This window comes from Cricetulus griseus, chromosome 5 (assembly GCF_003668045.3).
Source record: "Cricetulus griseus strain 17A/GY chromosome 5, alternate assembly CriGri-PICRH-1.0, whole genome shotgun sequence".
Classification (NCBI taxonomy): Eukaryota; Metazoa; Chordata; class Mammalia; order Rodentia; family Cricetidae; genus Cricetulus; species Cricetulus griseus.
This window is the reverse complement of record NC_048598.1, coordinates 97,049,068-97,171,012: the sequence shown is the minus strand read 5'-3', so window position 1 is coordinate 97,171,012 and position 121,945 is coordinate 97,049,068. Positions and strand designations below refer to the sequence as shown.

General features: G+C 55.1%; 2 protein-coding genes across 17 annotated transcripts in view; one reads left to right on the top strand and one right to left on the bottom strand.

Annotated features, from left to right (window-relative positions):
* Kdm4b (lysine demethylase 4B) overlaps positions 1–26,520 on the top strand; it is an 87,680-nt gene extending 61,160 nt beyond the window's left edge. For 2 of the 7 annotated variants that reach the window (XM_027416851.2, XM_027416856.2), the window contains 14 exons: positions 5,739–5,935; positions 10,533–10,634; positions 10,792–10,982; positions 15,487–15,875; positions 16,184–16,304; positions 17,786–17,964; positions 18,169–18,385; positions 18,608–18,684; positions 18,856–18,911; positions 19,112–19,220; positions 21,721–22,167; positions 22,241–22,360; positions 23,549–23,641; positions 24,445–26,520. In XM_027416851.2, the coding sequence (XP_027272652.1) occupies positions 5,739–5,935; positions 10,533–10,634; positions 10,792–10,982; positions 15,487–15,875; positions 16,184–16,304; positions 17,786–17,964; positions 18,169–18,385; positions 18,608–18,684; positions 18,856–18,911; positions 19,112–19,220; positions 21,721–22,167; positions 22,241–22,360; positions 23,549–23,641; positions 24,445–24,627 (2,481 nt within the window). In that variant the 3' untranslated portion in view covers positions 24,628–26,520. Of the gene's footprint in view, positions 1–5,738; positions 5,936–6,047; positions 6,797–10,532; positions 10,635–10,791; positions 10,983–15,486; positions 15,876–16,183; positions 16,305–17,785; positions 17,965–18,168; positions 18,386–18,607; positions 18,685–18,855; positions 18,912–19,111; positions 19,221–21,720; positions 22,168–22,240; positions 22,361–23,548; positions 23,642–24,444 lie in introns of those variants that run through there. The other 5 variants (XM_027416853.2, XM_027416852.2, XM_027416855.2 and 2 more) reach the window with 5 other exon arrangements.
* Positions 26,521–46,602: 20,082 nt separating this feature from the next.
* Ptprs (protein tyrosine phosphatase receptor type S) lies at positions 46,603–110,675 on the bottom strand. Of its 10 annotated transcripts, none has more exons than XM_027416844.1 (34): positions 94,808–94,941; positions 91,050–91,235; positions 88,347–88,492; positions 87,604–87,745; positions 84,869–85,057; positions 80,655–80,765; positions 71,304–71,573; positions 69,376–69,957; positions 68,505–68,638; positions 68,069–68,213; positions 63,134–63,192; positions 62,887–63,001; positions 61,971–62,164; positions 60,369–60,486; positions 58,926–59,564; positions 58,523–58,620; positions 57,643–57,896; positions 56,936–57,029; positions 56,605–56,820; positions 56,079–56,236; positions 55,790–55,801; positions 55,381–55,493; positions 53,622–53,719; positions 53,400–53,523; positions 52,920–53,095; positions 52,703–52,822; positions 51,536–51,690; positions 51,149–51,434; positions 50,589–50,767; positions 49,492–49,618; positions 49,294–49,419; positions 48,559–48,713; positions 48,336–48,471; positions 46,603–47,492 (listed from the first exon to the last, which is right to left on the bottom strand). In XM_027416844.1, the coding sequence occupies exons 2-34, from the start codon at positions 91,138–91,140 to the stop codon at positions 47,424–47,426; spliced, it is 5,631 nt and encodes a 1,876-aa protein (XP_027272645.1). In that variant the 5' UTR covers positions 91,141–91,235; positions 94,808–94,941; the 3' UTR covers positions 46,603–47,423. The 10 variants fall into 10 exon arrangements, with proteins under 10 accessions (XP_027272645.1, XP_027272646.1, XP_027272642.1 ...); XM_027416845.1 differs by having other exon boundaries at positions 58,965–59,564; XM_027416841.2 differs by lacking the exon at positions 94,808–94,941 and adding an exon at positions 110,521–110,669 and having other exon boundaries at positions 62,887–63,192.
* Positions 110,676–121,945: the final 11,270 nt, after the last annotated feature.

Genomic DNA, 121,945 nt, shown 5'->3' with positions numbered 1-121,945 from the left:
GGGGGTGTTATGAATGTTCTGGGCTGCCATGGGATACCCCTGGCATTTTTGACTGTTGTGGTCACGCGTAGGTTTGCAGAAGGCAAGAGCTGAAAAAATCCAGCCAAAAAGCAGTGCAAGAAGAATAGACAGGCCAGTGCTGCCACTCCCTGCTCACTGTCTGTCCCCTGGTGCCCATGCCACCTTGGACAAGTGGCCCCTGTGCCAAGATGGAGGTGGGATGGATGTTACCATGAGTGGGGTGCCACAGGAGGGTCATCATGACTCCAGCGTCTGCTCGGGGGGGCACAGGCCCCACCAGGCAGCATTGTGCTGGTGCCTAATCATCCTGTGTACAGGTCCCTGTGGCTCCCTAATGAACTGGATGTTGTTGCAGAGCTGGTAATCACAGCAGAAATGGGCCAAGCCACAGCCAGAGCTCTGTGCTTAACCCTTAATGTGCTGGAGTGTCTGGCCATCAAACAGCGCTCTGCAGAAGTGTTTCCTCACAGTTACCATGTCCACCTTCCTCCGCAAGGGACTGGTGAGTGCCTGTTGTCTCAACACTCAGGAGACTTGAGGCAGGAAGATTGTCCCAAGTTCAAGGCCAGCCTGGGGTATATTATTTTTTAAAAGGTAATTCTGACCTGGGAAACCATGGTGGCATTGAGAAAGGGTGCATATAGCCACAGATAGTTGATATGTAGCCATAGTTTGGCAAAGTCCACATTTAGGGACTGACGAACCAGACCTGAGCCAGACATCTAGTCTCCCTCAGGTCAGCGGGGGTGTGCAGTGCCCCTCCTGCAGCCTCTGGTGTGCCCTTATCCTTTGTTACTGGACCCCCAGGCCAGGAGTTCACCTGTTCACACTGTGGGACCCCCATCTCCAGATGAGTACAGGGGCTCAGGGAACGAGGGGGTGGAGGGCCACTTGGTTCATTGCTTGCTTGAGGAGTTTGGGCTTGTTCTGAGTTTGGAGGCCATGTTGGTCACCTCAGCAGGGACAGGATGCCTGTTGGCAGGGATCCCTAAGGTTGCATTGTCTGCAAGGAAGGGATGCAGTACACGCTTGGACAGGCAGGTAGGGATAGTCACATGGGTCCAGAACATGTCCAGCCACAAGTGACTGTGGTAGTCAGCTGAGGACAATTTTGCTGTCCTCCCAAGACTGGTGCTTTTTAGGGATACCACGCCCATCCCCAGCAGGTGCCAGCCACCCGGCAGCAGGCTCAATGTTCTGCCCTGGTTCCTGTGCTGTGACTGAGAGTTGTCATTGCCACACTGGCAAGAGCAGGAGGGTCCCTGCAGTATCATGGTATTCGGGTTGGTGGCTTTATTGCACCTGACCATCTCCTCTCCAGCTGCTACCTCTCCCAGCTCACTGTTGTACATGAGTGAGTTCTAGTGTAACCCAGCCTCTCAAAACAAAATGGCCTCCGACTGGAGCTCAGGCGGCCTCACTGCTATACACCCAGCCCAGCTTTGAGTGAGGCAGTGGGGACAGAGTGTGGGATGTGGGGAACCCTTGGAGGGCATGGCAGGACCTCCATGCCTGACGCAGCCCTGAAAGAGCTGGGGAGCCGTGGGCTCAGAAGGCCTTAGTGGAGCAGGAGTAATTGTGTATGCAGCCCACTACAGACGAGACACTTCCACAGTCCTCAGTTACTGGAGATGCCTGGCACACAGGTATCGTCTGTTCACAGGGCTGATCCTGGGCCCAGGAGTATGGCAGGGGCAAGGCTCACCTAAGTGCAGAGCCCTGGTCCAGCCTCAAGCCACTGATTGTGCCCTGTGTTTGCCAGCCATACCGGAGTGTTTCGCTCTCATGACTTGGGTAGCCTAGAAAGACAAGTCTTCTTAGTGTCTCCAATGATGTCATTGGCTCTAGGGACCTGTGGGATGGACAAGGGGATCCACCAGGACCTGTGTAGGGGAATGGACAGTGACACAAATGGTGTAAAGTGACAGTGACTAGGGCAGGAGAGGCCGAATGCTTTGAGGAGTACCAGTACCCAGTAATGAGGGCCACCCAGGGAAGCAAGGTGCCCTGTTAACACATATGGGTCTCCTATGCAGCACATGTTGAAGGTATCTGTGCTGGGTGCAGGCACACTAAGCTCTGAGCATCACACAGCCCCGAGAGGTGCTGAACATCTAGGCTGGTAGTGGCCCCATGATTGCAGCAGACTGCTGACACAAAGACAGGCTGCATGTGTGGGGACATGGGCGCTGTGGGTCCCCCGAGAGGCTGCAGAATTGGAGGCTGGTCCAGGTTGGCTGTCCAAGCTTGACTGCAGGTTTGCTTGGTGTCCACCTCATGAGAAGCACACGGTAGGACATTCCTCTGGCTCTGCAGAGCCACCCCTGTGCCTTGAGTCCCCTCAGGCCAGGTCATTGTCCACACTGCACATTCCGATCCTTCTTTGCCTATGAGTTCTGCTGAGCTTCTTGGGCATCAAGCTAGGCCACTATGGCTCACAGCCCCTAATAGGCTGCCATGTAAGGCGGGCAGAAGAGCATACCCCTGCAGGCCTGGGAAGCACAGGTCAGGGCTTCATGCCTCAGATATATTGTACTTCACAAAAGCCCAGCTTTGTCTGGCTGTGGCCACTTCCTATTGGTCAGTTATCGAGGCTCCTAGAGGAACTGTCTCAGAGGGGAGCTGGAAATAGCAGTGTGGGCAGGGCAGCAGGGCTACAGGCATCACTTCTTTCTGGCTACTTCCAGGTGGTGATAGAGATGGACAGGATGCAGAAGTGGGGGTCCCAGGCTCTGGGGAGGAAATGTCCTTCTCTTTCATGACCCCTGCAGCATGAGGCACGAAGGTATCCACACTTAGAGGACAGAGGATGGTGGACACAAGCTTTGGAGCCCTGGAGAGCGAGAGGTGGGGGAGAGCTGGTGTCTCCTGGTTTCTTTCATGCTTCCCTGCCCTAGACCCCAGCAAGAATATGGCGTGCAGGGTGAGACTTGGTTGTAACCCTTCTGGACATTGCTGCTGCCCTGTGACCTGCACTGTTAAGGGCATCCTGAGGCAACCTCTGGTCACCCACCTGGGACTCCACCCGCACTGCTGACACCCATGCCACATCCTCAGCAGGCACTGAGAAGCCCTGTACTCTCGCTTTGGGGTGGACTCTGTCATCCCAGCCACAACTGTGCTGCACAGCCATGGACAGCAGTAACCCTGCCATTCACTCACTCCCTGGCCCCCAGTGACAGACCTGAGAGAGATTGGGCTATCTGATCTGTTGATCATCCCAAGCAGGCACAGGGTAGGCAGGAGACTTGGGAACACTGATGGTAACCTGAGTCCTGTCACAACTCCCAGCTTGCCATGAGTGACAGCTGTTAGTTGACCTCAGCTTAGGCCATTTCTACAGGCCTGTGACAGGAGCCCTGCTCAGGACTCCAGTGCAACCTTAAGAGGGGCACAAGAGGAGTCTTTCCTCCCATCATCCCCGTTCTGAAGCAGACTCAGCAGGCAGCACATCCAAATCAGTGGCTGGGGAATGTCCCTGGCCTCCCCATGCCCAACCCTCCTCAGAGAGGTCATCAGAGCAGAAAGCTTTCTCACTCTTGAGTGTGGAACACAGCAGCTGGGGTGTGGCTCTAGTTGGTGCCATGGCCGTCATCGAAAACACTTGTGCTGCTGTGTCCAGAGCCACAGGAGACAAAGGCCCTGAAACTTAGTCCTGGCTCTGTGTGAGGTGCCTGAAAGGCCCACAGAGGGGCCTGATGGTGTGTGTCTGCTGGAATATGTCCTTTAGCCACTTGCAAGACTCCTGTTGATAGGGGTGGTATGCAGGGATGGTGTAAGTGAAGGGCTGTTCCAGGTGAGGTGAGGTACACGTGCCTCACACTTCACAGAGCAGCTGGGATATAGCTGTTATTCTCAGCTGTGGAGTGTGGCGTCATCTAGGACTTGGTGTTGGAGCTCTGGTTGCCAAAGCACGGGAGTACAGGGTCAGGGTTCAGGAGCTGTGTCTGGGCCCTGCAGGTGGTGTCAGGTGTCATCAGAGAGCTTGCTTATCCCCAGCAGATGTAGCCCCTCCCCAGGCTGGGCTCACCAGAAAGGTCTGTGCCTACCCCAAAATCCCAGGTGGCAGTATGGTACCCAGGTGACAGCTGCCCACCAAGGGGGGAAGCCTGAAATGCCCTGGTAAGTGAGCCTTAAGGTCACTTCTGTCCCCAGGAAGTAATGGAGTCCTAGGCCCCACCTTGCTCTGGAGTCAGTGACTTTACCTCAGTGGGTGGTATGAGCAGGCTCCAGCCTGCAGGGGTCCAGTCAGACCCTAGGCACAGATGGACCTCTCTGTCCGTCAAGAGAGTGTCTCCACCATGGACAGCCACCTGCCGTCTCCTGTGCTGATGTGCTAACCCACCAGGGCCAGATGCAGAGCCCTGGAAGCTGCTTGGACCTCAGAGGGGGCCCTCCCTGTGACTGGGCCTCAGGCCACCCTGCCATCCTCCCCCAGGCTTCCAGGCATCTACTCCCAGACCCAGCTCCTCGCCTCCTGGCCCACACTCCCCAGATCTGCAGAGCCCACGTGGGATATATGAAGGCCACTGTCCCTGAAAGGCCAGCCTGTTCTGGCAGCTCTGTCCTGGCCGCTGGTGCTGGCTACGGGGGTGTCTGTGGAACCCGTGGGAGTGCTCAGGTGCTTTTGCTAATTACTGACGGCTAAGCGATGGCTGAGCCGCTTGGCACAGCTCCCTTAATCCAAAGTTGATGGGAGCTTGGGGAGGCCAGGCCCAGAAATGTGCAACCTGGGCGCCATCTGCGGCCGTCACTGACCAGCCAAGTCTCTGCACAGCCGCTGTCCTGCACATTCCCATTAGGCAAGTTGAGTTTTCTGGGACTCGCTCAGCCATAAATACTCCCTCTCACTCAGTATGCTGGGCCCAGGCAGATCCTAACCCTCCCCCTACCCCAAACACAGAGAAGTGGGAGCTGCAGGACATTTCTTCATATACCAGACCCAACCTTGCCGTCTTCCGAGGGGTGCCCAAATGGCCATGGCTGCTGTGGAATGGGGGCAGAAAGAACCCCCTGCAGTGTCACAGCCTGCAGGCCCATCAAGAGAAGGCAGGAGTGAGCCGGGCGTTGGTGGTGCACGCCTTTAATCCCAGCACTCGGGAGAGGCAGGTGGATCTCTGTGAGTTTGAGGTCACCCTGGTCTACAGAGAAAGTTCCAGGACAGGACAGTCTCCAAAGCAGTTCAGAGAAACTCTGTCTTGAGAAATCCAAAAAAAAAAAAAAAAAGAGAGAGAGAGAGAGAGAGAGAGAGAGAGAGAGAGAGAAGGCAGGAGTGTGTCAGCTACCCTGCCAGTGCTCTGCTCTGGCCCAGCTGGGGTGGAGACTGTCTCAGAAGTGTTCAGCCTGCAGAGTGAGCACAAGGCCCTGGCTGCTCCCCATCACTGTCTGGATTTGCCAGTCCTTGCTCTGGATCTGTACAAGCCCCGTCTTACATCTTCTAGGCCCTTTTGGAAGGCACCCAGACTGCCTGGTCCTGGGTGGTTGATCTGTAAGACCATATTGCCCTCTGGAAATGGTCGGTGTCCACCTTTCTTCTCTTCACTTCTTGCTGGGCAAGACTGGGCATCCACTCACTGACAGGTTTCCCTCTGGGTTTCTCCGCCTGGCCTGCCTGTGGTGAGGGCTGGGCTAGCAGTCCCATCCTCACACCAGTCGTCTGCAGCGTGGGAGCCAGGGGCCTTGCATGAGACTCAGTGCCTGTGTGTGTGTCCCCACAGTGCACATGTCGCAAGGACATGGTCAAGATCTCCATGGACGTGTTTGTACGCATCCTGCAACCTGAACGCTATGAGCAGTGGAAGCAGGGCCGAGACCTCACTGTGCTGGACCACACTCGACCCACAGCCCTGAGCAGCCCTGAGCTGAGCTCTTGGAGTGCCTCCCGTGCCTCACTGAAGGCCAAGCTCTTGCGCAGGTGAGTGACAGCCTTCCAGTGTCCTTTTGACTTGTCTAACAGGAGTTGTTTGGACATCCAAATGAACAGCTCACTGCCGCTTCCCCTGGTAACAGTCTCTGTACCCTTGCAGCTCTGAGAGCCGGCAGGTTCCCTGCAAGCATTCATGTGGCCAAAAGCCCACACCAGATGTCATGCTCCTAAGGATGACCAGACCCTCCTGGCCTGCTTCTTACAGTAGTGTGGCCACTTGTGGTCACCTCTGACTGGGGACCTGGACAGGGCTGCCACAGCCTTGAGCGCTGATCTCTAGCACTGGCAGTGCAGGTAGCAGAGTTGGAGAGGAGCCTGACTCCATTGTCTAAGAGGAAGGCTGCACAGGTGGGCCCAGTCCCTCACTACAGGGTGTCCATCACTCCTTGCCTCTAGTAGCCCTTCATGGGTGTGAGCTTCTGATAGGCCAAGGACAGCCCTCAGAGCTCAGCTGGGGCCACAACTGTGGGACTATACAGAGCTCAGCTGTCTACCTGTGAGGGCCAGGAAGGCCCAAGAACTCTGCACCTGGCAGGCCAGTCTCTGGCTGCCACTCAGGAGCCACCACTATTGACAAGACTCCCTTGACCTGAAGATACCGACTCTAAGATCCTGATGGCTTCCAAATGTCACAGAATCCATAGCATCTCCTGGAACCAGCTGCAGCCTGCAGCCTGCATTGGCTGTGCTGTGAGCAACCTGCTACCTTCCACTACTGGCAAGCTGCTGCCTTAGCCCTGGGCATGGGGTACTGCTCTGCAGACAGGCCATGGGGACTGTGGTCTGAGGTCTTCCCTTAGCATGTCCTCTTCAACACTGCTGTGTGTGCACTACAGTATTACCCACTTACTCCCTGGTCTCTGTCCTCCTCTCTGTGGTTTTAGAATATTCTACAGTGGATTCTGGCAGCACCTAGCAGTCAGGTGACAGCCTGTGGTGGGGCCTGAGTGCGCCTGCAAGATTTTGGGATGGTTTCCTGATGGTTGGTTCTCAGTGTCTGGGCTTATGGGTCAGCTAATCAGATGATCAGTAAACAGACACCACATTCCAGAACCATAGTGACACCAGAGCCATCCCGAGATGGAACTTTGTGGCCACCCTCACGCCTCCAGCCATCCTCTCACAAGTCCTCCCCGCCCCCCGCCCCCCAGCAGCATCCCTGTCCTTTCTGGAAGCCGTGCTAACGTGGCAGTGGCTGTGTAGCAAATGAATCCTGTTAATCCAAGGACATAATTTCCTTTAAAGCTGTTAACATGAACAAAGCCAGAGCTGTTTGTTTCTTCTGAAGTTCCTGGCCTCTGTGGAAGGGCACTGTCATGCTTCCACAGTCCATAGCATGTTGTGCCTCGTCCTCATGCTTGGCTCCCCTGGGGAAACTGAGGCACGTCAGGGGTTCAGAGTGGGGCCAGAGTGTCTCCCTGACACACCAGGGCCTGGAGCTACTGTTGTCATCAGATACTGAGAACACTCCTGATCTGTCTTCTGTGCAGTGCCTCCGTCACAGCCCTAGACATCAGACATTCCCCACTGGCCCCTTGCTGGAGCTGCTACTAGATCAGCAGTGGTGTGCTTAGCCTCCTCATTAGATGAGGGTCCTCCCGCTTCTGTGCCCCTGTATGTTTGCACAGGGCTCCCTCAGCTCAGGCCTAAGCTCAGGCTGCCTTGTGCCACCCTGTCCCCATTCCCAGTCCCCCAGCTTTATCAGGTGGGCTGACTCCAGGGGACAGTGCCACAGCCCTCATCCAACCTGGCCTGCTTTGGATGTGTGGGGGTTAGGAGGTGTTGGTGCTCCATAGTGCGACACCCCAGCCTGTCGCCCTCAACACTAGAGTTGACCCCAGGCACCTGCTGGCCTAGAGCCACTCATAGCCAAGGCCTTGTGAATATCTCCTGGACCCCAGAGTAACCTCATTTCCCAGGGGATATTGGAAATATTCCTAGATCTGCCTTAGTGGCAAGAAGGGGGCAAGTTGAGGGAGCCAAGAGCCTGTGGGTGGGTGGTCTCCTAGCTGCTTTGTGGACACAGGTCACCATGTATCTGCTGCACCTGTTGTCTTCACGCAGAGGCTGTAGGCTTGCTTGTCACAAGTCCCAGGGCACCTGCTTTCATCTCAGAAGAGTCTATGTCATTCACATGCCAACACTCAGCTTCTGAAGAAGTGACATAATGATGCCCAGAACATCTGTGGGTTAATCCCGCTGAGGTGTGGGGAGGGCAGTACTGTAGGAGCAGCTGTGTGGCTCAGACCTTGAGGGAGGCAGCAGGAGGCCTTTCAGAGCAAGCTAGACTGGGCCAGAACTTTGAGGATTCCAGGCTGGAGCCTTGGTTGCCTTGCATAGACCGGTGGGAGCCCTGGTGTTCAGGAGTCATAGCCTCTCCTTTCTGAGCCCCCATAGCCAGGTCTATTCGCCGGGACATGCCACTTACCTCACAGCAGAAGACTGGCATCTTGAGTACAGGACCCATCTAGTGGGTCTGATCCTAACGGCAGTCCCCGTGGAGCCTCCTGCCCTCCACCGACACCTGGCCTCACCCTCATCAGCAAGCCACCCACCCACCCTCCAGTGCACCTGTAATGCCAGGACAGAACAAGGCTAGAGGCCAGGATGGGACAGATACGGCCTTCAAGGAGATTCCGAAGCCACCCTAGCATGTGGTAGAAGAGCAGGGACAGAAAAGGGCAGCACAGCTGGCCCGGCATGCCGCAGGGAGACGCAGGAGCGCCGCACAGCAGCCACAGACAAGGGGTAGAGGAGGCTGGCAGACTCAGCTGCAGACACATGCAGCTGCAGCTCTGTGCAGCCTGGTCCTGTGGCGGGGGATGATCACCCGAAATGTGGAGCACACCCACGGGCCGTTCAGTGGGTTCAGCAGGCTGTCCCCAGAGCTTCCAGAGAGAAGCTGGTATCAGGCTAAAGACTGTGCCCTCCCAACATCCCCTCCCAGGGTTCCCCATCCTGACAACCTGCTGAACACAGGGAGGAAAGACAACTTGAGACCCGCATCTCCACAGCTCACTTCCTCTCTGAGAAAGCTAATGCACGGTACACGTCAGCCCAGCACAAGTGTGAGCCCCGAGAGCTGCAGGACTTCAGGAGCTCACCTTGCCAGAGCCATAGTGACATACATGTGCATGTGGGGCAGGGACACGGACATGTGCTGGGGTCACCACTGTAGAGCTGGAGGCAAGCTGCAGAGTAGTTTAGGGTAGGGCCCCAACATCTGGAGATGCCAGAAGGAATTGAAGAGGGGCTGAAGCGCTGCAGCAAACCCCAAGAGTCAGGGACACTGCCCCAGCTCAGGGTCCCATAGGTGAGAGTCTGGCTGCCTAAAGAGAAGCTGTGGTGGCCACACCTGTAAAGTGGAGAATTACCAATACCTGTGTGTCAGACTGGGGGGGGTAGGCGCTTGTGGAGAGGATATAGGTCAGGCCTTGCCTCTGGGAGAGGCATCAGTGTGGGGTGTGACTATTGTCACAAGCCTGGGTCCCGGCTTGTTTTCCTAATACAGCATGGCTATTCTTTGGCATACAGTGGCCCTCCCTGCTCTGGATGGCCACAGCACACACATCTGAGTCCCTTATTTTCTGGTGTGGGGCGCAGATGGGTTGAGGTCCCATTTCCTGGACTGTGGGAGCCAGGAAGGCTGCTGTGCTCAGTTGTAAATGGTGTGGTGTAACGTCCGGGGTGTCCCAGTCAGCTGTACAAGGGCCTGGAAGACCCTTGGTGTGGCCTCCAGGACCAGCTCACAGTGGGGTTAGGACAGTGACTGAATCAGGGCCACGCAGGAAGCTGTGGCCCAGTGCGTTGGTGGCAGGCTGTGAGCGCTGTCTGGAGCTGGGAGCCACTCGGAGCAGCCCTAGGTACTGGGGCAACTGTTGGGGTCTGAGCCACCACACTTCCTTCCTGACTCGGTGTTCCCAAGTCAGCGCATTGCTGGGGCTGCCCACCCAGAGCAGAAGGGGTGGGGTGTCCCTGGATCCAAGGCCCCGTGTCCCCAACCCCTCTTCTCTCTCCCCTGTCGGTGCCTCCTGCCCCCTCCCTTGTGCCTGTCCCCAGCTATCCTGCGGCCACTGTGTAAGCACACCTTGTCGCTGCCTGCATCGTCCTTGGAATGCCACCCGCTTGCCTGCTGGTCATCTTGTGAGGCTTGCACATTCATTGGGGTCCTGCCTGGTCGAGGGTATTTTAGCCACAGGAGTGAGGGAGAGGAGGGCAGGCCACAGTCAGAGCCAGGGATTGCAGAGCGTTCCCAGCTCTCTGGGCTAATGAGGGGCTGTAATGGGTGTGGGATACTGGACTGGGGACCCCAGGGACACAGAGCTGCAGGAAGCCATGCCCCCTTGTCAGGCTAAGCAGCTTTAGGTGCTGGTGGGAAAGTCCTGCCTCTGCCCCTATTGTACATGCTCACTCATCCCCTCATTCAGCAAGGCCGGTTTGTGGCATCAAGGGCCATCCCTGCTGTCCTCAGGAGGGTGGCACGTTTGTCCCTGTGCTCAGGCTGGGTATGGACCTAAGAGCCCTGTGTGGAGGGCTGTAGAGAGAGCCCTGGAGCCAGAGGAAAACCCTGAAATTTACATTCTAGACAAATTAGTGTGAAGGAGAGCAGACCCTGGAGAAAGGCTGAGGAGGAGAGGAGGCCGAGTCTAGAGAGGAGGCGGGAGCCGACCAGGAGGCCAGGGCCAGCGTAAGTGATCTCCCTTGCATCCAGTGTCCTGTCCATCCAGTGCCTCCATCACTTGCTTCACCCCAGCCCTGCGCCTCCCTGACCCTCCTCCCTGCCCACCCTGTACTACCTCAGTCTCCTCCGTTTCCCCTCCTGCCTGACCAGTGCCCTTCTCCAGGTCGCACCGGAGACGGAACCAGCCTAAGAAATCCAAGCCTGAAGACTCCAAGTCTCCTGGAGAGGTGGCAGCCAGAGCAGCTGGTCTGGACGAGGCTGGGGGATGTTCCCGGGAGGAGGCCACACCTGAGGACGAGGAGGAGGATGAGGAACTGTTGCCCTCACAGGGCCACGAGGCTGAGGGCATGGAAGGTCAGTGCCAGATGCCTACAGCATGGGGTTTGGGTCCCTTTGGTCCTACTTTGCTATCTTGCTCCTGCTGGCCTGGACACACCATGGCCAGGTTATGCAGGCACCTGTGACTTGGGGACCTTGAGCTGCAATCTGGCACTGAGTGTCCCAGCTCTCCTACACCACACACTGGGTGCCTCATTTCTACTGCTGGCTTCCATTTAGTTGCAAATTTGCCCCCAAGGTAGGGAAGGGCTTCCCTCTGTGGCCTTTCTGGAGTGTGAGAGACCAGGGACTGGCGTCTGTCAACACAGCATCTCAGATTTCCACTGGCTGCTGGGGAGAGTTACAGAGACTTGTCCACAGTATACCATGACATGGTCTTCCAGCCCAGAAAGGCCAAACGAGGGAAAGCAGGGTGGCCACAATGTAATGTGCCCACAGGCAGAGTGACCCATGGGACTGTGGGCAAGGCTATGCATGGCCAGAGACTCAGGACGTGCAAGGTTCTGTGGATGAGTGAGGCCACTGGTGGACAGTAGCTCCCACCCAGCCAGTAAGAGCCAGTCAGAATTAGCTACACAGCAAATGAAGACTAACAAGAAGACACTGTTGGCCACAGATGCAGGGGGCTCCAAACTAGACACCTGAGCATGGTTGGGGTGAGGTGGTAAGGTGCTTTCTGGCATGCATAAGGCCCTGTGCTCTACCTGCACTGAGTGATGACAATAGCAAGCTATTGCAGAAGCAGGAGGTGCCAGGAGGCTGCAGGTGTAGAGGCACTGTGACATCCCTGTGCCCTTCTGGATTGTCTGTGGTTGTCAGGGTCACATGTGGAGCTGCAGGATGTAGGCAGTGTGCCTACTGACGCCCTGGATCCAAGGCCCCGTGTCCCCAGCCCTTCTCTCTCCCCTGTCAGTGCCTCCTGCCCCCTCCCTCCTGTCTGTCCCCAGCCTTGCCGCTACCTGCATCGTCCTTGGAATGCCACCCGCTTGCCTGCTGGTCATCTTGTGGAGCTTGCACGTTCATTGGGGGGTCCTGCCTGGTCCTGTGGTTGTCATGGGCTCCCTGCTTCCACCTTCCACACTGGCCTGAGTTCCTATAGCCATGTGACTGGTCACTGGGGTCTTGGTGTCTTAAAGTGTATATGTCTATTCCCTGTGGATCTGGTGTCAGGTACCCCCTCTTCAGTGTGGTGTGAGGGAGAGGGCCGTTCCCTAGCTTCCCCGGTCTCTTTGCTTCTCATCCTGCTTCCTGAAGATCCTGTGGTAGCCTCGGAGTCCTCCTACTGTGGGAGGTGACATGGCCCCAGGCCCCAGGCCAGGGTGTGGCTGTCTTTGGAGACTTCCACTGATATAAGGGTTCTCCTTGACCTTAAGTCCTTGTAAAGTGGAAGCAGTGTCTGTCCCGTGGTAGCGGACATTTTACTGTGGAACACATGGATGGTGGGCAGCATGTGTGGGTGGCACCTAAAGCCTTGCTCCTCAGAGAGCAGAAAGAGGAACTGCTAGGCAGGGGGTGGCTGGGGCTCCGAGGCAACCCAGTAGTCAGTGGGGTGGGCACAAGAGACACCAGGCCATGGCCCTGTAGCTCAGCCTGTCACCTGTGGCTGTTTAGGTACCATCTAGGCTGCCTGTGCTGTGGTGAGCAGGTATTTCCTACCTGGAATTCTAACAGAGCATTCCAAAAGAGACTGGAGCCACCAAGGATAGTGATAGGAAGACAGGCATGGCATGTCTCCTGCTGGACAGGGACTCACATGGCACCTAGGATGTCCTCTCTGATAGGTGTGAAGAAAGGGTGCCACAGCTCCCCAAGTGGCCCTCAGCCAGAGCCCTGGGCATCCTGGGCATCCTGGGCATCCGCCTGACCCTGCAGAGTCACACTTGCCTGTCAGTTCCAAGTCTGAAGATGGGCACCCGTGTGGACCTCCCGGGCTGAGGGATTAAGCCCTCACCAAGACATTTGACATTTGACCAGGGCGGGACACAAGGTGTGTCCAGGAGTGGTGGGTCCCGTGGCCGGGAGGAGTGCCAGCTCCACACGTCCTATCACCAGGGAAACCCGCCTCATGCCCCCTCCTGTAAGACACTAGGCCACCCTCAGATCTGCATCATCTATGCCTTTTGGTGACCTTTCAGGTGTATTCTGGGGCCTGATGTGTCCCTTGAGGGGTCTGTATGTACCTCAGGCTGTTGGCAGGGCAGAGAGACCGATGGGGGTAAAGGCTCATGTCCCCACATCCACACTATGTTGTGAGACAGTGTGACAAGGGTCTTCTGGAAGGTCAAGAGGTTATCTCCCAGACCCGGTCAGTCGGATGGAGGAAGGTTTGAATTAACTGCTCTTTGTGTGTCTGCTATTCTGCCTTCTGTGTGGGGACAGCCACCCTCCACTTATTTCCCTGTGCAGTTGAGCCACACACCTGAGAACTAGAATGGTCACAGTAGCCTCTGCTGCTCTGGGGGCTGCTGCTCGGGGGGCTACAAGAAGCCAGCCCTGCCTTCAGGACAGTGTGCTGGGCACTGAGTAGGCACCGTCCTTGAGCCCTAAAGCCTGTCTGAGGGGACAGTGGCAGGTGATGAGTTGGGGACTCCCCCAACAGCACAGCTGGGCCTGATTCCATTGGGGCAGAGCCGACACAGTGACCCTCAATAGGGCAGTGAAAGACCAGTCTTGGCTTTGCCAAGCCAGGAGGCAGAGCCACTTGTGCCTTCCAGGTGTGTCCAACCTCAGAAGCTAGAGCAGAGCCTGCACTTGTAGATGTGTGGCCTACCACACCCCTTGACCTCCTGCTGCCTGTGACCCTGAACCAAACGGGCTGACAAACCCACGCATGTGGGGCACCTGGTCATAGCTCCTAGTCACCCCTGAAGGGCCTGTCCACCAGGCTGCCCATCCCAATACCCCAGAGGACCCAGGCTAGGACCCTCTCTCCTTGACCCCCAAAGCAAGTGTGTTCCCACTGATGTGGCCACGGTGCGTCTGTGGTGGGTCCCAAGGCTGGGAGGAGTGCCAGCCCCATGCCCTGCCCCTTCTCAGGCTTCTGTTAAAGGCTCCAGGCTCTCTCACAGCCATACGGAGCCTGGAGATGCTGAGGCACCCACAGCTCTTGTTGGTCATAAGAAAACCTTGGACAGGGCCCCGTGGTCAAGGGTCAGGGTCTGGGTTCACACTTGGCCTGCATCCCTGGGTCCAAGAACACATCCTGTAGGGGTTCATCCTGGTCCTTGGTGATCACAGCAACTCCATTATGGGAGTGAGTGGGCTCTGTTGTCCTGGGGCTGGGAGATGCCCCACCTGTTCTCACTATGTCCCATTGCAGGGTGGGGAGCTAAGTGTCTTAGGGATTGGCGGTACCATTGAATGCACTAAAGACCCAGCAGAGTGGCAGCCGTCATCTTGGAGTGTGAGGGCGTGGCTGGCACACAGAGGTGACCCGCTCCAGAGGCCTGACTCCAGTGTGCTTCCTCCCCTCCTCTCCCATCAGCAGCCTGGGTTCCAAGCCTGGGGTACAGCTGTTCGTGAGCCACTCAGCCCAGTGCACCTAAAACTCAAGAGGCACTCAGGCCACTCAACAGCAGGATATAGTCAGTCCCATGATACTCTAGGTGACATCTTAACCCCTGCCCAGTGTAGGGGCTAGGCTCCAGGGTACACAGTGTCAGGTAGGGCTCCCTGGAGAACATGGTACAAGTCACCAAGCCCCGATCATTCTGTCCCTGTCACCTGCCTCTGGTACAGTCATCATGGCACCAAACTAAATTACCACCAAGATACATCTCATTAGCCGGGCAGTGGTGGCGCACGCCTTTAATCGGGAGCAGCACTCGGGAAGCAGAGGCAGGAGGAGCTCTGTGAGTTCGAGGCCAGCCTGGTCTCCAGAGCGAGTGCCAGGACAGCCTCCAAAGCTACACAGAGAAACCCTTTCTCGAAAAACCAAAAAAAGATACGTCTCATTGCCCCCCCTTCTTCATGTCCCGTCAAGAGCTATCTCCAACACTCACCCCAGAGGCCGCCATATGGGAGTTCCCCAGACCCATCTGTTGCTGGGTCCCCTCTGTGGTGGCTGTATGATGTGTTGTCTGCAGTAACTGTAGACGTCTGTTCCTCCCCACACCTGCTGGCTTGGAAAGAGCCTGTGGCTTGGGACAACTGAGTGTCTTCACAGTCACTTCCCTAGGAGAGCTCCCCCCTCCTAGACCCAATTCCTCCAGAAGGGTTCTTCCTTCCTTTTTTTTTTTTTTTTTTTTTTTTTTTTTTTTTTTTTTTTTTTTTTTTTTTTGAGGCAGGGTATCATGAGCACTGGCTAGCCCTTGTACCTCTCCACACACACCCTGAGTGCTGGGATGGCAGGTTGCTGCTCCACACCAGCTCAGGAATCTCTTTAAGTGTGGCAGCCTGGTACCGGGCACTGGTGGAGGTTGAACTTGCTCTAGCTTTGGGGACATGGAGTCCCACTCAGCTTTTGTCTCCTGCTCCCATCTGTTTCCACTTGGTTCTGAATGATGCTTTCTCTTCTCAGAGGATGGCAGAGGCAAGCCCCGGCCAACCAAGGCCCGGAGCAAGAAGAAGACCCCCAACCCCCTGTCACCCCCGTTGCCGCCCGCCCTACCGGCTCTGTTACCCACTGAGGAGGTCCTGAGGCCACCCCCCCCACCCAAGTCTCCCGTGCCAGCCATGGGCCCCATGGCTGCAGAGGGGGGTCCTCCACCAGCACCCCTCAATGTGGTGCCTCCTGGGGCACCAGGTGAGGAAGCAGAGGTGCGGCCACGGCCCATCATCCCAATGCTGTATGTGCTTCCCCGCACCAACACTGCTGATGGGGACAGGGAGCGTGCTACCCACCCACAGCTGGCACCCGTGGAGCTGGGACAGGAAGAGGAAGGCCAGGCCCAAGCAGGCGATGCACAGGTGGGTGACTAATGGCCTCTGGGTGCCAGGGCGGCAACTGGAGTCTGTGTATGTTGTGAGTGACATTGTATGTGAGCACACGTGTGCGTGCTGTGAGTGACAGTGGATGTGACACACGTGTGCGTGCTGTGAGTGACTTTGTATGTGACACACGTGTGCGTGCTGTGAGTGACAGTGATGTGACACACGTATGCGTGCTGTGACAGTGATGTGAACACACGCGAGCGTGCTGTGAGTGACTTTGTATGTGAGCACACATGTGTGTTGTGGGTGACAGGATCCAGCACTCATAATGCTGTGTGTTTTAGGCACCATCCACCTTCTCTAAGCTGAAGGTGGAAATCAAGAAAAGCCGGCGTCATCCCTTGGGTCGGCCGCCCACACGGTCCCCGCTGTCTGTGGTCAAGCAGGAGGCTTCGAGTGATGAGGGTAAGCAGGGCCCTGGGCCACTATGCTGCTTTCTTCCCACCTGCATGGGACCCAGGCGGGCCCTCTCCACAGGTGCCAGTGTCCACCCATCCAGTCCCCTGAGTCAGGTCCTCCCTATCATCACCATTCTGACACAAGCGCACTCCAGAATTCTCTGCCCTTCCCCTCTGCAGAGACGCAGCTCCCACGCTCTTTTAACTACCCCAGTTCCTTGCTGCCTACAGGGCCTCCACCCCACTGTACCTCCCAACCCGGCATTTGCCAGGGCCCAGTCCTCATTGTCATGTGACCAGAGAAGGCCTAGATCATAGCCATCTCCAACCAGGGCCTCTGGTGTCATTGATAGTTCCACTCCTGATCCAAGCAATGGGCTGAAGCATTCAGGGTCTCAGTGGAAAGATTGAAGGAGCCAGGGCCTGAGACAGGTGGCTGGAGCCTGGTGCTGGCACCTGTGCAGAGGGTACGGGGTGCTGACTGTGGATTGGGGTCATGGGAATGGGCTGTGGCAGCAGTCCCTCTGCCCCAGCTCTGCACCCTCAGTTCTGCACAGAAGCTTCATTGGCGCTTGCAGAGATAGGTATCTAAAGGTGTCCCCAGATGTGGTACAGCTTAGGGTGTGTCTATAGATGGATGAGGGATGCTGGTGAATGCATGTGGTAGACCCAGGAGGGGACGCCCCAGTGCTGGTTGAGACTTGGGTACAGAGGTCGCTGCTGGCTAGCAAGGCAGGTAGAGTAGGGCCCATGTGCAGGTCCTGGTGGGTTTTGGCTCCTAATTAAGCTGTTGGTGGAGTCTGAAAGCCGGCTGGCAACTCTTCACCCCAAGACCTCACCACAGGCATGATAGGAACCTGAGGAACAGTTGAGACCAAGTCTCGGGCTCTTGCCTCCCCGCTGAGCTCATCCCATAAGAGTCTCTGGGGAGTCCTGGACTGGAAAATCTCCCCCAACTCCATGTCCCGAGTGTCTCTTGGAAGATGGCATGGCTGGATCCCGGGACAGTCCTGGGGTCTCTGGCTCCCATGAGCTTGTGTGGGGCTTCTCCGGGGCTGAGCAGGCTGTGTACCAGGCAGGGTGTCCCAGGCTCCATGGGAGGCGTTCCTAGGGCTCCAAGGTGTAAAGTGATTAAGAATGGAGTGAGTTTTGGCTGACAGTCCCCACTGCCTATCCTCTTGTCCATCTGTGGCCATCTGCCACGCAGGTGGGCCAGCATTCAGCAACCTTGTGGCTGAGGCTCCCGGGCAGGTAGGCAGCGCTGTGCCCAGCTTCACAGACAAAAGGATGTGTCTGAGGGTGGCATGTTTGGTGTCCGGGCCTTAGGTTAGACTCTGGGGAGACCCATGGAGATAAACCAGCCCCTCCCTCCCTGCTAGGAATGCAGACCAACAAGTACCCAGCCAGGGCTGTGCAGACAGGAGCACCTATAGGGAAGTATTGCCCTGGGGCCTTGTCTTCCAACTCAAGCCCCTCCATCTATCACAGAAGCCTTCCCGTTCTTAGGAGAGGATGATGTGAGTGATCCCGAGGCCTTGAAGTCCCTGCTGTCACTGCAGTGGAAGAACAAGGCAGCCAGCTTCCAAGCTGAGAGGAAGTTCAACGCCGCAGCTGCCCTCAATGAGCCCTACTGCGCCATCTGTACCCTCTTCTACCCCTATAGCCAGGTGAGCTGCCTACTTGGCCTCCCCGGATTGATGCCACAGCTGCTGTCACCCAAGCCACTCAGTCCCAAGGCAGCCCTAGCCCCAGGGGAACACAGCTTTGAACACCCCAGACTCAGGATAGGTGGGGAGCAGCAGCCTGGCCTCCTGTGGCCCTGAACTGAGTATAGAATCCTCTGTCACCTGCTGATGGCCGTGCCTCTCCAGTCAGTACAGACAGAGCGAGAGGTCCTAGCCACTCCAGGGGACATTGCTGTCCAGCCACCCTCCAAAAGTGGCCAGAGAACACGGCCGCTGATCCCTGAGATGTGCTTCACTTCGAGTGGGGAGAACACAGAGCCTCTGCCTGCCAACTCCTACGTCGGCGAGGATGGTACCAGCCCACTCATTTCCTGTGCCCACTGCTGCCTGCAAGTCCATGCCAGTGAGTGTTCCACAGCTGTCTGGGTATGAGAGGCTCTGGGGACAGGAGGGTACTTTCTGGACACAGTGCATTTTGAGTTTAGGGGTCACCTTCCGGGGTTCTGGCCCAGGAGGCTACACTGTACAGGTATGGGGGCTGCAGGTGTGGGGGCTGCAGGTGTGGGGGCTGCAGGTGTTGCAGGTGTCAGATTTGGTTTGGTCCTAGCACTCCACTGTCTTCCAGGTTGCTATGGTGTCCGGCCTGAGCTGGCCAAGGAGGGCTGGACATGCTCCCGGTGTGCGGCCCATGCCTGGACTGCGGTAACTCACCTGGTGCTGGGTGGCTCCTCAAGCCTGGGAGGCCTAGGTCTCCCTGGGCCAGTGGTCTTGATCTTAGCTGTTCTGAGGCTGGGGCCTGACACTCATTGTCCCTAGGGTGGGGGTGGTGCACAGTGGAGGCAGCTGTATCTCACCATGTTATCTGTCCCTCAGGAGTGCTGTTTGTGCAACCTCCGGGGGGGAGCACTACAGACGACCACAGAGCACAGGTGTGTGCTCTGCCCTGCCCTATGCAACTGTCACTGTCCTGTCACCCTGCTCAGCTTCCCTGGAGGTTGGAGAGAGAGACAGGGTATCCACCATGAGGGGAGCAGTGTCCTGAATGCCCATAACCCTCAGCTACCCCCCTCCCTGGGGGACAACCTGGAGCCATCAGCAGTGCACTTGTGACCCTGCCCTTACCCCTCAGGTGGATCCATGTGATCTGCGCCATTGCAGTCCCTGAGGTACGGTTCCTTAATGTGATTGAGCGCAACCCCGTGGACGTCAGTGCCATCCCTGAGCAGCGGTGGAAACTGGTAGGTCCCCAGGGCTGGGGCCACCAACCTTAGTTATGGGGTGGACCAAGAGATCCTGGAAAGACAGTCCCAGCCTGGCCTAGGACATTTTATTTCTCCAAACCCATAACCCTGGGGCAGGGTGGGGAGCTCTGTGCAGTGCACAGGGCACAGTGGGGACTTCCCCCAGGTGAACCAGACAGCCCTCAGTCCAAGTATCCCAGCTCTCAGGCTTCTCTAGAGACACTTCCAGGTACTGTTCGTGCCTGAGCTCAGTGTGCTCGCACTGCGTGAGAGTCACCCCTCCAGGCCGTGCAGCAGCTACAGCCCCCCCCCCCCATGCCCGGCCTGCCCCTCCATGGTGCTTGCTTTCTATGACTTGGGGAAGAGGAGCCTTGTCCTATGCTGTGACTCCTAACCCCCCTCAGAGTGAGGCCCCAAGCTTCATCTTCCACTGTGTCACAAACGCAGTAGTGTGTCCTGTGTGTGTGCACACGTGTGCAGACACAGGTGGAGGAAGAAGTCACCCTCAAGTGTCAGTCCTTGCCCTTGACCCTGCTTGAGTCTTTGCATGTGTGGCCCAGCTGCCTGAGTGGTCAGCTTCCACAGCTTCCCCAGCGCTGATGCCCATCAGACCATAGCAGCACTGGGGTTTAGACATGGTGCATCTGGCTTTACATGGCTTCTGATGATGCAAACCCATGCCCTGTAAGTTGGACAAATGCTTTCTCACTGGACCATCTCTCCAGCCTTCTTCCTTCCTTTCCATGGCTGGGTGGCCAGGCTTACTCACCTGCCTGGCCCCACATCTTGGAGCACTGTGATGCTCGTGATCTTGGCAGAGGCAGATGCAGAGTAGTCCTTTTTTTTTTTTTTTTTTGACACAGTGTTTCTCTGTAGCTTTGGAGGCTGTCCTTGGTCTTGAACTCACAGAGATCCACCTGTCTCTGCCTCCCGAGTGCTGGGATTAAAGGTGTGTGCCACCACTGACCGGCCAGAATACAGTCTTGTCTCTGCATGTATGCCATAAGCACACTGGGTTGTCAACACTGTTCTGGAACTCTCTGAGAAACCTTTCCTGTGTCCTTCATCCCCTCCTTCAGCATGCAGCTCTCTCTTCTCCATGGTCAGGGTGGAGGGACAGCCCTTCTCTACAGTCTTGATGGTTTCCCTGGCTGACTGCACATAGGCACCTACACGGATCCATCTCCTTTGAGGACTGTTGGCCCTATCCTTGACCGGTTTCCAGTTGGATCACCTGGTGTCTGTTGATCACATGGTGCCTTCAGCACTCCATGTTGTGCATACCAAGGCTCCTGTGAACCTGGCCTCTTCCAGCTCATTAATGAACACACACACACACACACACACACACACACACACACACACACACACACACACACACACACACGGCCTCTTCCAGCTCATTAATGAACACATACACACACACACACACACACACACACACACACACACACACACACACACACACACACACACACACGGCTCTGTAGCAGGATTGTGAGGGAGGTCAGAGGTTCGAGTTTCCTTGTCCAGGTGCTGTCTGCCTCTAGATCGACTCCTGACTTTTCTGGGCTTCAACTTTGCCAGGCAGGAGTGTGGACTGCTGTGGCTGTCTGGAGAACATCAGTGTCCCCAGGCCTGTCTTGCTGCAATTTCCCCCAACCCCCTCCACCCTCTCCTGCTCCCAGATGTGAGCTGAGTGGGGCTTAGATGCAGATGGCTTGCTGAGGCCTGTGCTGCAGCCCAGTGGCTCCCTCCCTACCCTGTGTCCAAGGAATGGGGCAGGGTGCTTCCTTCATTGGGAAGGTGGCCTAGCCAGGGAGTGAGGGAATGGAAATGGCTCAGCTCAGACTTTGGGATAGCGTCTGCTCCAGGCACTTAGCACCACACTAGTGGGGAGAACAGCTGGCTGTGGTCAAGCTGGAGGCCAGGCCCTCAGTTAAGGGCATGGACAGTGTCCTGTATTTGTTTTACCTGGTTCATTTCCCTGGCTGTCAGGACACACTGAGTGGAGCACTGTAGGAACTGGGCTGGCTCACAGCCAGAGCCTGGACTGGGCTGTCCATTGGCTGGTGACAGAATCACAAACCCAGGGGTCTGGAACCATGTTCCAGCCCAAGGGTGCAGGCCATCTGAGCAGGCCCACTGGGTGGCCCCGGAAACTCCTTCAGAAGCAGGGGCTGTCAGCTGGGTGGGTTCAAGTTAGGGTGGCTTTTGGTGAGGGCATCGTGGCTCAGGTGCATGGCATGCTGATTACAAACCCTGAGATCCTGAGCACATGGCCTCTCCATCCATAGTCCTGACAATTTAAATCCCCATGGCACAAACACCCAGCTCTGCTGCAGGGGAGCTGGGCACTTGGCATCAGGACGGATGCTTGAGAAGAGGTCACTTGGGTTCAGATGCCATCAGCTCTAGTCCTGTCCTGCTGGTGTCCCCACCTGCTCTGGAAGGTTCCTCTCTGGCCTTGCTGGTAACCCTGCACCCATCTATGCAGAAGTGTGTGTACTGCCGCAAGCGCATGAAGCGGGTGTCTGGTGCCTGCATCCAGTGCTCCTACGAACACTGCTCCACGTCCTTCCATGTGACCTGTGCACACGCTGCTGGTGTCCTTATGGAACCCGACGACTGGCCCTATGTGGTGTCCATCACCTGCCTCAAGCACAGAGCAGGTGGCGCTGGGGTGAGTGCTTCAGCCAGAACCCAGCCCACAGGACCCCACCCAACCTCACCCACTTGGGCAAAACCCCGCCCACACGCGCCATTGCTCTGCCCCCAGGGTCAGCTCCTGCGCACTGTGTCCCTGGGCCAGGTCGTCATCACCAAGAATCGCAACGGGCTATATTATCGCTGCCGTGTCATAGGCACCACTGCACAGACCTTCTACGAGGTCAACTTCGATGACGGTTCCTACAGCGACAACCTGTACCCAGAAAGCATCACGGTAAGGGGCGGGGCAGGGAGGGGCAGAGTGAGGTGAACATGCCAGGCGGGGCCTCACTGTCCCCTCCCTGCAGAGCAGAGATTGCTTGCGGCTAGGGCCACCTCCCGAGGGCGAACTGGTGGAGCTGCGGTGGACAGATGGCAACCTGTATAGAGCCAGGTTCATCTCCTCAGCCACCAGCCTCATCTACCAGGTGAGCATCCTCACAGTGGCCCTCTAGCTGACACCCAGCCTCTGCCAGCCTACCCAGCTACAGGGCTGAGGACCCCCGCCCGTACTGGGGTTGGGGCTGGGGTGCTGCCCACCAAGCAGCCTGGGATGGAGCTGCCAGCCTGGGCTGCACAGCAACAGCTTGTCTCAAAACAACACGAAGCCCAGAGTCAAACAACAGCAGTGACCAGCAACACAGCTGTGCTCCCACCCGGGCAGATGGGGGAAGGGGGACAGGTCCAGCCCAGCCATCCCTTTGCCTGAAGACAGGCCATTTGGTACACACGCAGCACATGTGTGGCCAAGCAAGGTGCTGGCACAAAGTGAGAGGCCAGCCAGGTTACCCTACCCTGAAGCCCAGCAACCAGGGGAAGGATATAGTCACGTGCCCATCACACTCCTCTCAAGCTGTTTCCAGAAGCCTGTGTGAGCCCCTGCAGGGCAGCCTGGGCTGAGGTCTGCAGCTGTTGAGATGTTAAGCGGGTGCAGCCTCCCGCTGGAGTATCACAGGTGGGCGGCAGCAGGCACCTTCCAGAACTCTCCTCCTGGGGAACCTGACTCCCAGTGTACGAGACGGTCAGAGTCACATGGTGTGGTCCAGCTGCTGCCCTGGCAGGCCTCCTGCCCAGGCTCACCCCTGCTCCAGTGTCCCCTAGAAGGACCAGAGGAGCCCTGGCCTCTACCATTTGTCTTCACCCAGCCAGGAGGCCAGGCTGGGGCCTAGGCCACTGGTCACTTGGGCTCCTCACTGCTGTTCCCAGAGAAGATGGCCAAATGCCGAAGCAGCCATGGTGTTTACCTCCCAGCCCGACAGCCTGACCCATCCCAGCCTTGGGCGTCATTTCTGGAGCAGGGAGCCTGTTTGGGGCAGCATGCCACAGCTGCCACTCTGAGTGGAGGGAAGCTGGGGACCCCCTTAGTCTCCCATCCAGGGCCTGTGCCCTGCCCTCTGTCCAGCCAGGCCTGGCTTCTGCTGCCCAGGTACATTGTATCCACATCACCGTCAGCCACCCAGGGCCTGCTCAGAACCGCAGCAGCCCCAGGCTTGGCCATTTCTCCGCGGGGTCCTGTAACCCCAGGACACCCGAGTCCCTGCCACCTTGAGGCTGTTGGTGGGGATGGGGCAAGTATACTGTGGGCCTCCCCATGCTGAGAGCCCATGTCACTGCAGGTGGAGTTTGAGGACGGGTCTCAGCTGACAGTGAAGCGTGGGGACATCTTCACCCTGGACGAGGAGCTGCCCAAGAGGGTGCGGTCCCGGCTGGTGAGTGTCCAGCACCCCCCTGGGGCATGGATGATGCCTTGCCTAGACAGGCTGCCCACTGCTCCTCCTTGGCCATAAGTGACGCCCTAGAGCTGACCACAGTCATCCAGGGCCTATCACTCTGGACTCTACTCAGCCAAGGGACAGTTGTCTACTTTGCAGAGTCTTCAGATCTAGGGACAATTGGATGTGAGTCAGGGTGCAGTGACAGGCACGGTCTTGAAGGGCTTTGCCAGGGCAACAGCCTGATCCATTTCTGTAGTTGTTTTTTTGTTTTGTTTTGTTTTTTAAACTCTTTGCTCTTTGGGGCCTACCACCCAGCTCCCAAATAAACACACAGAGACTTATTCTTACTTAGGATGCTCAGCCTTATCTTGCCTTATTTCTAGCCAATTATTAACTTAACTTAACTTCTAACTTAAATTATCCCATTTCTCTTTAACTACATTTTACCTCTGGGCTTTTTACCTTTCCTTATTCTAATATCTCTTTCTTTTCTTCTTGCTCTGTGGCTAACTGGGTGGCTGGTCCCTGGCATCCTCCTCTTCTCTGTCAAGCCTAGATTTCTCTCTGCCTGGCAGCCCCACCCGTTTCTCTCTCCTGTCTAACTATTGAACATTCAGCTTTGGTTTTTTTCCCAGCTTTTTATTTATTAGACCAATCAGGTGCTTTAGACCAGCAAAGTCGCACAGCTTTACAGAGTTAAACAAATGCAACATGAAAGAATGCAGCATGTATTTGCATCATTAAACAAATGTAACATATCTTCAACTAATTGCACAACGTATCTCTGATGCCTACAGTCTCTAAGCACTGGGACACCACAGGAGCCTGGCTTCTCTGGAGAGGATGTGAAGGCCGCCAAGCGTCCTCGGGTGGCCACCATGCTGGCCAGCACTAACGAGGACACAAGGCATAGCCCAGAATACTTGGCCTTTGTGGAGAGCCTGCTGCAGGCACAGGGCCGACCTGGGGCACCTTTCTAGAGGCAGCGCACTCCTGTCTCCACTGCGGGACCTACTGGGTGACAGGACCAGCAGGATCCAACATGGCCGGACTCAGGGAGAGGGGCCAGTGTCCCTGGACTGCAGTGATTCCGTGGGACCCGGCCTGGCTGTGCTTTTCTCCTAAAGGTGCTACGGGGCATCCCAGAGCCTCCTGTGACAGACGCCAGCCGAGGACACTGGGGCATAGCCCCAACCTGTTTTCTAGATTTGTGGCTTTAAAAACTGACAGCGGACATGCTCTTTCTCCTTGGAACCAAGATGTAAGGAGATAAAAGCTTCGTCCTTGCCTGCCGCCTCGTTTGTCTACTGAGCAGGTGGAGAGGCACTTGTACAGGTGTCGTCCTGGAAGATGACAGCCCAGTGCTCCAGTGCATGGTGACCTGTGAGGTGGCCCACAGCTCCTTGTGTCTTCTGCTTCCTGCTGGGGGAGGTGGGCCGTGCAGGAGCTCTAGTCCCTTCCCCTTCATCCCTGCTCTGTTCTTGCCCCGCCCCCCTACAGAGTCCTCCTCACTCTGCCTCTGCTACCTGGGATGGCAGGTGTCCCCATGGGTGAGCCAGGCTCCCAAGGGGGTTGAGTCCCACAGCTGTGGCCTGGGATCCCATGAGCCTTCACCCTTGACAGAGCCTCTGTGTGGCTGAGGGTAGGAGGGAGCAGGTGCCACCTTCCATTGTAGTGCGGGTCGAGTGACAGAGACTCAGACTACACGGGCCTGGTCTGCACTAGTGGCCACTGCCCATGGGTTGGCTCTGTCTCTTTTGAAGCCACTGCCACACTAGCACTTCAGTAAGTCCCTAGGATGGACAGCTTCTCTGTAAATGACAAAGGACTGCACAGACAGGCCTGGCCCTGGGGACCTGCTGGGGACTTGGAGGGACTGGGCCTCTGCTTGCTGAGTGCCCAGTGGCTTCCATTTCCATGTGTACTTTGAAATTCTATTTATATTGTAAAGAGAAGAAATAGGGCCCAACCTTGGGCCTAAAGGGAGAAGCTGGGCCACAGGGGTCTCAGGCTGTGTCCCTCGAGGGCTCTGAAATGGCTGTAGATGGCCTTGCATATGCTCCTCACGGGGAGGCCTGGGTTTTACTATCTGCAAAAAAGAAAACCTCTCCCCCCACTACCTTTCTCCCACCCAGATGAAGGACGCCATATTTTTGCCTCAGTCTCCAGGCTCTGGTTCAGGATCAATTAAAGCCCTTGAGTGCTTCCTGTTCCCACCTGGCCATGGCTGTGTCCTCATTTCTGGCCAGGGCCAGACAGGCTCAGGATGGAGGTCTCCTTGACAGAATGATGGGCACAGCATGTCCTGGTCCGGATGTAGGGGCCACCAGGAGGTGGGCCACCATCCCCAAGGCATCTCCATCTCACCCCAGTGGCATGGGGCTGAGGCAATGCGTCCCCACAGGATGTCTGGGCTCTCTGACTCCCCCCTTGCTTAGCAGCCCAGCTTCCATCTGCTTCCCACATTAGCTAGGCCTTGGGGTGGAGCAGATCCTGGCCTGTTGGAGGGAGGAGTGGGAACAGGGTGGGCCTGCTGATGGGCTGGCTACAAGGGAAACTTGGGTTTGACCCAAGGGAGGAGGAGGGTGGGAGCCTGCAGGCACATGACCCTTTGTTCTCCATTCCTCTTTGAAACATAGAATGGAGACATGACTTTGGGACAGGCAAAAGCTCTGGGGAGGAAGGGAAGGCAGCCGTGGCAGGGACATGCCCAGGATTCTGTGGGGATGGGGCACTGTGCCAGGAGGGTTCATCTGACCAGCTCTGACCCCGCCTGGCACATCCTACTGAGCTCAAACATGTGACCTGCAGCCCGGGGGCAAATCTAGCCCTAGACCTGTTTTTTTTGTCAATAAAGTTTTATTTGCACATGGGCCACCGTGATATTCATTTGCATGTGACAGCCATTGGCCCTACCTCAGGTTGCTGAGTGGTTGCCTGGCCTGGAAAGCTGAACCTAGCTTGGACCTGGGCCACTTGCTCCTACCCTGCCCTGGCAGCCTTCTCTCCCTGAAGCAGCCAGGGGGTGCCCAGGAGCATCGAGTCAGTGCCCACCTCCTTCAGAGTCAAAGCCCGCCTGCCCCCACTCGGTCCCCTCTGTTCCTGTCACTCATAGGCTCTCAGGTTTGGAAAGCACAGTTCCTGCCCAGAACTCAGGGTGGGCCCCAGCCTTGTCCCACCTATATGCCCCACGGATGAGTACAGCCTTGGCTCCCAGCCCCGGTGGTCACAGCTCACACCTTCCTGGACAACCTTAAAAGCCATGTCTCCTTCTCCCTCCCCACACTGCTCTCTGTGACCTGACACCACCCCTTCCAAACGCAGGCCATTCGGCCACCCAAACCTATGGAGAAGCATTCTGAGGACCTGAGTCAAAGACCCCAGGGGCATCACCAAATCAGCCTCAAGGACTGTCCCAGGACCTGGCACCTGTGTAGGAAGTAAGGTGACCTGTGGGGTCTGCTGCCCTCAAACTCTCTGCCTAGAGAAAATAAGAACAGGCCACCACCTGCAGAGCTGAGCAGTGATATGGTGGCCGCAGAGGGTTCCTGCCGTGACAGATGTCCCCCACAGCCAACAGCTGAGCAGAGTGGAGACCGCATGTCCATTCTGTCCCTGCACAATCAAGCCTCACCCTCAAATAATGGAACCCAAGCTCTGACTGCTTGCATGAGTCCTGAGTGTTCATGTTGGTGGCTTCTTTTACTCATTTTCCAGGGCTGCTGGGATTGGGGACTATAAAGTAGGGACTTGAATGATATGCAGTAGTTCTTGCAGGCTGGAAGCTTGAAGACCAAGCTGAGGGCCCACAGGGCTACACCAAACCCAAGACTCCATGGGCCCATCCTACAGGAACCCTGAATCCCTTGGCTTGTGGCACCAAGCTCTTATCTTGGTGCCTTAGTCAGGGTTTCTATTGCTGTGATCAAACACCATGACCAAAGCAACTTAGGGAGGAAAGGGTTAATTCAGTGTCACTGTTCATCATTGAAGGAAGTCAGAACCAGAATGCACACACAGCAGGAACCTGGAGGCAGGAGCTGAGGCAGAGGCCACTTACTGACTTGCTCCCTGTGGCTTGCTCAGCCTGCTTTCTTATAGAACCCAGGACCAGCAGGCCAGGGGTGGCACCACCCACAATGATCAGCCTCCCGCACTGATCGCTGATTAAGAAAATACCTTACAGCCAGTCTTACGGAGGCATTTTTCTCGATTGGTGCTCCTCCTCTAATGACTCTAGCTTGTGTGACATGGACTTGGACTGAGCAGGACACCTGTCTTCTCACAGCTGTTTTTTCTCTGTCTTCCGGGGGTCTCTCATAAATGTCAGATTTGAGATCCTCTCAGGCAGACCAGAACAGCATCACTCTCGGCAAACCTTTTTTCTTTGCATTTTTTAATTTATTTCTTACATTTCAGTCCCAGGTCCCCCTCCCTCCTGCCCTCCTACTCTACCCTCCTTCTCCTTATCCCACCTCTCATCTGCTCCTCAGAGAGGGTGAGGCCTCCCCTAGGATGTCAACTAAGTCTGTCCCATCACCTTGTTGAGGCAGGACCAAGGTGCCCACCCTCCCCCCCCCATGTCTAGGCTGAGAATGGGCTCCACAAAGTCAGTTAGATCTCAGTCCCACTGCCAATGACCTCATATACTGCCCAAGCCACACCATTGTCACCTGTGATCAGGGGTCTACTTTTGTCCTATATTGGTTCCCCCAGTTGATAGTGTGGACTCAGTGATCTCTCACTAGCTCCAGTCAGCTGACTCTGTGGGTTTCCCCATCATTGTCTTGACTCCTTTGTTCATATTCTCGCTCCTCCCTCATTTTGATTGTACTCCAGGAGCTTGGCCCATTGGTTAGTTGTGGATTTCTGCATCTGCTTCCATCTGTATCTGGAAAAGCATTCTAGCTTCTCTGGGGTTGTGGATTGTAGACTGGTTATACTTTGCTTTATGTCTGGTGAGTACATACAATGTATATTTGTCTTTCTGGATCTGGGTTACCTCACTCAGGATATTTTTTTCCTAGTTCTGTCCATTTGCTTATAAGTTTAAAGATGTCATTGTTTCTTACCACTGAGTAGTACTCAATTGTGTAAATATATCATATTTTTGTATCTATCTTTCGGGTGAGGGGCATCTAGTTTGTTTCCAAGATCTGGCTATTATGAATGATGTTACTATGAACACAGTTGAGCAAATGTCCTTGTGGTGTGAGTGTGCCTCCTTTGGGTATATGCCCAACAGTGGTATTGCTAGGTCTTGAGATAGATTGATTCCTAGTTTTCTGAGAAATTGTCATATACTGATTTTGACAGCGACTGTGCAAGTTTGCACTCCCACCAGCAATGGAGGAGTGTTCCCTTTTCTCCACATCCTCTCCAGCATAAGCTGCCATTGGTGTTTTTGATCTTAGCCGTTCTGACAGGCGTAAGATGGAATCTCAGAGTGGTTTTGATTTGCATTTCCCTAAGGATGTTGAACACTTCCTTAAGTGTCTTTCAGCCATTTGAGATTGTTCTGTTAAGAGTTCTCTATTTAGACCTGTATCACATTTTTTAATTGGATTATTTGGTAGTTTGATGTCTAGTTTCATGAGTTCTTTGTATATTTTGGAGATGACTGTCAGATGTGGGGTTTGTGAAGATCTTTTCCCAAACTTTAGGGAGCCATTTTGTCTTGTTGACTATGTCTTTTGCTTTATAGAAGCTTCTCATTTTCAGGAGGTCCCATTTATTAATTGTTGCTCTCAGTGCCTGTGCTATTGGTGTTATATATATAACACCAGTAGGAAGTAGTCTCCTGTGCCTACGCATTCAAGGGTACGTCCTACTTTTTTGTTTATGTGATTCAGTGTGGATGAATTTATGTTGAGGTCTTTGACCCATTTGGACTTTGAGTTTTGTGCATGGTGATAGATGCAGTCTTCTACATGCCAATATCCAGTTATGCCAGCACCATTTGTTGATGCTTCGTTGTCAAAAATCAGATGTTCATAGATGTGTGGGCTAATATCAGGGTCTTCTATTCAATTTCATTGGTCCACCTGTCTGTTTTTATGGCAGTACCAAGCTGTTTTCATTACAATAGCTCTATAGTAGAGTTTGAAGTCAGGGATGGTGATATCCCCTTTATTGTTCCTGGGTTTTTTTGTTTTTCCATATGAAATTTAGTATTGTTCTTTTGAGGTCTGTGAATAATTGTGCTGGGATTTTGATGGGGATTGCATTGAATCTGCAGATTGCTTTTGGTAAGATTGCCATTTTTACTATGTTGATCCTATCTATCCAAGAGCATGTGAGATCTTTCCATTTTCTGGTATTTTTTTTAATTTCTTTCTTTAAAGACTTCAAGTTCACGTCATACAGGTTTATCACTTGTTTGGTTAGAGTTATCCCAAGATATTTTATGCTCTTTGTAGCTATTGTAAAGGGTGATGTTTCTGATTTCTTTCTCAGCCCATTTGTCATCTGTATATAGGAGGGCTACTGATTTATTTTTGCATTAAACTTCTATCCTGCTACATGTTACTGAAGGTGTTTCTCAGCTGTAGCTGCTCCCTGGTAGAGATTTTCAGGTCACTAATGTAAACTATCATATCATCAACAAACAGCAAAAGTTTGACTTCTTCCTTTCCAATTTTTTGTGTGTTTATTTTTTAACAATTTATTTTATGTGCATTGGTGTGAGAATGTCAGATCTCCTGAAACTGGGGTTACAGACAGTTGTGTGCTTGGGTTCTGGGAATTGAACCTAGGTCCTTTGGAAGAGCAGCCAGTGCTCTTAGCTGCTGAGCCATCTCTCTTAAGCCCTCCATTTTTTATTTGAGACAGGTTTTCTCTGTGTAGCTTTGTAAACCAGGCTGTCCTCAAACTCGCAGAGATCTGCCTGCCTCTGCCTCCCGAGTGCTAGAATTATAGGCGTGTGCCACCAACACCATCTGGTTTCCTTTCCAATTTGTATCCTCTTGATCTCCTTATTGATCTAGCTAGAACTTCAAGTACAATATTGAATAGATACGGAGAGAGTGGACAGCCTTGTCTTGTTCCTGATTTTAGTGGAATCATTTTGAGTTTCCATTTAGTTTGATGTTGGCTGTTGGCTTGCTGTATATTACTTTTATTATGTTTAGGTATGTTCTTGTTATCTCTAGTCTCTCCAATACTTTTATCATGAAGGGATGTTGGATTTTGTCAAAGGATTTTTCAGCATCTAGTGAGATGATCATGTTTTTTTTTTTTCTTTTAGTTTGTTTATATATCGCATCACATTGATGGATTTTCGTACATTGCACCATCCCTGCATCTCTGGGATGAAGCCTACTTAATCATGGTGGATGATTTTTCTGGTGTGTTCTTGGATTTGGTTTGCCAGTATTTAATTGAGTATTTTGCATCAATATTTATGAGGGAGATTGGTCTGTAATTCTCTTTCTTAGTTACATCTTTGTGTGGCTTGGGTATTAGGGTAACTGTAGCCTCATAAAAAGAGCTTAGCGGGGCTGGAGAGATGGCTCAGAGGTTAAGAGCACTAACTACTCTTCCAGAGGTCCTGAGTTGAATTCCCAGCAACCACACAATGGCTCACAACCATCTGAGATATGGTGCCCTCTTCTGGCATGCAGGCGTACATGGAGGCAGAATGTTGTAAACATAATAAATAAATAAATCCTAAAAAAAAAAAAAAGAGTTTGTCAATGACCCTTCTGTTTCTATTGTGTGGAACACTTTGAGGAGTATTGGTATTAGCTCTTCTTTGAATTTCTGGTAGAATTCTGTGCTGAAACCATCTGGCCCTTGGCTTTTTTTTTTTTTTGGTTGGGAGACTTTTGATGACTGTTTCTATTTCCTAAAGGGTTATAGGTCAATTTAATTTGCTTATCTACTCTTGAGTTAATTTTAGTATGTGGTACTTATCCAGGAAATTTCCAATTTTGTGGAGTAAAGGTTTTCAAAATATGACCTAATGGTCCTCTGGATTTCCTCATTGTCTGTTGTTATGTCCCCCTTTTCATTTCTGATTTTGTTAATTTGCATGTTCTCTCTCTGCCTTTTGGTTAGTTTGGATAAAGGTTTTGTCTATCTTGTTGATTTTCTTGAAGAACCAATTCTTTATCTCATCAATTCTTTGCATTGTTTTGTTTCTATTTTATTGATTTCAGCCCTCAATTTGATTATTTCTAGCGTCTACTCCTCCTTGGTGAGTTTGCTTCTTTTTGTTTTAGAGCTTTCAGTTGTTCTGTTATTTCATTAATGTGGTATTTCTCCAGCTTTTTTTTTTTTCCTTTGGTTTTTTCAAGACAGGGTTTCTCTGTGGCTTTGGAGGCTGTCCTGGAACTAGTTCTTGTAGACCAGGCTGGTCTCCAACTCACAGAGATCCACCTGCCTCTGCCTCCCGAGTGCTGGGATTAAAGGCGTGTGCCACCACTGCCCGGCCCTTCTCCAGCTTCTTTATGTAGGCTCTTAGTGCTATGAACTTTCCTCTTAGCACTGCTTTCATTGTGTCCCATAAGTTTGAGTATGTTGTGTCCTCATTGTCATTGAATTTTAGGAAGTCTTTTATTTCTTTCTTTATTTCTTCCTTGACCCAGTGGTGGTTCAGTTGATCATTGTTCAGTTTCCATGTGTTTGTGGGCTTTCTGAAATTAATGTTGCTGTTGAATTCTAACCTTAAGCCATGGTGATCCAATAAGATTGTCCCGCGCGATAGTCTTGCTGGCAAGAACCACACAGGACATTCGGATCCTTCTGCAGTAAAGCTTTAATGCGCTTGAGAGGAGTGCATAAGCTTACCAGAGCGGAGACCCCGAGCCAAGAATCCCGTCCCCTAATAAAGGCTGGCAACCGCCGCCTCGGACGTGTCACCCCATGATTGGCTGCAGCTCATCGGGCCATATGACGCCACGGAATAGGCAGAGATCAAGGAATGGAAAATTACCCAGCGCCTGCGCAATAATCTTGTTTACATTCGGTGCCTGCCGGATGCAGGCGCCATCTTGTAATGGGGAATGCAGGGACTGCTCCCTACATAAGATGCATGGGGTTATTTCAATTCTTTTGTATTGTTGAGGTTTGCTTTGTTATTAAATATGTGATTAATTTTTGCGAGGTTTCCATGAGATGCTGAGAAGAAGGTATATTCTTTTGTGTTTGGATGGAATGTTCTATAGATGTCTGTTAAGCCCATTTGAGTCATAACTTCTGTTAGTTCCTTATTTCTCTGTTAAGTTTCTATCTGGCAGACTTGTCCTGTGGTGAGAGTATTATAAAGTCTCTCACAATTAGTGTGTGGGGTTTTATGTGTGATTTAAGCTTTAGTAATCTTTCTTTTACAAATGCAGGAGCCCTTGTGTTTGGTGTATAGATGTTCAGAATTGAGACTTCATCTTGATGAATTTCTCCTGTGATGAATATGAAATGCCCTTCTTCGTCTCTTTTGGTTGATTTTGGTTTGAAATCTATTTTGTTAGATATTAGGAAAGCTACACTAGCTTGTTTCTTAGGATCATTTGCTTGAAAAGTTTTTTCCCAACCCTTTACTCTGAGGTAATGTCTGTTTTTGAGGTTGAGGTATGTTTTTTGCATACAGCAGAAGGATGGATTCTGTTTTTGTAGCCATTCTGTTAGCCTGTGTCTTTTTATAGGTGAATTGAATCCATTTCTATTAAGGGATATTAATAACCACTGATTGCTCGTTCCTGTTATTTTTGTTTTTGTCAGTGGTGGTGGCATTGAGTGTGTTTCCCTTCTTTGGGCATTTTTGCTGTGAGACCATCTAATGCCTGTGTTGTAGTTGACTTCCTTGGGTTGGAGTTCTCCTTCTGTACTTTCTGTAGAGCTGGACTGTGGTTAGGTATTATTTAAATCTGGTTTTGTCATCCAATATCTTGTTTTCTCTGTCTATGATGATTGAAAGTTTTGCTGGGTATAGTAGTCTGGGCTGGCATCTGTGATCCCTTAGGGTCTGCATAATGTCTGTCCAGGACCTTCTGGCTTTCATCATTTCTATTGAGAAGTCGGGTGTAATTCTGATAGGTCTGCTTTTGTATGTTACTTGCCCCTTTTGCTTTGCAGCTCTTAATATTCATTCTTTACTCTGTATATATTGTGTTTTGATTATTATGTGGCAAGGGAACCTTTTTTGGGATGCAGTCTATTTGGTGTTCTGTAAACTTTTTCTATCTTCATAGGAACTTACTTTTTTAGGTTGGGAAAGTTTTCTTCTATGATTTTGTTCAATATATTTTCTGTGCCTTTAAGCTGGATTCTTGTCCTTTTTTTTCTTTTTTAAAGATTTTATTTATTTATTTATTTATTATGTATACAACATTCTGCTTCCATGTAAATCTGCAAGTCAGAAGAGGGCAGCAGATCTCATAACGGATGGTTGTGAGCCACCATGTGATTGCTGGGAATTGAACTCAGGACCTCTGGAAGAGCAGTCAGTGCTCTTAACCTCTGAGTCCTCTCTCCAGCCCTCTTGTCCTTCTTCTATCCCTATTATTCTTAGGTTTGGTCTTTTTATGTTGTCCCAGATTTCCTGGATATTCTGTGTTAAGAATTTGTTGGGTTTAAGATTTTCTTTGACGGTTGAATCCGTTTCCTTCCTCTGTTGCGTCTTCAGCACCCGGGTTCTCTCCCGTCTCTTGCACTCTGTTTATGCATTTGTGGTTCCTGATCATTTATTCAGTTTTTTTCATTTGCAGAATTCCCTCAGTTTGTGTTTTCCTTATTGCCTCTATTTCAATTTTCAAGTCTTGGATTTGTTTCATTGTTTTTTCTTGGCTTTCTTTCAGGGATTTATTGACTTCTCCCATTTTTGTTTGTCTTTTCCTCCATTTCTTTAAGGGAAGTTTTCATTTACTCTTTAAGTGTCTCAAACATCTTCATTAAGTTATTTTTTTCATTTTTTTATTTCATTTTACATTTTCAGCCACAGTTCTCTCTCCCACCCTCCTCACCTCCCCCATAGCTCACGCACAGTCCACTCCTCCTCACAGGTTAGGACCCCCGTGAGGAGGCAACATAGTCTGTCACAATAGACTATACACATAAAGTTATTTTTTAAGGTGGTTTCCTTCTGCTTCATCTTTGTTGGGATGTTCAGGTCTTGCTGCTGTATAAGCAAAACTGTGGCCAGTCTACCCAAGCTGCAGGTGTTCAGGCTAGGTGCCCAGGCCAGCTTGCATGAGCCTGAAAGGCAGGCACTTCCTACCTGAGCTGATCCAGCCTCTATCCCCAGAGACTGCTGACAGAGACACCTGACCCATAGACACCAATGAGGAAAGCACAATGCAGCATATTCAGCCGCCTGAGCCAATGGGACCTTGGGAGCGGGTATAAAGCCAGGTTTAACTTCCTTAAACTGCAGCACGCTCTGCTCCTCGCTGTCTCCCAGGGTCACCGGCAACACTGTTGTAGTTTTGAGTGCTTCTGTGGTGCTCTTCATGCTGTTGGCTGCACTCTGACCTTGGTGTCTACCCATCTCTTCCGCTAATCCATCTATGTGAATGAAGCCTGTGCTTCAGGGGGTCCCTCTTCCTACAGTTGCTGTAGGTGGGGACAGTGGCTCTATTGATTGCTCCCCTAGGTGGAAGAGGGCCCAAGGCTCAGATGTTCACTCCTGGAGGTGCGGGTGGGGCCACAGCTCTGGTGCTCACTCCTCCAGGTGAAAGCAGGGCCACAGCTCTGGTAATCAGTCCTCTAGGCAAATGTGATGCTGAGGCTCCAGTGGTTGCTGAAGCAACAGGGTATCTCTTACTGAGAAATGTCAGAGGATGCTGGCTGGGACACAGGTACCCTTTCCCCGAGGATCTTCTTGTGATAGCTTCTGGAAGCGACTGCTGGAAGCCTCTGCTGTTCTCTTTCCCAGTGGTCGCTTGGCACTCTGAGCTCCCAGTGACTTGGGTCTCTCTCTGATGCTCTGCTCCTGTCAAACATACTTTCTCCAGGAAAACCCCATTCATAGGTTCTGGGAGAAAAAAAGCTAAGACAGATACTTGGCTAGGGGCATGGTCAGGGGTGCAGCCCCTGTCTAGAATCCCCCAGTGAGGGGTTAGGGGCCTGGCCATGGGTGAAGCTGTCACTCTAGGAAATAGAGAGGGGGGCAATGACACCTGGGTTTAGTAGTCCTCCGCTTCTTGCTGACTGTTGGAGGAGTCTGCAAATGCCTGCCTAGCTCAATCAGTACTCACTGTCAGGCTGTGGCCTCTGGTTCTTGCAATGTACAGATGATCTATGTGCTTAGTTTGTTGGGATTTTGTTTTTAATGGTCTTCTATTGTTGGACATTGCTGATGTTTCTCGTGTAGATATTACTGAAGCAGGACACCTGGGGATACCACACTCAGTTTATACACAGTGCTGGGGACAGATGTCTGGCCTTTGTGTGCTCTGAGGAAGAGAGCCCATCCTACAGCCCACAGATATAGTTGAATTTTTGTTGTTGTTGTGTTTTTTGTTTGGTTTTGGTTTTGGTTTTTTGAGACAGGGTTTCTCTGTATTGCTTTGGAAGCTGTCCTGGCTGGCCTCGAATTCACAGAGATCTGCCTGCCTCTGCCTCTCAAGTGCTAAGATTAAAGTTATGGCTACCATACTCTCCAGCAGAAGTGAAAAGTGTTCTGCGGGTTGCAAGCACTAAGGCAGAAGGATGAGGCATCACTGCAGCCTCCTGACTGGTCTGGGGGCCAGGGTGCCTGTAATGGCTTTGTGTGCATGCCTGTACCTGTGCGTGTGGAAGCCACCAGTCACCATTGGGTGTCTCCTTCAGTTTCCTCCCCACCTTGTTTTTGGACTCAGGGTCTCACTGAGCCCAGAACTGGTCCGTTTGGCCAGGGTGTCCCGCCAGGGTGCCTAGGGAACCCTCGGGTCTCCGAAACTGGCATCACAGTGCATAGCACTGTGCCTGGCTTTCCGGCATGGCCTGGGTCCCAAGGCCTCAGGCTTGCACCCCTGTAGTACATTCTCTGGACATGACCCATGGTTTCCTCACTGTGGGGTTTGGTTCTTGGCCAGTAAAGTGGGGTGGGGTTTGTACTCATACAGCAGCAGCCCCTCCTGGTGTCCCCAGATGTCACCTCTTGGATCTATCTACCCTAAAGCAAGGGTAGACAAGGACTAGTCACAACCAGCACAAGTCGGCACTGCTGCCCCTGGGCTCCTTCTAAACAGAAGACAAGAAGTCACAATTACTTCCCAGGCTCCTTGCCCAGGAACCATGTTCACATGGCTCTGGGGAGTAAAGCATAACTGCTGGGGAATTCTAGGGACATTTCAACAGACAGTCAGGTGGTGCCACCAGTTTCTGACATCACTAACCTCCTTTCTCCTGTCTGCAATGGGGTGTGATGGCTGGTATCAAAGCAGCCACCAACAGTCCTGAGGGAGGCCAAGTGCTCATGAGGTCACTTGTGGGTTGGTTGTGTAAATTATCCCATCATGGCCCATCTCAGGCTACTAGTGTGGTGTTGTGTCTGTAACTTAGATTAAGCCCCAGCGTGACAATGGCTGTGTAACAATGGAATCAGTGAGGGAAATGTTCCATATTCTTCTGGAATCATCCATCTGAAAGCTGAAAACATTTGGTTTTTCATTACAGCCCCATTTTACAACGAGTAAGCAAAGTGCTGGCAGATTTTATGGCTATTGACTCTCTGCAGCCGAGATACCTGCCTGGTGGCCTGAGCCTGGCTGTGCAATGTAACTGCTGTGGGTGACTTTTCCCTTTGGCTCCCTCAGCAAGCCTGTGGGTGGAATGCTTGGTACAGGGGTAACATGACACCTGATGGAGGCCCAAGCCCTGATGGAAGTGCATCCCTGGGTCACCTGTCACCCTTTGGGGCTGGTGGCCACTTGGTTGCTCAGGTGGTCACAGACCCAAAGCCACAGCATGAGGCTCAGCTGTGTCATTTGCCTTCTGAGTCTGAGTGGGCTGCTGTCACCTGGATGAGCCCTTCCAGCCACTGAGCTACTACTCATTTTCATTTATTTATTTATTTAGTTGATCTTTTTAAAGATTTATTTATTATGAATACAGCATTCTGCCTGCATGTATCCATGCAGACCAGAAGAGGGCACCAGATCTCATTAGAGATGGCTGTGAGCCACCATGACGTTGCTGGGAATTGAACTCAGAACCACTGGAAGAGCAGCCAGTGCTCTTAATCTTTGAGCCATCTCTCCAGTCCTAGTTGGTTTTTTTGAGACAGGGATCTTCTGTGCAGCCCTGGCTGTCCTGGAACTCACTCTGTAGACCAGGCTGGTCTTGAACTCACAGAGATCCTCCTGCATCTGCCTCCCGAGTGCTGGGATTAAAGGTGTGCACAGCATCACTGTGCTCTAAAAATGAATCTTTAAAAATATTTTTTTAATTGTGATTAATTGTGATTGCCGGACCTGGTGGCACAGGTCCATCATTAGAGAGTGGAGGCAGGAGGGTCAGGAGTTCAAAGTCACCCATGGCTATATGGGGACTTTAAGGACTAGCCTGAGCTACAAAACAAAACAAAAACAAGTTGATATATCATGTACAAACAGAACAACAATTCCCTTCTCATGTTACAAGCTTACAGCTTTATCACTCAGAATTCACCATGATGAAAAAATATTGAATAAAAAATGCCAGAGATTAATGATTACACATGCCCTTCTGTGTGTAGTGAGATCTTATTTACTGTGCCACATCCCTCACTGGCTGTGTGTCCTCTGTCTGTGCAGTGTCTGGGCTAAGTACACTACCCTCCAGTCAGTCAGCATCACATAGCTACTGGATGCTTGAAGGTGGGGATAATGAGTTCACTGGACCCAAGACAAATGATAAATGGGTGTTTTACTGGGGAACAGCTTACACAGATAGATAAAGAACCACTGCAGCCTTTCTTTGCCCTTCCAACCCAATCGGAGACCTGAGAGAGAGAGAGAGACATAGAGAGAGAGAGAGGCTGCTTCAGCTTCCCTCTTTCCAGTTCTGTCTGCACCTGAAGCCACACCCAAAGGGGTGTGGCCAATAACACAAATACACTGGCAAGGCTGGATGCCACTACATATGCTCTGTTGGTTAACAGTCATGGTGTCACAGAGGTCCTGGTCAGGTCAAAGGTCCCATCAGCCTAAAGGTTCAGTGTATTGCCTCCAGTTATGGAAACAACAGGAGGCCACTGTCAATGTGGTGAGATTGTGACCTGAACACTGATATGCTGGCTAGTTTTATGTCCACTTGACACAACTAGAGTCATGTGAAAGAAAGAGATCTTGACTGAGGAAATGCCTCCATAAGATTAGGCTGTAAGGTATTTCCTTAATTAGTGATCAATGGGGGAAGGCCCAGCCCATGGTGGGTGGTGCCATCCCTGGGCTGCTGGTCCTGGGTTCTAAGAAATCAGGCTGAGCAAGCTATGGGGAGCAAGTCAGTAAGCAGCACCCTCCATGGCCTCTGCCTCAGCTCCTCCAGGTCCCTGCCCTGTATGAGTTCTTGCCTTGGTTTCCCTCAGTGATGGACTATTACCTGGAAGTGTGAGCCAAATAAACCCTTTCATCCACAAGTTGCTTTTGGTCAACTTGTGACCAAATAGTGACCCTGACTAGGACACCTTGTCCCAGAGCTCTGTATGTCTCAGTCTATGTATTTTATATTATGTCTCCTCTCAGTGTGCCTGAGTTAAAAGAAAACATTAAATTTCATCACAGATGTGTTTCTTTGAAAATGTACTTGTGGAATTTGGCACTAACCCAGGTCCAGACATGTACTTGGGGTGCTAGAGGAGCCCTTGAGGTTCTGGGGTAGATTCTTTCTGTTCTTTGTGAGAGACCCCTTGGCCCATATATAACACAGCCCGAATCTCAACACAACAGATGTGCTGCTGGTGAACATGAATGGAAAGTGCTCAGAAGGCAACAGACATGTTTGTACATGTGGACTGGCCAATGCTGTCTTTGAGGCACATGCGTTGCCTTTGAGTCATCAGAGTCTCCCAGATTCCCAGACCTTTGTTCTTGAAGCTGTGTTGGAGTTTCGTGGAAACAGTGGTTTTCCTGCAGCTCCCTGTAAGTATCTGGTCTGTGGATCTCTAATAGTGGCCACACCCATTTGGGTGTGGTTTCAGGTGAACAGAAGTGAAAAGAGGGGAGCATAAGGCGTGGCTTTCCTTTGCTCGATCTTTTCTGGTGAGTCAGCAGATCTGGTAGGAAGCACAGGGAAACGCTCCGGCAGTTCTTCCTATTTTCTGTGTAATTGTTCCCAATAAACATCCATTTATCATTTATCTTGGGTCTAGTGATGTAATGACATCCTGCCTTCAGCTCCCCGAGTCTGCATGGCCACTGGGAACTTGGCTAAGTGACATCCACATTTGCAGCTCTGAATGCTCTTTCTGATACCTCTGCACCTGTACCTCTCAAGCATGAATGCTTTCACTTTTCCACTGGTGCTTTGCCTGCATGTTTGTCTGTGGGCAGGTGTCAGATCTTGCTGGGAATTGAACCCGGATCCTCTGGAAGAGCAGTCAGTGCTCTTAACCACTGAGCCATCTCTCCAGCCCCAGGTCATTCATATATATATGTTTTTTGAGACAGGGTCTCTCTGTGTAGCTTTGGAGCCTATCCTGGCACTCACTCTGGAGACCAGGCTGGCTTCGAACGCTGCCTCCCAAGTGCTGGGATTAAAGGCATGCGCCACCAAAGCCTGGCTATATTTTTAAAGCTTAGCCCCCAGTTAGTGGAACTGTTTTGGGAAGAATTTGGAGGTATGGCCTTGCTGGAAGAGGTGTGTCCCTGGCCTTGTTGTGGATGAGTAAGCTCTCAGCTGTTGCTCCAGAGGCATGCCTGCCTGCTGCCATACTCTCGCCATGACGGTCATGGCTTCACCCCTGCAACCATGAGCCCCAGTAAAGTCTGTTACAGTTTGTCTGGGTCACCTTGTCTTATCACGGTGATAGAACCCTGTCTGCTCATTCTGGGTCCTGCTGAGGCAGCTCAGGGTCCAAGGGGTGTGGTCAGTGATTGGGCACGACACTCACCTGTGACTCAGACCCTCAAAGCCAGCCTGAGAAGTCTACCCCACTTTCAGAGGACTTGTGGAACTAGAGAGATGGCTGTTGAGTTGCTTAAGGTCACAAACAGGGCAATTGGCAGAGCCAGGGTGATTGACCCCATGATGTCTGTGTTCAGAATCCATACTCATAGCACCTGGACCACATTCTGAAATATACGTAAGTGAAGGCTGCAAGGGCTGTGTGTGCCTATGGCTGTGGGGATTACAGGGGGGTGATCGGCAAGGCCTTGCAAGCATCTGCCTCGTAGAACATGCCCCAAGTGGCTAAATATAAGTAATCCCTTTCCCCGGTGACATGCCCTATAGTTTTTATCCAGCACCCAGAAACCCACACTGCTCAGCACAATGCACACCCAGGCCTGACATCCCTGAGAAGGGTTAGCTTTTTATGTCAGTCAATATTTGCAGTAGGGCAGCTAGGCCCCAAGAACAGATCCTTTGTTATTAGGGGCTTAATTCTATTATCCATTCATTTACCCTGACTACGCCTCTGGCCTCTCACTGGGGCATTCTAGGTGGGACTCCACCTCTGACCACGCCCCCAGCCCCTCACTGGGGATTCTAAATGTGGCTCCACCCCTTGCCACGCCCCTAGCCACCTCACTGCCGAATTGTGTGTAGGGATTTTACTTCTGAATTACTTCCTCTGATAAGGAATCCTAAGTAAAACGGGCGTTGGTGGTGCACGCCTTTATCCCAGCACTCAGGAGGCAGAGGCAGGCGAATCTCTGAGTTCAAGACCAGCCTGGTCTACAAGAGCGAGTCTAGGACAGCGCCTCGAAAGCCACAGAGAAACCGTCTAGAAAAATAAAAAAAAAAAACAAAAACAAACAAAAAACAAAAACAAACAAACAAAAAATCATGAGGTTAGGAATCCCACTCACACCCCTGGCCCTGAAACTCAGAAACTGAGATAATGTCTACACATGAATTTGAGGCACTAGTCTTGGAGATAATTTGTTATCCACCATTAGGTAACCTGTTCCCTGCAGTCATTTTTCCTACAATGTAAGGTTGTAAACGTTTCCATTTATGTTTAACTGCTGCCTTTTTTTTTTTTTTTTTTGGTCACTAATCACCCTTGTCCCACATTTTAAATATTTCAGTGGCAGCTGGGTGATGGTGGTACACGCCTTTAGTCCCAGCACAAGGGTGGCAGAGGCAGGCAGATCTCTGTGAGTTCGAAGCCAGCCTGGTCCACAGAGTAAGTTCCAGGACAGGCTCCAAAGCTACACAGAGAAACCCTGTCTCAAAAACAATAACAAAAAAAATTTTTCAGTGGCATTCTAACTGATGGGCATCCCTACCCCTTCAAGTACTGGTAAGTTTTGTGGGATAAAAGGGCCAGTCAAAGAAACCCACTTTGGCCCTGACACCAGAACCAACTCTGCCCCTGGCCAACTGAAACATGAAACCAACCAATCCCTGAGCCCCCTGACTCTGAACCCAGTGAAAGAAACACACCCAGGATCTGAAACCTGAGTCAGGGAAAGAAACACTTTATCCCTAACCCAGAACCAAAGAAAAACACCCTGACATTGAAACCAGTGCCAAAGAAACACACTTTGTCCCTAGAATCAGAGCCAGTGAAAGAAATACACCCTGGCCCTAAAATTAGAGCCAAAAGGCTAAAAAGGACCAGTGAAAGAAACAGTTTGCCCTGAAATCAGAGCCATCTCTGCCCCTGACCCACTAAACTAACCAATTCCTGAGCAGAAAACTTCTCCCTGGGAGAACTCCACCCCCAAGAAGCCCTATACAAGCCCCTGTGCTGTCCTTTCCCACTCTTGCAGAGGCAGCCACTCTCCTGGACTCCTCCTTCCCAAATAAATCTCTTTCTCAAAAGAGCCTTGGGTGAAGATCTTCATTCGCTGGCACAGAATAAAAGAAATTGTTGGGACATTCCCTCAGGGGGGCCGAGCAAAGCTGAGCAGAACAGAGCTGGAAGACCAGAAGAAGCTTGCTGGGAGGCTCCCTTCAGAAGGTTGAGCAAGGCTGTAGTTTTGCCAGAGCGGGAGGAGATTGCTACATTTCTGCCCGGGCTTCCCCTTTAGCAGACTGTAGCCGAAGAAGTAACATTTTAGGCTGAAGCAGCAGCTCTGCTAGGATGTTCCCTTAGAGGAACAGAGCAGAACTCAGCAGTAATGGCGCAAGGAGCAGGATTGCTATACCCTGTGGGGAGAACATCCTCCACTCCACCCCAGCTTCAGGTAGCCTGGCTTCCCAACAAGTTAGGACATCTTTCTCTCCAGGCCTGAGCTGTCCTGTTGCGGCTCCAGCCTCCAGAGCTGTCCTGTTGCCTTCTAGCCCTCCAGAGCTGTCATGTTGCAGCTCTAGGCTCCCAGGTAAGTCAGGACAGCTACCTTTGTAGCTCCAGGGTTGTAACACTCACACTCGCTTATGCTTTGGTGTTGGACCTCACAAGTTTGACTAATGCATGCTGTTGACTGACCACAAGAAAATATCAACAGAACATGTTTTTTTCCCAGAATACTCCACATTCATGGTCACCACCAGTGCTTCCTGACTCTTCAGAAGGGTCATTCATGGCCTTTGTCCCTCTGAACAACTGGGACTCAACCCAGCATGTTTCTGGCCTGGTTCTTGTTTCTGGCTGTCGGATAGTCTACCACGAACCACAATTTTTTGATCATTCATTAAGTGATGGCAAATTAGCCATAATGTCCAGCTTTTGTGGTTATTTTGGGGTGTTGTATTTCTTTCCTTGTGATGGTTGGTGTGAAGGGCCCTAGAATCAGCAGGGCCTGTCTGTGAGGCGTTTCCATACCCACATGACCCCCCAGACATGGGGCAGCACTGACCCAAGGTTGCTGGTCACCAGTGACCCAGGTGCAGCCTGCACCAGCCCCCTGCCCCAACCCCTTTTGAGATACAGTCTTGCCATGTAGCCCAGGGTGGCCTGGAATTCCTGATCCTCAGCCTGCCACATTCGGGGGTGACAGGTACGCACCCCCACAGCTGAGAAATGGGCTTTTGTGAAGGAAACTTCCACAGTTGCCTTTGCTAGTGACTCCAAGGGACCCAGAACACACAGTCACCACGCTACAGGACAGGCAGGAGGAGTCCCTTGTGGGCCTTGGAATCCTGTGAGCAGGGTCACAGTGAGGAGGCTGACTGGCATAGCATTCAGTGAAGGGACAAGAGGTAACTAAATCCTACATGGGACAGCAGGGGATGGGGACCGACTTCTGATATATGGTCTGCCTCAACAGCTGTCTGGTAACAACTGCAATAATTCGTATTGATGAGGACATAATCACCCTAATTAAAAGCTAATAATGACAAGTTAATTGCTTTTAAAAGACTAAGTGAGGAATTTATCTGCCTCCTCCCTCACTGCAGAGGCTGATATGTGGGGACTAATTATTTGAATCAAATCTTACATAAAACCAATCATCCTTGTGCTGTTGGCCAAGGAATGAAAAGGTGCTCTGGGGCTGCAGGGTCTCCAGCCCCAGAGAGGAGGGTGGAAGAGGCTGATACCAGACCCCCCTGACCACGCCCCCAGCCCTTCACTGGGGAATTCTAGGCAGGGCTCTACCCTGACCACACCCCCAACCCCTCACTGGGGGATTCTAGTGGGGGGAGCATAACCCTGAACTTGCTCCCTAGGCTTCCCACATCACTGTCTTCAGCTCTAATTGAAAGCAAATATTTCTTCCAGAACATTCATCTTTGTTTATCATCTACTTGGGCTAATTGTATAACATTTCCCCCAAGACAAAATGGTAAGTTTGTTAAAGGGCATCTCTGTGCAGCTGGTCCTCAGGGTCAGGTAGAGGAGGGCCTTTCTAGGAGTCCTTTTTTGGTTGGTCTTCCTTCCTTCCTTCCTTCCTTCCTTCCTTCCTTCCTTCCTTCCTTCCTTCCTCCCTTCCTTCCTGAGACAGGGTTTTTCTGTGTAGCCCTGACTGTCCTAAAATCACTCTGTAGACCAGGCGGCCTCAAACTCACAGAGATCAGCCTGCCTCTGCCTCAGGAGTGCTGAGATTAAAGGTGTGTGCCACCAGCGCCTGGTTTAGTGTTGTTTTTTTGTTTTAACATCCACAGAACCATACAGGCTTTCCTTCTGATTCTCAAAATTTCTATTATGTCAAAAGTGACCACCACCACCAGGAACTGTCACCCTATGCCACCCCAGCTCCAGCCCTCCCAGAACCAACTTCCTGTCTATGGATCCCAGCCCTGGACACTCCTGACATGGAGTCCACAGTATGGCCTTTGTGTCTGGGTCTCTCGCCAGCACCTGGTCCAACAACTTGGACAAGTGTCAGGGCCTTTATCTTCTTCATGGCTGTAAAATATTCCAATACCACACAAACCTTTATGTTCTCTCCAGACATTTCAGCGGTCCTCGATTTTGTGTCAGGCTGGCCTTGAACTGAGGATCTTCATGGATCAACCAGGTTGTGAAGTGGGGCCCACATCTGCCTGAGGTTTGGCTTTGAAGGACAGAGGAGCAGGGTGGGGTTGTAGAGGGTTGTGTGAAGCATTGTGAGGGGACTGTCCCAGCTGTGGTCTGTCTCCCGGTCTTCTGCAGAGTCCAGGAGGCCACAGGCTGAGTGAGCAGACAGGGGTGGGAGGGCAAATAGCTGTCTTTGTTGGATGCAGATGCCCCAGCTTTGTCTGAGGGACTGGGGTGGGGGCAGCCAGTGCAGGACCGTTCGTCTACCTGGTTAATCCATTCAGGCCAAGTGAACAGGCTTTGTGACTGGAACTGGTTCCCTCTCCAAGCTTTAGCTCAGCACATTGCCCCCCCCCCATTACTTTTCCTTATGGTTTGTAAAGTGACCTCGACAAAGGACGATGGTGAGAATCAGAAAAGAACTGTCCACAGGCATCACACTCACAAGGAAAAATAAGGATTAATCATCTTGGGGGAAGAAAAGAATAAACGGGGGCAGACAAGCAGGGTCGGTAACCTGACCCTTGGCTCTTTCATTGCTATATAATCATCCAGAGCAGGGCCATCCTGAGTAAACCCACTGTCATCTGAAGATGCATTTAGCCAGGTACTGTGACACACACAGGTAATTCCTGAACTTGGGGAGGCAGAGGCAGGAGGGTCGTGAGTTCAAGGCCAGCCTACTCTCAATAGGGAATAGCATAAGGCTGTTAGTGAAGGAAATCCAGGGTCTGAAATGCTTGGTGCTGGCATGGTCACTGAGCTCTGCTGAGCATCTTGCTTTGGAAGATGAGTATGTGGTGCTGTCTGTGCACACCCCCTTTTTCCTGGGTCTGTATGAGGGTCTCAGAGCTCCAGCTTCAGTCAGAGGGGAGTACTACACTGCCATGAAAAGGACCCAGGCAGTGAGGAATTCTGGGAGGTCCCCACCCCTCCCACCCCGAGGTCAGACACTTCCACCTCAATCTGTCCAGAGGGATGCACTCAAGGCTCAGGCAACCTGTGAAGAGAAACCTGAGAGATGCCTTCTTGGAGGGCTTTGAGGATTGGGTAGGAGTTGCTTTAGGCCCCTAGCCTGTTGGTCAGACTGTAGAACATTCCAGAAGGCCAGGCTTAATTTCCCACCTTCCTTGGTTGTTTCCTCCACTTGAGAGCTCAGGTCACTAATGGCAGACTGTCCCATCACTCTACCTTCTTCAATGTCCTCCCTACCATTCGTTACCCAGCCCGGCCACAGTCCCAATTGCTGGCTGGTGAGCCCCAGAACACACCTGTCTCCTCCCAGTGCTGGGGTGACCAACATTTGCCGCCACCACCACCTGGCTCTTGCCGTGGGTGCTAGGGTTTGAACTCAGGTCCTCACACTTGCACAGGCGCTGTTTCCTAAGCTGCTGTGTGACCTCGGGAGGACAAACTCTTCTTTGGGTTCAGTGGTCATCACACCCCGTCAGCCCCTCCCCCACAGGCAGCATCAAAGACAAGCCCACACTGAGGTCGGACGAATCTTCCTTTAATACAAAGTCGGTTTATCTACATACAGGGGCAGAGCCCGCTGCTTCTGCCCAAAAAACGGCACGGACAGAGCTGACCCGCTCTACACTTGCTCCAGGGGGTCCGATGCCCCAAAGTGTCCCGCAGGCCTGGGGATCAGGCCCTCCTTTCAGGGCACGGAGGCCACAAGTGGACAAGGATGCTCCTGGTGGCCAGGGCCTGACCTGTGTCCTTGATGGCCTGTCCCTGCAGTCTGGCCCAAGTGCCCCCCAGCTTCACCCTCTGTATCTGATATGTCTGAAGATTGATTAAAAAAAAAATAAAGAGGGAAAAGAAGAACTAAGAGTGTGCCACTCTCACAGGGACAAGGGACACCTCAGGCTCAGTCCCACACTCGCACATAACCACCACACGACAAGCTGTGAAAAAATAAGCCTCCCACGGAGGCGCACAGGGTGATCTTGTTTGTTTTTCAAAGTTTGACTGGCACGATTTTGTTTCTTCTTTAAAAAATGAGGAAAAAAAATATACACTATAAAAAAAAAAAGAAATAAAGAAAATGTCGCCAACAGGCAGATGGGGGAGCACTGGCGTAGAGCTCGGCCAGGGGAGCAGTGTCTGCACCCCTCTTCGCTCTGCACCCCACCCCCCTCCCTGGAACCTCGTTCGGAATCAGAAGGGAATGAGGGAGTGTGCCGAGTTCGGAAGGCAGTGGCCAGCAGCACTGGTCCCGAGAAGCTGGGCCTCCTCATGCCCTGCGGGGCCTGGGTCACATCCGGGAACGTGGCGCAGGGTCTGGCATTGGGCAGGGCCCATGGCTTATGTTGCATAATGATCAAAGCTGCCCAGGTATTCCAGCGCCGCCTGGAAGCAGAACTGGTACTCGTCCTGTAGGGCAGAGGGGAAACTGAGGCACCAGCGACCTGGGGTTCCCAAGGAGAAGCAGCCTCATCCAAGGTTCCTTGGCCTGTGTTGTGGATTATTGTTTTAACTATGTGAAGGTGTGTTCCATTTGTTTCTGCCGCCTTTGTTTAATTATGTAAAGATGTGTTACTGTTTCACCTTGCCTGTCTAAGGCACCTGGCTGGTCTAATGAAAAGCTGAAAGGCCAATAGCTGGGCAGGAGAGATAGGTGGAGCTGGCGGGCAGACACAATAAGTAGGAGGAAGAATCTAGGTTCAGGGGAGAACAAAGGAGAAAGAGGGACATTCCTGGGGACAGAAGCCAGGCAGCCACCCAGACACAAGGCAGGGCTGAAGAGATGGCTTAGCAGTCAAGAGCACTGGCTGCTCTTCCAGAGGTCCTGAGTTCAATTCCCAGCAACCACAACTATCTGCAGTGGAATCTGCTACCCTCTTTGGCATAAAGTCATACATGCAAATAGAGCACTCATATACATAAAATAAACTAAATCTAAAAAAAAAAAAAGCCCAAGGCAAAACTAAGATGAAGAGAAACAGGTTAAGTTCCAAGAAACAAATATAAAATAAGGCCAAGCACTCATAACTAATATTAAGTCTCCGTGTCATGATCTGGGACCTGGCTGGGGGCTCTCCACCAATAAAATGCCTGGTATAGGCCTCAGTTTCCCCACCTATACACAAATATCCCTGGATTCAAGATCTGTGATCCAGAGGCAAAAATCTGGCCAACCCCAAACCTGCAGGGTGAAGAGAGCAGGAGGGACACCTAGGCTTGGCATGCAAGGACATCCCATACATAGCCCCGTACCTCCGTCTGCACCATGGCGGGCCTCTGGGTCCGAAGCACCTTCACCGTCTGGAAAATGTCCACCACGCCCTCGTAGCGCATCCGTTCCAGCACAATGCTCAGGGTGATGAACACTCCTGTCCTGCCCACTCCAGCACTGCAGAGGGAGGGGTGTGCAGTCACATGGGCTTTGGCCTCCCCGGGCCCTTCCCCCTCCCCCTGCCTGAGCCCATGTGACGCTCACCTGCAGTGCACCGAGATGGGCCCATCCTGACCGAACTGCTCCTTGGTCTTGTGCACTTGGCCGATGAAGTCGATAAAGCCTTCACCTGACTTGGGTGCACCCTGCTCTGGCCAGTCCGTGAACTGGAACTGTCGAACGGTCCGGGACTGGCCATCCTGGGACGGGGACAGTCTGGTCACAAACCCCTTTCACCATCTAATACTGTCTTCCACATGGACAATGTGATCATTGCCATGAGTGACTTCACCATCCAACATCCAAGATGTTACGGTGGCCCACACAGCACAACACAGCACAACCCCCAAAGCTGCTGGTAATCACCAAAATCCACCATACCTCCCAACAGTGCCAAGCTGCTCCCACCACCTCCTGGAGACCTTTCCTGAACATGCCCGGCTACTGCCTACCTCACCCTGGACTTGGTGGCTTTTGTTCTACCTGAGTGTCTGTCCTCAGCTACTCAAGGCTCTCAGCCTGGCTGCCACTACTTCCTCCAGGCCCCATCCTGTCACCCACGCTCTCCAGACATGGGTTGGGGCTGTATTCCCTCCCCCATGCGTCCCTCTCCTGACATGGTCCGAGGGCTGGTCAGTGACCAGCAAGCCCCATTTGCCCATTCTCCTGCCTCAGGGGCCACAGGGCTGAACTTTCGACCCGGGCGCTGTAGATTCAAAACCAAGTCATCATGTACTTTACCCTCCCAGCTGCCCCAGCCTCTCCAGTGCCACCACTTACCCGGGCATCTGTGACCTTGAACTCACGAAGAATGTACTGCGGCATGTTGTACTCTGCCATAGGGTCCACCACGAAGTACTGGTAGCGGGCAGAGCGTTCAGCCGGCCAGTACTGGTGGCATTTCTCCTGTGAGGCAGAGGGCAGGTCAGTGCCATGGGCCTGCATGTGACCTCCCTGTGGGGCCTAGTGCACACTCACCCTGCCCATCTCTCGGAGCTTGGTGAGCATTACGACGATTGTGGAGTTGTTTTCCCACAGCGCACGCCAAAAGTCCTCCGTGGTCTCTGCCAGCGGCCCTTGTGTCGCAATGTAGGCTTTCTGCTGCCTGGGGGTGAGGCAAGCATGGGTCAGGGCCATGTTGCCTCGAACCTATCCCGCTGAGCCCCTCAGCTTCCAGGTGAAATTCAAACCCCTCGGGACACTGCAAGACACACGTCCTCCATCCACTCTCCAAAGCCATCAGATACTCAGCTGGGCAGGTAGTTTTCCGACCCCAGCCAGAACTCACATATATGAATAATCTGAGAAGTTACGTGTGTATACATGCAGAGACCAAGAGAGGGTATGATCTCCCAGCAACCAGAGTTACAGCTTGCGCAGTGCCATGGGTGCTGGAGACCAGAGACGGGTGGGCCATCTACAGGAGCAGCCAGTGCGCTAACTACTGAGCCACCTCTCAGCCCCAGATCAGACTTTAATTTCGGCTCAGTGTCACTGAGGGGACTCTTGGGTTCTAACTCTCTTGATGACAAGGCCAGGCAAGGTGCCACAGAGGAGGCTTGGTGGGCAGAGTTTGCTGTATAAGGACCCGAGTTCAATCCCTGGTGCTGGAGATGTGGTGACTGAACAGCTCTGGGGGGTCGCAGCTCAGCCAGTGTGGCATCTGAGTGAGAACAGCCCCACAGGCTCAGGTCCCTAAATAGGTAGAACTACTGGAGAAGGATCAGGAGGGGTCACTTAGGTGGGCTTTGAGGGTTCAGAGGCCCAGTTCTCTCTTTCTGCCTCTAAGATATCAGACTGACACTCCCCCTCCCCCGCCCCGCCCCAATCCTGAGCCCAGGATAAACTCTTCTGTAGGTTGCCCTGTCATCTCATCACAGTAATAGGACAGTAACTAAGGCAGACAGTCAAACATCCTTGGCAAGTTTAAGACCAGTGAGACACCCTGGTTCATTAAACACGATGAAACACACATGAATACACACACGCATGCACTTTCCCCAACCAAACAACAGAAAATAAAAGCCAGGTGGCACAGGCTGAGGATGGAGGCCCCTGAAGCAGGGCCAAGTAACCTGTAGCCATCGATGAAGCTGGCATTAATGTAGTCAGAGCCTTCGACGCCACGGATGGGCTGCAGGCAGACTCGTGAGCTCTCATATGGCAGGATGTTCACCAGGCGGTTCTTAAACTTGTTGCAAGGCAGGCTGGCGGTGATGAAGCGTGAAGTGTGTGCCTTGGAGCTGGCGAGCCTCTGTGGGGACAAGAGGCAGACCGTCAGGGCAAAGGTGGGAGAGGTACAGGGAGAGCCCGCCATGTTAATTTTAGTGATTAAGTAAATGTGGAAGCCAGGCGTTGGTGGCGCATGCCTTTAATCCCAGCACTTGGGAGGCAGAGGCAGAGGCAGGCGGATCTCTGTGAGTTCAAGGCCAGCCTGGTCTAGAAGAGCTAGTTCCAGAACAGTCTCCAAAGCCACAGAGAAACCCTGTCTCAAAAAACAAAAAACAAAACAACAACAACAACAAAAAAGTACATGTGGAGGTCAGAGGACAACTTGTGGGCATCAGTTCTCTCACCCACCCGCAGGTCCCGGGGCTCAAGTGCAGGCTGCCAGGCCTGGTCTACATGTGCTCACCTTGAACTCCAGCTCCATGCCGGTGACGTGCTCTCCCGGCTCCACCTGGGCCAGCTTCTGGATGTAGGTGTAGAGGCTGCGTGCGGGGACCTCGGTGTTGCCACAGCCCACGGCCTCCAGCAGCGCCTCATGGATGAAGCTGTACTGATCTTCCGTCTGCACCATGTAGTTGCGCTGAGACCGCATGAGAGTCACGTGTCCATACACATCCACCGTCTTCTCCGTCTTGATGCGCTCCAGCATGGCGTCTATGACTATGAAGCAGCCAGTGCGGCCCACGCCCGCGCTGTGGGGACAGACACCACAGTCAGGACACAGGACGGGGAGACAAAGATGGGAGGGGGACAAGCTGGGCAAGGAGACAAGAAGGGATGGCGCTGTGCACACCTGCAGTGGACCACGACGGGACCCGCGTCAGGCGGGTTGCAGGTCTTGACTCTGCGCAGGAATGCCAGGAAGGGTGTGGGGTATTCAGGTACCCCGTGGTCTGGCCAGGCTGTGAACTGGAAATGGCGCACCTCACGCTTCTCACTGGAGCCATTCTAGGGACCAGAGGGACAGCATCCTGTCACTGTGGGCTGAATGCTCCCCAGAACACCTTCGTCCACACTTCTCTGATTTAGGAACACAAGGTGTCAACCACTGCACCCACATTGCTCCGACCACAGCCTGGGATCACTCTGCTCCCCTCCTATATCTTCCTTCTGTCACCTAAAAATGAACCAGCCCTGTGCTCATTCTAGGAGTCACCCATCCTGCTCCCAGGCCCGCAGCTCCCCCAAGCATGGCCCTCTCGGCTGCCCCTTCCCTCAGAGTCAAAGCAAGCCCATGTCCTCCCTGCAGCTCAGCCCTGCCTGCCCTTGCCCGCCCCTGCCCACCCCCTCCTTCCCGCCTCATTCCTCCAATGCTGGGCTCCATCCTGAATCAGGCCTGGGATGCCCAGACCTCCTGCAGCCCCTTTCATGACACAATGGCTGCCTATTCCTTTCCGTGTTGCACCAACAGTCACGCCCATTACACAGTGGAAGGACGCTTGTGGCTTGTGTGACGGGTGGCCCAGGTCAGCAAGCTTACATGTGTGACTGAGCTCACAGGGCTCCTTCCTGCCATATGGCCACTCAACTGTGTGGCAGGTAGTGTCGTGGGCCCTAGGCACCTTCCCCCCAACAAACAGCAATGGATTGCACCATGTCAGAATCGCTGGACTGAACAGATTCAGCTACACACCAAGAGCAGCCATCATTGAAGATGTGCACAGATAGATGACTGTGTTCCTCCCCATCAAGACAGGACTCTTGGGTAGCAGAACCTGATCAGTTCAGAAGAAGGCGAGACCACGTTACAGACCCAGCTAAGGATGGCTGGCACAGCAGACACTGCACGTGGTGGCCCAGGGTGCGCCATACTGCTAAGCCAGGGATCTGGGTGGGCCTTGTCCCACTGTGGCTGCTCACAACGGGGCTATCCATTGCTCAAGTGGGCTTGTCAGGAGTGTTGTCAGCCTGGGACACACATCTTCCTGCCTGCCTAACACTTCCCCTACCCAGGCCACACCTTGTGTAAGGAAAAGGTCCTGACGCAGAAAGTGGCCAACTCCATGGTATCCAGCAGGGTGACCTGGATGAAGCCGTAAGTCTCTGTACCTCGGTTAGGCCAATACTGGTCACATTTGATCTGTGTCAAGATGAGGGGAAGGTGAGTTAGGAATGCCGGCCAGTACCTTGGGAGCCCCGGGGCAGGCACTGGGCCACGCCCTGCTGTGGTACCTCACCCGTGATTTTTCCTCCAGCCGCGTCATCATGACCACAGTGGCCGACCGCTGTTCCCACACCATCCGCCAGAAGTCTCCAAAGGTCTCGGGCAGGGGCCCCTGTGTGGCGATGTATGCGTTCTGCCGACGGTAGCCATCCACATAGTTGGCATTGATGTAATCACTACCCATGATGCCTGCAGCCGGGCAAGGTGCCAGGGACAGCTTTGTAGGGGCTGCCCAACTCACTCTCTGACCACCCAATACACACTCTGTGACTACTGTGGGGATGGCCTTCTGTGGCTCTGCTACACCGGCACTGCAGCCACCTGGGGCTGTATCTTTCTCTACTGGGCCCACTGTAGCCGTCAGTCACTCCAGTTCACCATGCACCCGTCACTACAGCACCCCTCCCCCAAACCATGACAACCCAGCACAGAGGCTGACACAGGCCAGGTGCCCAGGCAGAGCCCACCACACATGTGCAGCCTCCCCCCACACCTTCAAGAGGCTGCAAGATGACACGAGAATGGTCATAGGCGATGACATTGGCGTAGCGGTTCTTCGGCTTGTTGGCCTCCAGGTTCGAATGTTCCCAGGTGAACTGCTGCCCAGGGTCGATAGACTACAGGGGAAGGGCAGGCTCAGGCTTGGCAGGGTCAGGGGCTGGATCAAGGGGCTGAGGACATCAGGTGCGGTGACCCCTGCAGTGACCCAGCTCACCTCATACTCCTGTGAGAGCTTGAGGCTGTCGTTGGCTTTGAGTCTCTCCATGTGCTCAGCCATGTCTGCGATGGGGATGGGCGGGTGGCTGAGCATACCTGCCAGGAGATGAGTGGGTCGTGGGGTCAGTGGGTGCAGGCCCAGTGGGCACAGGGGCTGTGGTTAGAGGAGGTGACAGGTGGATAAGACTGGGGTGGTGCCCCTGCTGCCCAACTCGAGGATGAGGCCTGTGCTGCCCTGTGACAGATGAAAAAGCCGATGTGGCTGGTGCAGCTCAGAAACATGGCGCCCTGGGTGCTGCCCTTCCCGAGACCAGAGGGGCCAAGAGGCCCTCCCAACGGGTGCAGTGCATGTTATACGCATATGTGAGGGCTCTCCCCAGCTGTCCCGTTTTCTATGTGTCCTGAAGGTGTCTCACACCTTGGTGTGCAAATCCATCGGACCCCAACCTGTACCCCAGGCTCCAACAGTATCAGCCAGGAGACTATAGGGTGGTGGGCACCCACCAGCTGTTGAGACCCCGAGACAACCCTCAATTCCTTCATGGCTGCCTGTCATTCAGCTGTGTGTGGTCTTAACGGCCAGTGTAGAATGGACATGTGGACAGCTACCAGGACAGGGAAAGCAAAGGGGAAACAGATGAGAGGAAGCAGGGAACAGAGATGGGGACAACCCAAATGACAGCTCAGTTGCCAAGGAAACTGCTAAGGCCTGAGCCCACAGCGATGGCAAACAACAAAATGACCATGGGGAGGGGGCAACCATGGCAGTGGCTGCCTGTGGGGATTCATGGCGACAAGGGGCCAAAGCTCTTCTTTCAGCTTTAGTTCTGAGATCTCAAAGACTCAGGCTCATTTGGCCATGTACCTCCTCCCTCACACCGACCTGGCAGGAGGTCCCTATGGAGAAGGGACTCGGGGGATGGTGGATACCAAGGGCCAGGAGTTTTCGGGACGGCAAGCTATCTGTTAAATTCTGGGGATTCTTACTAGAAGGTGAATGTCTGCTATGAGCTGGTTCAGAACTGGACCTTAGGGTGACATGAGACTCTGGATGATCGGAAGAACACAGCAGACATCAGTTAGACTCAAACTCAAAACTCTTGCTGGCTGCAGCTAGTGTGTGTGTGTGTGGTGTGTGTGTGTGTGTGTGTGTGTGTGTGTGTGAGAGAGAGAGAGAGAGAGAGAGAGAGAGAGAGAGAGAGAGAGAGAGAGAGAGAGAGAGAGAAAGAAAGAGGGAGAGAGGGAGAGACACACACACACAGAAAAAGAGAAAGAGGGTCTCAGAGAGGGAGAGGGAGGGAGGGAGGGAGGGAGGGAGGGAGAGAGAGAGAGAGAGAGAACGCATGCATATAACAGGTGACACACAAGTCCCAGAGTGCACTGCAGGGCAGTGGCAGTCAGTTAAATATGAGGCTGTCTACTTGGTGAGACGCAGCTGATAGTGGGACCTGGCGAAGTCTGCAGCCACAGGGGAAGCTCAGGGCATGACAGGTGTGTGAATATCTCCCAAGTCCAGTGTGGAAAATGTCCAGGATGACCCTTGACCCCACCTGAGGGCTGTTATGGTACTGGGGGGTGGGGTAGTGGTACAAACCACTGCCCCCCTGCCTGGTCTGTTTTGTTTCTTTTGACTTTTTTTGGCTGCCACAGAACTAGCCTCGCTTGGCGATCAGGGCCCAACTTGTTCAGGGGTTGCAGGAGGCCCTGGCACAGCACCCCACACGCTAGGCACCTCTGGCCCCAGGATCAGTGCATACCTGGCGTCTGGAAGTTGATGCGTCGCATTTCCACAGGGTCCTTGGGGTGATGGGGGGCGAGGTCAGCGTTGTTCAGCAAGCATTTGGTGCGGGGCTCAGAGTCCTTGCGTTTACTTGGAGGAGAATGAGGGGGACAGATGACCCCGTGTCAGCACCACCCCAAAGCAGTGTGCACACTCAGGGACATGTACTCAAGGAAGGGAAGAGGCCATTTACACTGAACCCTAATTTTATGGAGCCTTGATCCCTTGATCCTCAGCCTAGCTGAGCCAATTCTAGACGGAGCCTCAATCCCAGATGAAGCCCGAGTCTAGCTGGGGCCCAAATCAGGACTGAGCTCTGATCCTAGGCCCTTACCACGAACCCAACTCCACCCACCATCATCCTCCTGCCTCAGACCAGTTCTCACCTGTCGGGTTTGCTGTCCGAAGGCCGAATGCAGGTGAGAGAAGAAAACATCCAGTGAGATCATGCAGGCTAGACAGCGCCCCATCTATGACTAGGGTAGCTTCGACCCCGCTGACCCCCAGTATCTGGCAAGTGGGGCTTGCCACTCATGTCTGGACCCCACTCAGAGGAGGCTCACCATGGCTTTCTCTGGGGAGGGTGTGGCAGTCCCTCACCTGAGCAGCTACACACCCCACACCCCTCACCTTGCCTTTGCAGTGCCCCACCCCATCCCCTGCTGCAGTGCTCACTTCTTGTACAACAGGATGGCAATCACAATGCAGATGATGAAGACCACAGCCAGCACGGGCCCAATCACCCAGATGAGGCCTTCCTCGCCATCCACGATGGGCTGGGGGTCCGGGTTGTCCAGCTGGAAGGGGTCTGAGAAGGGACTGGCTGCAAATGTCTGCAGGAGAGCGGCCGGGGAGGGGCTGCCATCAGAGCTGGCCACAAGCTGATGCCTGACCCTGCCCTGACCCCCGAGGGTCTTATGCCTCCCGACTCCCTCTGCTGCTGCAACTCTCAAGGGTTCTCTGCTTCTTTGGAGCACACGGATGATAGGATACCTTTTCTACTGTGCTCCTACCCATCCTTCAAAGCACCCTCTAAAGGATGAGCACTTGGGACGCACTAAGAGGTAGGTCCCCCTTGTCCCTCAGCTTAGTGGGGTGACTGGAGCAAGCCACAGGTCCTCTGTGCCTCCATTTCCACACCTCCTTCCAGTTTGGTAGAAAGGTCAAACTGGGATGTGGGCAGACATCATGAAGGACTTACAGGCTCATTCTTCTGCAACACAGCAAGCACAAAAAGGACGTAGCGGTGGCCTGGCTCTAAGCCACGGTTGTCAAAACCGCCATATTGCTTCTGGTTCCCAGGATGGAACACAGCCGGCAGGATGGAGAAGCGGGCGGCAATGTAGGGCCGGGGTACCTCCAGCTGGCGAGAGTGGCGCAGGCTGCGCCTCTGCAGCCGGGAGATGTCCTGGATGAGCTGTGGAGACAGCAGCACAGCAGCTCAGAGCTCCTGGGATAATAGGCACCACTGCCTGGCTGTGTGCAGGCCTGGGGCGGCGGCAGGGGGTGGGGGGCGTGTCCACTGGCCTCACCTCCTCCAGATCCATGTCCTCGGGACTACCTAGGAGTATTGGGAACTGACCGCCACGAGATTTTCGCAGTGGTACCATCACAATGAAGTAGTTCCTGTGGAGGGAGCTTCAATGGCACCCGTTCCCAACCCACACAACACCCATGACTCCACATCCTGGTTCTTGCCTTCTGCTAACTTCACAGTGTTCTAGCTCTTAAACTCCTGAGTATCCCTCAAAGCCCAGGTTTCCGTCCCACATACTCTTTTTTGTTTGTTTGTTTTTTTGGAGACAGGGTTTCTCTGTGGCTTTGGAGGCTGTCCTGGAACTAGCTCTTGTAGACCAGGTTGGTCTCGAACTCACAGAGATCCGCCTGCCTCTGCCTCCCGAGTGCTGGGATTAAAGGCGTGTGACACCACCGCCCAGCGCCCACATACTCTTATACTCTTTTTCCCCCTGCTCCCAGGCAGCACCTCTAGTTCATCACTGGGGACTCCTAGTTAGGTCCCCCACCAACCTGGAAGCACAGCAAATCCTCACAGAGGTTCTAAGGTTGCCCAGAAAAGGGTCAGCTTTTGTGGGGACAGTCTGATGGGGAAGGCTCATGTGACCCTTATCTCAGTAAGTGAGGATATGGAGGCACAGAGACAGTGTGTGGCCTGACTTAGTCACACAGTGGACTGACAGCTAAGGGAACAAACAGGGTCACAGGGAAAGTGTGGGCGTACTGCACGGTCACAGGGCTCTGGCCGTCGGGCAGGTAGACCACGATGAAGCCGTCATTGTCAGGCTTGGGGGCAACACTAGGTTTGCCACTGAGCATGTTGAAGGCGGTCCTGGCGGTGACAGTCTGCTGCAGGCCGCCCAGGCTGCTGCCACGGTTGGTGAGCACGAAGTTATAGAAGGTGTGTGGCTTGAGGTGAGTGATCAGCTTCTTGGTGGTACGGCCATCCACATCCAGTGTGAGCCCATTGTACTGGATCTGTGGATGGGGATGGCTCAACTGGGGTGTCTCAGAGCCTGTGGACCCCAGATAAGCTCAGAACAAGCTCTGGATGCCTGTCCTTATGACTGACCTTGACCAAGCCCCAGTCCCAGGCTGAGCATCAATATCCTCCCAATCCTGACTGAACCGCAGTCCTAGACTGAACTTCAGGTCCAACTAACTAAGCCTTGATCCCTGGTCAACCTTCAACCTCAACTAACCCTGAAGCCAGTCTGAGAACCAATCCAATTGTTTCAGACAGTCCCTGATGCTAAGCCCCAAGCCTGGCTGGGCCTCAACCCCACACAAAATCCTGGCTGAAGGCAGAACCCCTGACTGAGTACCAGTCTGGATTGAGCAACCCGAGGTGAGTCCCATTGCTGAGTGAGCCTCGATCCCAGGCAGAGGCCCAACATTGACTGATCCTCGTCAGTCTCAAACCCGCCCGCTTGGGTCCCAGACTCTTCCTTGACCCCAAACTGAGCATCAATCTTAAACTAAATGGTGGTTCCTAACTAATCCTGGATAGAGTAGAGTGTCACTGAATCCCGACCTCGGTTGGCCTTGACTGCTGATGCCAGCCTGAGCCTGGATGTCTCTGTGGCCCGCTGTGGCTGTGGTACCTTATAAGGAGTGGGCGAGTTGTAGTTGTCAGGAAACTCCCAGCTCAGCAGCACGGACGTCTTCATGATCATCTTCACCTTGAAGTTCTTGGGGGAGACTGCAGGTGGCGGCAAGCGGGGGCGGGGGGAAGAGAGAGAAGAGAGGCCGAGTGAGCGCCGGGCGCGGGCCGAGGGGCGCATGGGGCGGCCCCTGTCGTCCCTGTGGTCCGCTGTGCCCTCGGCCTTCCTGCCTGGCCCGGCCCTGCCTGCCCTGTCCCCAGTGCCTGCTGCTGCAGAGACGGCGCTGCTGCGGAGAGAAGCGGGAGGGGCGTGGCCTCCAGGGGCGTGGCCGCCGAGCCGCATCCCACCTGTGCCGACCGGAGCCTCGGGCGCCTGGGCTGAGTCCGCGGAGGCCAAGACTTACCTGCGGGGAGGGATGGGCCGGGGCCCGGGCGGCGCCTACCTGGGTCCCGCGCGAGCCTGTAGCGCAGCGGGGGTGAGAAGGGGCCCGGGCCGCGGCGCGTGTGCGCGCGCACGCGCAGCTCGTAGGCCGTCTCCGGCCGCAGCCCCTGCAGCGTGAGCGCCGTCTCGGCCCCTGGCTCGGCCGCGGCCGCCAGCTCCGTCTCGGTCGCGGGCCCCAGGGCGCCGGCCTCCCGCACAGACACCGTGTACTTGACGATGGCGCCGTTGCGCTCGGCGGGCACGGGCGGCAGCCAGCGCAGCAGCACGGAGCCTGCGGACGCATTGCCCGCAGCGCCCAGGATCTGTGGGAAGCCTCGCGGGGCGTCTTCGGGGATACTCAGTGTCGCCGCCGCCTCCTCGCCCAGCCCCGCGCGGCCGCGCGCCGCCAGCCGGAACACGTAGGTGGCGCCCTTGTGTGCAGGCGCTGCGAACCGCCGCTCCCACGCCGCTAACTCCAGCGTGGCCGGGGCCGCATCTTCACGCCCAAACTGCAGGCGGTAGCCGAGCACAGGGTCCTCAGCCGCGTCCGCGGGGGGCTCCCAGCGCGCCAGCAGGCTGCCCTCGGGGGTCTGCTGCACCGACAGGGTGGGGCGGCCCAGCACTGCGGAGAGAAGGTCAGCTGCCCCGCGGCTAGAGCCAGCCCCCAGCCTCAGCGGCAGCCATTCAGCACCTCCACCCCGACCACGCCCCCAGCCCTTAAGGTCTAAGTAGTTTTTTCTTTTCTTTCTTTCTTTCTTTCTTTCTTTCTTTCTTTCTTTCTTTCTTTCTTTCTTTCTTTTTTCTTTTTTTTCTTTTTTTTGGTTTTTCGAGACAGGGTTTCCCTGTGTCTTTGGAGGCTGTCCTGGAACTCGATCTTGTAGACCGGGCTGTTCTTTTTCTTTTCTTTTTTTTTTTTTTAAGTTTTTTCTTAAGGCCTAGTTTTAAAGATGCATTTTAGGAAGGACTTCTTTCAAGCAAAGGCTTGGATTCCAGGGTGGGGCACAAGGGCATCTTTTTGTTTGTTTTGGTTTTGGTTTTTCGAGACAGGGTTTCTCTGTGGCTTTGGAGGCTGTCCTGGAACTAGATCTTGTAGACCAGGCTGGTCTCGAACTCAGAGATCCACCTGCCTCTGCCTCCCGAGTGCTGGGATTAAAGACCCACCAACGCCCGGCATGAGGGCATCTTTTGAGCACCCTTTTAGCACTTGAAGCCCAACTCCCACGTTCCAGCAGAGAGACAGCCAAATGAATAGTGACCAGGGCAGAGCTGGACAGTGGTTAGCAGTATCTGGAACCTGGAACCTCTGGGTAACCCTTGCCTTTCCTCTTTTGGGCCCATCTGCCTGGTGTATCTTTAAACTACATAGGCTTGAGAATCACGGGAACTGCTCTGGGCCTTGTGGAGCATGCAGTGGGTGGTCTCCTACCTGCTCCCTTGGTCACCACCACCTTTGGCTTGCTGCGAGCGCCATCGCCTTTCATGGTGTATGCGGCTACTGTGATAGAGTAAGCGGTCTCAGGCTGTAGGTTGGTGATCACCATTTCCTGTAGGTGTGGATGGGGGTGGTGTCAGCAACAGGGCAGGCTCTGCCCACCCTCTCCCCTGAGATAACGATGAGACAGACGCTCTAGTCCACAGGCAGGCATGCTGAGGAGGGCAGGCACAGGCCACAGCATGCAGTGTCTACACTCTTAACAACACACATCTTGGGCCCTGCTGTCACCACCAGGTCCCCAGCACCCATTCTCATGGCAGCAGCCACCAGAGTACTGTGAGCAGTCATCTCTCTGCCCAAGGCCCTCCAGGGCCTCCCTCTTCTGTGGAGTCAGTTAAGGCCTCCCTACAGCCCACCAGGCCCTGCTCCCCACCCCCTCTTGCTCCCTCAGCTCCAACCACAGGGCATCCCAGGCCCCGTCCCGCACCAGGGCCTCTGCATGGCTTGGCCTCCCTCCAAGACCACTGAATTACCAGAGATGCCCACAACCAACTTGAGAAATACGTTATGCTATCTGGAATTTTGAAGGCCATTTATGAAACGCAGCTAAGATGCAAGCTGCAGACTTAGAATCAACACTGAGAAGGCCGAAGTGGCTGGCTCCACGTGGAGGTGCAGGCCTACGGTTCCAGCCAACTCTGGAGTCTGAGGTGGAGCACTGGTGGTGGGGAGGCCAGGGCAGGCTATACAGTGAGGTCTGTGTCAGACACAACTCCCCAGTGGCAAGCCTCACCCTTGCCCCCATGTGGACCACTCAGTGCTTGGGGCTTTCCCCTATACAGGTGACAGTGTGATGCCACGCTGGGGTGCAGTTTGTTCACACTGCTCCTCAGATAACGGGTGTTCAAGCACGTTGGGTCCTGTTGCCCTCGGACACACCCTCTTTCTGAGGACTCGGGGGAGCCTTGGCCACCGTCCCATCCTGGGTCCACATCTACTCAGAAGTGGTGACTGACTAGCATGTCTTGCATACAACCTGTGCTCATGCGCGGTGTGCACCCTTGCAGGCAGGCAGAAGCACATAGGCACACAGCAAGCCTGGAGCGCAGGAGTGGGGAAGGGGACAGAAACACAGGCAGGATAGAGGGCCTCCCCTGCTGGGCCCCAGTCAGACCAGTGGCAACTTTAGACCTTGTCTCCTGTCAACAGGACTGAGAGCAGCCCAGAGACAGGCAGTGCCTTGCCTGAGGACACACAGCAACCCCATTCTGCTCTGGAGCCACCTCTGACCACTCTGGTGTGCCAGCGTGGCAGCTGTCCTTCCCCACCCTGGGTCCATCAGAAGCAACAGAGGGCATGTGGGGGACACAGGGGAGGAGACCTCGTGACCACAGGCGTGCAGACTGCACAGTGAGGGCAACAGGATGGCCTGGCAGACTACTTACATATTCGGCAGTGTCGTCCATCTCCCACTGAGCGGGAGGCGGTGGCAGGGGAGAGAGGAGGGACGTGAGAGGGGGGCCAGCAGGAGAGTGAGTAGCAGAGAGGAGACAGTGCCCAGGCGCCCCTGCCACCCCAGCCATGCCCGCCCACCTGGGCATCTGCCAGCATGATGTCCTTGATGCGCGGTGGCCCACGGGCCTCGGCGCCTTCCATGCGCACATAGTGGACCTGGTAGCCGCGGATCTGCCCGTGCTGCCGGCCGGGCGTGGGCGAGCGCCACAGCACTCGGATGGCCGTGGCGTTGAGCGCCTCCGCCTCCACCTTCCGCGGGGGCGCGCTGGGCACTGGCGGGCAGGAGGGGGGCGGCGGGGCTGTTACCAGGGCGCCAGGCCCTGCCCCGGACCAGGGTACTGGGCAGCTGCTGGCCCGGGAGGGAATGGCCCCCTCCAACCCCTACGTTCCCAGGACTTGCTGCTGTACCACACAACGACCAACCGACCAACCAAGGTACCCTCTCCAAAGCCCATTTTTTAGCACGTTTGCCTCTCTGAACTGATACACATCTCTGGGGTCCACAAATGGGAGACCTGGACAATGGAATCTGTGATCCCAGGTGATTACAAAGCTGGGACACACTAGGTAGTCGGTCCAAACTCATCGGCCTCTGGTCTGCTAGGCTAGGATCGGTTTTTTCCAGCTTGTCATCAGATCCAAACCCTCCCCACGCTGGGCATTGACAGCATTTCACACGACGATCTCGGCTCCTAGCGTGTAGCTCCTGTAACTCACACTAGCTTTTCCCACTTGAAGCTACCAGGCCTCTTTTAACAGGCCATTGTGGGTGCATGTGTTGGAGGTGGCCGCCTGCCTCCAGGCAGGCTGACGCAGGGCCACCGAGAGTCTAAAACTCGGGTGAAGGAGGCCACCGTGGTGGCGCACCCTGGGATGGAAGGCCACCTGTGGCAAGGCCCTCCGAGGTGCGGCTCACTCCTGTTTGCCTGGCTCCTGCTCTGACCCCAGCCCGTGGGCGGGTGCAGCCCTGGGTCCGGCCAGGGCTGGTGCTTACCGTCTTCGTCGGTGCGGACGACCACGGGCGAGCTCTCGGGCCCTGGTCCCACCTCTGTGTAAGCCACGGCGGTGACACGGTACTCCGTCCATTTCTCCAAAGCTTCCAGAAGGATCTGAGTGGTGGTCGGGGGTATGTTGTTCACCTCCTTGGGGTCCGGGTCCTCTGAGCCCAGCGGTCGGTAGCGGACGCTGTAGCCCACCAGGGCCCCGTTGTGAGTTTCTGGCGGTGGCGGGCGCCAACTTACCAATATGGCCGTGGAGCGCAAGCTGGTGCACTTAACGTCTTGAGGGGGGGCTGACGGTTCTATTGGGGAGAGCGTGGGGGCGGGGAGGTGGGATGGGCGGGGAGGGCAGGGACAGAAGATGGGAAAGAGAAAATAAAAAGATGATAACAAAACAGAACGAACCAAAGAGAAATCGAACCCAAAAGAAGCGGGTGTCAATCAAAGGTGAGATGGGCGGGTGGGCGGGTCTGGGAGGGCTGGCCAAGAACTGCTGGACTAGCTTTGGGAAGGTGACTGCCAGGTGCACAGTAGGTCTCCTGCGTGAAATAAGGGTGGTGGTGAGGGCTCTGGCCACTGGGCTCCTCTATGTGCTTGAGACCTACTGTGTGTTATCAGAGACCTACTGTGTGTTATGAAAATAATACAGGCTTCATGAAATAGAGAAAGCAACTATTGAGCACCTATTTTGTCTGGCACCATGACAAAGGAAACCACAATAGAAGAACCACATACTAAGGACCTACTGTGTGCCACAGACTTCACAGAATAAGAAAATCGTTTTCCAGACTCCTACTATGTGCTTGGCACCATAAGGGGAATCATACTAAGCACCTACTGTTTGCTGGGACACTTGCCATATCCTTCAGAGAATGGCAGAAGCCTATTTCTTGCATACCTACTATGGGCCAAGCACATGCCAAGACTCCATATAATAATATACACAGGAATGTACTTAGCCATATACCTGCTGTGTGCTAGGCACCATGAGAAGGACTGCAATTGAAACTCTTAAGAACTGGCTACCTATTATGTGCCAGGCATCCCACAAGGACTTCAAAGAATGGGAGCAAAATCATCTACAGCCTCCATACCTACTGTGCACTGGGTACCATGCCAAGTGGGGAGAAGCCCTACATACAGGTACATATTATGTGCAAGCTGTTTGACAAGGGCTTCATAGACTAAGACAAAGGCACGTGCTATTGAAGTCCTACTATATGCTGGGTAATTGTCAAGGGGATTAGCAACCAGATTAACTGGGTCCTGCTATGCTCAAGGTATCACACCAAGGAGTTTTAGACAACAGCAGATTTACTTATTCCCTGAATATCTACTACATGCCTTGCATGGTGCTGAAGTATTTTGGGGTTAAAAAAATACAATGGCTAAATATTCTGGTTCATCTATTTACTGAACATTTGAGCCCTAGGAACATCCCAACAGCCAACTCCAGACACCACTATCCTCTTGGACCTACTCAAAAACGGGTGTCTTGAACACCTAATGTGTGCCTGTTTGCATGCCAGGTGTTTTACAAAGTAATAATCAAAGTGCTGAACATATCCTATAAGACACCTACTGTGTGCTGGGCACTAGGCCAAGTCCCTGAATACTGAACATCCACTGTGTGCCAGAACACCAGGCTAACAGGTTGTAAGCACTTACCTATATGCTAGGCATTTATGTTACTGGCTATATCAGAAAGCCAGATTGTAAAAGCTAAATCACCTACTGTGTACCCTATGTACCATTACTGTGCTAGGGACTCTACTGAAAAAGTCCTAAACTTTAAACACCTACTGTGTGGTAGGCACTGGACTATGGACTCTATAGAGTATCAAGAACCTTACATATTAAGCACATACTATGTGCCAGACCCTAGGTTAACAATTCCTGCACAATAAACATCCACTGTGAAGGGCATTAAGCTATACATGCCAAATCTACAATGTGCCAGGCACTGGGCTAGTAGTACCCATACATTAAACACTTACTGTATGCTAGGCACTGACTGGGCTAATAGTGACCACACATTAAATACCTACTATGTGCTGGGTATTACACCAGGGTCTTTAGTGAAAAACAAGAACAACCTCCACTTATTAAATACCTACTATGTGGGCAACAGACTAACAGCTCCCACATATTAAACACCCACTGTATGCCAGACACTGGAGTAACTGTCTCCATATATGAAGTGCCTATTATGTGTCAGGCACTGGGCTATTACACACTGTGAAACATTAAGAGCTCTCATCTATTAGGTGCCAACCGTGTGTCAGGTACTATTAGGAGCTTTAGCTTAAGCACCTATGGTGTGACAGTCCATGTTGTAGGTACTTTATTAAATCGAGTTCTAGCCTTCACATATGAAGCACCTACTGTGTGTCAGGTGCCATAATCTGACACTTGGCAGGCACTGCACTGAGCCATCCCTGAGCTGCACAATTCCTTTCCAGACCAACAAGGTACAGATATAAGCATCCACTGTGTGTCAAACACCAACCTAACTTCCTTACAGCAACTGAGTGTTTACTGAAGATGAAGAGGCTTGCAGAACTGGCAGAGCCCTATATGCTAGAGACCTACTGTGCACCCAGCATCAGATGTAGCTTGTCTCCAATGGCTGATGGCTTTCATTTATGATTATGTTCTGATCTGTATTTAAACTTCAAATAACCCTTAAAGAGCACCTACTATATGTTGGACAGGACATCAGGACTCATAAGAGCATGCCTACTGTGTACATCAAGGGCCCTGGTGAACATGTATAGCCCTACCATGGGCCAGAGGCTAGCCTGTGGAAATTACTGACAATATATGCTATGCACCTACTGTGCATCCAGCACCCAATATCCTTTTGAGGCTTGAAATGCGTCCTGGCACAGGCTCTCTGTGGCCTTGTCTGCTGGGCATGGGGGAGGCTCCTACACAGGACCCACGGCCCCTCAGCCATTACCCCTGAGCCCCGCCTCAGGCCACAGATAGAAAAACCCAGCTTCAAAGCCTACTGGTCCCCAGCTGCTGGGATTGGCTGTACACCTTCTAGGTGCATTACGCATTAGCTCTGAATCCTCCTGCAAGCCCAGGGGCAGATCTCACTGTGCAGGCCGTGGAACAGCCTCAGCCATTCACACAGCACAGTTCCTACTCAGGCCTGGCTATCAGTTATGGTGGTCTGGCCTTGAGCTGGGGACCACAGACCTCAGTCTGTTCAGGTGGCAGACAGGCCTCCCTGGCTTGCTGGGCAGCTCACCTGCAGTACCCAAGTCTGACATCTAGTCAGAGTGGCTGTGTGCACTCCCTGATCTTTTATTCTGGGACCTAGAATCAACTACAGCTTCATCCTCAAAGATGGCGGCTGCTGAGGGCCTGGGAGTGATCTCCAGCTGCCCTTCCTGAACCCTGGGCAGTAGCCATGCGATGGAGCGGGGCCCATTTCTTGACCAGTCACCCCAATCCAAAGTGCCCAGGGGTGGGAGGGAGTCAGGCAAGGGCGATGGAAACAAAATAAAGCCACTAGGGGATGGGCTGGAAGGGTGCTTCCGCTGCAAACGGGAGGAAGATAAAGTGATAAAAACCAAACCAAGATAATAAAATAAGAAGTGAGGGTGATGGTGGCAATGATGGAAAAAAATCATAAAAGAAAGACAGACAGACAGACAGACGCCTCGCAGAGACGCCTGGTCTTTACCTACCTTCCACTCCTTCAAGCGCTAACTTAACAGACTTTCTTACGAGAGGGAACGGCGCCGGCTACAAGGCTATGAGCTCTTGGTGGCCCATGGCCAGGAGAGCCACTCTGCAGCTCCCAGCTGGTGGGGGATGGCGGGGTCTGGGGACACCCGCAGTGGCTAGCAGGCAGACCTGCACCTACCCTTGACAGGGCCTAATGAGCCCAGAGCCCTGGGGACACGCCTGGCCCTGGGTCTTGGGGTGAGAAGTGGGGAGCCCGCTCCCCCACTCCCTGTCCTGGGCCGCCCTGGAACGCACATGACTGGGCCGAAGACGCTTTCTGGGTGACTTTGGAGGTCACGAACTTCACAATCCAGCCCAACCTGCATGGTGTCTCAGGAGGGGACATGTGCTGGGAGCTGGACAAGCATGTATAGTACGTCCAGTCGGAGTTGTTTTGAAGTCCTTCTGGGCCATGTATATGGCCCAGGGCAGGCAGGGGACACGCAGGGTGGGCCGTGTTTGTGAGTCGATTGAGACCGGCTGATACTCACCTGTGGGCCACCTCTACGGGCCGCTCGGTGGCCCCAGGCCACAGGCCACCCTCACTGACCTCCACCTGACAATCACCGCCTCAGAGCCACCTGGGGCTCAGTGCGGGAGGGGGGTTGGGGGATGGGCACAGGCTGGCAGGGGCACTGAGTCTCTGTGGTCCTTGCCTCAGAGAAACCCTGGCCCAAGTCTACATCACCCTTGAGGGACCCAAGACCCATGTGTACACACATGGGGAGAGAGGGCACCACACTGCAGATGCTTCTGGAACCACGTTTGGTGGCTACATATGACTGGCTGAGAGGGTTAGGGGAAGTGCAAGAAGCCACAGCGGCAGAGGCTATGCCAGCCAAGCTGAGCAGAGCAGGCAGGGTGTGAGGCAGCTCCAAGGGGCCGTGAGGGCTGAGCTGAGTGGTGGCAATGGCCGGTGGGGGCATTAAGGCCACCATGTGGCCCAGAGACAGCAACCTAGTAACAGATGACTCATCTGTGACAGGGGACCAGGCAGGCACAGCAAACTGCTTTAGGGACCAGGGACCCTGTATCAGGGGCCACACATGCCCTCCCCCCAACTGATATGGCTCCAAGCAACTGGGCCACTGGGGACCCTATCTCGAGGCTTGTAGAGATATGTCCCTTGTGAGGAGAGAAGAGCTGTCATCCTGGACTCTCAGGGATGACAGCCTTGGGGCCCTGTGGGGACAGGACTGGTCCCACACCCAGGGAGAGCAGGAAGGAACCAATGGCTGAGTGGCCATTCTGTGCTGGTCTCATCTCCATGGGGAGACCCACCCTGCTCTGGGGAAACTGAGGCACAGCAGGCAGACATGGCCAAGGCTGAGGCAGGCCAGGCGGGAGGCACCCCCCACCCCCACCCAGGGGCTCAGGCCAGGTCAGTGGCCACTGCACTCCCCCCTCCCCAAGGACAAGGCGCCAAGAGACACGTACTGGCCTGCAGCGTGCGCTGGCGCACAACCGCGGTGAAGGCGCCCAGGCCCTGTGGCGAGCGAGCCGCCAGCCGGAATGCATACTCCGTGTTGGGCTTGAGGTCCTCCACCACGAAGGCAGTGGTTGGGTCGAAGGTACGCCCCACCTGAGAATGGATGGGGTGGGAGCAGATGGAGGGACAGGGACAGAGACAGAGAGGAGGTGACAGTGGTGATGCAGGGAGACACAGAGTTCCACAAGAAGTGGGGAGACAGAGGGACAGGGACAGAGAGGTGACATGAGCAGAATGAAGACAAGGTGGGCAGAGAGAATGGACGGGACAGACAGAGAGGCGGAGGGGTGAGTAAGGAGCCAGAGCTGACCAGAGGCCATGGAGGCCTGTATGGCTCGCCCAACCCAGCTGTCCCCTCCCACCCACCCACCCAAGCCCAGGTACCTCTCGGCCTCGGTCACCCTCCCGGAAGAGCAGCTCATACTTAATGACACTCTCCTGCCTTGGTGCGCTCCAGGAGAGCCCAATGCTAGTCTCTGACTTGGCCTCTGCCCGAAGATTCATGGGCTGGCCAGGCACTGGGGGCGGGAGGGGAAGCAAAAATGAGGGTGGGACAAGGTGAGTTGCCACAGGCTACCGGACTTAACAAGGGAGCTCCAACCCCAAACCAGGCTCCTGACATTGCTGCCTGCACGGCTCAGGATGCTTTCAGAACCAACCACTTTTTGTATTCTCCTGGGAACACCTGTCCCCTGGAGTTACCTGTCCACCCTTCTCTTCCAGCAGGGAAGGACACTGCTTAGGATGTGCTGCCCTAATTACTGCAGGGAAAGGACAAATGGAAATTGCCTAGGGCTGGGCATTTATTTTTCACACATTCTTTTCTTTTAACGGGGTCTCACTGTGTAGTCCAGGTTGATCCGCCTGCCTCTGACACCCCCCCCCCGCCCCAGGGTTCAAGGTGTGTACCACTTACGTCTAGGAAGGGACACTAGAATGGCAGTGTGTGTGGGGTCTCCTCCCCAGTGAGTGTGGGGGAGGGGGGCACCTGGCAGTCAAGAGATAAACAGATGAGCTAGCCTTCGGTAGGCCAGGCACTGGGACCCTGTCTTTTTTTTTTTTAAAGATTTATTTATTATGTGTACAGTGTTCTGCATGCATGTATGCCTGTACATCAGAAGAGGGCACCAGATCTCATTACAGATGCTTGAAAGGCATGTGGTTGCTGGGAATTGAACTCGGGGACCCTGTCTTTTTGTCTCTGGCACAAAACCCATGGTAGACTGGCATGTGGGGACCTACGCCCAGACCTCACCTCCCTGTTGTGTCTTGACCTGGATGGGGTCTGACAGCGGCCCGTCGCCCACTGAGGTAAAGGCAAGCACGCGTACGGTGTAGGTCTCGTCCTCCAGCAGGCTGCCCACGGTGGTCAGCAGGCTGTCATCCACATTGTGCTTCTGCCAGTTGCCCACCGGGTGCTCGGGCTCCATGGTGTAGTAGACACGGTAGCCACGGATCAGGCCATTGGGCTCCACTGGCTCCTCCCACTGCACGATCATGGTGGTGGCACTGAGCATGCGTGCCTGAACGTTCCTGGGAGCGCTGGCTGGTGCCTGCTCGCCTGTGCGGGTCACCACTGACTCGCTGGGGGGACCCTGGCCGATGGAGTTAACAGCCGACACCCAGATCTCATACTCGGAATTGGGGCTCAGGCCGCCGATGCTGTAACGTGTGGTGGTGATGTCCTCTTTGATCTGATATGGCCCATCCTGGCTTTTGGACTTATACTCAATTACGTAGTAGGACACGGGGTCGGGGTTGCCTGAGTCCCATGTGACGGTGATACTGGTGGCGGTGTTCTCCGTCACCACGGGAGTCCCAGGGGCTTTGGGGAGAGCTGCAGGAGGGAGGTAGGATGACTCAAGACCACACACCCACCTAAGGCTCAGTCTCCTCAGCAAATCCACAAGCCCACCGATCTCATCTCATCATTCAGATTTTCAAAGCTTTAAAATAAAGCTTTATTAGTACATAACTATGACACTGGCAATGACTGGCTTTCACACTACCATGTCAGAGAAGAGTGGACACAGAAGTTAAGGTAAGGCTTAAAAATACTTACTTCAAAAAATAAAATCATAGGACCTTAGGTATCTCAGGCTAGCCTTGACCTCACTATGTAGCGAGTATGGCTTTGCACTGGCCCTCCTGTCCCACCTCCTGAGTGCTGGGATAACAGGCATGGGCCACCAGGACAGTATTTGCAAGCAGCTGTGGTGGAGCTCATCTGTTATCTTGGGACTTGAGAGGCTGAGGCAGGAGGATGCCAATTTGAGACTAGCCTGGGTTACACAGTAAGGCCCTGTCCTGCCCCCAGTCTGCGAAAACAGAAGACATTTACAGAGGAGCAGTATCTTCCCCTAGGAGCCTTCTGTGTAGCCCTGGACTGGCTCTCTCTGTGGTTCATGCTTTCAGTCACATAGGGCTTCCTGAGTTCCACTCCACACTTGCAACACTGTCCCTAAATAGGTGTGGCTCCCACCTTCCTCCTACCTGTGGCTCACACCGTGACACCCACAACCCTGTCATTTCCATCTGTTTTCCTGTCAGCTGGGGTTTTACACCCAGCTGTTATACCTCAAACACCACAAGGTCTGTCGGTTACACATTTAAGCTTCAGCACAACCAACGGGCCAGCAGTGACTGAGGCTCGCTGTGCACTGGCCCAGTGTTTGAATTCAACTCTACCCTACAGCCTCACAGTTATCAAAGATGAGATATAAGTAAATGTGAGGCTACTTCAAAACACTTCATGTCATCTAAGTAAGGGGAGGGCCAGGGCTCATTGAGCCCTCAAGCTTGGTGTTGGATTCTCACTCAAGCCACCAGGGATCTTCAGTCCCCTCCCCTGAGCCTCAGGGCTTTGGCACAGGCTTCCCTCAGCCCAGTGACTGAACCATCTGTTTAACTTTTAGACTTCCCACCAAACCAACCCCCTTCTCAGACTTGACCCTGACAGGAAATGGAGAGCTCCATCCTGGGTTCTCAATGCTTGCTGTGCAGCCCTAGCTGGCTTCAAGTCCCCTGATCCTCCTGCCTCAGTTCCAAAGTCCGTGGTCATCCCCAGCATCTGTCCCACACCCTCTAGCCAGTTACACCTGCTGCTTCTCAGCTCTGCCCATGCTGGTGTCAGGGTCAGGGCTGTGTCACGTCCACCCCGCCCCCACTGTGGACCTGACTTACATTTTACAGTGATCTGAGCCACAGCCTCAATCACACCCAGGCTGGACATGGCCACACACGTATAGTTGGCTGAGTCCTTGACATCCGTGAGTTCCAGAACATTCCGACCCACAGGCATGTCATCCTCAGGCGTCAGGTCCTCGGCCCCCTGCATCCACTTCACATAGGGCATGGGCGAGCCCACGGCCACACAAGTGATATTCACGTTCCCACCGGGCATGATCTCGTGGCTCATGGGGAGGATGGAGAAGCGGGGGGCCACACGGCGGACTGGGGAGGCAGGCGGCGGTTTTGGCAGTGGGGAAAGGACAGGAAGAGGAGGGAAGAGAAAAAGGGGGGGAAAGGGTAGAAAGCCATTTAAATATAAACAGGGCCATTACAGTCCCCACGTCACTCATTCCCCCAAATGAAAACAGAACAACAACAAAAAAAAACTAAACCAAACAAATTATAAAAACAAATTCCAACACAAAGGAAACTTCAAAGGTAGGAACTTCACAAACAATATAGATCTACCGAGAGTGAGACACGAAGCGTTATCTCATAGCAACAGGGTTTCCCGGACCAGCAGTTGCTGATCGCAGCACGGAAGTACACACAAAAATTTATCGGCAGTTTCTCATCTTTGTGGAGAGATGTGGCTCCAGTGAGAGGCCCCCTGTGAGGCCTCCCCAGAAGAGGCAACTACCATGGAAGGTTCTATAATTTTCTGATGCTGAGTGCTGGGGTTGGAGACACACAATGGGGTTGCAGGGATGTGGCTTGCCACCCTCCTGAGAAATGAGGACAGAACCTGAACATAGAAGGTTAGGAGCCTGGGAGGTGAGAGGACCAGGGAACTCCATGGCCTCCTGATCTGATCTCCCAAGGGAAAGATGAGAAAAATGCTAATGAAATTTTTGTGGTTTTGGGGTGTTAGAAACCCTCCTAAAGCTTGAAGCTTCTGCCGGATTGGACAAGTTTCCATCAATAGATGCAGCTCTCAAAAATCACAAACATCATGCAGAAGAGAGAGAGAGAGACAGAGAGAGAAAGAGAGAGGGGGGAGGGAGGGGAGAGGTGATGATGATGAAAGGGGAGTATGGATCTCAGGATAGTGGGGGCAGCAGAGATGAGGGGAGGGGAGAGGAGAGGAGAGAAGGAGAAAGAGAGAAAGAGAGCAGGAGAATGGGGACAGGGACAGAGACAGAGGGGAGGACCTGCTTCAGTGCTGCACGGTACACTCTAGCAGATGTGACACGATGCGACTGGCCACATTGCCACATCAGCCCTGGCAGAGCCATAAACAGGATGTTTAATAGTAACTCATCATTGAGAATTCTTAACAGTAAGGAGCCAATGAGCTGGAACGTTAGGCACAGGGGCATGTTCACTGCGTTCCTTAGAGGGTGGGGATGGATGCCACCTTCTTCGGGGGCCTCTTGGGCTCGGAAGGCAGCAGGACATTTCCAGGGCTCCGTTTTCGGAAGCTGGTAGGGCTCTGAGGTGAGAGTGGGACACTAAGGAGACCCGAGCTTCAAAGTGTAGCTTCCTCCCCAGGGGTGAGGCTTGGAGTGACACCCAGCCGGAGCCCAAAGAAGTCAAGGGGTGAGAGCATGGCCTGGGGTGTGTGAAGACTCTGACAGGCTGAGTCCCAACCTAGGAGGACACATGAAGGCTGTCGCCACTCCACTGTCGCACGGTTCTAGGGGTACAGCCTCAATGAGGGCACTTGCCCTTAACTGCTGTTAAAGGGTTAATCTGCTCTACTAAGGGGGAGAGAAGCCAGCCTGTGCCATTCCTTCCAGTCTGGCCCTTTAGGTGGACACCCAAGTTGCTTCCTGAATCCAAGTGGAAGTCAAAGGAGATGGGGACAGGAGTGCCACTGAGATGAGAGTGAAGGTCTGCAGGCTGGAGCCCTTCGGAAAACGTAGCCCCACAAAAAGTCCAGAGTCGTGGAAGACACGGGATGGAGGGGAGGGGTAGGGAAGACACAGGGCCATGCAGGCTGGAGGTGAGGGGGTGGGGCAGGGATGGGGGCACAGTTCCGACAGGGCTGGGTGAAGGGTGAGAAGCAGGGGTGGCAGCATCGGGGTCCAGCCGGCCACCTGCTGCCAGCATCCACAGCGGCTCAGGGTGGGAGATGCTGTGGCTGCGTTGTCATGGAAACGGAATGAGTGGGAATGAGTGTGGAGAGGCTAATTAATCCAGGACAGAAAATGGGCATTTGACGTCCAAATCAAAACCAGGAGGGGGTGGGGGAGGCAACAAATTTCAAAAAAATAAAAAAAAAAAAAAAAAAAAAAAAAAAAAAAAGGAACTCTAAAGACCAAACAAAGCACCCTGAGAGGAAACAACACTCAAAGCAAGAGAAACATGGAATGGGTGTGGGGTTGAAAATCGGGGTCTGAACAGAGGAGGACTGTGGCTGCCCCAGGGAGATGCCCGGGCCCCTCCCCGCCAGCAGAACACAGCATCCAGTCTCACCACCCAGCACCCAGGGTCCTTGGCTGGGCAGTGAGGCACCAGAGGGGCAAAAGCCCCCAGAGAAGGCTTCCTCAGGGCAGACCAACCCAGACCCAGAACCCCGTCTCTCTAGATGCCCCTGAACCTCACACGGGGAACAATACACTAGAACCCAGAGGCAGAGGCCTTCACCCTCGGTCTAAGCCTCCTTGTGTATCAGCAGAGACGACCGCAGGGGGTAAGAGCCCAGGTCCTCACCCAGCACAGGCAGCTAGTTGCCAACATTTTTGTCCAAACTCCCAGTGTTGCCATCTATCATCCCCAGTAGCTATTATCTATCTGCTATATCAATCAATCAACCAATTAACCAACCAACAGCAATCTGAAGAGACAGGATCTTGCTCTGTAGCCCAGGCTGACCTCCAACTCATGGCAATGGTCCAGCCTTAGCTTCCTGAGTGCTAGGATGACAAGCTCAGATGTGCCACTTTTACAGCTGTCCGTGAGTTGAAGATCTTGGTTGAACATTTGCCCCATTTGATCCCACTTAACAAGCCCAGTTTGCAGGAGACAGCAGATCAGAGAGGTGACGAAGCTAACAAGATCGAGCAGTTGCTAACCTCAAAGCCACTCCTGCCCACTCCCCGACACTCATACAGGAGCAGCAAGGACAGTTGAATGTCTCTTTCTCACTGTCTGGGTTCCTTTAAATGTATGTGTCTTTACTGGGGACCCAGAAGAGGTGAAAGCACTTGGTCAAGTGAGCCATGGGCCCTAGCTGAGGGACCTGTCACACTCAGAGGCTACAGGTGAACCGCTCCTATGCAAATGTGTACAACCCTCCAGGGGCAGAGCCCAGAGCTTACACGGCTCACTTCAGTCATCAAAAGAGACCTGACCTTAGTTTATGTCAAGGGCACTACTGCGTGGAAAAGACTTCAGCTTTCAGAATACAGAAGCCACAGGCCACCTGAATACACAGTTTCCATCCAGGGCTGTGACTGTGGCCATTAAATGCTGGATAGGACCACAAGTCATTTTAATGTTCATTGTCCCTGAGGTGGCCAGCCACTACCAGCTGAATGGCCAGCGGCTGTCAGTTAAATGGCCAGCCTCTAAAAGTTAAACAGCCGGCTGCTATAGGTTAAATGGCCAGCCACTGCCAGTTAAATGGCTGGTGGCTATCAGTTAAATGGCCAGCCACTATCGGTTAAATGATAGCTCCCATCATTCATTACATGGGCATGTCAGTCAGCTGTGAAGGTATCTGGGGCATCCACAGAAGCTGCTCACTGGCCTCCATGACCCCGTATTGGTTTCTATGTCCTTCAGGAAGTGGGTTGGTTTGCCAGAGTCTGCAGCGGAGGGTGCTGTAGGCAGAAGATGGCTCTCATCCCCTCGGTGCACCCTCCCAGCCAGTGGGGGTGATGGCTGATGCTGTGTTCTGCCCAGTTTTGGGCGGTCGCCCACCCGCTTTGTTCCTCCACCCCTTGGCTGCAGGCTTGAGGTGCACATTATGAAATAAAGTGGGCACAGAGCCCACAGGACGGACAGGCCCCGTGGGACCCCCGCCCCAAATTACCGACCTGAAAGGAGGGTCCAGGCGGGTTATAAGGGGCAACACCAGCCTTGGTCCTCGGCACGCTCCAGCTGGCTCTGGTCCCCAGCGCTTCTGGTCACCGAGTAGCCGGGAGGGTCCCAGCAGGGGGAACCCGCGTGGACGAGTGGGGTCAGGAGGGTTGGGTGGCAGGGGTGGGGGATGGTAGTGGCAGGTCAGGAGGGGATGGTCGCTTCAAACCCCGATTCACATGGCAAAAAAAAGAAAAAATCAAACCAACTGAAAAACCATCAAAGCAACCAGGAGACGGCCCCTCCCCCAGGCAGGAAGAGAGGCAGAAACCAAAACTCAAAAAGTGGGGGTTTGAGGGTGAGGGGTAGGTGGGCAGGGACAGGAGGGGTGAGTGGGGAAGAAAACTCAAAACAGTGAAGTGATCTGGTTGAAGCGCTAGGTAGAGGGTCCGACAGTGTCACACGGTTAACACATCGAGCAAGCCGCAGGTGGGGAAGAGGGTCTGTGGGGGCATTTTGGGGTGAGAGAAAAAAGTGATTGGTTCTCTGGACTCCAAAATGGATATGTGAATGAGAGCTGGGGGGTGCCAAGGACTTGTGCAGCCTCCAAGGTGGGGGGGGGTAAGTTAAGCTTAGATTACACCTGTCATGGAAGGGAGAGGGCAGAGGCCCAAGCTCACAGCCTATCTCCCACCCTCCCCCTCTGTTCTCAGTGCCCTGAGAACCCTCCCTGTCCGCCACCAGCTCCTGTAACCACGAAGCTGCACTAGAAGGCCCAGAGGGCCAGGAGCCCTGGCTTGGGCATCTGAGCAGTGGTGCACAGGCTGTTGGGTCTATACTCCACCACAGATCACTTTCCAGTTGTTCAATGTGGGGGGCGGGGCGCCCTGTTTCTCTCTTCACTTCCCTCACAGTCTTGCCAATTGACTTCCCCACCCCAACCCGCCACTGTGGCCGTGGGAGACTGTGGTTTCTCCCAAGGACCAGGTGTAATCTAATGTCCCGTTTGACCCCACCCACAGGGGACACAGATGCAGGGGTGAGGCAGGCAGCAGGCGACGTGTCAGTCAGTGCTCAGTGTTCCTGTGGGGCAGCCCCTGCAAACCCCCAGCCAGACCCCGCTGAAGACCCCTCTCTCCCTCAGTACAAGGTGGGTGATGGGGATGGTGTAACGTCACCTCCCTGAGATCACGCCAGGGGCCTAGCGTGTGGGGCACAGCCACACAGCTTGGTCAACAGACCGCACAGAAGCAGCTGGGGGACATGAGACGTGAGAGGAGTTCCAGGCCCCATATCTCTAGCTCCATTTTGGGAACATGGGAGGTGACAAATTCCAGGACATGGGTGCAGTCTCACTGTCTCCCCAAGTTACAGGAGCAGAGCAGGCCAACCTGCAAGGGCCTAGGGCCGAGCCAAGCTCTGAAATCGTGCAGGGACTGGGCCTCCTTGGCCAGCACTGGGTAGCCTGAATGCCCACCACTTGGAGTCCCGGGTAGGTGGGAGGCTGTCCCTCTGCAGCAGGTGGGGGACGCACCGTTAACTGGGTTAGGAGCATTATGGTTCAGTAATGCTATGTTCTGGTGGGTGCCAACAGGTGCCATCATTTTTTATTAAACAGAAAGCCTGTTAAAAGCTCACAGCTTTAAACTACTGATGAGGAAAATGTGAACAGCCTACAATGACGCCATCTGTCTGTCTCCTGGCACTGTTTTCCCTCAGGGAAACCCCAGAGAGGTATAGAATGTGCACTTAAAAACAATCATGTAAAGGGCTCTGGCCATTTAGTCCCCAGAAGTCAAGGACTGGGCAGCTCCTGGGTTCCATCGGTAGCAGCTGAACCTGCCAGTTAGAGGAAGGTGACTTAGCAATGGTGGAGGCTCCTGTCCCTCTGCAGACCTCACAGGCCAGCCCTGCTCTCCTGGTGGGTACTAATGTGCCTGGGGCCTTGCCTCTCTAGGCTCCCTTTTCTGTCTCTTGGGCCTCAGGACTTCCTCAGAGAAAGTCACAAGGAGGAAAGTGACATCAGTAGCCCTGAGGAGCCACTGTCCCCAGTGGAGAGGGCTCAAGAGCCCTTCCTCCCCACCTTTCAATTCCCCTGAGTACCTGGGAACTTCTCCACCCAGGGTGCATGATGCCATTGGCTCTTAGAGCCATCGAGCAATCAGGAACTTCACAGTTCCCATGAGCAGACAAGGTCACATGTGTGGACATCAGCACCTGACAGGGTGCACGCAGCCTGTGTCACTGCTCTCCAAACCCAGGTGGCCTTCGGGGCCCTGTCGCCCAGGTACAGTGTACCAGGACCTGCTTTGCTGGGGCTCAAGCTGACAGTGGGAGCAACAACATCCCTTCCGGAGGCATCTAGAGACCTTTTGCTGACAGTGCTTTGGATTTAATAACCCGGAAGGCAGAGAAGAGGCTGGAGGGAAGGGATAACCTGCTTGGGCGGGGGGTGGGGGGATGGGGTGGCCCTCAGCTGTCCAGCAGAGCAGAGAAGTAGAGAGCAGACCGGGTACTAATGGGGTTTTTTTATTGTGGATAGGACAAATGGTGAATGTGTGGATCTCAGAAGAACGAGAGAGAGCAAGACAGAGCTAAGAGAGAGAGGAAAAAAAGAAAGTTTAGAAAGAGGGGGGCAAACAAAGGGGGAGGGAAGAATGGGAAAAGAGAGAGAGTCGGGGAGAGGCCACGCCCAAAATACCCCTGGTTTTCTTGGGAATTCCACAGCCCTGATGCTTCGGGTGATCAGAAAGTGACCACACTGCCGGACAACACACTTGTGATTATACCCAGAGCCTGAGAGAAGGGAGCAGCAGATAACATCGCCTGGGAGGCAGAGGCACATGCTGCAGACAAGCTCGATAGCCGAGTATTCTCCGAAAGTCTGTCAATTACACACCCCCATAGGCAGTTCTAGATGAGCACAGCCGACATGCATGAAGCCACTGTAGGCTGGCACTCTATACTTCCTGCCAAGCGCTTGAGATTCTGGCGCTGTGGCACCTACTCTTTTGTAGATTGGCTGATACTGAGCCGGAACTGGGGCACTGGCAGCCCCTGGCTGAGGCAGGAGGATGGGAAACGCCCTTGGGGACTCCCTCCTGTCAGCAGTCCAGAGGGAATTCCCCGACTAGGAACCAGTTAACCAGGGTGCCCCCCCCTGTCCTTTGGTGCCTGAGTGGTCACTTTTCATCAAAGCATCCCAGCTGTGGGACCCCATCCGCCCTTTGGGTGACAGCTGGGACAGGAACACTGGCTTTGAACTCACAATGCGTTTGGTAACAACCACAACAGCTCAGGCCAAGAAAACCAAAACCAAACAGCACAAAACAAGACAGGACCAAAGACATCGCTTTGGGGGAGAAGGCATCTGGTGAAGGGAAGCAGGGTGGGAAGAGGCAATCAATCCCCCCAAAACGAAACTTATAAAAAAAAGTTTTAAAAAATAAGAAAATAAATCAAGAAAACAAAACAAACAGGAGACAAACACTCCAACAGAAGGTCGGGAATCCACCAAACTGACAGGAGTGGCATGCAGAGAAAAAAATTTTTTTACATTCTCCCAGCATGCATCAGGCCCAAGTTACCATGACGACGAGGAGTGCAAAAAACTTAGCAACAACATTACCAAGGGATGCAGAGGCGACCACAATGCAAGCATCGCGTGTGCCAGCCGCGCCGGCGGCTGACATTACGTTCTGTGTGTCTTTCTGGGTTGTTTGCTTTAGGCTCGGTACCTCATTCCACTTTACGTCTGTTTTGCTATTCATTTTCTGTGTGCATGTGTGCGTGTGTCTGTGCGGTGTCTGCGTGTGTTTCTGGTGTGTGTGAGCATGTGTCAACTGTTATAATTTTTTTTTCAGAATGTAAAAATGTGGGTAAAGAAAGTAAAAAAGAAAAAAACCACACCAACCTTCTCGAAGCTCTGAGGGATGTAAAGGGGGTTTGATGCGCACAATGACATGGGGAGAAGAGAAAAAATAGGGGAGATACAGAGAGTAAAAAGAGGACTTCCCACGCTAAGGCTGCAATCGCTCGCTTGCTTTCTTTAAACCAAAAAAATAAAAGAAATTAAAATCAAGAAAGAAAAAAGAACATAAATCTCCCTGTCTTGGCTCAGTGCCAGAGCACAGCCAGCAGGGCTGACTCACTCTCCCGACCCTCACCTGCCCTCAGGGAGGGGCTTGGCCAGGACACACAGGGCCCTCCTCCCTCCTCACACCCTCACTAGGGGCTCCCCCCTCCCTGCTCCACCCCTGCCTTCCCCTCTCTCCTGAGCCCTACCAGATTTACAACCCCCCCATCCCCAGTGTCCACCAAGACACACGCAAGTTAGATGAAGGCCGGTCACTGGAGTCCTGCGGGGACCGCAACTCACCCGGGTGCCATGATGGCAGAAGATCAGACTGGCCCCCCTCCCACCCACTCACCCTCCCTCCATACGGCCTCCTGCTTGGAGCCAAGATGTAAAACCCACAGCCAGGACCCAAAGGAGTTGACTAGGGGCCAAGGAAAGCAAGGACTAGAGGGAGAGGGACAGCCTGCCGGCCTCCCTGGGTGGAGAGGGGTGAAGGCCAGGGGCACTGCAGGGAAACTGAGGCTGGGGGAGGAAGGTGAGCAGGCCAACTGATACAAGCAGACAGGAGTACCCGGGGTGCCCCTGGGATGTGGGTGCACCAAGGGTCCAAAGGAAGCCTCCTGCGGGTGGAGGCACGGGAGGCGGCCGTCAAGGACCCGAGGCTTCCAGCCATAACGGCATGAGCCTGGGATTCTGAGATCCACATGAGGTCCCAAGGGCCCAGCGGCATGTCTTGCCACCAAGCCACAGGCCCAGGTGTGAGCTGTGGCCCTGGCCTCCCACGGCCTGGGTTTATTCCTTCTAGAACGAGCACTGGGTTCTGGGATGCCGGGTGGGAGGACAGCTTGGAAACCCCATTCCCCACAGTCTTCGCTAGAGGACACTGGACGGGGAAGGGAAGCAGGGAGCCACGAGGCCACAGGTTCAGAGAAGCGAAGCCAGCAGGACACAGGAGGCACACATACCACACAAGCCAACTTGGGGGGTGGGGATGTGGCAGGGGGGCAGTGGCCCTCAGGCTCCCCCAGCCCTGTAGGCCCGAGATCGGCCCACCAACCCCCACCCACCCACCTTGCCACCAGCATGACCCCAGAGGCCCACAGTTCGGTGACTGTCATTCCAGTGACCCCATGGATGGGGTTAGGGCCTTCCTGCTCGGGGCAGCACAGGACAGGGGAGCCAGGAGGCCATGAGCCCAGGGATGGGATGGGACAGGGTGGGACGGTGGGTCCCTGCCTCTGCCTGGCGGAGTTCCCTACCTCGCACGTAGAGGTTGGCAGGTGAAGAATAGCGCACACCAGCGCTGTTGGTGGCCACGCACTCGTACTTGCCCTGGTCTGTCTCCTCGCTGCTCTCAATCTGAAGGGCACCTGCGGGGACAGGAGATGGGACCTTGGCCATGATGGCTAGCACTGAGATGGGGCCAGGCCTGATAAGCACCCCACTGTCACATCTGAACTGCTCACTGATGAAGGGACTCCATGGGGCACAGCATTGTAGAATGCCACTCCCAGGGCATGGGAGGAGGCAGAGGCCACCCCAGCCTCCTTCCAACCAACAGGCCACACCAGACTTGCAGGTGATCCCAGCCCCGCCCTCCTAGGGCAGCTGCCAGTCAGTGGAAAGGGTCAATCCTCCCCCAGGGTAGAGGTTGACAGTTGCTGGGAGAAGTACATAGGGGCTACACACACAGTGGCTTGGGTCAGATCTCAAGTCTGAAACCCGGGACAGAGCATAGGAACTTTAATAAGTCCCAAACCTTGGCCTCGGGACAGAAACTCCTCACTCCAGGTCCCGGGGCCCAGGGCGACCCACATTTGAGGTCACAGCCCTCTGAGCCAGGCTGGTGGCTGGTGCATGCCCAAGCAGAAGATAACATGCTCCTCAGATCAGCCTGGGCTATGGGAGACCTCGCCCCAAAATCCAACAAAAGAACAAAATTCAAACACAGAGGTTCCGAAGAGGGAGCTGTGCACACCACAGGGCCTGGAGAAGGCCATGCTTACCCCAAGGGTAATTCAAACTGGCTAAAGCCAGGTAGCTCCTTCACAGCAAAGCCAGGGAGACTTGAAATCTCAGCCTCGGTGAAACAGCTTAGCACTTACAAATTAAAAGAAGTGAGATGGAGGCGGCCACACCTGCCACCAAAGGTCTGCCTCACCATGCTTGATTTACAGCAGACTGGAGAAGAGAGCCTGGCTAAGGATGTCAGACTACAGGCCTGCTCCTATTGAACCGGATGCAGCGACAGCCATGTGCGGCAACCCTGGGCTCCCAAACCCTGCTGGTCCAGACTTCCTATTCACTTTCTCTGGGTTTATGGACACTGTACTCCAGTAGTGACAGGGCCCAGAGACCCTCATGTCTCCTCTCTTGAGTGGTGGTGGAGGATGGCCACCATAGAATACTTCCTACTGACTTTAAGGCTACTGCAGAGACCAGAGAGGGTAGGAAACCTGTTTGAGATACCACAGCACATCAGCACTGGTCTGTTTTCATGTGCCCTGGGTAAATGAGTTATCAGACTGATCTTTGGAGAATTCCTTTCTCTGAACCCTCCAGGCTGAATACCCCTAAATCTTAGAAGGCCCTTTTGCAGCTCATGGTAGATGGCCGTGAGGCGAGGGCTCTGCGGGAGCAGGGGTTCAGGTGGGCATGAGAGGCACTGCCTGTCCCCGAAGCTGAATGCCCACAAGGTCCCCTGCAGCCACACTCGGCCCAAACCACAGACAGACAGAAACACCAGAGGGATGTGAGGGAGCCATGTGGCGGATGTGGGGGCTACTGAGAGCTGAGGGCCGGCTGGTGAGGGGTGGGCCTCTTACCTCGGATAGGGGTGCTTTCTGTAAGGGAAACAGAGAGACACAGGTGAATGTCACAGGAGAGGGGGCCGAGGGGCCAGGAGTCACACCTGTCCCTTTGCCAGGCAGTGGAGCTGCAGTCAGCCTCATGAGGGCTGGGGCTGGGGGCCTTTGGGGCAGACGCTTCCTGCAGGCGGCCTCCTTGGGTCTAGGTGAGGTCCCAGGGAGACTGCGCCTCCTCCCTCGGGTTACTTTGGGGTTCCAGCAAGGGGTTGCTTTGAAATCCAAATAGGGAGGGGTGGGTAGCAGGAGGGTCCCAGGAGTCTTGTTAGTGACCAGGGAGGGACAGGAGTTAGCTCCAGAGGGCTGGGCACTGGTGAGGTGGGGCTGGGTATCACCAAGGCTGAGAGGGAGTTGTGGGAAGGGAGCCGAGGGTGGAGGGAACCCTGCTGCCTCCTTCAACTCTGAAGGAAAAGAGGAAAAAGCTGTCTGTGGCTTGGCCATGCCCAGGGAAGAGAAGGCTCCAGGCTGGGGGTGCCCATGCAGCCTTATGCCATTTGTCAGGGCCGAAGCCAGCAGCAGCCATAAGAGCTAGCCCAGGACTGCTGCACGGTCTGGTAAACTGAGGCAGTCAGGGCCAGTCTCAGGCAGTCTCTTGGCAGAAGGCGGTGGGGCTTGGACACCATGTCTCACACCTTCTGAGCTGTGGCCATGCATCCTGACTCCTGCCTCTTCCTCCCTCCCACAGGGTCTATGCAGCCTGGCTGGCCTGGAACTCACTATGTAGACCAAACTGTCATCTGACTCATTGCAATCCTCCTGCCTCTTACTCCTAAGTGCTGGGGTTAAAGGTGCAACCATCAAGCCCCATAGAGACATCACACCCCCTTGAGGCTGCTCCACCCACTGTCAGTAGGAGCCAATGGGAACTTGTTAACTGTGTGGTGGGAGTCGGGAGTGGTCATAATGGAACACTAGCTTTTCGTGGGTTACAGTGGCGGGAGGAGGCGCCAGGGCATTGCTCACACTGCCACCCCCTTAAGGGAAAAGGTACCTCATTTCCTTTTCCACCTTTATTTTGATGGTACTGGGTTTAAAGCCCAGGGCTTCTAGAGTGCTTGCATCAGTCACTATAACTTTAGCAAGAATTAACCCAGCAGCTGGTTTCAGAATGAATGTTCCAGTTCCACACAGCATCTTTGGCATTAAATCCCATCTCTACTGGAGCACTGGAGGAAGCTCAGAGCGGGGGCTCGTGAAGTGTGAGGTCCCCCAGCCTGGGGTCAGGTGGCATTTTTCCTCTTTTCCTTGTGGGTGGGGTCTTTCTTCAGCCCACCATGGGGGGGCAGGAGAGGGCGTTAGTATACATGCCACACGCAGTGGGTCAGTTACCGTCACGGTGGCTGTTAGTGTAGGGGTGGAGGGCGGCAGGACTGTTAGTGGTTGGTGTGGCAGAGAAGTGAGGACTTACCGAAGCTTTCTGAGCGTTACACAGAGGCAGGAGAAGAGAGAAGAAGGTTAAAGGGTGGCCACTGGGCATCCAGCCGCTCATGGGCCCAAGGGAGGACGGGGACTACAGGGTACAGGGCAGGTCCCAGGGTGGTATATTTATACAGTGTTTAGCTGTCACCCCTGGACCATGGCCACATGATGGCCAGGAGGTGCCTCAGAGTGCGAGGGCTCCCCTGTGATGTGAGCGGATTGTGTGGCTGCCATTGGGCAACCGTCTCAGGGAACTTTGGGGTGGGGGGTGGGCACAGAATGGTTACCCTGAGGACAAGGGATGGCCTTGCGACGGGGAGGCTGCGGGGAGGAGAGGGGGTTGAGTGAGAATGTGAAGAGACGGGGAACACAGACAACACTCGGGCCAGCAGGCACACATGTGGCAGAGAGCCCAGTCCCTGCACTTTGCACACAGGAGGCAGGGCTCCCCACTCAGGGAGCCACACGCACACAGACAGACAAGTGACAGGGAACACAGACTCATCAATGGGCCAAATGGAGTCTCCGCTGAGACAACACTGTAAACCACCCAAGCCTCACTAGTCCCAAGGCCTGGCCTCCCCAGACTGGCTAGAACCATGACAGACACTCGTCAACACTGCTTGGTTCTGACACCTTCAGCACCAGGGACACTCCCAGGAGCCTCTGTGGCCCCCATTACCCTGCCTGCTGGTGACCCTCCATCTCTCCTGGCATTGCAAACCCTCGGTCACCACCATACCCAGCTCCCCTAGGCTCCCTACACCTGAAGCCCACTGACTGCTCTATCACTATTCGTGTCTCTGTCTGTCTGTCTGTCTGTCTATCTGTCTGTCTCTGTCTCTACTACCTTCTATGGCTCCCCATTACCTTAACTGACCACATCCTATTAACACACCCTGGAGCTAGGGTCCTCATCACCCTGCCTACTTGCATGACTGGTGCTCTGCAATTACCCATCAGCTATAGCTATCCTCACCCACAATGCACACTATCAAGTCCCAGAGCCCTGATCCCACGGTGGGACTCTGTGGCATCCTGTGGTTTGGGTGCTAGGCCTGATCTCTGCTCCATGTGCTCCATGTGTTCCATCCTTGGATCACTACCGGCCTATTCCCCACCAGGCCCAAGGCATGGGCTGTTTGTTGCCCTCGATGACACCCGCATTCCCATCAGCCACCTGTGCCCACCTGATCTAAGCTGCTTGATGCGCCCATTGCTGGCACTGGGGTCCACAGGCAGGAAGTCCTTGAACCAGGTGATCTCGGGGTCAGGGTTCCCGCTGGCAGCACAAAGCATGGTGGCTGTGCGCGTGCGCTCCACAACTTTCAGCTGGGGACCCATGTCAATGTTGGGAAAGCCAGGGGGTAGCTGGTCCTCTGGAGGTGTGGAGACAGGAAGAAAACGGGAAAGGAATATGGTTATTGCAAGAAACATCCCTAGCTAGGATGCACCCTGGGCATCCACAGTCCCAGTCCGCCACCCTCTGTGGCTCATGTCCCTGAGACCTCATGGCTGCTTGGGCAGAGCTGGAGTCATAGGCCTGACTCCAGCACAGAGGGCTCTCTGTCCGCCTGCTACGGTTTCCCATTACCTTATTGACCTGGGCTAACACTGCCCCTGGGAGGGCCCCATGCTGGTCTCTACAGCTAGAGACTGGGACACTGGGTTTCACGGAGTGGTGACACCAACACAGACCCCTTAGCCTCTCATCTGGAGCAGCCACACCCTTTCCTGGGCCCAGGCCACATACTTCTGCAGTCCCCTCCTGCCTCCACCCAAACGTCCCCTGGAACAAGTGGATGTGGTCTAGATCCTTCCAGAATTTCTCAGAACCCAAATGTCTCCTTCAGAATGTCAAACCCAGTTTGCTGAGACATGACTGTGTCCCTGCAGAATCCCAATCTGACACCCCATTACCCAGGAAGGAGAGGCAAGAGGAGCATGACCCTGAGCCCAGCCGGGGCCACCAGGAGAGCAGGAGGTGGGGACAACATGGAGCCACCCCAGCCCCAGGGGTATCTGCTGTTCCCTGGGGATGCCAGGTGGAAATGGAACACTGCAAGAGGCCTGTGCAGGACACAAGAGCTGGCACGGGGGTCACCAGACATGTCCCTAAATGGCTGTATAAAAAAAGACCGATAACCCAGGGACCAAGAGCTTGGGGGACCATCTGCTATGTTGACAGTGTGACAGTCATAGCCTCTCACACAGGTGGTCCTGTCATCTGTGGCATGTCCCACCGGCCATGACACCAAAATTGGTGTTTGCAACGGGAGCCATTTGGCTTGTGGCTGAAGGTGTTTGGAGAGAAAAGCCTGGAGCCTCAGAAGCTCTTGGGACGCCATGAGTGAAAGGGGATGTAACAGTCATCGGCTTGGAATACGACGTCAGAAGGACTAGACGGTGGGCACCGTGAAGGTGGCTGAGGAAAGAAGTGGACGGGAAGCAACTGTCCTGGTAGAGAACTCAACCCAAGATGTAGCAGGCTCCAGACAGCCCAGAAGGGTCCCACGCTTATATGGATGCTACAGCAGCCAGCTGGGGTACAGAGCTGGGAAGGGGCCCGATTCCCAGTGTCCCCACATGCCACACTGTGCCCAACTCCTCAGTGTTCACACCCCCTGGTCATAATCAGATGGACAGGAAGTAGAGAGACAGGCACAATGGCATTGGCTCTGGCAGCCCACAGCAGGCAGAAGGGGGGTGTCCTGGGGCCTGGGGGGGGCAGGCAATGGTCAAAGAACAAAGGGAGGTGGCCAGGGTGTCTGAAGCTCAAGGGGGTGCGAGAATCTTTCCAGACTCCCAGTGATCAGTGTGTGATGGATGAGTGAGTCCCAGCTCTGGAAGTGTTGACAATAAGGCTGGCACAGGGCAGCAGGAGGCTGGCTGCCGAGTCTGTGCTGGGAAAGGTCAAGGCAAAAAATATCCCAAAGAGAGAAGGGGGAGGAGGAGCCCTGGAGTGTGTGGACTATGCCTGGCTCCGCCCCTACCCACAGTCACAGAGCTCACTGTGGGGCCCCTTGTTAGAAAACAGAGAATTCCCAGAATGCACAGTGCCCTGGGGTGGCTCAGAGCTCCCACCAATGTGACTGGTCCTGTGTCCCAGCTTTAGGAGAGAGCCACTGGGGACCTGCGATGCCCAGGGAAATGCTCATGGCTATAAATGCAATGTCCCTAAGAGGCAGACATCCCAGTTCTTTTTTTTTTTTTTGGGTGGGGGGGTTGAGACAGGGTTTCTCTGTGTAGCTTTGGAGCCTGTCCTGGCACTCTCTCTGGAGTCCAGTCTGGCCTCGAACTCACAGAGATCCACCTGCCTCTACCTCCTGAGTGCTGGGATTAAAGGTGTGTACCACCAATGCCCGGCGACACCCCAGTTCTGACAGGTTCATTAACCCTGCTGGAGTCACAAAGCTCCAATGCAGCTGCCTCAGGATCTGAACTCAGTTGTTTGATGCCCGTGTTAAAGGAACATCTTAGTGTCCCTTAGACTGAGCCAGGGCATGAGTTATCTGTCCTGCCTTTGGGGACCCACCCTTTGCTAAGTTCTTCTGTGGGGGCTGGCCTACTGGTAGCTCCAAGCAGATGTGAGACCAACCATGGCTATCTGCTCCTGAGTGGTAAGGCACTTGTGACCCAAGCTTACTGGGACAGAGGATCACAGGAGACACAGAGACAGAGGGACAGAGACCAGAGAGCACTGTCTGAGCACCTCGATCAGGCTGAACCTGAAGCCCATCAACTGCAGACATTTTAAACCACACAAACCACGGGGGTGGGCAGTGTTGGGGGGCAGAGAAACCCAAGTCCTTAAAGAACAAAACAACAGGCAATGAGGAGGGTTCCAGGCTTGGGAACAAAGTGTGCAGTCTGTTCCCTCCTCCGTGAGCCTGGGGGATGGGGGCGCGCGGGCCGCATGTGGTACCTCGGAGGACGGTCAGCTTCGCATGAACTGTGATTTCCCCCACCGAGTTCTGGGCCACACATTCGTACACGTTCTCATCCCGGGGTGTCCGCAGTGGCTGGATCCTCAGCACCGCCCCGGAGCTCTCATCAAAGTCAATGGTCTGTGGGGAGGGCGCGGGGTGGCAAGAGGGTGGGGAGGGCAGGACACAGGGCAGAGACACACAATGGGAGAAACACACATGGGGAATGGGATAGGTGACAGTGAGGCAGGTCCAGGCCAGGTTTCACCCCAGCAGGACTGTGCTGCAGGGGTGGGGGCAGCAGCCACCCCAGATTCATGGTGTCCGTGAGCCAAGGGAGTCCCATGTGTGCAGGTGGGCACACGTGAGTGTGCACACAAGATGCCACCCAGGATCAGTCACAGTGAAAGAAGAGGAGCCAAGAGATGCACACGTAACCACGCTGACTAAGTGCCTGGATGGAGCTGAGCCTGAAACCCACCTACTCTACACTAATTACAGGGCATGGACACGTGTGTGTCTATAGTCACGTGTGTATTCAGCTGTGTGCATTTTTGTCCCAGGTGAGGTTGTGAGTTTAGACTCAGAAAAGATGGCCTTGCCTGAGGACACACGGCACTGAGTAATAGACTAGGGAAGCCTGTGGCGTCAGGAAGAGGGGTGCACCCTGAGGTTCAGCCACTGTCCCCTCCGTGAATGGGTGTGCTGGGTGGAAGGCACCCCCATCCTGGCCCCAGCTCACCTCAAAGCGCTGTGAGTTTACTTTCTTGCCCTTCTTGTTCCAGGTCACCCGTGGCTTGGGATCACCCGTGGCCTGGCACACAAAGGAGGCTACGCCTCCTGACACACCGATCTGGTCCTTGGGCTCTTTTATAAACCTGGGAGGCTCTGGGGGTTCAGCAAGAAGAGGGGAGGGCTGAAGACTAGAGACCAACAGAGGTTGACAGACAGGAGGAAACGCCTCCCACATGCTCACACACGCGCACATTACCCTTCAGAGACTAGGGTCCCCACACTGAGCCCCCAGAGATGCCTCAGTGATGACCTTTTATACATGGACTCACCCCCAAAAGGAACAAAATGTGTCCTAATTCTTTAATTAGACTTGTGGGGAAACTAAGGCACTGAGTTTAAGGGCTAGCTAAAGGGCCCAGCAGGTACAGGTGCTTGCCACTAAGCCCTCTGATTCCAGTAGCAATTAATATTCACAATAGTAATTAATATGCAAATGAATACCCAAATAGAAATGTAAAAGATGACTAAAGTCAGTATTTGAACCTAGAGCACTGGAGAGTGGCGTGAGCCAGGGTGCAGGCCTGGGAAGGGGCTTGGCTTTCCATCCAGAGAGCCTCAAGCAGATCCATTGCACACTCCCTGCCTCTGAGGAAGGCTGGGAGCCCAGCTTTGATGCAAGCCTGGCTGCTTGGTAGCAGTCTGGTTTTGCCCCAGGACTGGACACAGTACATTAATAACAGCTGAGCTGCAATATCTTCCTCAGAAGTCCCCAAAGCAAAGCTGGGGATGCAACCTAAGCACCCAACAAGAAGGGAACTGGGAAAGGCATGTGGTGTGTGTGTGTGTGTGTGTGTGTGTGTGTGTGTGTGTGTGTGTGTGTGTGTGTGTGTATGTGTATGTGTGTGTATGTGTGTGTGTGTATGTGTGTGTGTATGTGTGTGTGTGTGTGTGTGTGTGTGTGTGTGTGTGTATGTGTGTGTGTATGTGTGTGTGTGTGTGTGTGTATGTGTATGCATTCAAACCTCTCAACTCAGAGTGAGCCAGGAGAGGTAAAGGGAGTCCACTGGCTTCTCGGGTCCCCACAGACCCCAGCTACTTCCGTCCATGGGTCACACTGAGCTATCAACAGGTGTGGCTGCCACAGGGGCTGACCAGCCTCCCCCCCCATAAGAGGCTCTCAACTCACAGCTCCCAGTGTCCAGGCTGCTGCATGTATTCCCTTGTTACAGATTTGGGGGTACTAATGGGTTTCCACAAGGTTCCCCCAGAGAACTCAGAAATGACAACCCAGCGCCGGGCGTTGCTGGCGCACATCTTTAATCCTAGCACTCAGGAGGCAGAGGCAGGCAGATCTCTGTGAGTCCGAGGCCAGCCTGGTCTACAAGAGCTAGTTCCAGGATAGCCTCCAAAGCCACAGGGAAACTCTGTCTTGAAAAACCAAAAAAATAAATAAATAAACAAAACAAAACAAAAAAAACCCGACAACCCAGGTCTCCATTTCCCCTTAGCCCATGACAGGTCCAAGCACTGAGGTGACTATTCCTGGGGCCCCTCTTCTGCTGCCCACAGGAATGACCTGGGGTCCCCTGGACCCAGAGCCATTTCTGTATCAGAAATTGACAATCTGAACCCATGGAACACTGCTGCACTAGCCAGGGTGCCCGTGAGCATCTAGGCTCCAGGTGAAGGGCTTCCAGCAGGACAGACCCATGTTCTGAGCTCCAGGCAGAACAGCCGTGGAGACCAGACCTGGCTTGCACCTGTCACACAAGCAACCAAGCCTAGGCTGGGACTCCTGTCCAAGGCCACTGCCTTCCTCAGCACCTCCTGGACCAGTCATTAGGGTCCCCAGTGCCTGCCCTCTGCAACTGCATCACCAGCTCTGCCTCCGCCATACTTCCTATGAAGAAAGGGGTTTAGCCTGCCCTTACCCTCCAAAGCCCCTTGGGTAGGGGGTCTCCTATGTGATGATGGATCTCGGTGTCAAGCCCAAACTGAGGCTCTGTATACATCTTAACAGTAAGTAAAATGAGACCCTGACTTTGTCTGAAGTACACCACTCTCCCCTTAAAAGATTTGTGTGGTTGCATGCAGCACCCTTGGTTGCCAGAAGGGGGCGTCAGATCCCCTGGAATGGGAGTCACAGATGTTTGTGAGTCTCTAGATGGTTACAGGGAATTGAACCCAAGTCCTCTGGAAGAGCAGTTGGTGCTCTAAGCACTGAGTCATCTCTCCCACCTATTTTTTGGTTTGTTTAGGTTTTCTTAGACAGGGTCTCACTAACCAGCCAGGGCTGACCTCAAAGTGCTGGGATTAAAGGCATGCACCACCACTCCAGATCCATCAACATGTTTTATTTCCAGACTTTTCCATGGTCAGTCAACTCCACCAGGAATGTCAGCAGACTCTTATACACCTACAAAACCCTGGCCCCCAAGCCCTCTTTCCTAAAAGTCTGCCTCAGCTCCTCCTGGTCAGACCTCACCTGACACTGGTGCAGTGGACACTCAGGAGTCAATCACCATTACCTGACACCAGCATCACCTCTGCTGTATACACCCTTTCACACATCTAGGCACCAAGCCTCTTCCTTGAACATGCAAGTTCTGTTTGGGTCACACTGGGAAGCCCTGGGCTGGGGAGCTACACGTACACACACCCTAGAACAGACACACGGCCAGGTCCACCCCACTCCAGGCTGGCCTCTCACCTTCAGCTGAGCATCCTCTGGCCAGCAGTATGAGGAAGAGCCCCACGGGACCTACCATGGACACCACACTGGGATTCCAGGTGGGCGCCATGCTTGGCAGTGGCCTCTGGCCTCTGCCCTGGTGGGGGACGGCGCCCCCGTCCCTCACAGACAGGCCTCAAGCCAAGGTGTCCAGAGGGGCAGCGTCTGTGGGAACAATAGAGCAGCAGTGAGTGGGGAGTGGGAACCCAGGGATTCCATGCAAGTGGTCTGGGAGAGGGAGCCACACCCAGGGACCCACGGGTGGATCTGTATGGGATCACTGCCCTGACCCAGTTGGGCACAGCAGTTTCTAGAGACAGCATCTCTTGTAGCCCAGGCTGCCCCACAACTTGCTATGTAGCCAATGACTTTAAACTCCTGACCCTTCCACCTCTGGCTCCTCAGTTTCTCTGTCCTGGAGTAGAAGTCAGAGTGGGCACCTCCACCCTCACACTGAGCCCCACCCAATGAATTTGCCAAGCTTGAATCTTGACTTTCTGGCCTCTAGAGGCCAATGTGGGCTAAGTCTCTAACCACCAGCTGAAACCCATTACTTGCCTCAACACTCCCTACCCTGACCTAACACTGGCCACAGTTCCCAGAGTCCCCAGGATAACTAGTACTGTCTCTCCCCGACTGGGTGAATCTCAGCTCATGGAGCCAGTCCACTGTGCAGGCAGGAAATGACAGATATGGTTCTGTGGCATTTACCCAATATCCCACATGGGCTCCAGTCTCGAGCCCACCCACAAAGACCCAAGTTCCTGGGTGCAGCAACCCTCAGGCACACCTTGAAACCAGCATCCTGAAGCTCACACTCTGCCTCAGGCTAAGGCAGTGGGATGGAAAGACCAAGGAGGGGTCAGATAGTGTGACCACCACACCCCAGGAGGGCCCAGGCTGTGGCCCTGGGGAGGAGAGAGGCACATAATGGCAGGGTGACCCTGTGATCCTGTCTCCCAAAATACTCAGTTGTGGTTGCCTCACCCAGCCCTAGAGGAGGGCAGGGCGTGCAGTGGCCAGCTGATGGCCTAGTGTGAGCCAGGAGGGCATGGATGGGGGACGGCAAGAGGGGGCTAATACACACACAGTCAGACCACAGTTACACAGGCACGCACACGGCCAGTCAGACAGTAGACAGACCTAGGCACATATTCAGGCTGCAGGCAGACCCAGGGAACACAGTCAGATGGCAAGTGGACCTGGGCATAGGCTGTGGCCATACAGAGACATCAGACCCTGACATTCACAGTCAGGTTGCCAAGATGAGGACGCCCCCACCTGTGTGCCCAGTCCAATTCTGAACAGAGTCAGACCACCAAGTCTAATATACAGAGGTACATGGAGGGGAGGGATTCACACCCAGGACCACAGTGGGATGCACACAGTAGGGCCACAGCTGTCAGACACACAGTGAGGGTCAGTAAACCTTTCAAGGGTGCAGACATGGCTTGCTGGGTGTCCCCCACCACGTCCCTTCCCCCACAGTGGTAGCAGTCCACACACAGGCCCACACACTCAGAATGTACACAACACCCATGGACCCAATCTCCTGGCAACTAGAGGAACAGACAAAGTCCCGGATCAGCCTCTTGCCCTGGACCCACCCTGCAGCCCTGAACACTCAGGAAGAAGAGCCATGCCAGCCTGGGACAGGCTGCTGGCATCAGCCCCAGCTAAGGTGCCTCTGTGTGTGGCTAGAGCAAGGACAGGAGCAGTCAAGCCCACGCCGCTCAGACAAGCCCTAGAAGAGCCTCTGGGGGAAACTGAGGAACCAAGCAAGCCCACAGCCTGGGAGGACTGGGATGTGGGGTAGAGGCAGAAAATAGCAACTGAGGGAAGTTCACACACCATCCCCATACAGATAGAAAGTTCCAAGGGGGAGGGCACTGTGTCACCCAAGTGGGCCTTTAAACACACAACTGGATGTAACATAATCCATCATTATCAGCTGGGGAAACTGAGGCCCTGGACAGCCATCTAGCCACTAGTCAAGGACCCCCACTGTTCTCAAAAGCTGGTTAGAGGCAGGTCGCACCTGCTTTACAGAAGGGGAAACTGAGGCTCAGGGAGGCATTATTGCTCCCCAGGGCTGCCTCAGGGTGTGAGCTTGCGAGGAGTCTGGACTGAGCCTTGCTGGGCCAGCCACTTATGGAGACTCCCATGCTGCACCCTGAGGAACAAGCAGGCACCAGACCACAGGTCACGAGGGCCTGGAGCCGGCTTTGTGTGCCCACGCGGCCCAGGAGCATAAAAGGGTGATTATAATCCAGGCTGGGTAACACAGGCTCTGGGTCACCCAAACAAGGGGTGTCTCCTGGAGCCCAGACACACCTCCCCCAGACTTGGGGGCACAGAAAGCTGGTGCCCCACAGTACCATGACTCTCATGTTCCGTCCCTGGGAGATGCTGGAAAGAGACTCTAGGGTGTAGGGGCGTCCCCCCAATCAATGGGGTGTCAGCTAGGAGGGGTGTGCAGTGGAACCTGCTCGGCCAGTAGGCAACGTCCCCACAGGGCACCACTTCTGCAGCCAACAAGTCCCTCAGGCCAGAACCTGTTTTAATTACTACAGATCTATGGAGAACTGGACATGAAGGTCAGGAGTGGGTGGGAGACTCCTGAGCACCAAGCCCTGCCCCAGAGAACTGCCAATCACACCTACTAGTTAAGGAAACTGAGGCTCAGAGAGGGGGTTGCTGTCTCCAAAGGGCTGGGCTGGAGTACCCAACCTTCTCTGGGTACCAACCCCTGTGCTGAGGAATGTCCTCCGGGCTGCTGGCCTGACCTGCAGGGACCTTTGCCCATCCTACAGTCTCTCCCTACTACCATGATTCAGAGCGTTGGGCCCCTACCAGATGCCCCCTTCTCACATATGGCCCCAACAACTCAGTCTTCAGGCCCCAAGGCAACCTCCCTCCACTCCATCATAGCTAGGTCTCAATTCTTCTCTAGAATCCTCTGTGGCTCTCATCTACATCCGCCATGACCCATCCCTTGCCTGAGTTGTCCTGCTGTTGCATGCTGTTCCTCCCAAGCTGCACACCCTTGTCTGTTCCCATCAAACCCCAGCCCCGCCTCCCTCCAGGTTGCCAACCTGGACACCCCAAGTGAAATCCCAAATACACTTTCCCAGCCCCGCCGCTACTACCCCTGCAAAAACTAAAACGAAGTCGCAGCCGCATCGACGCCTATTGCATGCCCGCCTGAACCTTGCAGGATGCTTTATCTACGACACACACCCCTGCTTTAGGAGTCTGGAGAGCCGAGCTCTGCAGGCAGGCAGGAGACAGAGCGAGATGCACGTCTGCTGGGGACCTGGGTGCAAGAGGGGCCCAGGTGTGAAGTCGTGGGGTGCATGGTGGGCGTGGCACGGGCCCCTTTCAGTCCCAGGACCCTCGAGGTGCGCAGGGGTGCAGGAAGCCCCGTGGCGCGGCGAGCGGGAAAGTTTCTGCGCTCCGAGCGCCCCTCCCCCTCCTGATCCCTCCGCGGTCCGCGGGCTCCGCCCCCAGGTGGGGGAGGGGACCGCGGAGCATAACGGTCCGGAGCTCAGCCAAGTGAAGGATGCGGGCCGGGCCGAGGGAACACGAACGGCTCCGATCGCTCCCGAACGTCCCCGATAGCGCCCGAGCGTTCCCGAGGTCGGGCGCGCAGGGACGCAGGGGTCCCCAGGCTCTGTGGGGGATTCCAGGATGGTGACAAAGGCCGGGCGGGGACGCGGCCGGCCCGAGCGACTCACCGCGGCTGCGAAGTCCTTGCTACACCGCTCTCTGCACCGTCCGTCCGTCCGCGCGTCCGTCAGCCCCGCACAGCGTAGCGCGGAGACTTGGCGCAGGCAGCGGAGCAGCGGTCGGGGCGGGGGCGGAGCCTAGCCTGCGGGGGCGGGGCCCAGAGATTCCAAGGAGAGGAGGCAGGAGGCGGGGCTTCCGAGGAAGCCGGGCTAGGGGGCGGGGACTCGCAGTGGCAGACTGAGGGCAGATTCAGGAGGGAGGGGGAACCCTGGGGCGGGCTTGTGAGGAGGCAGGCCCGGGGTGGGGCTTCGCGGTGGCAGGCTGAGGGCAAAAGCAAGAGGGAGGGACTGGGGGCGGGGCTGACGAGATTCCAAAGCCTCCCAGGGGCGGAGATTCCGCTTGAGTTGCGGGAGACTGGAGGGCTGGGGGCGTGGATTGTAGGGCTCTGTGGGGCGTGGCCTTGTGGTGGGCGTGCCTTTGACACAAAGCCGGGCTAGAGGCGTGGTTCCAAGAGGCCTGGCTCCGCTGTGAAACACCCCTGCTCCAAAGGGGGGGGAACCCCGGCCGGAAGTGAGGCGGAGTGACCCCCCAGAGCCTCAGAGGGGGGATGGCCATAACTGACAGCCCAGACCCGATTCACAGCGGCGCCGTCACCATAGCAACAGATGCAGGCAGGGTGGGGGGGTCGTCTAGGAGCCCCATGCCAGCCCAGGCTTCTGGTCCCCGCACCCAGGGCTCCCCTGGGGTCTTAGGAGCTATAACGTGGGGGCCTGGTGGCCAAGGCTCCCGCCCAGCCGCGGGCCAGATTGGAAACAGATGCTGCTTCCCACACCCTCCGAATGCAGCCTGTTAGGCTTCAGACCTGGCGGAAGCTTGGGGGCCGCGTAGGGGGCTCAGTGCTCTCACCCCTCCCCCTTGTCCTAAAGAGCAGGGCGACCCACACACAACGGGACGACTCACCACGAACTTAAAGGCCCTCTGATACATCTGCGACACAGCAAGGCTGGAGTCCCCTGCCACCCAGTTGGTACAGGACACCGTGACCTATACAGGACAACCCCTGGCCAGATGCCTGTCCTGTCGGCCATACAGCAAGTGTGAGGCAGGCCTGTCCCCAAAACCAACAAAATGTCTGTCTGCCTGGGCCCAGGCATGCAAAGGCCCAGGCAACCCACAGCAATCGCTAGGATGCCTATTTGCCCAAGTCCCTTAGGCTGTGTGGTGTAGATAGGGAGGAGCCTCTGGGCTGTCCAGTACACAGGGGACAGTAGCCAAGGGCTAGTGGCTTGCTCCCAGCCAGCCTGAGTCTTTTTTTTTCTTTTCTTTTCTTTTCTTTCTTTCTTTTTTTTTTCTTTTTTGGTCAAGGGTATGGAACTAATATCCTGGGCTGGTACACAGCCACTGCCATGGGAGTCAGGGGAATCTGGGCCAGGTGCCCTTCTCCACTGGGCAACTCCAAGCACCCTATCACAGCGATGATGCCCTGTATGTCAACATCTGGTCACAGGACCCTCTTCTGTATCAGAGGTGTCCTCAGATGGAGGACACCCACCCCCCACATGGGCACAGGGCGGGTCACCCAGGAGGCTCTCAGCAGAGAGTCACCTCACTCCTGCCCTTGTCACAGTTTCACGTCTCCTCTTGTAAAACAAAAGTTTCTGATAGTCTACTGTAGAGAGCCAATCACATCAGAGACTAAGGGGTGGACAGGAAATGGGGGGTACAGGGGGAGGGTAAGCGATGTGGGGATCCATGTGGAAAAGTGGGGCAGGGGTGCCAAGGAAAGAACATTGCAAGCAGAGAGGACGAGGCTTTGCAAAGGCCTTGGGGTAGTACCGCGCCTGTCAGGGAAGGAGGCAGAAGCATGAAGGCACACAGCTGGCCGCTGTGGGCTTTAACCCTGAGAGGGGAGGGAGCCACAACAATGTGGGCAGGAGGGATAAGACTAAGGGTCAGAGTCAGGTGCCCATGATGGAGGACATAGGGCTGGGCCAGGTAGTCAGGGCAGGTGGATTCTGGGTAGTGAGTCTTCCAGGGACTGGTGTTATTATGGGATGGGAGGCTAGGAAAGTCCAGCACCAGCATCCGGCCCCCTTGAAAATAAGAACTCCAGAGGGTGTCCTTGAGCACCAACCCCAGGAGCTCTGGAACCTGCTGTCACTACGTCCTCCATGGCCACCAGGATGTAGCCACCCTTGGGAAGCAGGCACGGGACGGATCTTGTCAGCAGCTCCTGCAGCTGGGATGTTGGGGAGTAATTTTTGTTTTTTCAAAATAACTTTTCTTCTAATTATGAAACAGTCCCGTGCAGGAAAAAAAAAATCCGCAGACATCCGCAGAAAAGGAGAAATAAAAGTTACCCAGAATCCAAAGGGCCAGGGCAGAAACAGTGTGTGTCTGTCCGTGAACATTCAACCTTTCCTGGAACACATACTTAGCACCTACTATGTGTGAGGCTGCTTGGGACAGGAGCAGCCCCACCACATGTATGAGATGACAGGAAATGAGCCCAGAGGCTCTGGAGCCGGGTGACACTGGGTCCCCTCAGACATTGTTCCTTGGGTAGATTTCGAATTTAAACCTGGGTAAAGTCACTGAGTCAGACACAAAAACATCTCACAGGAGGAACAGCACTCCAGTAGGGACGCACAGACTGTGTAAAGGCTCTAATGCCAACCACTTCCTTCCAGGCCTATGTCTGTTGTATCTACTATGTAGCCCAGGCTGGTTCTGAACTTGCAGCAATCCTCCTGCCTCAGATTTCCAAATGCTAGGATGACAGACCTCAACCACCATGCCTGGTAACACCTTACTTTTGATAGCAGGGTTTACCCTTCCAAGACCATGTGCCAATGTGTGTCCTTGAGTATAGTTGAGGGCTCCTTGATACACACGGTCAGGTTCACTACGGAGTTCCCAAGTCCCATGGTTCAGGAGGGAGACACCTGAGATAACGTTCTCAAGCATCTTAACCTGCTCCTGAGTGGGGTCCCAAGGCAACACCACCCCTTGCAGCTAGGCAGGACCCCAATCCCATCAGCCCCCACCACCACACCTGGGGCAGTGGCTTCCAAGGAACCAGTTGGTCCATGTGGCTTCCTCCCAGCTGCCAGGCCCAGCACAGAATGTGTGACCCCGGGCAGGAGCCTGTGCCGACTGGCCCAGATACCTGCCCCACCCATGCTCACAGCCTGGGGCACACACCCTGCTGCTTGCCAGCAATTGTTACCTGCCAGGTCAGCCCACCCTCTGGCACAACAGGTTTCATTTCCTTTGGGATAAATCCAAAAGGTTTTCAGGTGTGGTTAGGTGCAGTGACCCTGTTCTGCCCTGTCCCCCTCCTCCCTCTCCACTTCTTCCCCCCTCCCTCTTTGCTCCTCCCTACCTCTCTCCTCCCTGCCTCCTTCCTTCTCTGCTCCTCCCTCCCCCTCTCTGCTCCTCCCTCTCTGCTCCTCCCTCTTCCCCCTCTGTTCCTCCCTGCCTCCCTCCTCCCTCTCTGCTCCTCCCTGCCTCCCTCCCTGTTCCTCCCTCTGTTCCTCCCTGCCTCCTTCCTCCCTCTGTTCCTCCCTGCCTCCTTCCTCCCTCTGTTCCTCCCTCCCTCCTCCCTGCCTCCCTCCTCCCTCTGTGTTCCTCCCTGCCTCCCTCCTCCCTCTGTGTTCCTCCCTGCCTCCCTCCTCCCTCTCTGCTCCTCCCTGCCTCCCTCCTCCCTCTGTGTTCCTCCCTGCCTCCCTCCTCCCTCTGTGTTCCTCCCTGCCTCCCTCCTCCCTCTGTGTTCCTCCCTGCCTCCCTCCTCCCTCTCTGCTCCTCCCTGCCTCCCTCCTCCCTCTCTGCTCCTCCCTGCCTCCTTCCTCCCTCTGTTCCTCCCTGCCTCCCTCCTCCCTCTCTGCTCCTCCCTACCTCCCTCCTCCCTCTCTGCTCCTCCCTGCCTCCTTCCTTCCTCTCTGCTCCTCCCTGCCTCCCTCCTCCCTCTCTGCTCCTCCCTGCCTCCTTCCTCCCTCTGTTCCTCCCTGCCTCCCTCCTCCCTCTCTGCCTCCCTCCTCCCTCTCTGCTCCTCCCTGCCTCCTTCCTCCCTCTCCTGCTCCTCCCTGCCTCCCTCCTCCCTCTCTGTTCCTCCCTGCCTCCCTCCCTCCTCCCTCTGTGTTCCTCCCTGCCTCCCTCCTCCCTCTCTGCTCCTCCCTGCCTCCCTCCTCCCTCTGTGTTCCTCCCTGCCTCCCTCCTCCCTCTGTGTTCCTCCCTGCCTCCCTCCTCCCTCTCTGCTCCTCCCTGCCTCCCTCCTCCCTCTGTGTTCCTCCCTGCCTCCCTCCTCCCTCTGTGTTCCTCCCTGCCTCCCTCCTCCCTCTGTGTTCCTCCCTGCCTCCCTCCTCCCTCTCTGCTCCTCCCTGCCTCCCTCTCTGCTCCTCCCTGCCTCCTTCCTCCCTCTGTTCCTCCCTGCCTCCCTCCTCCCTCTCTGCTCCTCCCTACCTCCCTCCTCCCTCTCTGCTCCTCCCTGCCTCCTTCCTTCCTCTCTGCTCCTCCCTGCCTCCCTCCTCCCTCTCTGCTCCTCCCTGCCTCCTTCCTCCCTCTGTTCCTCCCTGCCTCCCTCCTCCCTCTCTGCTCCTCCCTGCCTCCCTCCTCCCTCTCTGCTCCTCCCTGCCTCCTTCCTTCCCCTCTGCTCCTCCCTGCCTCCCTCCTCCCTCTCTGCTCCTCCCTGCCTCCCTCCTCCCTCTCTGCTCCTCCCTGCCTCCTTCCTTCCTTTCTGCTCCTCCACCATGCCAGGCTCATTCCTACTTCAGGCACAGCTGCGTCCTCTGCCCTGGGGCCTTCTCACCCCCTCATCCTCCATCACCCACCGCTGGATTTTATTTTTGTGGCAGTTCGGGATTCTCAACCTCCACAGCTTTCCACTTCTAACCTAGCTATGAAATTCGGGTAAGCTAAGGCAGGGACAGCTGGGGTTCCAACAGGCAGGTGCAGCTCCCACCATCCTCACTCTGCCCACAGGGTCAAAAAATCCTCATTCAATAAGTATGAGCCAAGGACACCCAGCTGGCCCACATCACACAAGTCACACTCATTCTTGGCACCAGGGACAGGTGGGGTCGCCCAGACAGCCCAGCATTCACAGGCTCTTCTGACCAGTGTCATGTGGCTCCGCCTTAAACAGGTTCACATTAGACGCCAACTGCATACACCAGGGTAACAGACATCCAGGCTCTCGGAGCTGGAAGGTCCGGGACCCTGCAGCTGTAGTTCCCACACTGCTGCCAGCCAGCAGCCTGGGCGCCTGCAGGCCAGTGGGAAGAGAAGAGAACCGCTTGCCACCACGAACATCATCCCCAGATGGGTGCTTCACTCCGTACAATCACAAACCACAACGGCAAAGAGACCCCAGCATCTCTGGAGACTTGAGCAAGCCTCTGCTACTCTCTGGCCTCACTTTCCCCCATCGATGCTTGGGGGTGCCCTGGCTATTTGGTGGCTAGGACTGAATTTTGTACTGTCAAGTTCTGTGAAGATTGGAAAAACTAAGGCAGGAGTCACAGACATCCCAGGGAACGTCCTCCGTGGAGAGGGAGGTACTGGCAGATATCTGCCAGCAAGTGCAAAGGCCCTGAGGCCTGAAGGGCCAATCAGGAGAGGAAGGAGGAGGGGCAAAGCCCAGGGTCAGTGTTCTGAGGGGTCAACAACAATCACACCTCCAGTGCTTGCTGTATACCAGGCGGCACAGTGACAGAAGGCATGCTCGCTCCCCCTGCTGTTGGTCCTGCAGACACTTCCCCCCTATCCACAGTGAGAGACAGGGCATCTATCAGTAGGGTTGGTAGACCAGCCAGGGCAAGCAGGTGAGGCTGGAGAGGCCAGCCTGCAGGGGTGGGATGGATGGTCGCTCAACCCTAAAGGGGTTGTTTTCTTTTTCACCATGCAGCACCGGCTGTCCTCTAACTCACAGATCCTCTTGCCTCTGTCTCCTGATTGCTGGGATTAAAGGGAAGAAGCTATTGTCAAATGAAGACAGAGGGCAGTGGTGACACACGCCTTTAATCCCAGCACTCAGGAGGCAGAAGCAGGCGATCTCTGTGAATTCGAGGCCAGTCTGGTCTACAGACTGAGGTCCAGGATAGCCTCCAAAGCTGCACAGAGAAACCTTATCTGGAAAAAAACAAACAAATAAAAGAAGTGAGAGAAATAAGCGTGGGGCCAGAGGTTGGGTGGGGCGCAAGGCCACAGGACTGATAGGGGCGAGTCAGCAGCACCGGGCAGTGGGGGGCATGAGGATGTCACATGCATAGTCCGGGCACCGGGAGGGGTCACAGGCACTGTCCAGGCAGCCAGAAGGCAGACGGGGCCACTGCATCCTGTTGTGGCAGCTTTGATTAAAACATCAGGTGGGAAAAGGAGTGACAAAGGTCAGGGCCTGATGAAGGTAGTGGTGCATGCCTGTCAGCCCGGGACTCTGGAGGCTGAGGCAGGATTGCCAGGAGTTGGAGGCCAGCCTGGGCTACAGGGCAAGGCCAAGAAAGAAAAGCCAGACCCTAAAACCAGACACCATTCCCCAGAGAAACAGCTCATTCCCTGTGCCGGATGTCCCTTGCACCTCGTGGGTCACGTGATCAGGAGCCCCAAGTGCATGCTAAGGGGAAACGCGGTGCTGCTGGCGGGAGTGGGTGTAATGACTTCTTCTGGACAAGCACCAGGGCTGGATCCAAACCAGCACCCACCCGCGAAGCCAGGTGTGGGCCCTTACCCCAGTGAGACCGCACCCTGGGACGCTAGGAGGAGGGAAGAAACGTGGGGTCAAAAAAAATTAAAGGTTCATAAAACAGTTGCCTGGCATGGTGGCCACACCTCTAATCCCAGCACAGGGGAGGCCGAGGCAGGTGGATAGCTGTGAGTTCTGGGCCAGCCTGGGCTACACAGAGAAACCTTGACTGAGAAACAAAACAACAATAAAAACAAAAAACAAAAAACCCTACATAAAACCGACAAACCCCCCAAACCACCAAGATGGGGAAAAACCAAGGGTGATGACAGCGGGGAACCCCAGTAACTACATGGGCCCTTGGGGTAGGGCCTGGAAGTCTGAGGACAGGGGCTATGGGGGTTCAAGGACAGATATGGGGGGTCCTGGGGGCTGGGGGTTGGGGGCCCTGGGGGTCCGAGGATGGGGTTGAGGAGCCCTATGGGGCTGAGGACGTGGGTTGGGGAGCCCTGGAGGATGAGGGTTGGGGGGCCTAAGATGGGGGCTGGGGGACCCTGGGGTCCGAGGACAGGAATGAGGGGCCCTGGGGGTCCGAGGACGGGAATGAGGGGACCCTGGGTTCCGAGGACAGGGTGGAAGGGCCCTGGCGGTTGTGAGGACCGGGTGGGGGGCTGGGGGTCCGAGAAGGGGTGGGGGCCCTGGGGGCTGAGGATGGGGGTTTGGGGACCCTGAGGTCCGAGTGTGGGGGAGGGGCCCTGGGGGTTGTGAGGACGGGAATGGGGGTCTTGGGGGTCCGTGGACTGAGGTTGGGGGACCCTGGGCCTGGAGCAAGATCATATATTCAGCAGAATCTCAAACAAAAGCCCCCAGCCTCTACAGCGATGAGCGATGAATTACCCACAATGCCCGGCCAAGAGCAAGTGGCTCTTGGCCGGGATCCTAAACTAATTCTTACATGTTCGTGTGTGTAATTTCCCTCCCCCTCCCTCATCCCTCATCAGCGGGGAATACAGAGCGAGGCGGGGGGTGGGGGGCAGAGGAACCCCGAGCGAGCGGAGGCAGGGGCCGCCCACTGAGGGGCCCCGGCCGGCCAGCGGGGCCAGCTGGCATCGCCGAGCTGCAGACGGGGAGGTGGGATGAGCACGGCCGGCAGGGAGCCAGGGGGTTCTGGAAGCCACCAAGCTGGAGCTGGCAGCCCTGGAGACAGGAGCAAGCCGCGGGGGAGGGGGGGGGCGGGTCTGCGTGCTGAGTGGCCTGGGTCAGCACCTTGCTGCCTCCCCACCTAGCCCGTCGTCTGTCCCAGTGCCGCACTAAGTACTTCCACTCTGTAGCCTTTGCCCCATCTGTCCCCTGTCCCCAACAGCACAGTCACTCAAGGCCCTATCTCTTCCTGGCTCCCGCCACCCTCCCTCCCTCCGTGAACCTTGGCTCCTCCACTGCTGCCACTCCGAGCTCTTCGCTCAAACACAGGCTTTGTGACCTTGCTGTGCGGCCTCAGACAAGCGGTTGGCTTCTCTGGGCAGCTGACCCATCCTTCAGTAACAATACCTCTTTTTCCACCCCTACAGGTTTCTCAGCTTCCCAGCTGCAAGCCTACTGTGCACGCGCCGGTGGAGCTGCAGCCACCTTCCCTCAGCTGGTGAACTCCTCCTCAATCCTCACCTCTACAGTCAGCCAGCCTCGCCAAGGGTCTGTCAGTTTCTCACCACCTTCTCGGCCATGCCTGGAGATTTCTGGACGTCACCGACGTGGGGAGACATTAAGATCCTTGCGCGGACGTGTTTACACAGACAGCGCTAAGCCAGCTACATGGCCCCAACTCACAACCCTGAAGACGCTTTTGTAAAATATTGATTTTTTTTTCTGTGTCTGTGCACGTGCATGTAGTGCCAGTGGAGGCCGGAAGGGGGCGTCCGGTTGGAGGCCCTGGCCGCACCCCTGGTGGGCAAGAGGAGACCCGGGCCTTAGAGCCACCGACCACTAATTTCCCAGCACAGAGAGGTCCCAGCACTGGCGGAGGTCACACAGCACTCGCCCTCCCGTCCTTGCCAGCTGGATCCCGTCGGTGGCCACGTCCTCGGCCACACGTGGTCCCGTGGGTGCCTGACTTCCTCAGACACGGGGGGGGGGGTCCCCACAGCAGCTATTTCTGCAGCCGCAGGATGGCGCGTCACATCCGTGGGCAGCACCGGAACTCGGGACGCGGCTATTTCTGGAGGCCGAGGTGAGAAGCGGAGCGGGAGGAGGAGCTGCGGCCGGGGACTGCCAGGGCCACAGAGGGATCAGGGCAGCCTCGGCCGCTGTCCCTGTCCTAGGGGACAGAGGAGAGGGGTCCTGCTGTATGCATGCGGGGGGGGGGGTCCTGGGCAGCAGATGCTCAAAGGCCTGGGGCAGGTAGAGCCTGGGCTGGAAGAAGGGGAGGAGGCTGAGACGGGGGAGGGGGGAGGGAGAGGCCGGGGGGGGGGGAGGAGGCTGGGAGGAGGGGCCCGCAGGGCCTGGGGCCGCTGCGAGGGGAGAGAGGGAGCCAGGCAGGGCGGTGGGCAGAGGAAGGGGGAGCCGGGAAGGGGGGCTTCGAAGGGTGTCCCGGGGCCGCATGAGACTGACAGGCCCAGAGCCAGCCCTGCGGGCTGAGGGTGGCGGTGACAGGCAGGCTGGTGGGTTCTGGGGAGGGGGTCCCCAAGAGCTCTCGAGCCGAGTGAGCGGTCAGCCTGACGGGCTGAACTGACTCAGGAGGTCCCTGTGCTCGAAGCCACCCGCGGGGAGCCCGGGGCAGCGCCAGCAGCTGCCAGGCTTAGTCCAGCACCACGCACGCACACCTGAGCGCGGCCGTCCCGCAGAGCCTGAATCCGCCCGCGGGAACCCGCTCTTCGGGGTGATCCTTCCCACCCGCAGGGGCCACGATGCCTCTGGGCTCAGAAGCGGTTGCACGAGCACCTGCCACCGCCACCGCCTCCTCCAAGCTCCAGACACTCCCCTCCCCGCACATTCCCAGGGGGCGCAGGTGCTGCAGGGGACACAGGTGACCCGAGGCCGCGCCAGGCCCGCGGGGTCACCGAGCCGGGGCCCCAGCACCAGCCACCCGCAGTTTCCCGGCCCCTCCGGCAACGCCGCCAATTTATCTTTTTCTCCTCCGTAAACAAATGTCAGGGAAAATAAATAGTTTTTAACAGGCTCATTAATTGAGTTCGGGAAGGAGGCCCCTCCCCCAGGCTACAGCGGCGCCGTGGGCAGACGCGAGGACAGGAGGGGGGCAGGGGAGGACGAGAGGGGGGCAGGGGAAGACTGGAGGGGGACAGGAGTACGGGAGGGGGCAGGGGAGGACGGGAGGAGGCAGGGGAGGACGTGAGGGGGAACTGGAGGTGGAGAGCGCCCCCTCCCCCTCCCCCCTCCCCGCTGCCTGATATCTCAGGGCCAGTGAGGCCTGAGAGGAGAGCCTAGGACTTGAACCTGGGACCTCTAGCTGTTAGGTGACTCCCCACCAAAACCTGGAGGTCTCTGATTGGTGGAGGGGGGACAGCGAATCCCAGGTCCCTCTGACTCCGCCTCCACAGTGCTCGGGTCATGGGGTCACGGGGTCACGGGGTCACAAGGCAGCACCACACCCGGCTTTTCTGGTGTCCTGACCCCTCAGACTCCTCTCAGGGGTCAGAGAGTACGCGTGAGCACCTAAGGCTACACAGCAATCCCCCTGAGCCTGCTCTCCGAGCCCTTGGCCAAGCCCGAGGCTACCTGGGCAGGGGAAAGGCCTCGTGGAAGGCGGTGGGAACCCCAGCTGCAGATCAAGATCACTAAGGGAGCAACCTGACCAGAGACGCTCAGCAACTAGCAACTATCCGAGACCACACACCCCGCAGGGAAGAAGAGCAAACACGAGCCTCCAGACCGGTCTGGGTTCGCGGTCCGCCTCCTCGGCCCATGAGCTGTGTGACCATGGCCTCTCTGTGGCCTTGCTGCATGTCCAGGCTGCATGTCCACCCCCACCCGCAGCCATGGCCGACTCCCTGCGGTGACATAGACACAACCCACTGCCAGCTGGGGAAACTAAGGCAGTGCGTGGCTCCCAGAGTGTGGGGTGCTGGAGAGTGGGGTCCCTCCAGATCTTGCTTTCTTTGGGCTCCATCAGGTTTTCTGGAACCCAAAGACTCGGGACCAGAGCAAAGTGGGCCACTTTCCCTAGGACTTGGGTGACACGGCCAGATACCAGAGCTGAGCAGTGTGTTGCCCAGGCTGGCCGCAAACTCCCCGATGACCTTGAACTCCTGATCCAGCTGCCTCCACCTCCTGAGTGCTGGAGTGACTGCGGCCTCTGAGGTTTCTGCTTCAGTGTCCCCTTTTATGACAGGTGCTGTAGTGCACCTGGCCCAGCTGAGTCCACACGGTGCTGTGTGGCCTCTGGGACGTTCCTCTCCCTCTCTGGGCCCTTTCTTTTTTTTTTTTTTTTTTTTTTTTGTTTTTCGAGACAGGGTTTCTCTGTGGCTTTGGAGGCTGCCCTGGAACTAGCTCTTGTAGACCAGGCTAGTCTCGAACTCACAGAGATCCACCTGCCTCTGCCTCCCGAGTGCTGAGATTAAAGGCATGCACCACCACTGCCGGGCTTCTGGGCCCTTTCTTCAAACCCAACCTCCCTGCTCAAATCTGGAGAATTCTGGGAAACCGACCCAGTGTTCCCTCTTCCAATTTTTTAATTTTTTTATTTTGTCCATTTTGTGCTCGATGCCTGTGATGAGGCCCATGAAGAGCCACGCAAGGTGCTTGGTGGCCAGAGGACAACTGGGAAACTGTTCTTGCAGTGAGGGATTCGAACTCAGGGCCCAGTCTTGGCAAAAAGCACTAGCTGTAGCCCAGGCTAGCCCTGTACCCTCTGAACAGCCAAGGATGACCTTGAATCCCTGAGCCTCCCACAGGCAAGTCCCCTTCTAGGACTCTGGGTGACGTCTGGGGACCCCCACCCCCAACCCCTCCTCAGAAGTGGGGCGGCCTGGTTACTCAGCCAGTAGCGGGAAATGCCCCAGTTTGCAGCGCTGAGTCATCAGGCTCCAGGGGCTGGGGATGAGGCAGGGGGTTGTCAGTGACAGGGTCCCCATGGCCCTCACACCGCTGAGCGCCCACTGTATACAGCCGTGGCAACATACAGTATAGAGAGCTCAAGCCGCTGCCCCAGGCCACACAGCCTCCAAGCAGCAGAGGTGGGATTTGAACCTTGGTCCCTGTCCTTTCTCTAACTTCAGAGGGCGGCAAGTGAGATGCCAGATCTGACTGTGTGACCCTGACATGAACACCCTCCCCCAGCCAGCACCGCATCACCTCACACCCTATTTGCTAGTGATGGGTTAATTTTAAGCTGGATTCAGTTAGCCGCGGGGAGACAACCCCACGGAGGCGACATCCGGCCCACGGTGCGCAAGGTCACGGGGTCACAGATCCCCGCTGGGCGCCTGGGACAGACATGGGCGCCAGCGGGAACACAGAGACACAGAGAGGCCTAGAAACCCAGCCCGGCTGCACAGGACGAGCACCGGGGAGAAGTGAGGTCCCCAAAAGGCAAAGGGTGGGGGGGGGGTCACGGAACAAAACGAGGGCAACGTTTGACTCAGCTCCATGGAAGCTGGTAGTGCAGGACGCGGGTTGGGGGGCGAACCAGGGGTTCGCTCTTAGCTAGGGTTGAAATGGCGTCAATCCCCTGCCGCAGCTCAGCTCTGCCAAGTGGAGAGAAGGGGGCGCAGCGCAGAAAAAAGACTGAACGAGGTGGAAGTCGAGGACGCGAGGCCCGCAACTGTCGCCTGTGTGCTGGATAGGGATACCACCTCAGGTGCTCGGAGCTGAGGCTCAGGCTGGCAGGGTGGGCCCCAGGCCTTGGCACAGGATGGCCACTCAGACACACCCCCATTTGTGTCCTTTAAAAGAATTGTGATTATCCGGCGCCTTTCTCTTGTAAGAAAAAGGGGGAGGGCACAGGTCGCTGGAGATCAAGATGGGGCAACTCCCATTGGCGAGCTCTCTGGTCACCCTTGGCAAACCTCAGCTCCTAATCCCTAAGGTTAAAGTGTCCCCTGGTCACAGCACCTTTCAGGTCCCCAGCAGCCCCTCCCCCTCCTGATTTCATCAGGAGAGATTCAGCTTGTGTCCCTGCAGCCCAGGCCTTTGCCACTCCTCTGTGGGTCCCGTCATTGCCGTGTGGCTCTCCTCCCCACCCCCAAATGGGCTGAGCCACCATCTGCCACAGACAACAGAGGAAGGGCATGGGGCCTCCTCTTTCCGGGACTTTCTGGGATGTCAGATGCACCAGGACCGCTGGACCAGAGAGAGCTAGAACCCAGCCTGGGGATGCACAGCAAACGGGAAAGTCAGCCTTAAGTGCACATTCTCCTTCATGTGGAACCCTACACTAAGGGCTCCCCACAGGAACCTGGGACAATCCCAAAAGGAAGCCACAACCACCGTACGGTCCACAGACCCAACCAGACCCCAAGTCCAGGGCGGCAGACGCAGCCCTGCACTCCGTGTGTCCCCAGCCCAGCGGGTTTATAAATATCCATCTTTATTCTTAGGAGTCTCCTCCGGCTCGCCTGCACCCGAACTCTTCTGACGCCCCCTCCTTCCCCCCACGCGGCGGCTGAGACACAATCACAGGGAACATGTGAGCGAGGGGCCACAGGGCGTCCTGGGAAACCAACGCCACCAGAGCCACCCCTTCACATCACAGCCCATCCTCCTAGCCACCAGGACTGAGCCACCATGGCGGGGGCCACCATGGCAGGGCCACAAAACAATGCCACCAGGACAGAGCCTCATGACAGGGCCACCCGGCAGGTGGGACGACAGTGAAGCCACAGGTCTGCAGACACCAAGTGACACAGCGGAGACCGAGAGTTAAGACAGCAGGGGAAACCGAGTCACCACCAAGAGAGACTCAGCTGCCTTTGAGTCGAAAGGGACACGAGGACACCCCAACTCCCCGGGGTGGTGAAGACAAGAGATCCAGAGGCCCCGAGTCGGGTCAAGTCTGCTCAAGTCACAGGCCACGGTGCATCTATTGGTGTCCACCGGGGGACCGAGGGGAGCCGTGGGGCGCAGGGTCCCCTTCTGTATCTGCCATCCACAAAGACCTTCCCAACCCACAGAGCCCCGACTGCAGTTCCCCGGACGGACCACACAGCCTTGCAGGGCCACGCCCGGCCGGCGTCGCTGTCCCCTGCGAGCGCCTCGGGAACCGGCATCCGCCACAGTCCCCCCTCCCTGGGGACACCGATGTCACCTCCCGGCGGGACGGCAGCAGCGGTGCTCGAAGGCGGCCGGGGCTCCCGCCGCGGTTTGTCCGCCTTGAGCCCAATTAGGAAGAGGCTGGGGCGGTCTCGGTGGCGGTCGGTGGCTGCTCCCCCGGGGAACTGGGGGTGGGGGAGCCGTCCCCAAGAAGAAATGCAATGTCATGGTGAGGGTGTGTCCCCCTCATCCTCCCCGGGGCCCCGGAGGGGACAGAACGGGACTTTGTGGGTCTCTGGAGGAGATGGCAATGATGGACAAGGAGGAGGAGAGCCGGCCTGGCGCGGACATCGGCTGGGACCCGAGTGTCCCCCCACTGTCCCGAGCTGGGGACTATGCGGTTGGCCAGGCGGGAAGCCGCCCCCAGCCCCAGCTGCCCGCCTGCCACCGCCAAGAAATCAGCTGGCAGAAGGCAGGAGCGGGGACAGAAGGCAGCAGGAGATTGGCAGGGGGAGGGGCACAAAGAAAGGAGAAAGGACGGGGCAGGGGGAGGGGAGCCTATGCAAATGACGGCTCCGACTCTGGGCCTCTAACGAGGGATGGAGCCCGAAGAGGAGGATCCCAGGCTAGCCCAGACAAAGCAGACAGCCGGTTCTCGCACCCCGCAGGGGGACACAGAAGCCAGGACCCTGGATCCTGATGCATAAATATGGGTGCAGAGGTCGTGTCCCCCAGTCTAACACCCTCGGGGATCCCCTTACTCTGTAGCAGAGTCTTTGGGTGCCTGGATTGGGACACCTCAGAGGTCTCCCTCTGAGCATCAAGGACGCTTTTTGTTGGGGAGAGGCTCGGGCTGGAGAGATGAAGTTGGGGTGAGGGAGTCCCAGGCAGGTCAGGAGACACCCCATGGAAGTGACCATTAGGGGGGTTCACTGGAGAGAAGGAAGGGGAGGTGACCGGGAAGGTGGGAGCTCTCACACCTGCTGCAGGTTTTCGGGGAGCATCTGGAGGCAAAACCGAGCGCAGGGAAAGGGGGTAACGGAACAGGATTTTGGGGGTGTGGCAATCAAAAAGATCCTAGTTTGTAGTGGTGCCCGGGTTTGGGGCCGAGGAGGCGCCACAAAGAGAGGGGAACTTGGCTCCGACCCAGCGCCCGCTGCAACCCGCTGCAACCCGGGGTCCCCGCGCCCGGACCCCCTTTCCACCTGCGCCCCAGGCCCCACCCCCAGTGACGTCACCACCCTCAGACAGCCGGGGGGCTCTCGGGGTGTGTGGGGGGCTCAGGGCTGCAGGCTGGCTCTCCGGGGATCCCCACGGGCCCCCCGCACCGCGATCACGGGAGGATGCGGAGCCCCAACGCCGGGCCTGGGGGAGGTGAGGGGACACCGGGGCTGCGGAAGGGTGGGGCTGAAGCCCCAGGTGTGCTGAGGCGCGGGGCCCCGTCCGCAGCTCCCGGCGCCGACACCGCGAACCGCGTCCCCGCCCGGCTGGTGCAGTCGGCGACCCTGGGCACCTGCCAAGTCGCCCGCGCGTCGCCATCCCTCCCGGTCGCTGTCCCTCCCGGTCGCTGTCCCTCCCGGCCTCCATCCCTCTCGGTCCTCGTCCCTCCCGATCATCATCTCCCGGTCCCCATCTCTTTCGGTCCCCGTCACCCTCCATCCCCATCCCTCCCGGTCCCCCTGTCCCTCTCCTCCCTGCAGAACCCGACAGGGGCTGCATCCCGGACCCCCTCGGAGCACAAAGGCCGACAAGCCTAGGAGCACAAAGCCGGCGCCGCCGCCCGCCCCACCCCGTGCCCCCGTACCCCCCGTGCATCCCCGAGCGCCCCGTGCACCCCGGTACCTGCGGGCTCCGCATGCTGCTCCCGGCACCGGGTCGGCCCGGCTCCGGCGGCTCCGCGTGCGCGCGCGGCCCGAGCTGCCTGGCGGGCGGGGCGAAAACCCACTGCGGCTCGCGCGCCCCCAGCCGGTGACGTCACCCTTCCGCCGCCGCGGCCGCGGGGCTGACCGTGTGCGGGATTGCGCAGGCGCGCCGAGGAAGACCCAGTGAGGAGGCGCGGCTCGGTCACGTGCTGTGGGAGCCTTTACAGAGCCGCGGGAGCACGTGGGGAGCGGGACACGTGGGCCGGGCCTGCCTCTTCTCCCTTCCCTTTAAAAATCAAGGTGTGGTGTAGCCCAGGCCAACTTCGAACTCTGTGTGACAGAGGATGACCTGATCCTCCTGCCTCTGCCTCCCACTCTGCTCCCTTTGGCCAAAATATCCTTTCTCTAAAAATCTTTCCCATCGAGCCGGGCTTGCTGGCTTAAGAGGCTGAGACAGGAGGATGTCAAGTTTCTGGACAGCACCAGAGTGAGAAAAGCAGGGGGCTCCAAATGGTTCGGTTTATGGAAGTGTTTACTTACTGCCAAGCCTGAGAACCTGAGTTCCATCCCTGAGGTCCCGCGGGGGGAGGAAGGAGGAACCCGATTCCAGCGCTTGCCCTCTGACCTGCACACACATGCACACATGCATGTCCATGAATGCCTAAAAATAAAAGCACCGCAACCTTAAATTAAGAGTTGTCATGCGGGTATGGGCGTGCGGGCCTGTCAGACGGAGGAGGGTTGCTGCAAGTGTGAGTCTAGCCTGGGCTACACACAGAGACTCTGCCTCAGGCAACAAAACGATTTTATTTTTTACAGTTTGGGCTTTTTCCCCTTCAGAATTCATTCGTTCGGCCAGAGTTGGAGACATGAGCAAAAGCCTGGAGTCAGGGTGGAAGGACAGGGTCATAAACGGGGAAGAGCGCCATGAATAATTGACAAAGCGCCTAAATTAAGAACAGGGCTTCCCAGGCTGGCACCGAGGCCAGGTTTGCAGAGCCGGCTTTGTCCTCTTGCCTAGCTGGGGTGACCCTGACTGGCCTGCGTGGTCCACACACTAAGCTCTTGGTGAGACTGGCTGCACACAGTAGGTGCCGGAGTTCTGCATAGCCTCCAGAGGCCTCTGGTGTGGTTGCTTGCGCACCTGAAGTTTGCGTTTTCCCTGGCGATGCCTGGCATGGTTTGTTGCACACAGTAGGTGCCCAGCATGGCATATCCCCTGCAGGTGTTTGGCATTGTTGATGGCACACAGTAGGCGTGCACCCTGTGGAGCTGGGGGCTGGCAGGGCTGGCCGTCGATCATGGAGGGAACCAGCCTTCGTCCTGTCTGTCCGGGCTGAGTAACCGCTTCCGCCCCCAGGTCCTGGTGAGCAGCGAAGGGGAACGTGTAAACCGCGCAGGTCTGAGTGTCTGGAAGCTTCCGGCGGTCATTCATCCACCCGCACAGCTGGGCCGTGTTCAATGCAATGTACAGGGAAGTAACAAACAGGACAATCGGCCTGCAGCTGACAGGTCACAATACATCAGCCTAAAGCAGATTCTCTGTTCAGCGGCAGCACACTGGCTCCAGCCCCACGACCCATCACCTCCCGGGCTCCTCCCATGCAGGCTCCAGCCTGCCCCAGGACACTCGCACATGCTGTGTCCTTGGCCTAGCGTTTTGCTCCTTTTGCTGCCCAGAGCCAATTCTTGCCACCTCCCATTCCTGACAGATTGTTCTCAATATTGTGCTGAAGTGACAGTGCATTTCATAGGAATGATGGCAGGAGGGCCCCTTGGTTTGTTTCCTGTGAGTCTCCCTACTCTGGCCCTGTACCCTGATGCCCTGTCTGTGTGGGGTTCCTAGTTGGTGACTTAGAGCTGTAGGAAGGATGAGGAGGGGCACCCTGCCAATCACTTCAGGGGTGGAGCCCCTTCCTAGAATGCCCCAGTGAGGGGCTAGAGGTGTGGCCAGGATGGAGCCCCGCCCAGAATCCCCCAGTGGGGGGCTGGGGTTGCGGCCAGTGTGGAGCCCCGCCTAGAATCCTCCAGTGAGGGGCTGGGGGCGTGGCTCAGGTAACATAACTGGTCAATGCCCAACTTTGCACAGAGTTTTGTGACCTCCAGGCTCTCAGGGAAGGTGCTAAGCGGCCACTATGACTGAGCAGACCAGAGGGAACGAGTGTTCTCTGGAGGGGGTTAGTTGCCCCCCGGAGGGGTTCCTGCCCAGTGGGCTCTGGACTTCTGGTTTCTGCTCATCTGGCATATGGCGGGGGGGACTTACTGTTGGGTGAACAGTTCATTTGCTCTGGAACATTCCTTCCCTCCTGCGCTCGTGGGGCGGGAGGGGCTTTCCTCAGACGCCCACCCTCCTCTTGGTGACTTCCAGAAGCTGGTAATTATTTCCTACATGTTTTTTTCTTGTTGTTGAGATTCCAGGGAGGCACTGAGTGTCCACAGACAGGATGTTTGTAGCCAAATGGGGATCCTGTGACTGGAGCCCCACCCTGCCGTGTCCTGAGCTCTGTCCCCAGCACCTTGGTGGCACCAGCCTGTCACCTGGGTCACAGAGACAGGGGCATCAGGGGCTTAAGGTCAGCCTTGGCTGTAGAGTGAACTTATGGGCAGCATGAGCTATATATATAGAGAGAGACCTTGTCTCAAAAGTACCAGGAGGGCATAGTTGTGGGTCTAGTTCAGGGTCTAGCGTGGGCAAAGGTCCTGGATTCCATCCCTGGACAGACATTACAGCCCACAATTCGGCACAATTCGACATCTCTGGTGTCACTCGAGGCTTGGGACTGGGTCAAGAAGGCAGTCCGTGACCGGGGGATGCCCAGAAAATAAGGCCCCATCACCTCTGTTACAGCTGGAACTACTGATCCTGCACGAGAAGATATTGTCGGGCTCTGGGACAAGCTTGGGTCAAATTTTCCTTCTGCTACGGCCCCCTGAACGCCACCACACAGGTCCAGAGGACACATTTCTGTCTCCACTGATGCCCTTGTGGTGTTAGAAAAAGCCGGCGGTGAGGATGCAACCGTGCAAATGCCCCTGTGCTGGAGAAGCCGAGACCAGAGGGAGGAGGGAACAGGGGAGGGGGGCAGGGGGCGGCGCCTGGTGGGCTGCAGGAAGGACTTGGACCACAACCTGGAGGAAGGTGGGAGCCATGGAGGGCAGTGGGTGTGCTCATCGGCGCCCCCTGGTGGCGGCTGCAGAAGACTGGACCTGAGGGAGCTGCTTGCAACCCCAGGACAGTTCCACTCTGTTCCGGGCACTCTGTCCCCCACGGATCTGCTGTGGTCGGTGCTCTGTGCAACAGCATAGGCACAGAAAGGGTGAACACAAGCCTAACGTCACACAGCGCAGCCAGGAGTGGAAACCCTTGTTTTTTTTTTTTTTTGTTTTTGTTTTTTGTTTTTTGTTTTTTTGTATGCTGGATGGAGTTGAGAGATGCCTGGGCAGAGGACAGGAGTTGGGTCTCCAGATAGAATCCTCTTCAACCTGGCATCAAAGGCTCCTGAGAAGAAGCCACCAGCGAGAGCCCCCCACGGGGAAGGCAGGACTTTCACGATCCCAGGATGGGGCCTCACTTCTGGTGTGGATAGGCCTTGTCGGGTTGGGACCCTGCGAAGATTACACACATTTTAAATATTATTTATCTGGTAAGACGACCCGGGCCCTGTCGTGACTGAACCTGGGACCGGACCCCGGCACACTCCGTTGTCCCCTGGTTGTTACTCCTATGTTTCACTATGACCCTGATCACCAGTGTCACCAGGTCACCCCAGGGGCAATCTCAGACACCCCCTTGCGGGGACACAGAGACCAGATGCGGGGGCAAAGAATGTGCGAAGGTCCTGGGGTTGGAGGGGGAGAATGTTGAGTCTTCTCCACAGGGCGTGAGTGAGGGACCCTCGGTGGCCTCTGTTGTTAAATTTTCTTTCTTTTTCTTTTTTTTTGGGGGGGGGTTTGAGACAGGGTTTCTCTGTGTAGCTTTGGAGCCTTTCCTGGCACTATCCTGGAGAACAGGCTGGCCTCAAACTCACAGAGATCCGCCTGCCTCTGCCTCCCGAGTGCTGGAATTAAAGGCATGCGCCACCAACGCCCGGCTAAATTTTCTTTTCTTTCTTTTTATTTTTCTTTTCTTTTCTTTCTTTCTTTTTTTTTTTTGATTTTTTGAGGCAGGGTTTCTCTCTGTGTAGCTTTGTAGACCAGGCTGGTCTTGAACTCACAGAGATCTGCCTGCCTCTGCCTCCTGAGTGCTGGGATTAAAGGCGTGGCCACCACCCCCAGCTGTTGTTGAATGGTCAGCTGTGGTCAGTGGGGCTCTCCACTCCCCTGCTAGTATAACTGAGACCTTCCCTGTCTCTACCCCAGTTAGCATGTGTTGGCCTCATCAGCCTCAGATGCAGACTTGAGAGTCAGGTGATGGCAGGAGAGCTAAAAAGGAAATTATTTTTAAATCCTCAGTTCTCAGGAGCGAAAGGGACGGGCCATTCTAACACTGCGGAGGCTGGGGAATGCCCAAGTGTGAAAATACAGCTTCTTGTCCTCGAAGCCATGGTGCTGGTCCTCCGTGGCCACAACTCGAGATTACTCGGGGCTGATGTGAATTCGAGGCTCAATAACAACTCTGGACTGAGACCTGGAAGGCCTGCATCTTTGGGGTCACATTGGGACCAAGCTCGGTAAACACAGGACCCTCCCTGAGTCACCTTGCTTTCTCTTTTGCTTTTGCTTTTTAGTTGTGTTGTTTAGAAGGGGGGTGAAGAATTCTGGAAGACACAGGGGCAGCATTTCTCTCCCAAAGCTATCTGCAGCTGTGTCAGGATTCTGAGGACTGGAGAGGTGGCTCAGTGGGTAGAGCACTGGCCCAGGACAGAAGATGTCCTGTGTTCTGTCCCCAGCACTGGGTGTGGTGGTGCTCGCCTGTCATGAATATTGGGATTTCAAGGCTATTCTTGGCTATATAGTTAACTCAGGGTCAGTCTCAGAGGAAAAGAAGTGCTGCAGTCTACTAGTGATATCTACTCATTGGCTCCTCAGGAGAGTTCAGTTGTTGATTACTGATGTCTGCCACAGCTGCAGACTAAGACATGGTGGTCTGTATGCTACACACGTATGCTCCCAAGATCAAGGGGCAGTTTCTGCTCAAAGAAACTACTTTGCAACCTCCAAGGGAGGCATTAGGAGTGTTGTTAGCTATTCTTGTCTGAACAGGGGACAGGTTGGAGTGGAACTTGCTGGGCTGATTTGTTACCAGGTGGTTGTGGGTTAAGTTGCTTCCTGTCTCTGACCCTTAGGTTTTCACTTCTAAGAGAGGACAGAGCAGCTTCACCAGCCTGGGGTTGCCACTTGGCTGCTTCAAGCTCCTGTGTGACACCCAAATCAATTCATTTGCAGCTTCAGCCCCAGGCTGGTGCCAGCTCTGCCCTGGAGACCTCAGGGCCCATAAGCTGCATCTTGCACCTGCGTTCTGCCCTCCTCGCCCATGACCACACTTGGTGACAGTGAGCGTTGAGACAGGGGCGGCTGAGAGGATTTGGCCTGAGCCTCTCCTGGGCAACTGTCCACACACCTGGCCTGGCCTATCCCTGCCCATACCTGGCCACCCTCCAGCTCTTGATCCAATGTCTCTCTGCAGCGTTTATGTCTGCAGGTGGCCGGGACAGCACTGTCCATTTTAGCACTTGGCAGGGACCCCAGCGAGGGAAAGGGGACAAGGCAAGTAAGTCACTCAGTTGGACCCAGAGTGGATTTGCCTAGCTGTTGTCTTGAGACTTTGAGAGAACGTGAATGTACAGAAGGACACAGGTGACATGCTCTATGTAAGAACAAACAACAGAGCATTGGGGGGGAGAAAGATAGGCACACAGAAGCTCAGGGGTGACTGTACAGTGCCCCCTGGTATGGGGTGCTGCATGGCTGGCACCCTGTAAATTCTTTTGGATCCACAACAGCGGAGAAGTGTGATTAAAATCCCTTTTATGATTTTGATTTGCTGTGTGACATTCTGCAAATCACTCCTTCTCTGTGCATCATGCACTATCCTCATCTACAAAGCAGATGGCACAGCTGAGCATACAGCCCTGAGGAAGGACAGTGTGTGCTCTTCAAGGCCAGATCAGAAGATCTTTAAAACTCCATCGTTTGTGCCGAGCGGGTTTCTTCAGCCCTTGGCACCAGCCCCAGTAGGCACCTGCAATCTCCTAGCTGGTGACCTCACCCCTTCCTCTCTTCACACCCTCCCCTGCCTCCAGGGACCAACCTCTAAGCAGGTGACGAAACCTGGGGAAACCAAGTCCCTCAGGTCAGGGGTACTCCCACCACACCTGGCGGGGGGGGGGGATGAGGGGAGAGACACACCCTCCTGGCACTGTGCACTCAGGGGAGGAGAAGGGGAGGTATCTCCTGTTTCCTAATCAGTCTCTCAAGGGAACCAGTTGCTAGACACTGGAAGTCCCAGGCCAGGCAGGGGTGGCTGCTCCTTGGTGCCCCGCCCCCAGCTCCTTGACTGGGACCTGTGAAAGCAGGACTTAGATTTTTTTTAAATTTATTTTATGTGTATTGGTGTGAAGATATCAGATACCCTGAAATTGGAGTTACAGACAGCTGTGAGCCACCATGTGGGTGCTAGGATTTGAACCCAGGTCCTCTGAAAAAGCAGCCAGTGTTCTTAACTGCTGAGCCATCTCTCTGGCTCCTAGAATTTTCTCTTTAAATCTTCCTGGAGATCAAAAGCAAATGGCTCGGGTGGGCTCCAAAAGGACCTAACCTGGTGTTTCCCTGGCAGTCGCTGGGAGCAATGACCCAATGGCCTCTGTGCCACAAGCAGAGAACAGACAGACTGATGTCACCACAGAAGGATCTGTGCAAGAGGCGGAATACTCAATTGAAAACACATCCATACACCCTAGGGTGGCTCTCAGGAGGGATTCCTGTATCTCCAATGTCCAGAGGAGGAAACTGAATCTAGGAACAGCTGGAGAACCAACACAGGAGGTGATGGGACTGGAGAGGAGGCTAAGTCTGTGATTCTGCAACTAATGTCATTACCTTGGGAGTTCTGGGGGGGGGCAGTAACATGAAAGGCAACAGAGGAAAACAGAGCGCAGGACACCACCCTGGAGTCGGGGAGGGGATTGGCCATGCAGGGGCAGACATAGGTGCATGTGACAGAAACAGAGGAAGGAACAGCCAGGGTGCAGACAAAAGACAGGGCGACAGGCCATGAACCAGTGAAGAGCTGGGTGGGTGGGTGATAGATGGTTGGAAAATGCGTGAGTTTATGGATATGTGCACGTGTGTGTGGCTGATACCCTCAGTTCCACTGACCCAGGTCTGGCCGGCATCCTCTTCACCCTTTTCTCTGATCAGAGGTCCCTGGGGATTCTGAGTCATTCTGAGCCTCCCTTCCCTGTGAGTTAAAGCCCAAGTCACTCTCTTCCCTAACCCTAACCCTGGTCCCTCCCTGCCATCCCCCTTCCTTTCTGTGCCTCTGCTCCACCACAGGCAATGCTCAGGCTGCCTCAGGACTTTGTTACATGCTGGGCCCTGTGTCCCTTCATGAGTGCTCAGATTCTCTTGCCATAGCCTCCCCGAGGTCTCTACTGTCCTGTGACACTCACTGTCAGAGTTCTTGTGAGATAGACCTATTTTAGGGGAGATAGGCCCCTGTCTTAACACCCATTATAGTCATAGTCTGGCAAATGGGCTGAGGTCAGCCAGCACTTTGGCTGTGGAGGCCTCACCATGAGTCCCACTGTAAACCAGTGCAGATGACAATGGAGAAAAGTAGACATATGGTAAGTTGAAGGCTAGCCTGGGCTACAGAGTTAACCCCTGTGTCCAGAAAATGTTAATAATCAGAGAAAAAACAAAAAAGAAGACACTTTCCGCTTGTAGGCATCAGTGTCCTGGCATCCTCCTTCCCCATCCTGCACAGGCCTCTGCCCTACCTCAGCCCCCACCTCAGCCTCCATTCTGCCCTCAGCCTCCCCACCTCAGCCTCCATTCTGCCCTCAGCCCCCCACCTCAGCCTCCATTCTGCCCTCAGCCCCCACCTCAGCCTCATTCTGCCCCACCTCAGCCTCCATCTCTGCCTCAGCCCCATTCCTCAGCCCCCCCTCAGCCTCCATTCTGCCCTCAGCCCCACCTGCCCTCAGCCCCCCACCTCAGCCTCCATTCTGCCCTCAGCCCCCCCCCTCAGCCTCCATTCTGCCTCAGCCCCCCTCAGCCTCCATTCTCCTCCCCCCCACCTCAGCCTCCATTCTGCCCTCAGCCCCCCCACCTCAGCCTCCAAACCCAGCCTCCAGCCTCCATTCTGCCCTCAGCCCCCACCTCAGCCTCACCTCAGCCCCCCACCTCAGCCTCCATTCTGCCCTCAGCCCCCCCCTCAGCCTCCATTCTGCCCTCAGCCTCCCCACCTCAGCCTCCATTCTGCCCCCACCCCCACATCAGCCTCCATTCTGCCTTCAGCCTCCCTCCCCCCTCAGACTCCCACCCCCTCAGATTCCATCTTGCCCAGCCTCCCTCCCCCTCAGCCTCCTCTCTCCTGGCTACCATCCCAGCGTGAGTGGTGACCTTCCGTGGTGGTGCGCAAGCCTAAGCTTTTCACACCCTGGCCCAGCCCACGTGAGCCTGGGAAGAAATGTAAAGGTCGTGGTCTATAATTGAATTTTCCTGGAGATAAAAATAGAATCTTTGTAATCGGTTAAATGGCTCTGAGGAAGGTGGGGCTATGCAGGCATGGGAGCGCAGGGGGCTCCTGCAAGGGCAAGGGGAGGCCTGCTGGTGGTTGGGAAGTCCCATGAGGCCCCAGGCCTCTTCCCTAGCTCCACAGAAGCCCGTGGGGGGGGGAGCTGAAGCAGGAACATCAGGGCTGGGAGAGCCTGGGCTAAATAGGAGTTCTGGGCCAGCCTGGACGACACAGACGCAGAAGAAATAAAGGCCTGTGGGCAACTCCATCAACTCCATGTGGCAAATAGGAAAACTGAAGCATGGAGAGGCTGTCCCCTGTCAAGTCTCTGCTGAAGTTGAGTTCTAGAATGCTCTCGAGGGTCTGTGTGTTACAGGCAGGGTCCCTCCGTGGCACTACTTAGAGGTGGTGTGGTGGGATCTTTAAGAGGTGGAGCACGGTGGGAGGAAATGAGGGTTTTGGGGTTGGTCCTCCAGTGTCCTGTGGGGGGGAGTCCAGTGGGTCCCCTGGAACTTGAGTTAGAGGGCTGCAAGCCACCTTGCAAGTGCAGAGACCCAAACCCAGCTCCTCTGCGAGGGCAGCCAGTGCTCTGAGCATTGAGCTGTCTCCAGCACCATGCAAGTTTTAAAATTTCACTATCTGCATGTCCTGGCTCTTTGGAACACAGCAGAGACCAGTCCCTGTGTTCCTGTGTGCTGTGGGGCCATTTCGAGAATTTTCTCACTCACAAAAGCTAAGAGACCATGGGACTTGCTTCAGAGGGAGGCAGGACTGGCACTGGGTCCCACTCTTCTCCCCAGGTGACTTCCTTCCCCAACTCTCACCTCAAAACAGTACCCTGTGTCTGGAATGTTCTCTGTCTATTTGACATATCTCATCAGGGCAGACAGGTACTACTTCTCCACCAGGAACCAACTCACCAAGGACCCAACAGACCAAAGCCCTCAGGTGAATCCAGCCTCCAGCTTGCTTTTATAAATAAAGTTTTGTTGACACACAGCCCAGTTGTTTGTCTGCAGCCAGTGGCTGCTTTCAGAGACCCACACAGATAGGTTGTGTGGGGGAGGAGGGGGTCCTAGAAACATCTTTGCTAGTTGGCCTCTGTCCATGGAACCTGAGATGACCCCTGTGATAGACTGAGACCAGGCCTCACCTGGCCCCCACCCCAAGCTGCTGACATTTTGAGTTTATCAGTCCCTGACATCTGTTAATCATCCGAATGAGTGATAACTTCGTCTTTATGTATATGGCCCCAAGTCTAATTATCCGGACCACAGCGGGAAGCATTCTAATTGTAACCCAGCACATCAGGACCTCGTTATATATGGTCCATGGTCGCCCGACAGCTGTGGTCTCCCTACTCATGAGTGGAGAGCAGCATGGGAGCCGTTCTCAGGGACACTGTCCAGCTGACATGTGCTCTCCAGAGCCACAAATCCTGGTTACAGTGCATCACATTGTGCTCAGAAAGTCTCTCTCAGATGCTGGAGGGGCCATGGAAGCTGGGCACTACAGAATGCCTAGGATTTGGTGAGATAGAGCAGCTATTTGGTGTTTTATTTGTTCTGTGTTCTTGAGATGGGGTCTCACAGTGTAGCCCTGACTGGCCTGGAACTCACTATGTAGAACAGGCTAGCTTTGGTCTACTTTGAAACAGGGTCTCTCATTTCTCAGGCCAGAGAGGCCCATGCACCCATCCCCCTGTCTCCTCTGCAGCACTGGGATTGGATGCCCCCACGGCACCCAGAGTTGTACACAAGTTCTGGGGATTTGAACGCAGTACCTCGCACTGTCGCCGCAAGTGCTTTACCCAGGGATCATCTCCCTAACATCAAGGTTGTACCGACTGGGAATCCATATAATAATTCTACTGAAGTGTTTTCTAGAAATTTCTTTGGTGGATGGAGAGCGAGCATGGGAGAGCAGGATGCCACCCAAGCTGCAGCATGGGACCTGGAAGTGGTTTTGTTACACACGCTGTCACTGACTGCTACACATTGCGACAAACAGCCCATGTACCCTCAGAGGCTGGATCCCTCCTACTGGGTGCAGGACACTGGGGACACATTGCGAGCTCTCCAGCTGGGCAAGCCCTGCCACTACTTTGCATAAGAAACTGGAGATTCCAGTGTGTCTCCTGGTAAGTCATTGGGAAACCGACAGAGCAAATGTAACTGGGGAGGTGGGGGTCCCCTACCCTGGGACTTTTGTGTGACTGCTAAATCCTCCCATCAACTGTCACCCTGCTCCCTTCCTGTCTGTCCCTCAAGGACACCAACAGGGACTTTTGCTGCTGTTTTGTTAATTGTCAGATCCCTGGGATAGTGTCTGGTATACAGTTGGTGCTCAATACCTGAATGAATCAAAGACAGAGGGTCTGGGGTAGATCTGCCCCCCATCCTGCTGAGGGCTTTTCTGTCTGTGGTCTGTGACAACCTCCTTCTGTTACACTGTCTGACAGATGTCCCCCGGAAGGAACATCTGGGCCACATTTGGCTGGCAGCTGGCGGGAGGCCCAGTGATGGCATCTCCACCCTGAAACCCCACGACCACGCAGACCCGTTTTTCCCCCGCTGACCCCCCCCCCCCAGCCAGGGCCACATGGTCACTGTGGATGGCTCTTGTCGGGCATCAGATGCAATACCAGGGCCTTTGCACGGCATCGTGACTGACTAGCCAGGCCAGCCCTGACTCTACCACCCCCAGACTCCAGTGTTGGGTGAAG

What these genes read in the sequence shown, in the direction of transcription:
- Ptprs (XM_027416841.2), bottom strand. Translation starts at nt 91,140, where the DNA reads ATGGCGCCCACCTGGAATCCCAGTGTGGTGTCCATGGTAGGTCCCGTG. An exon ending in CGGCCCATCCCTCCCCGCAG is followed by an intron (nt 58,621 to 58,925) that starts GTAAGTCTTGGC and finishes CGCCACCTGCAG; the next exon opens with TCTCCCCCAAGAACTTCAAG. An exon ending in AGCTCCGAGAGATGGGCAGG is followed by an intron (nt 49,420 to 49,491) that starts GTGAGTGTGCAC and finishes TCTGCCTCACAG; the next exon opens with GAGAAATGCCACCAGTACTG.